The sequence below is a fragment of the Tursiops truncatus genome, chromosome 6, assembly GCF_011762595.2.
Source record: "Tursiops truncatus isolate mTurTru1 chromosome 6, mTurTru1.mat.Y, whole genome shotgun sequence".
Taxonomy (NCBI): domain Eukaryota; kingdom Metazoa; phylum Chordata; class Mammalia; order Artiodactyla; family Delphinidae; genus Tursiops; species Tursiops truncatus.
Window position 1 is genome coordinate 27,380,304 of NC_047039.1, and position 144,179 is coordinate 27,524,482.

At 39.5% G+C, this 144,179-nt stretch overlaps 1 protein-coding gene across 5 annotated transcripts; it reads left to right on the forward strand.

Moving 5' to 3' along the window:
- Positions 1-11,957: 11,957 nt before the first annotated feature.
- Positions 11,958-117,844, forward strand: PTPDC1 (protein tyrosine phosphatase domain containing 1). 5 transcript variants are annotated; one of them, XM_073805953.1, is made up of 10 exons: positions 11,958-12,293; positions 53,430-53,517; positions 85,699-85,870; positions 87,943-88,023; positions 88,259-88,377; positions 89,314-89,451; positions 91,366-92,624; positions 95,563-95,748; positions 98,426-98,536; positions 117,117-117,844. In XM_073805953.1, exons 2-10 carry the CDS (start codon positions 53,436-53,438, stop codon positions 117,288-117,290), a joined length of 2,322 nt encoding a protein of 773 aa, XP_073662054.1. In that variant the 5' UTR covers positions 11,958-12,293; positions 53,430-53,435; the 3' UTR covers positions 117,291-117,844. The 5 variants fall into 5 exon arrangements, with proteins under 5 accessions (XP_073662054.1, XP_033713717.1, XP_073662055.1 ...); XM_033857826.2 differs by lacking the exon at positions 117,117-117,844 and adding an exon at positions 105,089-105,776; XM_033857827.2 differs by lacking the exon at positions 117,117-117,844 and adding an exon at positions 101,104-103,027 and having other exon boundaries at positions 11,960-12,293.
- Positions 117,845-144,179: the final 26,335 nt, after the last annotated feature.

A 144,179-nucleotide genomic window follows, 5' to 3' on the forward strand; every position in this document is an offset into this window, starting at 1 on the left:
GAAACTTAAAAGGTCTTGCACGTCAAATGAAACCATAAACAAGACGGAAAGTCAACCATCAGAATGGGAGAAAATATTTGCAAACAACGCAACAGACAAAGGATTAATCTCCAAAATATACAAGCAGCTTATGCAGCTCAATATCAAAGAAAAGAATTACTGAATCCAAAAATGGGCAGAAGACCTAAATAGACATTTCTCCAAAGAAGATATACAGATTGCCAACAAACACGTGAAAAGATGCTTAACATCACTAATCATTAGAGAAATGCAAATCAAAACCACAATGAGGTATCACCCTCACACTGGTCAGAATGGCCATCATCAAAAAATCTACAAACAATGAAAGCTGGAAAGGGTGTGGAGAAACGGAAACACTCTTGCATTGTTGGTGGGAATGTAACTTGATACAGCCACTGTGGAGGACAGTATGGAGGTTCCTTTAAACACTAAAAGTAGAACTACCATATGAACCAGCATTCCCACTACTGGGCATATACCCTGAGAAAACCATAGTTCAAAAGGACACATGTACCCCAATATTCATTGCAGTACTATTTACAATAGCCAGGGCATGGAATCAACCTACTTGTCCATCAACAGATGAATGGATAAAGAAGATATGGCACATATATATAATGGAATATTACTCAGCCATAAAAATAAATGAAATTAAGGAGCTTCCCTGGTGGTGCAGTGGTTAAAGATACGCCTGCCAATGCAGGGGACATGGGTTCGAGCCCTGATCTGGGAAGATCCTCTGAACAACTAAGCCTGTGCACCGCAACTACTGAGCCTGCACTCTAGAGCCTGTGCTCCACAACAAGAGAAGCCATCATCGCAATGAGAGAAGCCTGCACACCACAACAAAGAGTAACCCCCACTAGCCGTAATTAAAGAAAGCCCACACGCAGCAATGAAGACCCAACACAGCCAAAAGTAAATGGAAAGATAGATAAGTAGATAGATAGATAAAATCTATTAAAAAATAGAAATGAAATTGAGTTATATGTAGTGAGGTGGATGGACCTAGAGTCTGTCCTACAGAATGAAGTAAGTCAGAAAGAGAAAAACAAATACCGTATGCTAACACATATATATGGAATCTAAAAAAAAAAAAAAAAAGGTTCTGATGAACCTAGGGGCAGGACAGGAATAAAAACAGAGATGTTGAGAATGGACTTGAGGACACGGGGAGGGGGAAGGGTAAGCTGGGACGAAGTGAGAGAGTAACACTGGTGTATATACGCTACCAAATGTAAAACAGATAGCTAGTGGAAAGCAGCTGCATAGCACAGGGAGATCAGCTCGGTGGTTTGCGACCACCTAGAGGGGTGAGATGAGGGTGGGAGGGAGACGCAAGAGGGAGAGGATATGGGGATATATGTGTGCATATAGCTGATTCACTTTGTTATAAAGCAGAAACTAACACAACATTGTAAAGCAATTATATTCCAATAAAGATGTTTTAAAAAATAAAGATAATGTAATACATTTTTGTTCATTAAGGTAATCTGTGTATATGACTAAACATGGATTCCCATCTTATACTAAGGGATAAAATGAAAAAACACAATCAGAGCTTTTGCATTGCTAAAAACAGCTAACATTAAATTGAGACAATTGCATTATGGCTTACTCCAAGCACAACTGCAAGTGATTATAAGGAAACAAAATCACAACTTGAATAACTGCTATGCCAGAACATTCATTCTACCCAATAATGGAATATTTGAGCTAAACTAACAGGGCAAGTTCTTCTGTAAGAGCAACAACTTACTGTTCAAGAATGATTGTCCATTTATCTCCCTTACAGTAGGTGGATTCAGAGATGGTCAAGGAGTGGCTAAGGTATATTATTGAGGAGAACATAATAGGAGATGGTGTCATGGAATAAACTGTTTTGATATTAACTAGAGAATGCATTTGGTGGAAGTTTGGAAATATGGCTTACAGATTTATGTTTATATCAGGATTTTCTTTTTAATGCTCTAATTCATAAAGCAATCTACTTAGTTAGGTCTAATCAATCATTAATTTTCAGAGATTCAAATCTGGGAAGCAAAAAAGAAAGAGTAAGGATTAAAATACACAGAAATGCTTTAAAAACTATCATTTTAATGTACTGTAACTTGTAACCTTTTTTTTTTTTTTTTTTTTTTTTTTTGTGGTACGTGGGCCTCTCACTGTTGTGGCGTCTCCCGTTGTGGAGCACAGGGTCCAGATGCGCAGGCTCAGCGGCCATGGCTCACGGGCCCAGCTGCTCCACGGCATGTAGCATCTTCCCGGACTGGGAAACGAACCCATATCCCCTGCATCAGCAGGCGGACTCTCAACTACTGCGCCACCAGGGAAGCCCATAACCTTTTTATTCCTTAAGAAAAAACATTATTTTGAAAGTGTCACCAGAAACTTCATCACTTATCAAAAATAAGTTAGAAAGAGTTTGCTTGCAAAGCTGAGAGAGTTCAGCACCTCCAAACCAGCTTTACAACAAATGCTAAAGGAACTTCTCTAGGCAAGAAACACAAGAGAAGGAAAAGACCTACAAATCCAAAACAATTAAGAAAATGGGAATAGGAACATATATATTGATAATTACCTTAAATGTAAATGGATTAAATGCTCCCACCAAAACACACAGACTGGTTGAATGGATACAAAAACAAGACCCATATATATGCTGTCTACAAGAGACCCACTTCAGACCTAGGGACACATCCAGACTGAAAGTGAGGGGAGGGAAAAAGACGTTCCATGCAAATGGAAACCAAAAGAAATCTGCAGTAGCAATTCTCATATCAGAAAAAATAGACTTTAAAATAAAGACTATTACAAGAGACAAAGAAGGACACTACATAATGATCAAGGGATCAATCCAAGAAGAAGATATAACAATTGTAAATATTTATGCACCCAACATAGGAGCACCTCAATATATAAGACAAATACTAACAGCCATAAAAGGGGAAATTGACAGTAACACAATCATAGTAGGGAAATTTAACATCCCACTTTCACCAATGGACAGATCATCCAAAATGAAAATAAATAAGGACACACAAGCTTTAAATGATACATTAAACAAGATGGACTTAATTGATATTTATAGGACATTCCATCCAAAGACAACAGAATACGCATTTTTCTCATGTGCTCATGGAACATTCTCCAGGATAGATCATATCTTGGGTCACAAATCAAGCCTTGGTAAATTTAAGAAAATTGAAATAGTATCAAGTATCCTTTCTGACCACAATGCTATGAGACTAGATATCAATTACAGGAAAAGATCTGTAAAAAATGCAAACACATGGAGGCTAAACAATATACTACTTAATAATGAAGTGATCATTGAAAAAATCAAAGAGGAAATCAAAATATACCTAGAAACAAATGACAATGGAGACACGATGACCCAAAACCTATGGGATGGAGAAAAAGCAGTTCTAAGAGGGAACTATACAGCAATACAATCCTACCTTAATAAACAGGAAACATCTCGAATAAACAACCTAACCTTGCACCTAAAGCAATTAGAAAAAGACCATAAAAAACCCCAAAGTTAGCAGAAGGAAACAAATCATAAAGATCAAATCAGAAATAAATGAAAAAGAAATGAAGGAAACGATAGCAAAGGTCAATGAAACTAAAAGCTGGTTCTTTGAGAAGATAAACAAAATTGATAAACCATTAGCCAGACTCACCAAGAAAGAAAAGGGAGAAGACTCAAATCATTAGAATTAGAAATGAAAAAGGAGAAGTAACAACTGACACTGCAGAAATACCAAACATCTTGAGAGATTACTACAAGCAACTCTATGCCAATAAAATGCACAATCTGGATGAAATGGACAAATTCTTAGAAATGCACAACCTGCCAAGACTGAAACAGGAAGAAATAGAAAATATGAACAGACCAATCACAAGCACTGAATTTGAAACTGTGACTAAAATCTTCCAACAAACAAAAGCCCAGGCCCAATGGCTTCACAGGCGAATTCTATTAAACATTTAGAGAAGAGCTAACACCTATCCTTCTCAAATGCTTCCAAAATATAGCAGAGGGAGGAACACTCCCAAACTCATTCTACAAGGCCAACATCACCCTGATACCAAAACCAAACAAGGATGTCACAAAGAAAGAAAACTACAGGCCAATATCACTGATGAACATAGATGCAAAAATCCTCAACAGAATACTAGCAAACAGAATCCAACAGCACATTAAAAGGATCATACACCATGATCAAGTGGGGCTTATTCCAGGAATGCAAGGATTCTTCAATATATGCAAATCAATCAATGTGATACACCATATTAAAAAATTGAAGGAGAATAACCATATGATCATCTCAATGCAGTGAAGCTTTCGACAAAATTCAACACCCATTTATGCTAAAAACTCCGCAGAAAGTAGGCATAGAGGGAACTTTCCTCAACATAATAAAGGCCATATATGACAAACTCACAGCCAACATCGTCCTCAATGGTGAAAAACTGAAAGCATTTCCACTAAGATCAGGAACAAGACAAGGTTGCCCACTCTCACCACTCTTAGTCAACATAGTTTTGGAAGTTTTAGTCACAGCAATCAGAGAAGAAAAGGAAATAAAAGGAATCCAAATCGGAAAAGAAGTAAAGCTGTCACTGTTTGCAGATGACATGATACTATACATAGAGAATCCTAAAGATGCTACCAGAAAACTATTAGAGCTAATCAATGAATTTGGTAAAGTAGCAGGATACAAAATTAGTGCACAGAAATCTCTGGCATTCCTATACACTAATGATGAAAAATGTGAAAGTGAAATCAAGAAAACACTCCCATTTACCACTGCCACAAAAAGAATAAAATATCTAGGAATAAACCTACCTAAGGAGACAAAAGACCTGTATGCAGAAAATTATAAGACACAGATGAAAGAAATTAAAGATGATACAAACAGATGGAGAGATGTATCATGTTCTTGGATTGGAAGAATCAACATTGTGAAAATGACTCTACTACCCAAAGCAATCTACAGATTCAATGCAATCCCTATCAAACTACCACTGGCATTTTTCACAGAACTAGAACAAAAAATTTCACAATTTGTATGGAAACACAAAAGACCTCGAATAGCCAAAGCAATCTTGAGAACAAAAAGTGGAGCTGGAGGAATCAGGCTCCCTGACTTCAAACTATACTACAAAGATACAGTAATCAAGACAGTATGGTACTGGCACAAAAACAGAAAGATAGATAAATGGAACAAGATAGAAAGCCCAGAGAAAACCCACGCACATATGGTCACCTTATCTTTGATAAAGGAGGCAGGAATGTACAGTGGAGAAAGGACAGCCTCTTCAATAAGTGGTGCTGGGAAAACTGGACAGGTACATTTAAAAATATGAGATTAGAACACTCCCTAATACCATACACAAAAATAAGCTCAAAATGGATTAAAGACCTAAATGTAAGGCCAGAAATTATGAAACTCTTAGAGGAAAACATAGGCAGAGCACTCTATGACATAAATCACAGCAGGATCCTTTTGACCCACCTCCTAGAGAAATGGAAATAAAAACAAAAATAAACAAAAGGGACCTAATGAAACTTCAAAGCTTTTGCACAGCAAAGGAAACCATAAACAAGACCGAAAGACAACCCTCAGAATGGGAGAAAGTATTTGCAAATGAAGCAACTGACAAAGGATTAATCTGAAAAATTTACAAGCAGCTCATGCAGCTCAATAACAAAAAAACAAACAACCCAATCCAAAACTGGGCAGAAGACCTAAACAGACATTTCTCCAAAGAAGATATACAGATTGCCAACAAACACATGAAAGAATGCTCAACATCATTAATCATTAGAGAAATGCAAATCAAAACTACAGTGAGATATCATCTCACACCAGTCAGAATGGCCATCATCAAAAAATGTAGAAACAATAAATGCTGGAGAGGGTGTGGAGAAAAGGGAACACTCTTGCACTGCTGGTGGGAATGTGAATTGGTAGAGCCACTATGGAGAACAGTATGGAGGTTCCTTATAAAACTACAAATAGAACTACCATATGACCCAGCAATCCCACTACTGGGCTTATACCCTGAGAAAACCATAATTCAAAAAGAGTCATGTACCAAAATGTTCATTGCAGCTCTATTTACAATAGCCAGGAGATGGAATCAAACTAATTGTCCATCATCGGATGAATGGATAAAGAAGATGTGGCACATATATACAATGGAATATTACTCAGCCATAAAAAGAAATGAAATTGAGTTATTTTTAGTGAGGTGGATGGACCTAGAGTCTGTCATACAGAGTGAAGTAAGTCAGAAGGAGAAAACCAAATACCATACGCTAACACATATATATGGAATCCAAGAAAAAAAATGTCATGAAGAACCTAGGGGTAAGACGGGAATAAAGACACAGACCTACTAGAGAATGGACTTGAGGATATGGGGAGTGGGAAGAGTAAGCTGTGACAAAGTGAGAGAGTGGCATGGACATATATACACTACCAAACGTAAAATAGATAGCTAGTGGGAAGCAGCCGCATAGCACAGGGAGATCAGCTCGGTGCTTTGTGATCGCCTGGAGGGGTGGGATAGGGAGAGTGGGAGGGAGAGAGACGCAAGAGGGAAGACATATGGGAACATATGTATATGTATGACTGATTCACTTTGTTATAAAGCAGAAACTAACACACCATTGTAAAGCAAATATACTCCAATAAAGATGTAAAAAAAAAAAAAAAGAAAATAAGAGTTTGCTTGCAAGTGGCTCTAACTAGTGGGCCTCCAGGAACTTAAGAACAAAACTCTGGTTTTATTCCACACCTCCCACAAAGTTGTCTTTTCTCAACACTATTGTTCTTTATCATGAGAACGATGAAACTTTTACTCTAGGGTGGCAGTGAAAGAGGAGAAATTATATATTAGCATATGAGTTCTATTTGACTTTCACCATCAGAAAACCTTCTGCTTTAAAATTCACAACTTTATTCACTAAGATAAAATGACTCAGACTCACAGGAATGAATTTAATTCTAATTCTCCAATCATTCTTTCTTCCTTCATCAGTATTTTGATGAAAGCCAGTTCTATTTGGTGAGAGATGTAAAACTGCTTAAAATTAGCGTTTATATGTAATTACATTCTTTCATTTTTTTTAAAATCATGCACCTTTGATTTCAAGAGATCAAAAATGAAGTGCACCACTCCAGTCTAGCTTCCTCATACACATCAGAGTATCCCTGGGGAGAATGGAGGACAAAAGTAAGATCTGATTATCCGTCCTTGAACAGGCAATTTAATGACATCTCTACATGGTGGATAATGTGAATTGGTATTCACTATTTCCATTCCATATGCCTTTGGCTGGAGATGTGATAACTATACTTCCCACATTCTCTTGAAGCTATGTTCTTGTATAAATTAGGATTTTGAGATTTGGAGGTGGAAGTGAGACATAGGTTCTCTGCCTCCGCCTTCAGCTCTTTCTACTAGGAAACAAAGTCTTGGATATGTTAAGGTTTTCCTGTCCAGTTCACCAGTATCCCTTCTCCATCCTAGGGGACTAGAGGTTATTACAGCAGCTGCAACAGCAGCACCTACTATTAATTCTGGCTTCCTATCTCTGGATCACAGCTACTGGCTGTGTCTTGAAATCATAATACTGGTAGAGGTCTTGAAAGTAGAAGTTTTCCTAGGCAGTCAGTTCTGTCTCGTTTCGGGCAAGAGGATGCAATGGTTTTAAGCTCTTAGAAATTTTGAAACCTAAAGAATTCATGTGTAATGCCAGAGTAATCATTTTTCCACTGGGGAACCTTGTTATTATTGAGTTGAAACTCCAGGAAGGTTGTTAGGTGAACATGGAATGAGAGTAAAATTGGGTAGGGTTTTTGCACACATTACTGAAAAAAATTTTGTGTGGAACACCCCACACAAGTTGCCATAGTGAAATGATTTCCACATAGTCCAGATTTTCCATAACAGTGCTGATTAAATATGAAGTATTTAACTTTTGGTTAGAAAGTATGATCACTATATATATATATATATATATATATATATATATAAGTATATCTTTTCAGTAACTAAAATACAGTATTTTTTTTATTGGAGTATAACTGCTTTACATTGTTGTGTTGGATTCTGCTGTACAATGAAGTGAATCAGCTATATGTATACTTATATTCCCCTCCCTCTTGGACCTCCCTCCCATCAGCCCCCCATCCCACACATCTAGGTTGTCCCAGGGCACCGAGCTGAGCTTCCTGCCCTTTATAGCATGTTCCCGCTAGTTATCTATTTTACACGTGGTAGTGTATATATGTCAATCCTAATCTCGCAATTCCTCCCACCCTCCCCTTCCCCCGTGTCCACATGTCCATTCTCTATGTCTATGTCTGTATTCCTGCCCCGCAAATAGGTTCATCTGTACCGTTTTTCTAGAGTCCACATATATGTGTTAATATATGATATTTGTTTTTCCCTTTCTGGCTTACTTCACTCTGTATGACAGACTCTAGGTCCATCCATATCTCTACAAATAACCCAATTTTGTCCCTTTTTATGGACGAGAAATATTCCATTGTATATATATGTACCTCAGCTTCTTTATCCATTCATCTGACGTTGGACGTTTAGGTTGTTTCCATGTCCTGGCTGTTGTAAATAGTGCTGCAATGAACATTGGGGTACATGTGTCCTTTTGAATTATGGTTTTCTCAGGGTATATGCCCAGTAGTGGGATTGCTGGGTCATATGGTAGTTCTATTTTTAGTTTTTTAAGGAACCTTCATACTGTTCTCCATAGTGGCTGTATCAATTTACATTCCCACCAACAATGCAAGGGGTTTCCTTTTTCTCCACACCCTCTCCAGCTTTTATTGTTAGTAGATTTTCTGATGATGGCCATTCCGACCGGTGTGTGGTTATACCTCATTGTAGCTTTGATTTGCATTTCTCTAATAATTAGTATGTTGAGCCTCTTTTCATACGCCTCTTGCCCATCTGTATGTCTTCTTTGGTGAAATGTCTATTTAGGTCTTCTGCCCATTTTTTTTTTTTAACATCTTTATTGGGGTATAATTGCTTTACAATGGTGTGTTAGTTTCTGCTTTATAACAAAGTGAATCAGTCATACATAAACATATGTTCCCATATGTCTTCCCTCTTGCGTCTCCCTCCCTCCCACCCTCCCTATCCCACCCCTCCAGGCTGTCACAAAGCACCGAGCCAATATCCCTGTGCCATGCGGCTGCTTCCCACTAGCTATCTACCTTACTACGTTTGTTAGTGTGTATATTCTGCCCATTTTTTAATTGCGTTATTTGTTTTTTTGATATTGAGCTCCATGAGCTGTTTGTATATTTTGGAGATTAATCTTCTGTCTGTTGATTCATTTGCAAATATAAAATACAGTATTTATATCCAGTTGTGAGATGTGAAAATGAAGTAATGGGACTCTAGGTTATTGGGTTTGCTAAAGAAAATATCATACATATAACCTCTATGATCAGTTGTGCTCTCCATCCAAACTTGGAATCTTTTCATGGATCCAAGAGCAACTCCCTCACCCTCTTTCTAGTGAGGATGTGTAAACACTCAACTCCCCATCCCACAACTTTCCCTCTCACTCTTGGTAGATGATCTGATTGGCTTTGCTTGAGTCAACTGCCCATCCATTGGCTGGGGAAGCAGAGGGTGTCTAAATTAAGAATGTAACTCCCCCCAAAGCAAGGAGGGAATGGATTCTAGTGGCCATAGTATACAAACTCCTTGGCATGCATACATGATCCATCATAATAAGGCACTGCCTAACTCTTCAGTATGCTCTCCTATCCCTCTCTCTTCATACCCAGTAGTCACATATAACTCACACTCTTTGCCATCTACATACTTTTGTACTACCATTCCCTACACTTAGCTGGTGGTCTCCTGTTCAATTTTCAAGACCCTGTTCAGTCATTAGCTCTTTATTTTGTATTTTTATTTTTTAAGTTATCAGCTCTTTAGAAATTCTTCTCTGACAACTCCCTTTTTCTCCCTCGCCTCCCCTCCAGGTTGGATGCCCTTCTCACGTGTTCCCATACCACCCACAGCATCATGATGTATTCAAACTGTCTGTTTTCTTGTCTTTTTTCCGTTTGCCTGATGCACAGTGAGGCCAAATAATACCAAAATGTCACAGTTTGGAACAGAGAAAGGTTTATTGGAAGGCCATGCAAGGAAATGGGTGGCTCACACCTTAAAAGCCCCAAACTCCCCGAAAGTTTTTAGCAAAGCCCTTTTACAGGAAAGGTGGGGGAGGGACATGATTAGTTGTTGCAAACTTCTTGGTGTCAGATCATTTGTTCTTGAGGTCAGGTCATGGTCAGGTAACTACATTTCTGTAAATCTCCACCAAACAAATGTTAGTCTCTGTTCTGACAAGAAAAGGGCAAGGTCCCTAAGCAAAACTTTCACCCTCCGAGGTCCAGGTCCTGGCTAAGAGGAGCGGGTGCCTGCAGGGGCCGGTTACCCTGCCCCAGAGCATTTGTCCAGCACCCAGTCTGGGTCCTCCCGCCAGCGCCCAGGTCTGGCTGAAGAGGCAGCTCCCTCAGGGCCAGGTCCCCAGACCCTACCCAGCTGTCATCACTGAGGGAGCCTGGCCCTTAGGCCGCTCAGATGGCGGGGGCCAGGTCCTGCAGACTGCGACCCAGACAGACTGAAGATGCAGAGGTTGCAGAAGGGGCCAAAGGGGCAGGGATGGGGGAGAGGTTCACCGCTGCCTTAAGGCCTGGGTGCAGCCAGTGGGCGGCCTTGGAGAGGGCTCTAGAGTCCTGCAGGACACAGCCCCCAGCCTGTTTCCTGGGCCCCCCAGCTCACCCGAGGCTGCGCAATAACGGTGCCCAGTAACTGGCCAAGTGCTAATGGCTGTACGTTGCCCCGCTCTATTACAAGCTCACAACTCAAATGGTATTTGATTAGAACAAACGGCAATGTCATATCATATCATTCAACCTAATAGACCAAATGCCTTTCCAGACAATCATCATAGAATGTTAAAGATATGTATATTTCAAGGGTCAAGTTTTAATATAGTTAATAATTGTTACTGTTTCATCTATGACTTTCTTAAATGAAACTGGCTTTTTATTTTCTTTTTCTGCAAAGAGTAGTGGTGAAGAATACAATGACTACAGTTTAATACAAAATAAAGTAAAATAAAATGAAAGACGTGATGTCTGGAGCTCCAACAAAAATTTTGGCCCAAATTTGGGGATAGAAGCCAAGCAGTAAGTATAGGGTAGAGTTTGGATCCCTGGGGTACCTACTTAACACTTTCTGAGAGAGAAGACAAAAGCCATATGTGTTTAAGATGTTGGAATTTGGGGATGCAGGCGAACCCATCAGTCCATCTGTTAACAGCTAGTGTGAGATTGACTGCTGGGCTTTGCTCTAATCCCAGTATTCCCATCCCTTGCGGTGTCCTTGGGAACATCCTGGGACTAGCTGGAGGCCAGGTGGCCAGTAAGAGTGGGGCTGGACCAGGATGACAATAGAGGGAGAAAAGACGGGTAACAGACTCCAGGTCCAGGGCGGAGAGGCTGGCCAAGCCCCATACTCTGTCAGCCCTCGTCCGTACTCCTTTCCCTTCCTTCTCCCACCGAACTCCGGTGTCCTCCGGGGAGAGCAGAGGGAGTCAGAGCCGGACTTCGGCTACCCGCAGCCGTGCAGAACCGAGCCCGAGACCACCCACGTTATCAGGACCCCTCTCGCGGCCCTGTTGCCAGCTAGTGCCACGCCGCCCCCTCAGCCCGCCGCTCGCTTTGAAAGCGCCCGGAGCTTCCAGCTGCGTCATGGGCTGTGTCGAGCTGCCATTCGCCAGCGCGCGTCACGTGCGGCAGCGCGCGGCGGCGATTGGTGCGGTACGAGGAGGCGGGGGCGGGCCGGGGACCGCAGAGGCAGAGTTGACTCAGCCCCGAGCGCCCAGCGGTGGTGAGCGGTATGCTAGGCGGGCGGCCTGGTAGAGTAAGGCCGTGAGGGGCGGTGGTGTTGCCTATCCTGCTGCGGGGGGCGGCGGGGCCTCTGGGACATCCCGGCGAAGCGCGGCCTGTGGGGTTCGGTTGAGGCTGCGGCCGGCGGGAGGGGAGCGAGTGGGGCGGGGCCGGCGGGGGAAGCTGCGAAGCTGACCCGCCAGCCGCTGCTAGGACTCTGGATGAGGAGTCGGGGAAGAGGTGCGCGACTTGCAGCTAACGTAGCTGCGCCTGCGACTCCAACACCGTCCTAAACGTCTGGATCAGCACGTGGTGAGTGCTGGAGGGCACCTCAGTGAGGGGGACTGGCCTGGGTCTCGGGGCTGCAGGGCCGGGGCGCGAGGGGCCGTCCTCAGCCCCCGCCCAGGACCCGACCTGGATCTCGAGAAGCTGAATGTCGCCATTCTCCTGTAGAAGCTCCTGATTTTTAAATGTTAGTAACTAATTAAAAGTAAATAAGTAAACACGGGGGGAACCAAACAAGTTGTTGACGGGCCGATTCCAGACCATCAGTTTGTGACCTATGTAGACCAGATTCTCTTCCTGATTTGTGGTGTGACCTTGACCAAGTCACGTCTCTCTGGGATGGGCATTCTCAACATGGGTAATAGTGCTCATATACCTGGGGGTCAGAAAGGTCTTAGAAAATACAATGGCTTGTGGCTTTGCAAAGGGCCACAGAATATAAGCAGATGTACATGTGGCGTTAAAATGTTAATAGGGGCTGAGAGAATTAGAAGAGAAAATGCCTAGAAAGGCTTCTGGGGGAGAGAGTGGGGAAATGAGAAAAAGGTGAGAAAAGGCTTCAACCTCACTGCTTTAAGGGAAGAGGTAAACAGACGTTCCTGTGATACTTGTATATATTAAAGGATTAAAACAAACTAGCATTTATAGACAGAGTTGGAAGAACCTGAGAGGTCATCTAACTATTAGAAAAGTTTTGTGACACCATACATGTACACACACATAATTTTACTTGGTCTCCAAAACAAACTCATTCCACTTTCTATAATGAGAAAATTGAGAGTCAAAGCGTTTGGGTGATGTGCTGCAGTCAGAGCTATTAAATGGAAGAACTGGAATTTAAACCCAAGTCTCTATGGCTCCAAACCCGCCTGCACAACATGTTGCCTCTCAGCCTGTGGTCCAATTATGTCACAACCAAGAATTCTACTCTGTGACTTTTTAAGAATGAAGATTCCCAGTACCCTCCACTCCAGAAATGTGAATTCAGTATCTGGGACCGGGACCGGGAATCTGCATTTTAATAACTTTACTAGGTGATTCCATTTTGGTGATCCAGGGACCATTTGGAGAACAACTACTCTAGTCTAATTTCCCACCCAGTCCCCATGTCCTCATGGGATTGTACCCTAGGGATTCAAAATTCCCCTTCCAGAGCAGAGATTCCATCTCCTCTTCCAGATAGGTGACCAACCAAGCTTTGGGAGGAAGTCCTTTGTTGGGAGAAGCCAAAGTTTATGAGACAGCACGTTGCACAGCTCTGTTTGAGAAAGTGCTGACAATTTTGCTTTTTTTTTCTTTCTCTCCCTTCCTCCCCCCTCGCTTCCTTCCTTCCTTCCTTCCTTCCTTCCCTCCCTTCCTTCCTTTCTTCCTTCTTTCTTTCCTCCTCCCTCCCTTCCTTCCTTACCTCCCTCCCTCCCTTCCTTCCTTCTTTCTTTCCCTTCCTTCCTTCCTCCCTCCCTTGCTTCCTTCCTTTTTTTGTAGAGCTTCCTTCACTGCTGTTCTGACCCTCCTGAAAAACCAGGCTCAAGGCATTTCTTTTAAAGTTAATATTAAACTTTAAAACACCATGAAAAAAAGTTTAAAAGCCACAATTCACTCATAATGCTACCAGTCTAACAATGTTCATGTTCCGTTGTATTGTTCTACTGTTAATTAATGATCTCCCTCTTGTTAATCATTGAACAATCATAGATTGTTCAAGTTCACAAAATTTAGAAAATTCTTCCAAGAGATAGGCTTGAACTTCACAATTCCTATTGGAAATCAGAAAATTATGCTGAAGATAAACTTTAAATCACAGTTTTCTTGAAAGCATATCTCATTCTTCTTCCAAATTCCTCAAAATCTGAAGGTTTTTCTTTAGTTCTAAAATAAATGGTATAGTGGGAATGAAAATGTATACACTGAAATATTTCTTCTCTAGTAACTTTATCTGTTCTTTCCCATATCACTTCAACCTCACCAAAATATATGTTTAATTACTTAGTTTGCTTATAGATTTCCTGTTCTAAAAAATATAAGTTGAATAATCAAAACATTTCTTTGCAGTTATTATCATTTAATGCACTTTGTTGCTGAAAAGGTTTTAGTTTTCTGGCTCTTGTGGAGGCAGTATGGGATAGAGAAAATAAAGTGGGTTTTGGTTTAAGGAAAACTTCATGTTCCAATCCCAATTCCAACACTTTAACCTTGGGCCATTGACTTCCTCTGTTTTTCTCACTTAGCTCATCTTTAAGATGGGGACAGTGCCACCAGGGTTTTATCTGAGACAGCATTTATAAAGCCACCAGAGTACTAAGCACAACTCTTTTTCTACTATTAGTTCTCTTTCTCCTTCACTCTTTTTAGAGCAAATTTGTGAGTTCCAATCCTGCTGTATAATATTTGAGGTTATTTTCATTTCCAAAAGAGATGCAGAGGGTTTTTTGGGGGATCTTCTATGTGTGGCATAAACAAAATCCATAAAAATAATAGTGAACCACCTTTTAAATTTTTCTTTGAGAAATCTAAGGGCATAGACTATCTAGCTCTTTATCACATTTTGCTATGACCAAAATCATCCATTTGTTAATTCGGTAAACATTTATGAACACTTATTAGTGCCAGGCATCTAAATGTAGGGGATATACCAGTGAAGAAGACAAACAACGTCCCTTATCTTACAAAAATTATATAAGAAAAGGACAATAAATGAATAAAACAAGGTAATTACAGATTGTGATAAATGCCAGGACAATAAGACTATAAAGTGTCTCAGTGTTAACATGATAAGGAACTGTGTTCCTCACTGAGTTTAATTTGTAACAAATATTGGTTAGAAAATTCTCTAAAAAGTCTCAGTTAAGATTGTGAACGTAGATTGTGTGTCAGAAAATGGAGAACTTAAGGAAAATAAATGATCACAGTTAAAGATTACCGAGATCTGAAATACTGTAATTTTTACAGTTGATGCAAGAGATGTGATTTACAGTGGTTCCATAGAACTGTCAATGTTGATAGTTCTTTACCTTGACTTTAAATAAGTTATAATATTTTTCTTGGAAATTATTCCCTTTAATAGAAATTAACATGGGTACCTAGCTTGGTAGAAAATTGTGTCCAAAAAACATCTTCCTCTATGATTTCTGTAAAATTTATTGATTCTTAAGCCCATGGGAATTTTAACACACAGTGAGTATGGACTGACCATTATAAAACAGGTGTCTAAGAAACTTTAGATATAAGTCCAGTAATTTTAGATATAATTTAGAAGTTACATATCTTTATTTTTCTAGTTTATCAGTGATCAATCTGATCACAGTAAATTGAGCAAATTGGATTTTTAAAAAAACTGAATTTTGCAAGTGGCTAGTTACAATGATGAAAATTTGAAACTCCCTATCTACATACACTTGCCTGAAAAAAATAACTTAAGAATATTAATAGGGATTCAGCTTTAGCATTTTCTCAGTTTGTTATTGATCATGTTTTCTGGGCTATGTAGTTAAGTATTTGGACATGCTTTTTTTGTCTTGGTTTAAAACCTAACATTCGTTCTCTTGGGTAATAAACCTTTATGATTTTAATCCATAACTTTTTGAGTAGTAGGTTCTACCTCAAGATCATCACCCAGCCTCATTCTAGCTGCTATGAAAGAATACTTCCTCTCTTTGCTCTTTCTCTTGGGTGTGAATAAGTATCAGTCTTTGGATCATACTTTCCTGTCTGGATGCTGCTGTGTTTATAACACAAGGAGTTGACCATTGCAGGTGGAGAATGGTTTGGAGAAAGCCCACAAATAGTACTTGAGGGAAACAAAGGCATGCCTTTTTGATCTCTGAGTCATTTCTATTCACTACAGTTCAAGCAGCACCATTTCTTCTGCACACTTGATCTAATAATTTGTGGCACTCTCCCCTTCAAAAGCAAGGTTGTCTGGCTGCATAAATGAACTCAGGACTTTATTTCATCAAAAAAATTTGAATACTTACTATGTGCTAGACATTATAGTAGTTTAAATGGATCTGTTATTATGGATTCAGTGACAGATTTCTGTAAGTTTAAGAAGGGCCAAGTGATCTTAGCTACTCATGGAAACATTTTCTCATTTAGAAACATGCCTTTGCAAAGTCAATCTTGATTATGTTACTTTTATAGCTTTATAAAGACTAATTCAGCTCTAGGTGGAAAATGTTCTAGAGAATTTATATTTTCTCCATTTTAAAATATCTTCTGTTCTAGGAATTAAATAGCCCAGTAGTTTAATTTAGTGTTGTGACTGTGGATTTTTTTTTACATCTTTATTGAGTATAATTGCTTTACAATGTTGTTTTAAGTTTCTGCTGTACAACAGAGTCAATCAGCTATATGTATACATATATCCCCATATCCCCTGCCTCTTGAGCCTCCCTCCCACCCTCCCTATCTCACCCCTCAGGTGGTCACAGAGCATCAAGCTGATCTCCCTGTGCTATGCAGCAGCTTCCCACTAGTTAATCTGTTTTACATTTGGTAGTGTATATATGTCAGTGCTACTCTCTGTGACTGTGTTTTTATTTTATTCTATTCACAATACTGTTTCCCAAGAAGTTTTCATATAATATATATTGACTTTTAAAAATAATGTTTTCTAGGAAGAAAATAAAGGTATAAAGGTAATATATATTTGGTATCAAACTTAGAAAATATTAATAATCAGAAAATAAAATAAAATACACCCTGTTAATATTTTGATATATATTCTTCTGGTCTTTCTCTGTGTACCTATTTTATTTATATATTTCTTTGATAAAAATGAGATCATACTCTGCATTCTATTTCACAGCTTGTATTTTTTAATCTAGTATTACATGGCAAATAAATATGCTTTTTTATTCACATGATTCCCGTTCTTTGTAAGCAGATGTTTTATTGCTAGAATAGGGACTACAAGAATCTATTTATTAAATTATTCTGCAGGATAAATTCAGAAACCCAATCTACCAACAAAATCCACTTCTCTGCTCCTTTCCATCCTTAATTCTGTCCCCGTTACTCCCCACTGCCCATTCTCCCACCCCCAGGAGGGTTCTGTTGGGGGAATCTCTGAAGGAAGGTTTATCTAGTCAGTTACATACTAACGCTTAAGATCTCATCTTTTCAAACCTTTTCAGCCAACCCTTTAGCATTTTTAGTTTTTACTTTATTTGCTAGAGAACCTGTTTTGTGAATGGATGGGCTTATTCCTATTCTAAGGTCGAAATCTTTTATCCACCCTTTTTATAAACCATAACAGATTTCAACTTCCCATCAAGAGTGGAGTTGGGAGGGTTTGGAGTAATGTGGGAAAATAAAAATCATATGCTGGAATTCTTGCTCAGAATTGTAGGGGAAGGGGAGATATCTGAATAAAAATATGTTTAGGGTTGAGTAATAGACATTCAAATTTAAGTTTTTTGTGTTCCAAAGAAAATGGCCCAGTTTTTAAATTCCATCTTGCCTTTTGTGTATTACTTCAAACTCTCTAGCAATTTTGTTTTATCTGTTGCTAATGTGCAAATATATTTGACTATTAAATATCCCTGTTTTGAAATATACAGTATTTTTGTTTTCATTCTCAATGTCTTTATACTCTATGAGAAATTATATATAAATGACTCAAGCCACAGATTAAGTTTATATTGGATATTAAAAACAACGGTAGGAATGGGTTTTAAATTGTAGTATGAAAGTAAATACCCAGAAGTGTACATAATTGTAACCAGTGCAACTATAGAATCTTTTGAAGACAAATTTATTTCTATAAAAGGAGAAAATTTTAAAAATTAAATGTTTAAAAATTTAGAAAATACCAATAGGCCAAACAGAAAAAAACACTTAGCATCCCACCACTGTTAATGTTCCATTAGTTTACTAATCTAATTTGCCTTTCTCTTTCCTAATCTATAGTGAATTCTATTCATAGTGGTCATATCAAATGATAGCTCTCCCGTGAGTGCTTTAACTCTATTTGAATTGAATATGTATACATTATCTTTTTTGAACCTGTTTTGTGAATGGATGGGCTTATTCCTATTCCAAGGTTGAAATCTTTTATCCACCCTTTTTATAAACCGTAACAGATTTCAACTTCCCTTGCGCATCTATAGATATCTGGCCCATCATGTGTCTTTAGGGAAAAGCGTGAGCATACTAACTTTTTAAGTTTGTTTTAATAATCTGAGTGATAACAAAATAAGAAATAATATAAGTAATAATGGAAAATATAGAAATGTGTAAAGGAAAAAAACAATCACACTCCCATTTTTGGTCAATTTCTTTCAAGTCCTTTTTCTCTGCCTATTTATTTTTACAAAGTATGTGTACAGTTTTTGTATTTGACTTCCTTAATAGAAGTGTTTTACCACTTTAAATCAATTTTTAATATTTTAATATGTGCCTGATATAATGTACTGCAGCTAATGCTAGCCCCTGTCTTTCCCAGCTCCTCCATCTGAATTCTCCTGCAGGCTAGGTTCTTCCCAGATGTTGATCATCCTGACATGGATGCTTTATAATATTCATTGTCATCATTGCTGTCATTTCTTGAACACTTCTTATGTTCCTGTACTTTATATTGGTGGCTTATCTGAACAAGCTTACTTTATCATGTCCTGGTGAATGCTATTATTGGACTGCTATGTCTTCCTTTCTTCCCCATAGCTGAGTTCATTTTCTCAGCCCCTGTAATCTCCACATTTCCTCCATTCTATAAGTCTGTTTTGCACAGGTCCTACCATGCATCTAATTTAGCCTGCCTAATTTTGTCAGTAAAAGGCTGTAAAGAATCAACTGACTCTAGTTCACTGTTTTCTTTCCTTTGAGCAAAAGCTCATTGAAAACAAAGATGATAAGCAGGACCACAGGGGAGGTTTTCTTCTCTCTGTGACTATTTCTGTGTGGTTCCTGGTGCACATGGGAAAAATATTCTCATTTAGATAATTTTCTTCTCTTCTGTCTTATGCAAATGATTAGATATTTCAAAACAGGGAAAACACAGTTCTGATTATTTGTGTATTTTTAAAGTGTGAATGCCATTAATGGTCTAAATTGCTATAAAAAGATTGTAGAATAATTATGCTTTTAGCTTGTACCTTTCAGAGTCTTGTTGTCTTATTGATTATTACTTGGATCAGTGGTAGACCTCCTAGATAGACAAATCAAACTTCAAAATTCCTCACATTGGTGAAGATGGAAATAAAATTGAACTATTTTTCTTTATATTAAATTTTGGACTTAAATTTTATACTTTTTTAAAACTAACTTTTCTAGGTGACTATAACAATATAGACTAGAAGTAATATCCTTTTGTCACATAAGCGGTGAAATTTATTGGTTTCAGCAGAGTGAATCTTGTCCTGTGGGCATTTGGGGAAGAGATTTTAACATATAGCAATCATTCACTTTGTGCTAGACATTGAGACCAAGGGAGCCTGGTACAATATCCACCCTTCTTTCCTAAGCCTATCCCTCAGGTCATAGTGAACAACTCTGACTCCTTTTCCACACTTCATTACTCCCTGAGTATATGTTTTCATATACTTTTCTACCAGAAAAGTAGAAAAAGTACATATACCTTTCTACCAGACAATTATATTTTTAAAGGTCAGGGCCTATTTATTTATCCTTATATTCCCCATTACTCTCATAGTTCTTGGCATCTAGTAGCAGCTCAAATATTTATTATATTGAATTGGACTGTTGTTCATGTGAGTCCCTAACTATCCTGGCCTCTTCCCCTCTAAACATATTCCAGTTTATCGGTCTTTTTTCAGTTATGTTCCTTGTATGTTCTGTCTTCTGACTTTGAAAAAAATATATTTGCACAAAGACACAATTTTACATGATTGAAAGTTGGAAAAATATCAAAGATGACCTAATTTTATTATTATTGAGGATGTCAAAGTTTTCTCTTACCAGACAGTTATAACTGAAAACTGTATTATTTATTTTGTTGCTCAAATTGTTCCAGCATTTGCCATTGGGAGTTCTTCCAGTTGGCTGAAAGAACGTTGGCATAGTCCCAGCAGTTTGTGTTTTGAGCACTTTCCTACTTTCTGGCACTGTAGGATGCTCCAGGATCATCTTGTATATTCCTTGCTCCACCCCTAAAATCAGCCATTTCTTTTTGTTTGTTTTTGTTTATTTTTTTCTTTTCCATTATGATTTATTACAAGATACTGAATATAGTTCCCTGTGCTATATAGTAGGACCTTGCTGTTTATCCATTCTATATATAATAGTTTGCATCTGCTAATCCCAAACTCCCAATCCATCCCTCCCGCACTCCCCTTCCCCTTGGCAACCACAAGTCTGTTCACTATGTCTGTGAGTCTGTTTCTGTTTTGTAAATAAGTTCATTTGTGTCATATTTTAGATTGCACATGTAAGTGATATCATGTGGTATTTGTCTTTCTCTTTCTGACTTAACTTCACTTAATATGATAATCTCTAGGTCCATCGATGTTGCTGCAAAGGGCATTATTTCATTCTTTTTTATATAAAATCAGCCATTTCAACAAGGATCCCCAGATCCTTTTATTGTAGAATGGTATTAGAAACCAGGCATTGATCTAATCTGCTCATCATTGAAACTGGGGTGTCACTGCCTTTAGGCCCTGTCAGTGTTAGAAAGTAAATGTATGTATATTAACCTGTGTATGTATACACATCTGTATTATTTCTACTATTACTCATCAGTTCCTAACTTAAGCTAAACAGGAGTTCCCACTGATGTCTCAGACTCTAGTTCAGAACTACATGGTTCATTTTAGCCTCTTCCCCTTACTTATCTGTAAACTCCCATTCCAACAGTGAGAAATCTAGCTTCTACCATTCCCCATCTTTTTACTTATTTTATCAGTCGCAGTGTACAAGTACAGCAGTATCAGAATTGTTAACCAGTACCTCGAGAAACAACATTACCAACTACAGTATAGTGTTTATATACAGTTCCTTTTGTTTTGTCCTGCAGTCTCCAGTCATTTCCAAAGATACTTAGAGCCGTTTCTCCCCATCCCCTCCAGTGGGGTTATGTCATACATTTGTAATACAATTAAGTTTTTTTGTCATAGTCTGCATTCCATGCTGGAATTCCCCCCCTCCACCCTCTTAGTTGAGTTTTGTTTTAATTTTCATTTTAAAATATTACATTGATTCCTTGTGCTATGAAGTTCCGTGGGTTTTGACAAGTGGATAACATCATGTATCCATCACTGTAGTGCAAGACAAACTAGTTTAATGGCTCTAAAAAATTGTGCTTTACCTAGCCACTCCTCTGCCCTTTCCAGACCACTTACAAAAACTGATCTGTTTTCTGTCTTTTCTAGAAAGTCATATAAATGAATCATACAGGATGTAGCCTTCTCAGACTGGATTCTTTCACTTGGCATAATGCATTTAGGATTTATCCATGATTTATCCATGTTGTTGCATAGATTAATGGCTTTTTCTGTTTGATCACAGAATGGTGTTTGTAGCATGATTGTAACATCTTGGTTGTTTCCAGGTATTGGCAGTTGGTAACTACGAATAGATCTTTTGCCCATTTTTTTTTTTATTTCATTAGGAACTAAAAAATAGAATATCAAGGTTTAATTTTTAATTTCAAAGCAAAGTTCAGACGATAGAATGCTCAACATCACTAATCATGAGAGAAATGCAAATCAAAACTACAATGAGATATCATCTCACACCAGTCAGAATGGCCATCATCAAAAAATCTAGAAACAATAAATGCTGGAGAGGGTGTGGAGAAAAGGGAACCCTCTTACACTGTTGGTGGGAATGTAAATTGATACAGCCACTGTGGAGAACAGTATGGAGGTTCCTTAAAAAGCTACAAATAGAACTACCATATGACCCAGCAATCCCACTACTGGGCATATACCCTGAGAAAACCATAATTCAAAAAGAGTCATGTACCAAAATGTTCATTGCAGCTCTATTTACAATAGCCCAGAGATGGAAACAACCTAAGTGTCCATCATCGGATGAATGGATAAAGAAGATGTGGCACATATATACAATGGAATATTACTCAGCCATAAAAAGAGACGAAATTGAGCTATTTGTAATGAGGTGGATAGACCTAGAGTCTGTCATACAGAGTGAAGTAAGTCAGAAAGAGAGAGACAAATACCGTATGCTAACACATATATATGGAATTTAAAAAAAAAAAAAAAATGTCATGAAAAACCTAGGGGTGAAACAGGAATAAAGACACAGACTTACTAGAGAATGGACTTGAGGCTATGGGGAGGGGGAAGTGTAAACGGTGACAAAGCGATAAAGAGGCATGGACATATATACACTACCAAACGTAAGGTAGATAGCTAGTGGGAAGCAGCCGCATAGCACAGGGAGATCAGCTCGGTGCTTTGTGACCGCCTGGAGGGGTGGGATAGGGAGGGTGGGAGGGAGGGAGACGCAAGCGGGAAGAGATATGGGAATATATGTATATATATAACTGATTCATTTTGTTGTGAAGCTGAAACTAACATACCATTGTAAAGCAATTATACTCCAATAAAGATGTTAAAAAAATAAAAAAAAAAAAAAAAAAAAAAAAAAAAAAAAAAAAAAAAAAGAAGTGTATAAAGGAAATAAAATAGGATAAATGCTCCCTTTTTGCTCCAAACCTAAATCTTTTAAAATAACTGGTGTTAACAAATTGACACATATGCTGCAGGTTTTTCCCCTATGCTTCTAGTAACAGAAATGCATTTTTTTCTATAATTTTGAAATGTTTTACATATAAACCTAACTAGACTAAAATTATTACTCTGCAACTTGCTTTTATTTTTTAACTTATCACTGTATTATAGTCAGTGTTCCAGGTCAGTACATTTAAATCTAACTTGTTCCAGCTGGTTTTCATTCCATAAGAAATATGTGCTATAATTTGCTCGACCATTTCTTACTCAAAAGTATTCAAATTAATACCAGTTTCTTGTCTACAAGAAAAATACTACAGTAACCACACTTTTATACACACTGATGGCCTTTTAGTTTTTTTCTTAAATAAAAATACACTATATGGATATCTATAATTTTATAATTTACCAATATATAAACAGAAAAAAAGCAGTAGGCTTTTTGGGAATGGTAATCATATTCTATCCTGAAACCTATCCTTCCTGTCAGTTTTGCTCTCACTCTCACTCCTGCCCTCTCTCCTCACCATTTCCCTCTCTCATTTTGCTCATTAAAAAAAAATTAGGTTTTCTTATTCAACCTTAAAAGTTTCTTTGTATATGCTGGAAACATGTCCTTTGTCAGTATGTGATTTGCAGATATTTTCTCCCAGTATGTCTTTTCTTTCTTTTTCTTTCTTTCTTTCTTTCTTTCTTTCTTTCTTTCTTTCTTTCTTTCTTTCTTTCTTTCTTTTTCTCTCTCTCTCTTTCATTCATTCTTTCTTTCTTTCTCTTCCTTCCTTCCTTCCTTCCCTTTCTTCCCTTTCTTCCCATCCTTCTTTTTTTCTCTTTCTCTCTCTGTCTTTCTCTCTCTCTCTTTCTTTTCTTTCTTTCTTTCCTTATTTATTTATTATTTTTGGCTATGTTGGGTCTTTGTTGCTGCGCGCAGGCTTTCTCTAGTTGTGGTGAGCAGAGGCTACTCTTTGTTGTGGTGCACAGGCTGCTTATTGTGGTGGCTTCTCTTGTTGCAGAGCACGGGCTCTAGGCATGTGGGCTTCAGTAGTTGTGGCTCATGGGCTCAGTAGTTGTGGCTCGCAGGCTCAGTAGTTGTGGCTTGTGGGCTCTAGAGCACAGGCTCAGTAGTTGTGGCACATGGGCTTAGTTGCTCCATGGCACGTGGGATCTTCCCGGACAAGGGCTTGAACCCGTGTCCCCTGCATTGGCAGGTGGATTCTTAACCACTGTGCCATCAGGGAAGCCCCCAGTATGTCTTTTCATTCTCCTAACAGTGTCTTTCACAGAGCAAGGGGTTTTGATTTTAATTAAGTCCAACTTAAATTTTTTTCTTTTATGAATTTTGCTTTTGGTATTGTACTTAAAAACTCATCGCCAAACCCAAAGTCATGCAGATGTTCCCCTACATTTTCTTCTAGAAATTTTATAGTTTCTGCATTTTACATTTAGGTCTGTGATCCGTTTCAAGTTAATTTTTGTGTAAGACGTGAGGTTCAATTTGTTGCATATGGACTTCCAATGTGTAGCATCATTTGTTGAAAAGACTGTTCTTTCTCCACTGAATTGCTTTTGTACCTTTGTCAAAAAATTGACAGTATTTTTGTAGGTCTGTTTCCATACTCTCTATTGTTTCCATACTCTCTATTCTATCCCATTGATTGATGTGTCTATTCTTACCCTGTGTTCATTATTGTAACAGTGAGTCTTGAAATTAGGTAATATAAATCCTTCAACTTTTGTTCTTCTTTCTCAGAATTGAATTAGTTATTCTAGTACCTTTACCTTTTCATAAAATTTTAGAATATGCTTATGTATGTCTATAAAAAACCTGGCTGGAATTTCAGTAGGGATTTCATTAGGCCACAGAGAATTGACATCTTTACTGTGTTGAGTCTTCCAGGGCAAGAACACAAAATATCTCCTCTATTTATTTAGATTTTCTTTCTTTCATCAGTGATTTCTAGTTTTCTATACTCAAATCCTGTACATATTTTGTTAGATTTACACCTAAGGACTTCATTTTGGGGGATGTTATTATAAATTTATTATTTTTAAAAATTCAAATTCTGAGTATTCGTTGCTGGTATATAGAAAAGCAGTTGACTTTTGTGTATTGACTATGTAACTTTTGACCTTGCTAAACTCATTTATTATGTACAGGAGTTATTTGGTAGATACTTTGGGGTTTTCTGCATAGCAGTTATGTTGTCTGTGATTAAAGCAGTTTTGCATATTTCTTCCTTTCTAGTCTGTATACCTTTCATTTCTTTATTTGAATACACTAGCTAGGACTTTTAGTATGAGGTTGAATTAGAAGTGGTGAGAAAGGACATCCTTGCCTTGTTCCTGATCTTAGGGGGAAACTTAACATCTTGCTATTGAGGATGATGTTAGCTGTGACTTTTAAAAAATAATCTTTATTAAGTTAGTGAAGTTCCCTTCTATTCTCAGTTTTTTGAGAGTTTTTATCATGAATGGATGTTGAACTGTTTCTGCTCATGTATTAATATGATTACATGATTTTTCTTGTTCAATGTATTAAAATGATGAATTACATTGATTAATTTACATATGTTAAACCAACCTTGCAATTTTGGTATGAACGCCCATGTGATCAAGATGTATTACCCTTTTTATATATTGCTGGATTCAGTTGACTAATATATTTACATCTAAATTCATGAAAGATACTCTTTTATAGTTTTCTTTTTTGTAATACCGTTGACCCTTGAACAACATGGGTTTGAACTGTGTGGATCCACTTATACACAGATTTTTTTCAATAAATACTTACTACAGTACTGAACGAACCCTGTTTGGCTGACTCTGCAGATGTGGAACTGTGGATACCAAGGGCTGATTGTAAAGTTATACAAGTGGATTTTCAACTGCATGGAGGGTCAACATCCCTAACCCCAACACTGTTCATGGGTCAACTGTATATTTTAGTTTTGGAATAGGTTAATGCTGGCCTAATGCAATGAGTAGGGAAGTGATCTCCCATGTTTTCTGGAAGAGACTGTAAATGTGGTATTATTTCTTCCTTAAATATGTAGTAAAATTCACCAGTGAAACCATCTAAGCCTTGTGTTCCTTTTGTGTGTGTGTGGGGGGGGGGGTGAAGGTTTTCTACTAATTTAATTTCTTTTTTAGATATAGGACTATTTATATTATCTATATTTCCTTAAGTAAGTTTCAGTAGTTTGTGCCCTTCAAGGACTGGTTCATTTTATCCAGATTATCAAATGTATGGGCACAGACTTGTTTGTAGTATTCCGTTATTATCTTTTCATGTCTTTGGTTTTAGTAGTGATGATACCTGTTTTATTCCTGATACTGTTAATTTGTAGTCTCCTCTTTTTTTTCTTGGTTACTTTGATGAGAGGTTTATCATCTCATTCCTTTAACTTTAGGTTTAATTCATTTTTCTTTATCTAGTTTCCTAAGTTGAAAGCTTAGGTTATTGATTTTAGAACTTTCTTCTTTTCTAAAATATATAATACTAAACATTTCTCTCTAAGCACTACATTAGCTGCATCCCATAAATTTTGATGTATTTTTAAAAGTTATTTTTAATTGTAGTAAAATATACATAACATAAAATTTACCATCTTAACCATTTTAAGTGGTTAAATGGTATTAAGTATATTCATGCTGTGCAAGTTAAATTGTATTTTCATTTTTATTTTGTTCAAAATATTTTCAAATTTATCTTGAGACTTCTTAACTCATATATAATTTAGAACTATGTTGTTTAATTTCCAAATATTTGAGGCTTCCTTGGTGGTGCAGTGGTTAAGAATCCGCCTGCCAATGCGGGGGACATGGGTTCGAGCCCTGGTCCAGGAAGATCCCACATGCTGTGGAACAGCTAAGCCCATGTGCCCAACTACTGAGCCTGCACTCTAGAGCCCAGTGCTCTGAGCCAGTGCTCTGCAACAAGAGAAACCACTGCAATGAGAAGCCCAGGCACCGCAATGAAGAGTAGCCCTTGCTCGCCTGTTACTAGAGAAAGCCCGTGTGCAGCAACGAAGACCCAACGCAGCCAAAAGTATATAAAAAATTGATTTCCAAATATTTTGAATTGTCTAGCTATCTTCTATTACTGATTTCTAGTTTTATTTTGGTATGCTTTGAGAATATACTTTGTAAGGTTTCTGTTCTATTTGTTAAATTGTGTTTTCTGTACCAGAATGTTGATGAATGTTCTGTGTGTGCTCCTGTTGTTAGATGGAATGTTCTATAAATATCAGTTGTATCAAGTTGATTGATAGTGCTGTTCAGGTCATCTATATTCTTACTGATTTTCTGCCTACCTGTTCTATCAATTACTTGGAAAAGGGTGTTGAAGCCTCCAATTGTAAATACAGTCATCCCACTTATCCACAGTGGATTGGTTCCAGTATCCGCCCCCAACCCCAGATTCCAAAATCCATCGATGCTCAAGTCCCTTATATAAAGTGGTGTTGTCTCTGTGTATAACCTATGCATATCCTCCCGTATACTTTAAAACATCTTTAGATTACTTATAATACCTAATACAGTGTAAATGCTATGTAAATGGTTGTAAATACAAGCTGAAATCTATGTAACTAGTTACAGGTATGTAGCAAATTCAAGTTTTGCTTTTTGGAGCTTTCTGGAATTTTTTTTCCAAATATTTTCCATCCATGGTTGGTTGAATCCATGAGTAGGGAACCTGTGGGTATAGAGGGCTAACTGTAGGCAATTTGTCTATTTCTCCTTTCAGTTTTATCAGTTTTTGCTTCATTTTTATAAAGTTTATGCTATCAATTCTCAAATTTGGGCATATTATCAATTTTGAGTCATTTTTTTTTTTTTTTTTTTTTTTTTTTTTTTTTGCGGTACACTGGCCTCTCACTGCAGTGGCCTCTCCCGTTTCGGAGCACAGGCTCCGGATGAGCAGGCTCCGCGGCATGTGGGATCTTCCCAGACCGGGGCACGAACCCGTGTCCCCTGCATCGGCAGGCGGACTCTCAACCACTGCGCCACCAGGGAAGCCCTTGAGTCAGTTTTTGTTTGTGGTATGAGAGGTCATTAGAGGTTCCTGCTTTTTGCATAGGGATATTCAGTTGTTTCAGAACACTTTGTTGAAAAGAGCATACTTTTTTCTACGTCACTGCCTTTATATCTTTGTCAAAAATTAGTTGTCCGGTAGGTGTGGGTATATTTCTGGACATTGTTTTTTCTTGTTTCATTGCTCCATTTATCTGGCTTTATGCTACTACCTCACTGTTTTTATTGCTGTTGGAAGTATTAGACTGAAAACTTTTCTTGTTCAAGTTGTTTTGGCTACTGTATTTCCATATAAGTTGTGTAATTGGCTTGTCAATTTCTGCAAAAAAACCTCATGAAATTTTGGTTGAGATTGTGATGGATCTATAGGTCATTATGGAGAGAATTGATATCTTAGTCTTCTGAACTACTAACACAGTAGATCTTGCCCCTTTTTAAGGTCCTCTTTATTTTTTCTCAGTAGTGTTTTACAGTTTTCAGTATACAACCTTTTCACATCTTTTGTTAGATGTAGCCCTAAATATTTCATTATTTTTGATGCTATTGTAAATGTGCTTTCTAATTTTAATTTTATTATTTATGATTTATATAAAAATATGATTAATTTTTGTATGTTGATCATGTAACCTTGTTAAGTTGGCTTATTTCTAGTAGGTTTTTTGTGGATTGCATCAGATTACATAGTTGATGTGTCATCTTTGAATAAACATAATTTTGCCTCCATACTGTATTGTGTAAAAGTGGTAAGAGTGGACATGCTTTTTTCAGTGGGGGGAAATATGTTAAACTGAATGAAATTTCGTCATATCAAAAACTTGTGAGCTGCCTAAAACACTGCTGAAAGAGGATGCAAGCCTGCTTCAGTATTTGAAAATCAGTGTAACTGACCATATTAACAGGTTAAAGAGACAAAAGTCACACACTTATATCACTCGACGCAGAAAAAGCATTTGACACAATTCAACACTGACTCATTAAAAACTCTCAGAAAGTTAGGAATAGAGGGGAACTGCCTCAGCTTGATAAAGAGCATCTTTTTCTTACAGACCTTATAGAAGTAGAATTTATATTTAGTTTAAACTTACAGAAATACAGTTGTTTTTGTATATCAATCTTGTATCCTGACAACCTGCTGAACTTGTTTATTCTAATAGTTTTTTTTTTTAGTGGATTCCTTAAACTCTTCTAATCATTACATCATCTGCAAATTGAAATTCTTTTATTTCTTCCTTTGCAATATGGAAGACTTTTATTTATTTTTCTTGCATTATTGCTCTGACTGGAACCCCCATTACAGTGTTGAACAGAAGTGATAAGAGTGTCTGTCTGTCTGGTTCTGGATCTTAGGGGAAAGCTGTTTGTATTCCACCATTACTTATGATGTTAGTTGTGGGTTTTTCATAGGTGCCCTTTGTCAGTATGAGGAAATTCCCTTGTAATGCTAGTTTATTGAGTGTTTTTATCTTGAGAGGATGTTGGTTTTTGTCAAATGCTTTTTTTTTTTTTACATCTTTATTGGAGTATAATTGCTTTACAATGGTGTGTTAGTTTCTGCTTTATAACAAAGTGAATCAGTTATACATATACATATGTTCCCATATCTCTTCCCTCTTGCATCTCCCTCCCTCCCACCCTCCCTATCCCACCCCTCTAGGTGGTCACAGAGCACCGAGCTGATGTCCCTGTGCTATGCGGCTGCTTCCCACTAGCTATCTGTTTTACGTTTGGTAGTGTATATATGTCCATGCCACTCTCTCACTTTGTCACAGCTTACCCTTCCCCGTCCGCATATCCTCAAGTCCATTCTCTAGTAGGTCTGTGTCTTTATTCCTGTCTTATCCCTAGGTTCTTCATGACATTTTTTTTTCTTAAATTCCATATATATGTGTGAGCATACGGTATTTGTCTTTCTCTTTCTGACTTACTTCACTCTGTATGACAGACTCTAGGTCCATCCACCTCATTACAAATAGCTCAATTTCGTTTCTTTTTATGGCTGAGTAATATTCCATTGTATATATGTGCCACATCTTCTTTATCCATTCATCCGATGATGGACATTTAGGTTGTTTCCATCTCCTGGCTATTGTAAATAGAGCTGCAATGAACATTTTGGTACATGACCCTTTTTGAATTATGGTTTTTTCAGGGTATATGCCCAGTAGTGGGATTGCTAGGTCATATGGTAGTTGTATTTGTAGTTTTATAAAGAACCTCCATACTGTTCTCCATAGTGGCTGTACCAATTCACATTCCCACCAGCAGTGCAACAGTGTTCCCTTTTCTCCATACCCTCTCCAGCATTTATTGTTTCTAGATTTTTTGATGATGGCCATTCTGACTGGTGTGAGATGATATCTCACTGTAGTTTTGATTTGCACTTCTCTAATGATTAATGATGTTGAGCATTCTTTCATGTGTTTGTTGGCAGTCTGTATATCTTCTTTGGAGAAATGTCTATTTAGGTCTTCTGCCCATTTTTGGATTCAGTAATTCTTTTCTTTGATATTGAGCTGCATGAGCTGCTTGTATATTTTGGAGATTAATCCTTTGTCTGTTGTGTTGTTTGCAAATATTTTCTCCCATTCTGAGGGTTGTCTTTTGGTCTTGTTTATGGTTTCCTTTGCTGTGCAAAAGCTTTGAAGTTTCATTAGGTCCCATTTGTTTATTTTTGTTTTTATTTCCATTTCTCTAGGAGGTGGGTCAAAAAGGATCTTGCTGTGATTTATGTCATAGAGTGTTCTGCCTATGTTGTCCTCTAAGAGTTTATTAGTTTCTGGCCTTACATTTAGGTCTTTAATCCATTTTGAGCTTATTTTTGTGTATGGTGTTAGGGAGGGATCTAATCTCATACTTTTACATGTACCTGTCCAGTTCTCCCAGCACCACTTATTGAAGAGGCTGTCCTTTTCCACTGTACATTCCTGCCTCCTTTATCAAAGATAAGGTGACCATATGTGTGTGGGTTTATCTCTGGGCTTTCTATCCTGTTCCATTGATCTATCTTTCTGTTTTTGTGCCAGTACCATACTGTCTTGATTACTGTAGCTTTGTAGTAAAGTCTGAAGTCAGGGAGCCTGATTCCTCCAGCTCCGTTTTTCGTTCTCAAGATTGCTTTGGCTATTCGGGGTCTTTTGTGTTTCCATACAAATGGTGAACTTTTTTGTTCTAGTTCTGTGAAAAATGCCAGTGGTAGTTTGATAGGGATTGCATTGAATCTGTAGATTGCTTTGGGTAGTAGAGTCATTTTCACAATGTTGTTTCTTCCAATCCAAGAACATGGTATATCTCTCCATCTATTTGTATCATCTTTAATTTCTTTCATGAGTGTCTTATAATTTTCTGCATACAGGTCTTTTGTCTCCTTAGGTAGGTTTATTCCTAGATATTTCATTCTTTTTGTGGCAGTGGTAAATGGGAGTGTTTTCTTGATTTCACTTTCAGATTTTTCATCATTAGTGTATAGGAATGCCAGAGATTTCTGTGCATTAATTTTGTATCCTGCTACTTTACCAAATTCATTGATTAGCTCTAGTAGTTTTCTGGTAGCATCTTTAGGATTCTCTATGTATAGTATCATGTCATCTGCAAACAGTGACAGCTTTACTTCTTTTCTGATTTGGATTCCTTTTATTTCCTTTTCTTCTCTGATTGCTGTGGCTAAAACTTCCAAAACTATGTTGACTAAGAGTGGTGAGAGTGGGCAACCTTGTCTTGTTCCTGATCTTAGTGGAAATGCTTTCAGTTTTTCACTATTGAGGACAATGTTGGCTGTGGGTTTCTCATATATGGCCTGTCAAATGCTTTTTGTGTCTGTTGAGATGATCATGTGGTTTTTGTCATTTATTCCACTGATATGAGGTATTTCATTGATTTTGAGTGTTACACCAACCTCATGTTCCCGAGATAAATTCCATTTTATCATGGTGTATATACTTTTCTGTATGTTGTTGCATTTGGTTTGTTGCTAATATATTTTGAGGATTTTTTCCCTCCATATTCATAAGAGATACTGGTCTATAATTTTCTTGTGTTGTTTTTCTCATTTTAGTATCAGTGTAATTCTGTACTTGTAGAATGAATTGTGACATGTTCCTCTTCTGTTTTTTGAGGAACTTGAAAAGGATTGGTGTTAATTCTTTAATGTTTGGTAGAACTCACCAGTAAAACCATCTAGGCTTGGTGCTTTTTTTGTGGCAAGTTTTTGGAATAATTAGTTTCTTTATTTGATATAGGTCTATTCAGATTTTCTATTTTTTCTTTGTTTTAATTATTTCTTTATTGAGGTAACATTGGTTTATAGCATTATATAAGCTTCATGTGTGCAATAATATACTTCTGCTTCTGTATACATTACAGCTCACCAAAAATTTAGTTTCTACCTGTCACCACATAGTTGACCCCCTTTACCCATTTCACCCCCCTGCCACAACACACCTTCCTCTCTGGTAACCACTACGCTCACTGTATCTATGTTTGGTTTAGTTTATTCAACTTTTTAAAATTTGTTTTTTATATTCCACATGAGTGAAATTATATGATATTTGTCTTTATTCATCTGACATATTTCACTTAGGATAATACTCTCAAGGTCCATCCATGTTGAAAGAAATGGCAAGATTTCTTTCTTTTTCTATGGCTGAGTAGTGCGTATTCTAGTATATACACATCTATCTATTTATCTATCTACACCTTCTTTCTCCACTCATCACAAGATGGGCAATTAGGTTATATTCATATCATGGCTATTGTACATAATGCCACAATTATCACAGGGGTCCGTGTATCTTTTGGAGTGAGTGTTTTTGTGTTCTTTGGATAAATAGCCAAAAGAGGGATAGCTGGACCTTATCGTAGTTCTATTAATTTTTTGAGGAATCTCCATACTGTTTTCCCTAGTGGCTACACCGATTTACATTCCCACCAATAGTGTATGAGCATTCCCTTTTCTTCACATACTTGCTAAAACTTGTTATTTCTTGCCTTTTTGTTAATAGCTTGTTAATTTTAACAAGCATGAGTTAGTATCTCATTGTGGTTTTGATTTGCATTTCTCTAATAAATAGTGTTGTTAACATCTTTTCATGTGCCTGTTGGCATTCTGTATGTCTTCTTTTGGAAGCTCCTTTGCCCACTTTTAAATAAGGTCATTTGGTTTTTCTGTTGTTAAGTTGTATGAATTCTTTATGTATTTTGGATATCAATCCCTTATTGGATATATGATTTACAGATATCTTCTCCCATTCAGTAGGTTGTCTTTTCGTTCTGTTGACATTTTCCTTTGCTGTGCAGAAGCTTTTTAGTTTGATGGAGTCCTGTTTATTTTTGCTTTAGTTTCTCTTGCCTGAGGAGACATTATCTAGAAAAATAATAAGATCAGTGTCAAAGAGCATACAGCCTATGTTTTCTTCCAGGAGTTTTATGGTTTTAAATCTTACATTCAAGTCTTTAATCTACTTTGAGTTGATTTTTGTGTATGATGTGAGATAGTGGTCTAGTTTCATTTTTCTTTTTTTGCATGTGATTGTCCAGTTTTCCCATCACCATTTATTGAAAAGACTAGGCTTTCTCCATTGTATTTTCTTTGCTCCTTTGTCATAAATTAGTTATCCATATATGTGTGGGTTTATTTCTTGCTGTCAGTTCTGTTGCATAGATCTGTGTAACTTTTTCTGCCAATACCATGCTGTTTTGTTACTATGGCTTTGTAATATTTGAAATCGGGGTGTGTGATACCTCCAGCTTTGTTTGTTTTTTTTTTCCATCAGGATTATTTTGGCTCTTCAGGGGTCTTTTGTGGTTCCATATAAGTCTTAGAAGTTTTTGTTCTGTTTCTGTGAAAAATGTCCTTGGAATTTTTGATAGGGATTACTTCAAACCTGAGATTGCTTTAGGACATTTGAGCAATGTTAATTCTTCCAGTCTGTGAGCACAGAGTATATTTCCATTTATTTATCTCTTCTTCAGTATTTTTCAACAGTGTGTTATAGTTTTCAATGTACAGATCTTTCACCTCCTTGGTTAACTTTATTCCTAGATATTTTATTCTTTTTGTTGTGATTGTAAGTGGGGTTACTTTCTTAATTTCTCTTTCTGTTAGCTCAATGTTAGTGTGTTAAAAACACCACAAATTTGTGTATGTTGATTTTGTATTCTGCAACTTTGCTGTGTTTGTTTATTACTTCTAATAATTTTGTGGTGGTGTCTTTAGGGTTTTTAACATATAATCATACCATCCACAAATAGTAACAGTGTTTTATTTCTTTTTCTTATCTAATTGCTCTACCTAGGATTTCCAATGCTATGTTGAACAGGAGTGGCAAGAGTGGGCATCTTTGTCTTATTCCTAATTTTATTTTAATTTTTAAAATTTTTTAAAGTTTTATTTGTTTTTTGGCTGCATTGGGTCTTCATTGCTGCACACGGGCTTTCTCTATTTGTGGCGAGCAGAGGCTACTCTTCGTTGCAAGTGTGTAGGCTTCTCATTGTGGTGGCTTCTCTTGTTGCAGAGCACAGGCTCTAGGCATGCGGGCTTCAGTAGTTGCAGCACACAGGCTCAGTAGTTGTGGTACACCGTCTCTAGAGTGTGTGGGCTTCAGTAGTTGGTGGCGTGCAGGCTCAGTAGTTGTGGCACGTGGGCTCAGTAGTTGCAGTGCGCGGGCTCTAGCGTGCGCAGTCTCAGTAGTTGTGGCACGTGGGCTCAGTAGTTGTGGCTCACAGGCTCTAGAGCGCTGGCTCAGTAGTTGTGGCGCACGGGTGTAGTTGCTCTGTGACATGTGGGATCTTCCCGGACCAGGGATCGAACCCATGTCCCCTGCATCGGCAGGCAGATTCTTAACCACTGCACCACTGGAGAAGTCCTTATTCCTAATTTTAATGGGATAGTTTTCTGTTTTTCACCAATGAGGGTGATGTTAGCTGTGCTTTTGTCATATATGGCCTTTATTATGTTGAGGTATGTTCTATACTCACTTTATTGAGTTTTTATCACAAATGGGTGTTAGAATCTTACCAAATGCTTTTTCTGCATGTATTCAGATGATCTTATGTTTTTATGCTTCATTTTATTAATGTGATGTATCATTGTGATTGGTTTCAGGATATTGAACCATCCTTGCCTCTCTGGAATAAATCCCACTTGATCATGGTGTGTGATCCTTTGAATATACTGTTGTATTTAGTTTGCCAATATTTTGTTGAGGATTTTTGCATGTGTGTTTATCAGAGATATTGGCTGTAATTTTCTCTTTTGTGTGTTGTCTTCATTTGGTTTTGGTATCAGAGTGACATTGGCTTCATGAAATGAGTTAGAAAGCATTCCTTCTTCTTTGTTTTTCTGAAGACTTTGATAGGATAGATATTAAATCTTCTTTGAATGCTTGATAGAATTCACCTGTGAAGCTCTCTGGTCCTGGTCTTTTGTTTTGGGGGAGGTTTTTATATTACTGTTTCAATCTCTGTCTTTATGATTCAGTTTTGGAAGGTTATATTATTCTAAGAATTTGTTTCTTCTAGGTTGTCCAGTTTGTTGCTACATAGCTGTTCATAAGATTCTCTTATAATTCTTTGTATTTTTGTGGTATCTGGTTTGCTCTATTTCCACTGCTTTCTAGTACATTCTTTATTTCATGTATTGAGTTCTTCAGCTCCAGAGTTTGTTGGGTTCTTTTTTAGAGTTTCAGTCTCTTTGGTAAAGTGTTCTTTCTGTTCATTAATTTTATTCCTGAGCTAATTGAACTTGAGCCTTTCTGAGTTTTCTTGTAACTTGTGGAATTTCTTCATGACAGCTATTTTGAATTCTCTATTAGATCATAATGCTCCACAATTTTCTGTTGGTTTTTGGGGAATTGTCATGTTCTTTTTGTGATACAGTGTTACTGTGGTTCTTTAGGATGCCTGATGAGTTGTTCCTCTGCTGGTGCATTTGAAGAAGCAAATACTTTCCGACTGGATTCTAATAACTCAACAAGTAAGAAATTAGAGGATTTTCTTTTGTTTTCCAGTATCAGAGGTATTGCCCCATACCCTCATTATCGCTTCTTGTGCCTTCAGGGTCAGTGGCATTGCCTCCTGGGGCACAGGGATGATGGACTCTTCTGCCGCGTCCAGAATTCCCTGAATCACAGGCTTCACAACCAAGGGTGGGGATGGGGAGTTGGGGTCCTGCAGGCACCTCTGCTTGTATCTGGTATTGTAAGGTTCACAGGCTCCACCACTGTGGGCACTGTAGCAGTTGGCCAGAGTTGTGGACACCTCAGTGACTTGGGGGATGGGATCCTGGGCCCTAGTACTGCTGCTGCCCAGTTACCAGTAGCCATGGGCGCCACTCCTGCTGGGAGGTCAGAGTCACGTATACCACCTCCTCTGTTGCTACCTGGTTTTCTAGGGCTGTGGGCTTAGCTGTTGTGGCTGGAGTGCTAGGATTGCAGGCACTGCCTCTATTGTTCCCTCAGTTCTGCCTCTATGTGTTACAGTCCACCCACCTTTTGGTGTACAGGTGTGTGGTATTCTTCAGCATACTATTGTGTTGAGTAGAGGGGCCCTAGTTGAGTTATGGATGTTTTACTGGTTGTAGATTGAAAGGGAGTGTCTCATTTCACTGTGCTGCTGACATCACTCTCCCAGATTTTGTTTCTTCTCAAAGGTATTCTTGGTAGTTTGTGTCTTTCTAGGAACTTTTTAAATCTTTCTTACCTATTTGTTGGCATACTTTTCTTCATAGTATTCTCTTATAATCCTTTTTATTTCTGGTTATAATATTCCCTCTTTATTATTATAATTTGAGTCTTCTCTTTTCTGCGGTGGGGGGGAAGTCTCGCTAAAAGTCTGTCTATTTTGTTGATTTTTTAAAGAACCAACTTTTGGGTTAGTTGATTTTTCTGCATGACTTTTCTCTATCTCTTTTTTTCCCACTCTAATCTTTTGCATTTCCTACTTTCTGCTTGCTCTTCTTTTTTCCAGTTACTTAAGGTGGAAGGTTATTGAGTTGAATTCTTTCTCTTTCTAATATAGCATTTGCAGCTATAAATTTCTCTTTAGCACTGCTATGTATCAGCATAGCTGTGTATCATAAGGTTTGATTTTTTTGTTTGTTTTTTTCATTCATCCCAAAGTACTTTATGTTTTCCATTGTGTTTTCCTCTTTGACCCATTGGTTATTTAAGCATATGTTGCTTGACTTTTATATATTTGTCATTTTTCCACATTTTCTTTTGTTATTGATTTCAAATTTAATTTCATTGTGGTCAAAGAACATACTTTGCATGATTTAATTCTTTTTTAGTTTATTGAGGTTTGTTTTGTCACCTAGCACATGGTCTGTCATGGAGAATGTTTCATGTGCATTTGAGAACGATGTGTATTCTGTTCTTTTTGGATCTAGAGTATTCTGTAGATATCTGCTATGACAAGGTAGTTTATGGTATTCTTCAATAAATTAGCTCTTTTTTGTTGATCTGCCTTGCTTTCAACCCATTCTTATAAGAGAGGTATTGAAGTCTCCAACTATTTTTGTTGAATTGTTTATTTCTCCCTTCAGGTTTTCAGTTTTACTTCATGTATTTTGGGGCTCTCTTTATAAGTGCAAGTATACTTATAGTCACTATATCTTCCTGATGAATCGATCCTCTTATCATTGTAAAATATCTTTCTTTTGTTTCTAGGAACAATTTTTGCCTTATAGAATTTTGTGTGATATTAGTATAGGCTTCTCAGTTCTATTTTGGTTATTGCTTGCATGGTCTATATTTTTCTATCTTTTATTTTTTAGCCTGTTTGTGTCATTGAATCTAACTTGTCTTTTGTAGATAGCATATAGTTGGATTTATTTTTTGAATGGAATCCAATTTATGCCTTTTTGTTTTATGTTTTTTGGGTCCATGTTTTTAAGACTAATTTTTTTAGATCAGTTTTAAGTTCATAACAAAATTGTGAAGGTACAGAGAGAGGAAGGTACAGAGATTTCCCATATATCCCTTGCCCCTCAGGGAGAGATGCATTTCTCATTATCAGCATCACTCACCAGAATGGTACATTTGTTATAATCAATGAACCTACATTGATACATCATAGTCAGCCATAGTTTCCCTTAGGGTTCATTCTTGATGTACATTTTATGGATTTGGACAAATGTATAATGACATAGTCATCATTAGAACATCATACAGAGTATTTTCACTGCCCTAAAAATCCTCTTGCTCTGCCTATTCATCCCGTCTTATCTCTTTGCCTCCCCCATCCGCAGCAACAACTGATCTTTTTGTCTTCATAGTTTCATTTTTTCCAGAATGTCATATAGTTGGAATCATATAGTATGTAGCATTTTCAGATTGACTTCTTTCACTTAGTGATAATACATTTAAGATTCCTTCATGTCTTTTCATAGTTTGACAGCTCATTTCTTTTTAGTGCTGAATAATATTCTATTACCTGGATATACTGCAACTTGTTTATTCATTCACTTATTGAAGGGCATCTTGATGCTTCCAGGTATTATAAATCTGTTATAAACATTTGTGTGCAGGTTTTTGTGTGGACATAGTTTTCAACTCCTTTGGGAAAATACCAAGGAGCGTAACTGCTGGATTATATACTAAGAGTATGTTTAGTTTTGTAAGAAACCACCAAACTCTTTCAAAGTGGCTGTACCATTTCACATTTCCACTAGTAATGTACAGAGTTGCTATTGCTCCACATTCTCACCAGCATTTGGTGTTATCAGTGTTCCAGGTTTTAGCCATTCTAATAGGTGTGTAATGGTATCTCATTGTATTAATTTGCATTTCTCTGATGACATATGATGTGGAGCTCCTTTTCGTATGATTATTTGCCATGTATTTTCTTTGGTGAGGTCTCTGTTAAGGTCTCTGGCTCAGTTTTTACTCAGGTGTTTGTTCTCTTATTGTTGAATTTTAAGAGTTGTTTGTATGTTTTGCATAACAGTCCATTACCAGATATCTCTTGTGCAAATGTTTTTTCCCAGTCCATGGTTTGTCTTCTCTTTTTTTTGACTTTGTCTTTCACAGAGCAGAAGTTTTTAATTTTAATTAAGTCCAGCTTATTAGTCATTTCTTTTATGGATTTTGTCTTTGGTGTTGTATCTCAAAAGGCATCACTGTTCCCAAGGTTTTCTCCTATATTATCTTATAGAAGTTTTATAGTTTTGTGTTTTACATTTTGGCCTATCATTGATTTTGAGTTAATTTTTGCGATGAGTCTAAGGTCTATGTCTAGATTAATGTTTTTTTCTTACGGACATCCTGTTGTTCCAGCACCATTTGTTGAAGAGACTGTACAGCTTTGCTCCTTTGTCAAAGATCAGTTGACTGTATTTATGTGGGTCTATTGCTGGGTTCTCTGTTTGGTCCATTGATCTGTTATTTTGGCCAGTACCACATTGTCTTGATTACTGTAGCTTTATAGTAAGTCTTGGAGTCAGATAGTGTAAGTACTCCAGCTTTGTTCTTCTCATTCAGTATTGTGTTGGCTATCCTACGTCTTTTGCCTTTCCATATAAACTTTAGAATCAGTTTGTTGATGTCCGTAAAATAACTTGCTGGGATTTTTCTGGCTGAGATTGCATTGAATCTATAGATCAAGTTGGGAAGAACTGACATCTTGACAATATTGAATCTTCCTGTCCATGAACATGGACTATTTTTCCATTCACTTAGTTCTTCTTTGATTTTGTTCATTAGTGTTTTGTAGTTTTCCTCATGTAGGTCTTATATATATATATTTTAGGTGGCTCATTTTCTAAATCCATTCTGCCAATCTCTGACTTTTGATTGGGGTATGTAATCCACTTGTGTAATTACTGATAAATTTACACCTGCCCTTTTCTTGTTTTTATATGTCTTGCAGCTTTTGCATTCCTTTATTCCTTGATTCTTGCCTTCTGTTGTGTTAGATATTTTTGATTATGCCTTTCCAATTTCCTTTTTCTTTCTTTTCTGTTTATTTTCAGTTATTTTCTTAGCACTCACCTTAGGATTACAATTAGCTCTTACTTGCCTCGTTCAGATTAATACTAGTTTAATTGAAGTATACAAAACCTTTCCTCCAGTATATCTTCATTGTCTTCTCCCTCTTTTGTACTATTACTGTCATCAAATTATACTTTTATATGCACTATATGCTTATCAGCCTATTTTTATAATTATTGCTTTATGCAGGTGTCTTAAAACTGGTCAAGAAAAGTGTTATATTTAAAGAGTTATATTTATTCTCATAATACCCATTTAGTTAACTTTTTCTGGTGCTTTTTATTTCTTTGTGTGGATTCAAGTTACCCTATAATGTCATTCATTTCGGCCTGAAGGATTTCCTTTAGTATTTCTCATAGGGCAGGTCTGCTAGCAACAAATTCTCTCATATCTGTTTTATGGTTTTGGATTGTTTGTTTTTAAATCTGGAGGTGTCTTAATTTCGCCTTCATTTTTCAAGGAGAATTTAGCTGGTTATAGAATTCTTGGTTGACCATGTATTTCTTTCAGCACTTCGAAGGTGGTAATCTCACTGTCTTCCATCTTTTCTGATGAGACATAACCATCTGTTGTTACCCTCTTCATGGTCGTACTTTAGGCTACAACTTCCTCCACTCAGTTTTAGTTGCCTCTTTACTTTCATCTGCTTTCTTTCTTCCAAAATCCATTGAAGACTCTTGCTACTTGCTCTGTGAGCGTACTCTTTTTTTTTTTCAGTATGCGGGCCTCTCACTGTTGTGGCCTCTCCCATTGTGGAGCACAGGCACCAGACGCGCAGGCTCAGCGGCCATGGCTCACGGGCCCAGCCGCTCCGCGGCATGTGGGATCCTCCCAGACCAGGGCACGAACCCGTGTCACCTGCATCGGCAGGCGGACTCTCAACCACTGCACCACCAGGGAAGCCCCGAGCTTATTCTTTTTAAAATTTTTTCTCACCAGGGTCTTAGGAGGAAGGGGAAGCTAGTGTATGAGTTCAATCTACTACTTAAACCAGATATTCTCTATCTTGCTATAGAAGGTCTAATCTAAGCCTGTGGTGTCCCAGGAGCTACACACCTGCATATGTTTTAAGTCATCCAAGCTTGTCACCCAAGTATTTGAAATATGTTTCACAGGATGGCTTTTTCTTTGAGAAGTAGCTCAGGAATTTAAGAGGTGTAAAATCTTGTTATCCTTCCCAGTCTGTAAATAAATGGGGATAGTAAAGTGAATAGTAAATTCTGCTTCATCTAGTAGTTTAAGCTTTTCATGTTGAACTAGCTGCAATTTATTTAAAACATTCTAAACAGTGTCACAATATGTGTATTTAAAGGTGAATGTAATTATATGTCCGTAATACTTATATACTTACTAAAAGGAATATTCAGATAAACATCTGTTGGTTAGGAATCCTAATTATGGTCTCCAAAATGATGCGGTGTGTGGTGCTTGACTAAAAAGTGGCTGATGTGGAGAGTCTTTCTTCTTGCTGATACCACTTGCATAGCAATGCCCTGATTCCAGGTGATGTGTTTGGTTTAAAATAGAATTTTGGTAGGAACATTAGTGCCCAGGTCTCACCCAGGAACATGAGGCTTTTTCTAGGTCTGGTTGATAATGTAGGACTCCTTAATGTATTTCAAGACATTGCGAAGATGGGCTCAGAAAAAAGCAAGTTTTGCTTGTGTGACAGGTTTTAACACAACCCAGGAGACACTCTGACAATAACCTATAGAATATGTGCTGTTAGGTAAATGCAGATTGCTTACCTAATGCAGTAGTTCTCAAAGCATCAGCATCACTGGAAACTAGTTAAAAATGCAGATTCTCAGCCCCACTCAGACCTACTGAGTGGAAATTCTGGGGGTGGGGCCTAGCAGTCTGGGTTTTTAAGAAAGCCCTCCAAGTGATTCTGATGAGTGTTGAATTAGGAATTGTTGACCTCCTTATGAGTTTAGAAGTATCTGTAGTGGTGATGTTCACGTGAGGTTGGTTCAACCCTGTAGGAATAACCAGCCAGATGTGGTTGTTTGTGGGAAAAGGCTAGGGAGTATGGAAACCTTGCTTGTGAAAACCAGCTTCACCTATTGTTAATATCTTACTTTTCTGCTTTATCATAATGTGTTTTCTGAAGAATCTGAAACAAACAGCATATTTCTTTAAATGATGAAATGGTGAGAATCCTACTGTAGTATTGTTTTTCCCTGATCTGTGATGAGTCTCCTGAGAGACAAGGACCCTGCCTAAGGTGTATTTAAGGTGTGAGATCACAGAAGCCAGTGAAGTTCATAGCAAACTGCTAGACATATCGTATATTCAAAGCAGTCCTTAGTTCTTTCCCTGAGGACTTACATAGTTAGAAAGGCTGGAAGGATTTAAAAAAGAAAAGGTGTTTTTTAAACGTTGCCTGCCTGCCCTCCAGGAAGTGATTTGAGGAGAAAGGGGATTTTATATAGTTCTGGGGGTTTGGGGTTTTTTTTGTTGTTTTTGGAGTTTTTGTTTTGGTTTTTTGAGGTTGCAGATTCAGAGGTGAGGACTTAACAGTTTAAAAGTAACCTGGTTTGGTTTTGTTTTACTACATAAAGAGTCATAAGGAGTGCTTTAATTCTTTTAAGAACAAAATACTACTGTGGTATCAGGAAGCTATGTTTTATAGCATCCGGGCCACTAGATAAATCTTCAGTCAGCCCTTCATGATAAGGGGATGTGAATAAACAGTGTAATTGGTATTACGAAGGCATCCTAAAGGAGAGAAAATTTGGGCTGAGGGTTGAATTTATTGTCATCATGTGTATTTGGCTGAAGAAAAACAGCTACACACCTCAGGGAATTAGAAGAAATACAAATTTGTCAGGTTGAAAATAGGTGAGCAGTTGGAAATATAACTGTGATCAGGAAAGCTAAGATAGTGAGAATGCCATTCCTTGCATTTGCGTAGTGGTACTGTCATGTAATTAATAGGCTTTTAGCGATAATCTTGAGATAAGTAAAGCACTATTACTATGCTTCCTTTACAGATTAAAAAGCTGAGGTTCAAAGAGATTAAATGATGGTGGTGTGGTGGCAGCTACTTTTTATTGAACATATATTCATGTATTTGTTCAACAAATCTTTGAGCACCTACTAGTGACAGGCCCTTTTCTGGGCTTTTGAGGCATAACAGTTGACAAAGCAGACAAAAATCTATGTCTTCATTGGGTAGAGAAAGGCAGATGATAAACAGGATAAATAAGTAAATTATGTAATGTGCTATTCATAAGTCCTGAAGAGAAAAGTGGAACAGGGAAGGGGAGCTGGTTTAAATTGTAAATAGGGTGACTAGAAGGGTTTTGAAGAGAAGGGTGACATGAAGTTAACAAGATCACTCTGGCTGCTGTCTTGAGAACAGACTGAATTATGGATCAGGCATGGAATTAGATCTGTGTACTGGCTCTCAGGTAATCTTTATAACTACTGCAGAGCAGATAGTGAGTCTCAGAGATGGTAGTAAGTGTGCTTAAGATCACAGAGCCAGTAAGTGCCAGCGACTCTATTGAAAATATGTTTAGATTTTATAACGTTATGTTCAGACCAGCTGCATTTCTTTTTCTGTTGGGAGGGAGGAACCTAAAATGTGTTAAACCTAAAAGGGGCTGTGTTCTTGATATTTGTCTTTGGTACAGCAGTGAATGAAGATTTGGAATGAAGAATCAGCAAATTACCTGCAAAGAGCAAAATAAATTTGAAAATTTTGCTGTGGAAAGGAGATCTGAAGAGTTTCTTGAAAGTGAAGAATTTATAAATGGTGCAGAATCCAGCGTAGCCAGGTTACAATGCATAGTGTAGCTGACTAACAGTGACGTTCCTTTTATTTAGTGTGAGGTCTTTATTAATTGTTGAGAAGCTGTATGTGTAGTGGTTAAGAGCACTAACTCTGGAGCTAAACTGTGTAAATTCAAATCCCAGCTCAAATCCCAATTCAAATAATAGATGTGACTTCAGGCAAATTATTTGGTTTCTCTTTGCCTTAGTTTCCTAATCTTTAAAATAGAAATAACGTACAAACTAAACATGTTCTTACCATATGATCCAGCAGTCATGCTCCATGGTGTTTACCCAAAGGAGCTGTAAAACCTATGCTCACACAAAAACCTGCGCACAGATGTTTATAGCCACTGTATTCATAATTACCAAAACTTGGAAGCAACAAAGTTCTTCAGTAGGTTAGTGAATAAACTGTGTTACATCTAGAGAATGGAATATTATTCAGCACTAAAAAGAAATTAGCTATCAAGCCATGAAAAGACATGGAGAACCTTACTTGCATATTACTAAGTGAAAGTACCCAATATGAAAAGGCTACATAATGTATGATTCCAACTGTATTATCAATACATTCTGGAAAAGCCAAAATACGGAGACAATAAAAAGATCAGTGGTTGCTGGGGTGGGGTAGGGAGCATAACTAAGTGGAGCATAGAGGATTTTTAGGGTAGTGAAAATATTCTGTATGATACTATAATGGTGGATACATGCCATGCATTTGTCCAGTTCCACAGTGTCTAATACCAAGAGTGCACCCTAAGGTAAACTATGGACTCTGGGTGATTATGATGTGTCAATGTAGGTTCATCTATTGCAACAGATGTACCACTTTGGTGGGGATTGTTGATAATGGGAAAAAGGCTGTGCATGTGCGAGGTAGGGTGGGGGTTTATGGGAAATCTCCATACCTTCTACTCAGTTTTGCTATGGACCTAAAACTGCTCTAAAAAATAAAGCTATTTTTTTGTTACAAAGCAGAAACTAACACACCATTGTAAAGCAATTACACTCCAATAAAGATGTTAAAAAAATAAATAAATAAAATTATTTTTTTTAAATGGGAATAATGGTAGTATTCACCTAATAGTGTTGTCATGGATATTGTATGAATTAGGATATATAAAGCATTTGGAACAGTGCCTGGCATCGAGTAAGCTTATGTGTTTTAGTTACTATTCATGAACATAAAAATATTTATATAGGTTTCATGGGTTCACTTATAGACTTCGGCTTCCATCTCTGTTTTTCCCGCTACAAACTTAAGTTTTTCAGCCTCAAATTCTTCTGTCATGGTTGCTGTGTAGAATCTAATCATATTGACTGTACTTCTTTAAGTGTGGGCAGAAGGCCTCTTACCAGAATGAGCTGGCGTGTAATAATAACAATAACAATAATAATAACAATTTGATAATACAAATTGTTACACCAAACTTACCAACTCAGACATTTTGAGGGTGGGCCAAGGAATTTGCATTTTCCACAAGCACCCAAGGTGATTCTGATGCAAGTTGGAGTGGTAGTGCTTTGAGAATCTAGGAAGGATTATACCACACTTCTAACTTCCCAGGCACTTCTTAATGTAATCCCCACAAATTTTCTCCCAAAAATACACATGTAGATTTTGGCAGATCACTGTGTATCTGGAAGATGGAAGGGAAAGTAGTGACCTAAGAACTCCTCAGTCCACCTCAGAACCCAGTCTCTGGTGTGAAATGACTTTTTTATGAAGTAGAACATACTTTGTATCGAACTCTTACTTTGTGATGATTCTTAACAGTATGAGTCATAGTCCATGCTGTTCTAACTTTTAAGTATTAGGTACTAAATAGCGTGTGATTAATCCTAACAATTGAGTCATTTTGAGGGACTTTTGGAATAAAAGCAAATTCTAGGATAGAGTGAGCAAAATATCTGTCATAAGGAGCAGAACATGAAGTTAAGTAATATATGATGGTGCAGTGAAATGATAGGATTACTATTCAAACCCTTTTTCTCCTGAATCTACAACCAGGCATATGAAATAAATTCAGTTGTGAATGGAGATAATGTTTTTATAAATCTTCTTGAAAAGCTCAACCATTACTAACTACTGGCAGGACTGTTTTACAGATAATGAAGGGAATCCTTTACAGATTCTTATAAAAAATCACAGGAAAATGAAGTGAGTATAGACAGAAGGGAGAGAAACAAAAAGATTACAGATATTGGCTTGCAAATGAAAATAAACAAGCATTTATTGAATACCTATATACCAGACATTGTGCTAGAAACACACACTCACACAACCTCTTATCTTCACAGCATCCTAAGAAAGTAGATATAATAATCCTCATTTTACAGAAGATAAAATTGAAGCTCAAAATGGTTCATACAGAAGGCAATGAACTGAGTCAAGATTTAAACAGAGAACTTTTGACTGTACCATATAGTTTAACTAACCTAGTTGAGCTGTATATAATTGGACAGTAAATTAATGTTTTTATGCAGAGTCAATGCACAATGAGCACTCTTGCAGAGTTCCCCTGAATTTGAGGTATTTGAAGAGGGCCAACGGAGATTTCTGCTTCCAACCAAGATGAAATAACAGAGACCAGAATCACCCTCCTGCCTGAAATAACTATAAAGCCAGGCAAAATATATAAAAAATGGGTTTTGGACATTGGAAAGCAGGCAGCTTGGAATTGTGATATCTGAGAGAAGAGAAATGTGATGAGCCTAAGGTTGCACCAGCTGCCTCTCTGGAAGCAATCTGTAGGCTGCAGTGCAGGGGTACCTAAACAGAGCCTTCTCAGAGATGTGTAGAGAGCCAGGGTGGCTAGAATTTGCAGCGTAGCGTACTGGAGAGAAGGGAGCAGTGTGAAGAGAGCCTTCAGAAACGTGCAGAGGGCCCTTAAGTCTTCGCTGGCCTAAAGTATTTGGCTGAGTACTGACCTGTGCAAATTACTCAAGACTAGGGAAAGATACAGGAAGGAGTAGACAGAACAGTTTTCAGGGCACTCAGGGGGCTGGAAATAGTTCGTGTTCCCACCAGCCAGAGAAGAAAGGCCTCATAATACCCAGAGAAGCAGGTGGAAGCCTTAGAAAGATATGGCCTTAAGCAATGGGCTAAATTAGCCTAAAATAAAGGCAGCTCTGGAGCTGCCATACTGATTTCAAATAACTAGTCTAATGAGAAAGGGAAAAAAAGTCAGCAGTTGAGACCTATTGAATAAGTAATGAGGATTTCCTTGAGGAGAAAGAAGGATTAAGTAAAACAGGATGAAAGTTTGACTGGATGTTCAGGAAAACAGGAAAGCTGTTTAATTTATAAAGCAGTGGAACTGAGGCTACTAGAGTTTAGATGAAGGCAAGTGATCAGCAACTGCGAGAAGAATGAAAAGGAATCTGCGCTGGATGCTTTTGATGGCCTTACAGATACAAATAGAGCTGATTTTCTGTTTTAACTCTTAGATTTTGAATGGTCTTGAAATATTCTGTTTCTCAAACTAATGTTTATTATATATTTCAGATCTTTGAAAATTGGTAATTTAACTGTACGCATGTATAGTAACTCTTGGGTTACTAACACCTTTAAAGAAAATTTTCCATTCTTCCACTGTTTTTCCTAGGTTAGAAGAATTACTTTTTCATATAAAGCATGTTGTGTTGTTTGGTAAAATGTAGTATTTAAGCTTTACAATTGTAGATAATTTACAAATAAGAATATTTTATTTTACTACTTTTAAAGATGGCTTTTATAAAGTCATATTAGGATACATATGATATTCTTTAAAGATGGACTATCTTTAATTTTGTAGATTAACTTATGTTTTAGCAATAGTACTGTTAACCTGCAAAAAAGGGACAGCATTTATCACCCCCAAATGGGAGACATTAAATTGGGATTTACAGCTTATATTGGAGAAAGCTTTTTGTATTGTGTCACTGCAGCCAGAAAAGTCAATAGAAAAATCTTACAGTCTGGACTACGGGACAGAGTAAGACTGCTAGGCAAAACACACAACATATTTAAGACATGGTAAGCTATTTTTAAAAAGATGTACAGGGACTTCCCTGGTGGTCCAGTGGTTAAGACTTGACCTTCCAATGCAGGGGTGCAGGTTCGTTCCCTGGTCAGGGAGCTAAGATACCATATGCCTTGAGGCCAAAAAACCAAAACATAAAGCAGAAGCTATATTGTAACAAATTCAATAAAGACTTTAAAAATGGTCCACATCAAACATAAATAAATAAAAAGATGTGCAGCATATATGATGAAGAGTTGATATTAATATAGAAAGACATCTTGCAAGTCTGTAAGAAAGGGGCAAATGTCCCAGTAGGAAAAGGGCTAAATTCTGAAGCAGGCAGTTTATTTACAAGAAATTCACGTTTTTAAAAAAGCTTCTGAAAAACTACTTTGCCTCACTTAAGAAATGCAAAGTAAAACAATAATGAGATGATTCTGTTAAAAAGGTTTAAAATGGCTGGCATTGATGAGGACGAGAGAAAAGACTTGTCTTTTATTTATTTTTATTTTTTATTTTTTTTCATTTTTTAGCGGTACGCAGACCTCTCACTGTTGTGGCCTCTCCCGCTGCAGAGCACAGGCTCTGGATGCGCAGGCTCAGAGGCCATGGCTCACGGGCCCAGCTGCTCCATGGCATGCGGGATCTTCCCGGACCGGGGCACGAACCCGTGTCCCCCGCATTGGCAGGCGGACTCTCAACCACTGCGCCACCAGGGAAGCCCCAAGACTTGTCTTTTAATAAATTGTGTAAATTGTTCAGGTCTTTCTGTAGGGCACAGTGGATTGGTATTAGAAGCGTGCAGGCTGTATTCATGTCCCAGCTCTACCAGTGAAAATGTGTAATCTCAAGCAAGGTTTCCCACCTGAGAAAATGGAGCTAATAATAGTATATACTGTATAGAGTGATTCTGTAAGAATGATGTGGATTTTGTAAAGTAAAGCACTTAAAATATAGATCATGGTACTTGGTACACAGACAATTTTAGCTTCTGAAGGAGACTCAATCTACATATTGGAAGGAACTAATAATCGAGGTTAATGAAAAGGGCCTGTTTCTAATACACTGATTGACATCCAGACTTCTCATCAGCAATGTTGTTTGTTAAAACACAGTAGACATGACATAATATGGCTTTCAACCTAGAATTCTGTAAGTAGCCAAATTATCAGCTAAGTATGAGGATAAAATAAATATTTTCAGAATGAGAGGACTTAGAAAGTTCGTCGTCCATTCACCTTTCATGAAAAAATTACTTGAGGATAGAGCAAAGCCAAAGCAGAATCTGAGGAACAATGGCCTCAACTCAGGGGTGCAATTAAAAGAAATCCTAGGTTGGTAACTGTTTAGTGGGCCTAGGAAGCTTTTCATCCACATTAGAATTAGAAACCCAAAGGGCTTGGAAAAAATATTTTTAAAAAGCAAGTAGATAGTATGATTAAGAATTTGAGGGCTTCCCTGGTGGCGCAGTGGTTGAGAGTCCGCCTGCCGATGCAGGGGACGCGGGTTCGTGCCCTGGTCCGGGAAGATCCCACATGCCGCGGAGCAGCTGGGCCCTTGAGCCATGGCCGCTGAGCCTGCTCATCCGGAGCCTGTGCTCCGCAACGGGAGAGGCGCGCGTACCGCAAAACAAACAAACAAATGGGGCAGTCTGTATAAGAAATACATTGTCTAAATTTACAGCAGAACAAAATCTGCCCTTGTTTTAAGCAGCTAATGAAATAAAAGATAATCCACTTGACACTGATGCTTGGAATGTTTTACTTTGAGCAGCACAGGTTTTGTGATACACGATTGCACTTCTTTTTATATGAGTCCAAGCGTAAGACTTGGTAAAAAATATTTTTAAGGTAAATATATATGGATTATACATATGTGTATACATATATATATATATAATATCTAATACACTCAATTATATTGTATTTCATCTTACATATTGGAATGAGCCTATAGACAAAGCATGGGAAACTTAATTACAGATATAGGTAAAGCTTAAAAATTAAAAAGCTTTAAAAAAAAGAAATGATATAGTTAGCAGTACTTGGAAGTGGAGGGGAAAGGTGAAATGGAATAATACAGGTAAACTACTTTTCTTATTTTACAAGGTAAGGAGTCAAGATACTGTTTAAAGTTGATAGAAGAAAAGATGGTTAAAGGATGTTATTTAAAATTACAAAGATAATCAGAAGAATTAAAAATATAATGATGTATTAAATGGGGAAAGGTTTGGCATGGTAGGAGGTTGGTAGAGTAAATGAGCCAATTTCCTCATCTTTTATACCAGGAATTCAATAGTCTGGTGAATCATTTTAAAGATGATAAAATAATAACCAGAGGTGTACATATAGTCACTACCCCCCAGAAGAACTAAAGCCTATGTTTACATTGTTTACCTCTGGGGAGTAAAACTTGGGCTGGGAGATAGGAATGGAGACTTTACTTCTTCTTCTGTACCATTTATTTCACTTTAAACTTTTATATATGTTTAATTATCTGTACCGAATGTCCATTTTTAAACCTCAAAATGTACTATAGGTCATTTTTTAGCCTTTTTTTTTTTAACCATTGTATCCTGATGTGTCTTGAGACTGCTGAAAACTGCTTGAGACTGCTGAAATATGATGGTAAGCCACATTCACTGCAGACAGAGGAGCTGATTGTTTTTGTTCTAATTTTTGATGATCACACCCCACCTGAGGGATACATCTCAGCTCTGAGTACTAGGATATGAATAACTATAGAGTGTAAATAGAAAACAGCATCCAGGTCTGTGAGGTCTAGAACGATTACATATGAAAAACGGTGAGGGGAGGAACTGCTGGTCCTTAGTCTGGGTCTGGGAAGATGTAATTTGGGATGATCGCCAGCCAGCTTTTGATATGAGGAAGAAAGGGTTTATTTATTGTTCTCTGTAGTCTCAAAGGGCAGAAATATTTCTCACCAATGGGCAGAAATTACAGAGTTGCCACATTATAAAGAGCTTTCTAACTACCAGAGCTGTGTGATAACGTCAGTGTTACTGTTCAAAGACATTGTGGAGAGAATGCTCTTGTGGGTTAGGATTCTAATAGAGGACTTCTGAGGTTACTTACAACTTTGAGTTTCTGAGGGGCTAGTTAAAAAGAAAGTTTTTAAAGACAGTCCACAATCATATTTGTACTTTTTGCTACCCAAAAGAGTAAAATTAATTCAACACTCTTTAAAGCCATGGAGTTTTTCTGTTTTTGTTTGTTATTTTGGCCGCACGGCACAGTATGTGGGGTCTTAATTCCCCGACCAGGGATCGAACCCGCGCCCCCTACATTGGAAGCGGGGAGTCTTAACCACAACATGAAAAGCCACGTTTTCAGTGAGCTCTAGGTCTTGGGGATACAGACATAAATAAGACATGAATAGATCCATGAAACTCAGTCTAGTATGCCCATTTCAGCTCAACAGATGTGCAGTGAATGTGTTCCTTACACCAGACTCTCCCCTTCTTTAGAGAGAGAGATGAGCAAATCATGGCTTCTCCTCTCGAGACCCCGTGGTGTGCAGGGGAGCCAGTCCAGTAGTCGCATTTCATTACATTACAGCTGAAGAGCTTAGGGTGGCATCAGGGAAGCCTTCACAGAAAAAGTGACAACTGGTTCTACCTTGTTACCACATGCTGGATCACCTGGGACATGCTTTATAACTCCTCATCTACAAAACAACCTGGGCTAGAACTCTGACTGCTCTAAAATTCCATGGTTCTAACATGGTGATAAATTGTTTTTTGGTCAAAACATGTTTTAAAAGTCCAAATTCTTGAAAAGTAATATGGTAAAAATGTTTACTGTAAATCTAATCATAATGTATATTCTTTCAAATTAAGTTTTTGCTAATGAGTTTCCTGGAACAACTTGTTCCATTAGTCCATTGACTTCTTGTCTTTATGTAACATTCATTTGAAATGTTATGCCCATTATAAAATTTTGTATTAATTAGTATGATACCAGATTTGTATATAAATATTGCAGGAATTTCTTTTTTCTTTCATGTTAGAGCACCTCTGTGATTTTAATTCTTGTACTTCTTTTGAAGGGAGACAGTTTCATTGAGTAGGACTTTAGATTAAAAATTTTATACCTATTGAGCATATAAAACTTGATTTTAGAAATAAAATTTTAGTGAATTTGAAATTCTCGGAGGACCCCTGAAATTTGTGAAGTGATTTTTCTCACAAAAATAAATGCTCTAGGGAAAAATATTAAGGCTGTATTAATTGCCACTGTTAATTTATTGGTGCAAAAAATTTCAACAGATTTTTAGAGCATTTAAAAAAAATACATAACCATATAAAAATTATAGTTTGACCCCCCCAGTCATTGATGCCCAAACAATAAATGTGCTTTTTCAAAGAAAAATATTAAAATCATTATTTAGAAAAAAACTTTAATATTGTGTGTGACTTTCTGTTGTGTCACAGTCAACTCTCCCCTTCTAGAACATTCCAAGCTTCTAATCATGGGTTGGTCTTTCTGGTGACCAGTGCAATCCAGGAGCCATCCAGTAGCCCACCTAGAGTTAAAGTTGCCTCATTAGAATTGGAACAAAAGAGGCTCCTTGGGCTCCTATCACTTAGGAATTTACGATGGTCTAGTTGCTCTGTGTCAGGAACCAGGGAACAAAGATCAATGTGTTTTCCTTATTTCACAATCCAACACATAATAGGGGCTTCAGAAAGGTGGCAGTTTTTGCTTTTTGACACATAAAAAGATTTACTTAACTTTCCTCAGTGGAGAAGCCATAGGAACACAGTGAACACTTAGCCATATAGCTTAGCATGAGCTAGATGAAGACTGTTAACTGTAAAGTCATAAACTCAGTAAACTCTTTTTTTTTTTAACATCTTTATTGGAGTATAATTGCTTTACAATGATGTGTTAGTTTCTGCTTTATAACAAAGTGAATCAGTTATACATATACATATGTTCCCATATCTCCCTCCCACCCTCCCTATCCCACCCCTCCAGGTGGTCACAAAACACCAAGCTGATCTCCCTGTGCTATGCGGCTGCTTCCCACTAGCTATCTACCTTACTTTTAGTAAAGAATGAGGGCTTCTGTTTAATTGCCTAGTGTACTGTCATGTCCACAATAAATGTTACTCCTTGAGCCCAGTTCAAGTACAAATTCCTTCTTCAAGCCTTGCACCTACCCTCAAATTGGACAGCCCTCTTGCTTGTCCAAGACTGCCTTGTGACACTTAGCACATATTAGCATTATTTGTGTCTACATCTTATCTTCCCAACAGACTAAAAATGTATAGGAAGAGTATGTCTTATTTTTCTCTGTAATGTCCTTACTGTCTAGCACAGCAGTGTCCAGTAGAATATCATGTGAGCCACATATTCAAATTTAGATTCACCAGTAACAATAAAAAGAATCAGAAAAATAATTTTAAAAATGTATTTAACCCAATATATCAAAAATATTTCAATGGCAAATAAATGTAAAAAATTAGATATTTTACATTCTTTTTTTGTACAAGTCTCTAAAATCTTGTATTCTTTATCTACAACATATCTCAAATCTGTACTAGCCACATTTCAAGTGCTCAATAACCCCTTAGCTAATGACTGCTGTATTAGACAGTAGAAGTCTAGCACATTATACGTGATTAGCATATGAATATTCTATAGGCAAACCTTCAAAAAGTAATCTTTTCTCCCCCAACAGACTACCATGGCTGCGGGAGTCTTGCCTCAAAATGAACAACCATATTCTACTTTGGTGAATAACAGTGGGTATGCTGCAAACATGAAAGGTAATAGTTCTTTAATATGCTTTTTGTCTTTGTGTAAACTAGAGTTTAATAAAGTTATATGAATACACATGAAAGAAAAGGCTGATTCTTCATATTGGAATCTCAAGTTGCAGGTACTACTTACAGCCTTTTGTTTATTTCTGCCTTACTATTTTCACCTGTTAAAATTCCTTTTCAAAATCCTGATTAATGACCTTAGCCTTTTTTATTCCTTAATTTTTTATACAATTTTTGAAGGTTACTTTGCATTTACAGTTCTTACAAAATGTTGACTATATTCCCTGTGTTGTACAATATATCCTTGAGCTTATCTTACACCCAGTAGTTTGTACCTCCCAGTCCCCTACTCCTGTATTGCTCCCCCCACCACTGGTAACCATTAGTTTGTTCTCAATATCTGTGAGTCTTTTATGTTATATTCACTAGTTTGTTGTATTTTTTATATTCCACATATAAGTGATATTTTACAGTACTTGTCTTTCTCTGACTTATTCACTTAGCATAGTGCCCTCCAAGTCCATCCATGTTACTGCAAATGGCAAGATTTTGTTCTTTTTTATGGCTGAATAAATTCCATTGTGTATATATACGCCACATCTTCTTTAAACGTTCATTTGTTGATGGACACTTAGGTTGCATCCATATCTTGGCAATTGTAAATAACGCTGCTGTGAACATTGGGGTGCATGTATCTTTTCGAGTTAATGCTTTTCTTTCTTTTGAATATATACCCAAGAGTGGAAGTTCTATATGGTAGTTCTATTTTTAGTTTTTTGAGAAAACTCTATACTATTTTCCACAGTGGCCACACCAATTTACATTCCCACGAACAGTGTACAAAGGTTCCCTTTTCTCCACATCCTCGCCAACATTTGTCATTTGTGTTCTTTTTAATGATAGCCATACTGACAGGTGTGAGGTGATATCTCATTGTGGTTCTAATTTGCAATTCCCTGTTGATTAGCTATGTTGAGCATCTTTTCATGTGCCTGTTGGCCATCTGTATTTCCTCTTTGGAAAAATGTCTGTTCAGTTCTGTCCATTTTTTAGTCAGGTGTATGACCTGTTTATATCAATATATGTTGGATATTAATCGCTTATTGGTCATATCATTTGCAACTATCTTCTCCCATTCAGTAGGTTGTCTTTTCATTTTGTCGATGGTTTCCTTTGCTGTGCAAAAGCTTTTAGATTTAATTAGGTCTCATTTATTTATTTTTGCTTTTATTTCCTTTGCTTTAGGAGACAAATGCAAAAAACTGTTGCTACAATTTATGTCAAAGAGTGTTCTGCCTGTGTTTTCCTCTAGGAGTTGTACAGTACCAGTCTTAAATTTAGGTCTTTAATTTATTTTGAGTTCATTTTTGTATATGATGTTACAGAATGTTCTAATTTCATTCTTTTACATGTAGCTGTCCAGTTTTCCCAGCACCACTTATTGAAGAGACTGTCTTTTCCCCATTGTATATTCTTGCCTCCTTTGTCATAGATTAAGTGACCATAAGTGCTTGAGTTTATACTAGACTCTCTATCCCTATTGATCTATGTGTGTTTTTGTGCCACTATCATACTGTTTTGATCACTGTAGCTTTGTAGTATAGTCTGAAGTCAGGGAGCATGATACCTCCAGCTCTGTTCTTCTTTCTCAAGATTGTTTTGGCTATTTGGGGTCTTTTGTGTTTCCATACAAATTTTTTAAATTATTTATTCTAGTTCTGTGAAAAATGGCATAGGTATTTTGATAGGGATTCCATTGAATCTGTAGATAGCCTTGGTCAGTGTGGTCATTTTAACAATATTGATTCTTCCAGTCCAAGAACATGGTATATCTTTCCATCTGTTTATGTCATCTTCAATTTCTTTCATCAGTGTCTTACAGTTTTCTAAGTACAGGTCTTTTGTTTCCTTAGGTAGGTTTATTCCTAGGTATGTTATTCTTTTTGATGCAATGGTAAATGGGCTTGTTTCCTTATTTATCCTTCTGATAGTTCATTGTTAGTGTATGGAAATGAACAGATTTCTGTGTATCAAGTTTGTGTCCTTCAACTTTACCAAATTCATTAATCAGCTCTAGTAGTTTTCTGGTGACATCCTTAGGATTTTCTATGTGTAGTATCATGTCATCTGCAAACATTAACAGTTTTACTTCTTCCTTTCTAATTTAGATTCTTTTTATTTCTTTTTCTTGTCTGATTGCTGTGGCTAGGAATTCCAAAACTATGTTGAATTAAAGTGGCGAGAGTGGATATCCTTGTCTTATTCCTAATCTTAGAGGAAATGCTTTCAGCTTTTCACCATTGAGTATGATGTTAGCTGTGGGTTTGTCATATATGGCCTTTATTAAGATGAGGTATGTTACATCTACTCCCACTTTCTGGAGAGTTTTTATCATAACTGGATGTTTGATTTTATCAAAAGCTTTTTCTGCATCTATTGAGATGATGACATGGTTTTTATTCTTCAGTTTGTTAAGTGGTGTATCATATTGATTGATTTGCAGATACTGCAAAATCCTTGCATTCCTGGAATAAATCCCATTTGATCATGGTATATGATCCTTTTAATATATTGTTGGATTTGGTTTGGATTTTGGTATTTTGTTGAGGATTTTTGCATCTATGTTCATCAGTGATATTGGCCTATAATTTTCTTTGATCTTGGTATCAGGGGATGCTGGCCTCATAGAATGAGTTGGAAGTATTCCTTCCTCTGCAAATTTTTGGAATAGTTTGAGGAGGATAGGTGTTAACTCTTCCCTAAATGTTTGATAGAATTCACCTGTGAAGCCATCTGGTCCTGGACTTTTACTCGTTGGGGAGTTTTTTTTTTTCATTACTGATTCAGTTTCATTACTGGTAATTGGGCTGTTCATAGTTTTTATTTCTTCCTGGTTCAGACTTGGGAGTTTGTACCTTTCTAAGAATTAGTCCATTTCTTCCAGGTTGTCCATTTTATTGGCATAGAGTTGCTTGTAGTAGTCTCTTATGATCCTTTATATTTCTGTGGTGTCAGTTATAACTTCTCCTTTTTCATTTCTACTTTTATTGGTTTTGAGTCCTGTCCCTCTTTTCCTTGATGATTCTGGCTAAAGGTTTATCAATTTTGTTTATCTTTTCAAAGAACCAGCTTTTAGTTTCACTGATCTTTGCTATTGTTTTTGTCATCCCTATTTTGTTTATTTCTGCTCTGATCTTTATGATTTCTTTCCTTCTACTAACGTCAGGTTTTGTTTGTTCTTCTTTCTCTAGTTCTTTGAGGTATAAGGTTAGGTTGTTTATTTGAGATTTTCTTGTTTCCGGAGATAAGCTTGTATTAGTGTAAACTTCCCTCTTAGAACTTTTTGCTGCATCCCATAGGTTTTGGATTGTCGTGTTTTGTTTTCATTTGTCTCTAGGTTTTCTTTTAATTTCCTCTTTGTTTTCTGTGATCCATTACTTGTTTAGTAGCATATTGTTTAACCTCCATGTGTTTGTGTTTTTTGCAGTTTTTTTCTGGTTGATTTCGAGTCTCATAGTATTGTGGTCAAAAAAGATTCTTGAGGGCTTCCCTGGTGGTACAGTGGTTGGGAGTTTGCCTGGCAGTGCACGGGATGCAGGTTCGAGCCCTGGTCTTGGAGGATCTCACGTGGCACGGAGCGGCTGGGCCCATGTGCTACAGCTGCTAAGCCTGTGCTCTGCAGCCCTTGAGCCACAGCTGCTGACCCCATGTGCTGCAACTGCTGAGGCCTGTGCGCCTGGAGCCTGTGCTCAATGGTGGGAGAGGCTACCACAGTGAGAAGCCCGTGCACCACAGCTAGGGGTGGCCTCCTCTCGCTGCAACTAGATGGAGCCCACGTGCAGCAATGAGGACCCAGTGCAACCAGGAATGAATGAATGAATAAATAAATAAATAAATAAATTTTTTAAAAAAAAGATGCTTGATATGATTTCAGTTTTCTTAAATTTACTGAGGCTTGTTTTGTGGCCTAGCATGTGATCTATCCTGGAGAAATATTCCATGTGCACTTAAAAAGAATGTGTATTCTGCTGCTTTCAGATGGAATGCTTTATATATATATATATATGTATCAATACAATCCATCTGGTCTAATGTGTCATTTAAGGGCAGTGTTTCCTTATTAATTTTCTGTATGCATAATCTCTCCATTGATGCAAGTGAGGTTTTAAAGTCCCATACTGCTACTGCGGTACTGTAAATTTCTTCCTTTATGTCTGTTCATATTTGCTTTATGTATTTAGGTGCCTCCTATATTGGGTGCATATATATTTACAATCTGTATATCTTCTTCTTGGATTGATCCCTTGAACATTGTGTAGTGTTCTTTGTTGTCTGTTGTAACAGTCTTTATCTTAAAGTCTATTTTGTCTGGACTTCCCTGGTAGTCCAGTGGTTAAGACTCCATTCTTCCAGTGCAGGGGGTGTGGGTTCGATCCCTGTTGGGGAACTAAGATCCCACATGCCACATGGCTTGGCCAAGAAATATAAATCAATCAATAAATAAGAATAATAAAACAATTTTTTAAAAATAAAATAAAGTCTATTTTGTCTGATATAAGTATTGCTACTCTGGCTTTCTTTTGATTTCAATTTTTCTGGAATACCTTTTTCTATCCCCTGACTTTCAGTCTGTATGTGTCTCTAGATCTGAAGCAAGGCTCTTGTAGGCACCGTATACACAGGTCTTGCTTTTGTATCCATTCAGCCACCCTGTGTCTTTTGGTTGGAGCATTTAGTCAGTTTACATTTAAGGTAATTGTCGATGTGTATGTTCTTATTGCCATTTTGTTGATTATTTTGGATTTGCTTTTATGGGTCTTTTATTCCCTTTCTTCCTTTGTTTTCTTCTCTTGTGATTTGATGAATGTCTTTAGTGTTATGTTGTATTCCTTTTTCTCTTTTGAGTGTATACTTATTATAGATTTTTGGTTTGTGGTTACCATGAGGTTTTCGTGTAGCAGTCTATATATATACATGATTGTTTTAAGTTTTTGATCTCTTAATTTCAAATGCATTTAAAAAAACCTGCATTTGTACTCTTCTCATGATTACTGGTTTTTCCTTTTTTATTGAAGTATGGTTGCTTTACAATATTGTACAATTACTGTTTTTGAGGTCATATTTTACATCTAATCGTTTAGTGTATCATTTAACTGCTTATTGTGGATATAGATGATTTTACTACTTTTGTCTTTTAACCCCTCTACTAGCTTTGTGTGTGGATTATTTCCTACCTTTACTGTATGGTTGCCTTTACCTATGAGCTTTTTCATTTTGTAATTTTCTTGTTTCTGGTTGTGGATTTTTCTTTTTTGCCTGGAGAAGTTCCTTTAACATTTGTTGTGAAGCTGGTTTGGTGGTGCTGAACTCCTTTTAGCTTTTGCTTGTCTGTAAAGCTTTTGATTTCTCCATCAAATCAGAACCAAGAGCTTTACTGGGTAGAGTATTCTTGGTTGTAGGTTATTGCCCTTCATCCCATTAAATATATCTTGCCACTCCCTTTTGTTTTTTGTCTTAGTTTTTTTAACTTTTTAATTTATATTGGAGTATAGTTGTTTAACAATGTTCTGTTAGTTTCAGGTGTACAGCAAAGTGATTCATTTATACATATACATGTATCTATTCTTTTTCAAATTCTTTTCCCACTTAGGTTATTACAGAATATTGAGCAGCATTCCCGTGCTACACAGTAGGTCCTTGTTGGTTATCCATTTTAAATACAGCAGTGTGTGTACATGTCAGTCACAAACTGCCTAACTATCTCTTCACCCCACCATTCCCCCGGTAACCATAAGTTTGTTCTTTAGGTCTGTGAGTCTCTTTCTGTTTTGAAAATAAGTTCATTTGTATCATTTTTTTTTAGATTCTGCATATAAGTGGTATCATACAATATTTCACTTTCTCTGGTTTACTTCACTCATTATCTCTAGGACCTAGATAATCTCCAGGTCCATCCTTATTGCTGCATATGGCATTATTTCATTATTTTTAATGGCTGAGTAATATTCCATTGTATATATGTACCACATCTTATTTATCCATTCCTCTGTCGATGGACATTTAGGTTGCTGCCATGTCTTGGCTATTGTAAACAGTGCTGCAATGAACATTGGGGTGCATGTATCCTTTTGGACCACGTTTTTCTCTGGATATATGCCCAGGAATGGGATTGCAGGATCATATGATAGCTCTATTTTTAGTTTTTAATGGAACTTTCATACTGTTATCCATAGTGACTGTACCAATTTACATTCCCACCAACAGTGTAGGAGGGTTCCCTTCTCTCCACACCCTCTCCAGCATTTATTGTTTGTGGAATTTTTGATAATAGCCATTCTGACTTGTGTGAGGTGATATCTCAGTGTAGTTTTGATTTGCATTTCTCTAATAATTAGCAGTGTTGAACATCTTTTCATGTGCCTCTTGGCCATCTGTATGTCTTCTTTGGAAAAATGTGTATTTAGGTCTTCTGGGTTGTTCATTTTGATGATATTAAGCCACAGGAGCTGTTTGTAAATTTTGGAGACTAATCCCTCATCAGTCACATAATTTGCAAATATTTTCTGCCATTCTGTGGGTTGTCTTTTTGTTTTGTTTATGGTTTCCTTTGCTGTGCAAAAGCTTTTGAGTTTCATTAGTTCTCCTTTGTTTATTTTTGTTTTTATTTTCGTTTTTATTTTCATTACTCTGGGAGACAGATCGAAAAAGATAATGCTGCAATTTATGTCCAAGAGTGTTCTGCCAATGTTTTCCACTAAGAGTTTTATAATGTCTGGTCTCACATTTAGGTCTTTAATCCATTTTGAGCCTATTTTTGTGTATGATATGAAAGAATGTTCTAATTGCATTTTTTTTTTCCATGTAGCTGTCTAGTTTTCCCAGCACCACTTATTGAAGAGACTGTCTTTCTGTCATTGTATAGTCTTGCCTCTTTTTCATAGGTAAATTGACCATAGGTGCGTGGGTGTACTTCTGGGCTTTCTATCCTATTCCATTGATCTATATTTCTATTTTTGTGCCAGTACCATACTGTTTTGATGACTATTGCTTTGTAGTAGTCTGAAGTCAGGAAGCCTGATCCCTCCAGCTCTGTTTTTCTTTTTCAAGATTGCTTTGGCTATTCATTGCCTTTTGTGTCTCCACACAAATTTTAAGATTTTTTTTGTTCTAGTTCAGTGGAAAATGCCATTGGTAATTTTATAGGGATTGCATTGAATCTGTAGATTTCCTTGGGTAATGTAGTCATTTTGACAATACTCATTCTTCCAATCCAAGAACATGGTATATCTTTCCATCTGTTTGTGTTACCTTTGATTTCTTTCATCAGCGTTTCATAGTTTTCGGAGTACAGGTTTTTTGTCTCCTTAGGTAAGTTTATTCCTAGGTATTTTGTTCTTTTTGATGAGATGGTAAATGGGATTGTTTCTTTTTTTGGGAGGGGATTGTTTCTTGAATTTCTCTTTCTGATTTTTCATTGCTAGTGTATAGAAATGCAACAGGTTTCTGTGTATTAATTTTGTATCCTGCAACTTTACCAAATTCATTAATCAGCTATAGTAGTTTTCTGGTAGCATCTTTAGGATTTTCTATGTACAGTAACATGTAATCTGCAAAAGTGACAGTGTAATGTCTTCTTTTCCAATTTAGATTCCTTTTATTTCTTTTTCTTCTCTGATTGCCACAGCTAGGACTTCCAAATCTATGTTGAATAAAAGTGGCGAGAGAGGACATCCTTGTCTTGTTCCTGATCTTAGATGAAATGCTTTCAGCTTTTCACCTTTGAGTAAGATGTTAACTGTAGGTTTGTCGTATATGGCCTTTATTATGTTGAGGTATGTTCCCTCTATGCCCACTTTCTAGGGAGTTTTTATCATAAATGGGTGTTGAATTTTGTCAAAAGCTTTTTCTGCATCTGTTGAGATGATCATATAGTTTTTATTCTTCAATTTGTAAGAAAAATGAAATCATATCAAACATATTTTCCATCTACAATGCTATAAGATTAGAAATAAGCTACATGAAAAAAATCCTGTAAAAAACACAAACATGTGGAAGCTAAACAACATGCTACTAAACAACCAATGGATCACTGAAGAAATCAAAGAGGAAATCAAAAAATACGTACCGACAAAAGAACACAAAAGTACAACAATCCAAAACCTATGGGATGCAGCAAAAGAAGTTTTAAGAGGGAAGTTTAAAGCAATAGAGTCTTACCTCAGGAAACAAGAAAAATCTCAAGTAAACAACCTAACCTTACACCTAAAGCAAGTAGGGAAAGAAGAACAAACAATTCCCAAAGTTAGTAGAAGGAAAGAAATCATAAAGATGAGAGCAGAAATAAATGAAATAGAGATGAAGAAAACAGTAACAAAGAACAGTGAAACTAAAAGCTTGTTCTTTGAAAAGATAAACAAAATTGATGAACCTTTAGTCAGAATCATCAAGAAATAAAGGGAGAGGACTCAAATCAATAAAAGTAGAAGTGAAAGTGGAGAAGTTACAACTGACACTGCAGAAATACAAAGGATCATAAGAGACTAGTATAAGCAACTATATGCCAATAAAATGGGCAATCTGGAAGAAATGGACAAATTCTTAGAAAGGTACAATCTCCCAAGACTGAACCAGGAAGAAATAGAAAATATGAGCAGACCAATCACAGCACTGAAATCAAAAAAACTCCCAACAAGTAAAAGTCTAGGACCGGATGGCTTCACAGGTGAATTCTATCAAACCTTTAGAGAAGAGCTAACACCTGTCCTTCTGAAACTGTTCCAAAAAATTGCAGAGGAAAGAAGACTCCCAAACTCTTTCTGTGAGGCCACCATCATCACCCTGATACCAAAACTAGGCAAAGATACCACAAAAAAAAGAAAATTACAGGCCAATATCACTAATCAACATAGACACAAAAGTCCTCAACAAAATACTAGCAATCCGAATCCAGCAGTACATTAAAAGGATAATACACCATGATCAAGTGGGATTTATTCCAGGGATGCAAGGATTTTTCAATATCCACAAATCAATCAGTGTGATACACCACATCAACAAGTTGTCACTCCCTTTTGGCCTGCAGAATTTCTGCTAAAAAAAACAGCTGATAGCCTTATGAGAGTTCTCTTGTATGTAATTTGTTGCTTTTTCCTTGCTTCTTTTAATATTCTCTTTAACTTTTGTCATTTTGATTACCATGTGTCTTGGTGTGTTTCTCTTCGGGTTAATCCTACATGGGACTCTATGCTTCCTGGACTTGGGTGACTGTTTCCTTTCCCAGGTTAGGGAAGTTTTCAGCTGTTGTGTCTACAGATATCTTCTCAGGCCTTTTTTCTCTCTCTTCTACTTCAGGGACCTCTATAATGCCAAAATGAGTGCACTTGATATTATCCCAGAGGTCTCTTAAACTGTCCTCATTTCTTTTCTTTTTTCTGTTCAGAATCAGTGATTTCCACCACTCTGTCTTCTAGCTCGCTGATCCATTTCTCTTTATCTTTTAGTCTGCTATTGAGTCCTTCTGGTGTACTTTTCATTTCAATTATTGTATTCTTCATCTCTGATTGGTCATTCTTTATATTTTTTAAGACTTTGTTTAAAAACTTCTAACTTCTTGCTGTGTGCATCCATTCTTCTCCCGAGTTCTTTCATCATCTTTAGGATTGTTACTCTGAACTCCTTCTCGGGTAGATTGCCTATCTCCACTTTACTTAGTTTTTTTCTGGGGTTTTATCTTATTCCTTCTTCTGGAATATGTTCCTTTGCCACTTCACTTTGTCTAAGTTGTTATTTATTTTTTTATGTATGTGGTAGGTTAGTTACGTTTCTTGACCTTGGAGAAGTGGCCTTCTGTAGGAGATGTCCTGTGTTACAGCAGTGCACTCCTCTCTCATCATCCAAGCTATATGCTCTAGAGCTTCCCCCTAAAGGGAATGTGTGGGTTCTTCTGTTATGGGGGCTATGTGGACGGTCATTTAAGCTTGGTTGACCCCTAGCCCATTTGGTTGCCAGGCCCTGCATTGTGCAGGTGCTGTTGGCTGCTGTTTAGCGGGGCCTGGTCACAAGGCGGCTGGCTACAGAATCCTAGGGAACCCCAGGGCTAGTGCTGGCTCACTGGTGGGCAGGGTCAGGGTCCTGAAGACTCCAGGGCTGTTGCCCGCCCACTGGTTGGTGAAGCCAGGTCCTGGGGTTAGTGCTGGCCTACTGGTAGGCAGAGCCAGTTGTTGGAGTCTCTCTGGGATCCCAGAGCTCGTTTCGGATAGTTGGTGGCAGGGGTGGGGAGTGGTTCCTGTCACAGTTGAGTATGGGGTCTGGGGTGTCCCGAAGGTTGCGTTGGCCTGCTAGTGGACAGGGCCAGGAACCAGCTGGTCCCAGGGTAGGGTTTGGCCTGCTGTGAGTGGCCTGGATCCGCAGGCTGCAGGATTGTCATTTTCTTCCGTATGGTGTCTGCCCCCTCTGGTGGGTGAGACTGTTCTAGAGGCTAGTGCAGGCTTCCTGGGGAGAAGGCCTGGTGCCTGCCCACTGGTGGGTGGAGCTGGGTCCTGGCCCTCTGGTGGGTAGGGCCATGTCTAGGGGCGTGTTTTAGAGGTGGCTGTGGTCTCAGGAAGTCTTTGGGCAGCCTGTGTACTGATGGGTGGGGCTGTGTCCCTGCCTAGTTAGTTGTTTGGCTGGAGGCTGCCCAGCTCTAGTGCATATAGGCTGTTGGATGAGGCCAGGTCTTAGCGCTAGTCAGCCAAGATGGCAGCTGCCAGAAGCAGTATTCATCCAGCAGAATGTTCCCAAATGTGGCTGCCACCAGTGTTTTTGTCCCCAGCTGCCCCCACCTCTCTGGGAGACTTGCCATGATAAGCAGGTAGGTCTGGCCCAGACTCCTGTCAAATTACTGCTTTTGCCCTGGGTCCTGGTGTGTGTGATTTTGTGTGTGTCCTTTAGGAGTAAAGTCTCTGTTTCCCCAGTTCTGTGGGGCTCCTGAAATTAAGCCCCACTAGAGTTCAAAACCAAATGCTCTGGAGGCTTGTCTTCCAGGGCTAGGGAGCCCGATGTGGGACTCAGAATTCTCACTCACTCTGCAATATAATTATTCTCCAGTTTGTGGAGAGTACGGGATTTGATTATATCGTTGAGTCCACCTGTTCTACCCATCTGTTGTTTCCTTCTTGGTCCTTAGTTGTAGGAGATCTTTTCTGGTAGGTTCCAGTCTTTTTCATCCATGGTTTTTCTGCATATAGTTGTGATTTTGGTGTGTTCATGAGAGGAGGTGGCCTCAGAGTCTTTCTACTCCACCATCTTGGCCACTCTCTCCTTAGCCTTTTAAGAAGGAATATTGAAAACAATGTTTGTCTCCATTATCCTCTTAGACTTAAATTATCTGGTTGTTCCTCTCATCAAATGCCTACTTGCAATTCGACCTTTCAGTTTTTTCTTCTTTTGTTATTCGCAAGTGTCACTTATAAAGCACATTCAGAAGCACGCTAGCCCTCCTCCTCTTTTTTTTTCTCTCCTCTCTCATGGTCCTACAGTTCTGATTTTTACAAGGTGTCCCAGGAAAGGAAGGGTGCTGTGACTTGGACTCTTACTACCACACTCACCCTCACTGTTTCTTTCTGTTGAAAGTTCTAAGCTGGAAGTACACCCTGATTTCCTGCCACATTGGCACCACTAGTCTTGCTGCTACCACCAGCAGTTAGCCAATAGACATGTTGAATAATTTTTCTTGGCAGTACCCTTTGCATGATTTTCTTATTGCCTACTCTGGATTTTGCCCAAGTTCACTTCAGTGCTCCTCTATAGGGTTTTTTCCCCTCTAAGTATGGATTAGATAATATAAGGAAAAGTAAAGGAGTAAAGGTCTAAAGGTATTGGAGTTAAATGCTTGCTGGGAATAATTGGTTCACAAAGTTGTTTATGCTTCTTATTGGAAACTAACCACTCCACCAGGGGGTGCTCTCTTTCATCAGGAAAACCAGTGTATTATACTTGTGACCTTGTCTAAATTCCAGATCCTTGTGGATTCTCCTTCATCTGTCTGTGCTGTGTCTGACTCTAGAGGGACTAATACTTCTGATAATTACCATCTGTGGACAACTTCTATGTGCCAGATTTACAATACATTTTCATTTACCTGGTTTTAGAAAGCAGTGCTGTCTAAAACAAATGCAATAATGGTGTCTATTTGCTGCTTCTCTTGTAGAATAATGGGGGTTTTTTCCCCCTGAGTACTTTCCAGCCTGACGAATGTAAGAATCAGATGAGCTTTTTTCTCTATCCTTTCTTCTGTTGGAATGTTACCTCTTAGTTGGTGTTTCTCACCTGGGATTCTGTTGGCTTTTGAGGCGGAGCAACTGTTCACTGTACAGGAGAGCCCTGAGCATTGAAGACATTTAGTATCCCTGCCCCGCTCATCTAGTAATGTCCCTAGATTACAATGACAACCAAAAAAACCATATACATTTACAAGTGCCCCCAGGAAGGTTGTAACCCCTATTGTAATCCACTAGGTAAGCTGATTTTCACCTTTCCAAAAACATTTTTTTAAATAAAATTTTCCTCGTTTTATAAGTGTAGCTAATTTTTAATTAGGAAAAAAAATCTGGAAAAATAAAAAAACTTACTTTATATTTAACTTTCTTAAAGTGCATCTTCATTTAGTCAGTTATACTTTATTAGGTTAACATTGGGATGGGGTTAGTATATTTTTTAAACGTTGACTAATGGGTCATGGGAAATTTTAATTAGGGGATATATAAATAAAATACTAAGGAAAATAGAAAACTCAGGAAGAATTAGCTTTGGAATTAGACCCCAATTTAAATCTTGGTTCTACTACTTTTGAGGGAAAAAAACTTATTTTGGGAAATTTCAAACATTCACAGAAGTATACAAAATACAGTAAAGATTCCCATGTGGGTACCACCCCCCTGCCATGGAAGTACCATCCCCTATATAGGTACCATCACCCAACTTTAACAATTTCAGCTCACTCACTTCCTCCACTCATTTTCTCTACTTCCATATTACTTCATTTCATTCGTTAATCATATATCATCATTGCAATAACTTAAAAAAATTAACAATAATTGCTTAGGTATCTAAACATTGCTCAGATTTCTAATTGTCTCATAGATGGATGTATCTTTGTTTGAATTGAGATCCGACAATATATATGGTTTCATATATCATACATGGTTGATATGTATCTTACATCTCTTTTAAATTTGGGTTTCCCCCTGTCTCTTTTTCTTTACACTTTATTTGTTGAAGAAACCAGAAATTTTACTTTGTAGATTTTGTCACAATCCGTATTTGCTGATTATACCCTCATAGTGTTCCTATAAATTGGATTCATAGACTGTTGTAGAGTCTAGTCAGATTTTTTTTATTGGCACAGTATTTCATTGACTGTGCTATATTCTTCCATCAGGATTCCCATATTGTCTGACTGTCCCTTTTTTTGTAATATTCTTTTATTTTTGAAATAATTTCCTAACTTACAGAAAAGCACACAAAAAATTTCTATGTATTTTCAACCGGAGACCCCCATTCAAGTTTTATCAACTGTGTCAATAATATCTTTTAATAACAAAAGGAAACTTGTCATGTTTATTCAGTTTCTTTCAATGATCACAGTTAGTCCTTTCTTGACCTTTGTGAACATTACAGCCCAGTTACTTTGCAGTATGTTTCTCAATATGGGTTTATCTACTGTTTCATCATAAGACTGAGGTTACGCATTTTTGGCAGAAACATCACAGAAGTGACTCTACACTTCTTATACATCCTGTCAAGTGACGCAAGATATCATTTTGCCATAAAACTGGAAATGTTAAGTTTGATCATGTTAGTAAAGTGGTATCTGCCAAGATTTACCTATTATACATTATTCTTTCTCCCTTCATAATTAATATTTTATGGAGAGATGCTTTGAGACCTTATATATATATATCCTGGTCCTCGTCCAGCTTTTACCCAGTAGTTTCAGCTTTTAATTATTACTATGATAGATAACTAAATGGAGGTTTTCTAATTCCATCATTCCGTAGGCATTTCTTAGTTGGCATTCTTCTGTGAGGAAGAACTTTCCCTTTCCATTTATTTGCTCAGTTATTTATTTCGGTGTAGATTCCTCTTTTGTTCAGTGGAATATCATCTTTTACCATCATTTGTTTGATGCTCAAGTATGATACTTTAATCTTTGGCCCTCAGCTGTATCATTTTGACAAGTCCCCACCACTCCAGCAGTCCTTGCTTTCTAGCACAGCAAGATCTTCCAGTCTCATGTTGCACTTTCCCTATCCTAGCCCTGAAATCAATCTTTTCTCCAAGGACCCCTTTTAGTGGGGAATGGTATTTAGAAACCAAGATGTACTCACTACTGGATGTGCTAACTACCACTGAAATGTCACAGTTCCCAAGCTCCCTAGGGGACAAAGCTAGAAAATATATGTTTTTATATATATATATATATATATATATATATATATATATATATATATATATATATATATGTCTACTTTTACATATATATTTATTTTTGTTTCTGTCTATACATATTGAAAACCATGACTTCATATTGGTACTTTCTATTCTAATCCAACACTTTACCATCATTCTAGCTTTTCCCATTTTTTGTTTATAATTCTCTTCTCTAAGAATGAGAAACCTGGCTCTTATTATCCCCAATATGTTTCCTTATTTATTCAGCCCTCCTTTTCAGCCCTGCCCTCCCAGCCCTGCCCAGCCATCATCCATCTTAGCTCTTTTTTCCACACGGAGCCCACGCCCTGCCAGGTCACATACCATACACTGTTAGTTGTCTTCCCTGTGTTGGCCCTGACCTCTGCTAAATGACCCTCACTTAGGCCTGCCTTGTGACTGTTTTTTCTTTGATTATATATACATTTTTAATTAAAATATTGAAATAATTGTATACTAGTGTGCAATTGTAAGAAATAGTACAAAAAGATCTCATTTACCTTTTACTCAGTTTCCACCAATAGTTACATATTTGAAAACTAAAAAACATTGCTGAAAGAAATTAAAGATCTAAATAAATGGAAAGACATCTTGTGTTCATGGATTGGAAGAATTGTTAAGATGTCAGTACAACCCAACAGGATCTACAGATTCAATGAGATCCCTGTCAAAATCCCAATGATGTTTTTTGCAGAAATAGAAAAACTCACCCTAAAATTCACATGGAATCTCAAAGGACCCCCAAATAGCCAAAATAATCTTGAAAAAGAAGAACAAAGTTTGAGGACTTGCTTCCTGATTTCAAAACTTACTACAAAGATACAGTAATCAAAACAGTGTGGTACTGGCATAAACAAAGACATATAAATGAATGGAACAGAAAAGAGATCCCAGGAGGAAAAAACCTTGCAAATGTGGTCAATGATTTTTGACAAGGGTGCCAAGACTATTCAGTGGGGAAAAGATAATCTTTTCATCAGTTGTTGTTGGGAAAACTGTATGCACATGGAAAAGAATGGTGTTGAACCTTTACCTTATGCCATATACCAAAATTAACTCAAAATCAAGAATCTGAGCGAGATCAAGATGGCAGAGTAGAAGGACGTGGAGCTTACCTCTTCCCACAAATATATCAAAAATACATCCATATTTGGAATAATTCTCACTGAATACCTACTGAGTGCTGGCAGAAGATCTCATACAACCAAAACTGCAGGAAAGGTCACCATGTAACCTAGGAATAAACCTGACTAAGGAGGTGAAAGACTTATATGCTGAGAACTATAAAACATTGATAAAGGAGATTGAAGATGATTCAACAAAATGGAAAGATATCCTATGCTCTTGGATTGGAAGAATTAATATTGTTAAAATGTCCATACTACCCAAAGCATCTACTGATTTACTGCAATCCCTATCAGATTACCCATGACATTTTTTCAGAACTAAAACAAATAAACCTAAAATTTATATGGAATCATAAAAGGCTTAGAGTTGCCAAAGCAATCCTGAGGAAAAGGAACAAAGCTGGAGGCATAACCCTCCCAGACTTCAGACAATATTACAAAGCTACAGTAATCAAAACAGCAGAGTATTGGCACAAAATCAGACATATGAATCAATGGAACAGAAGAGACAGCCCAGAAATAAACCCACACACCTACAGTCAATTAATCTTTGACAAAGGAGGCAAAAATATACAACAGAGAAAAGATAGTCTGTTCAGCAAGTGGTGTTGGGACAGCTGGGCAGCCATGTGTAAATCAATGAAATGAGAACACTCCTTCACACCATGCACAAAAATAAATTCGAATGGTTTAAGGACTTAAATACAGCTCAATATGAAATAAACAACCCAATCAAAAAAAAAAATGAGCAGAAGACCTAAATAGACATTTCTGCAAAGAAGATATACAGATGGCCAACAGGCACATGAAAAGATGCTCAACATCGCTAATTATTAGAGAGATGCAAATCAAAACTACAATGAGGTGCCACCTCATAAGTCCACAAAAAGTCCACAAATAATAAATTGCTGGAGAGGGTGTGGAGAAAAGGGAACCCTCCTGCACTGTTGGTGGGATTGTAAATTGGTGCAGTCACTGTGGAAAACAGTATGGAGATTCCTTAAAAAACTAAAAATAGAGTTCCCACATGATCCAGCAATCCCACTCCTGGGCATATATCAGGAAAAGATGAAACTCTAATTCAAAAAGATACATGCACCCCAATGTTCATTACAGCACTCTTTACAATAGCCAAAACATGGAAGCAACCTAAGTATCCATTCACAGATGAACAGGTAAAGAAGATGCTATATGTATATATATACACACACACACACACACACACACACACACACATATAGTGGACTATTACTCAACCATACAAACGAATGAAATATTGCCATTTGCAGCAATGAATGGACCTAGAGATTATCATGCTAAGTGAAGTCAGACAATGAAAGACAAATATCACATGATACCACTTATATGTGGAATCTAAAGAAATGATACAAATAAACAGTTACAATTTACAAAACATAAACAGACTCACAGAAACAGACTCACATAGAAAATTAACTTGTTTGTGTACTGAAGGGGAAAGTGGGAAGTTATAAGTTAGGAGTTTGGGCTTAACAAATACATACTACTATATATAAAATAGATAAACAACAAGGACCTGCTGTATAGCACAGGGAACTGTAATATCTTGTAATAACCTATTACAAATATCTTGTAATAACCTAATCTGAAAAAGAAAAAAATATATATATGTTAACATACAAATTTGAATAGTTATATATTAACATATATAAGTATATATAAAATTGAGTCAATTTGCTGTACATCTGAAATTAACACAAAATTGTAAATCAACTGTACTTCAATTTTTAAAAAAGACCTAAACATAAGAGCTCAAGGTATAAACTCTTAGAATAAAATAAGGGGAAAATCTTCATAACATTGGATTTCGTAATGATTTCTTGATTATGACACCAAAGCACAGGTGACAGAAGAAAAACATAGATAAATTGGACTTCATCAAAACTTAAAACTTTTGTTCATCAAAAGACACTATCAACAGAATGAAGAGTCATCCTATAGAATGGGTGAAACTATTTGCAAATCATGTATCTAACAAGGGACTAATATCCAAAATTATACAGAACTCCTAAAACTCAACCACAAACAAACAACCCTATTCAGAAACAGACAAAGGACTTGAATAGACTGTTCTCATGAAAAGATACACAGATGTCCAATAACCATGAAAAGATGCTCAACATTATTAACTATTAGAAAATGCAAATCAAAACCACAGTGCGATACAACTACATATCCATTAGGATGGTTATTATCAAAAGCACAGAAATGATTGTTGTCAAGGATGTTGAGAAATTGGAACTCTAGTATATTACTGTATTACTGGTAGTGTAAGTGGTACAGCCACTATTGAAAACAGTATGGTAGTTCCTCAAAAAATTAGAAATAGAATTACCATATGATCCAGCAATTTCACTTCTGGGTATATACCAAAAGAATTGAAATCAGGGACTTGAGCAGATATTCGTACACTCGTATTTATAGCAGCATTCACACTAACCAAAAGTTGGAAACAACCTGAACGTCCATGAATAGATTAATGGATAAAATATGGCATGTACATACAAAGGGATATTATTCAGCCTTAGAAAGGAAGGAAATTCTGCACATGCTACAATATGGATGAACTTTGAAGACATTAAGCTGTGTGAAATAAGCCAGTCACAAAAAGACAAAAATAATTATTTGGTTCCACTTACATGAGGTACCTAGAATGTCAAGTTCTTAGAGACAGAAAGCGCAATGGTGGTTGCGAGGAACTAGGGCAAGAGAGAAATGGGGACTTAGTGTTTAGGGGGTATACAGTTTCAGTTTGGGAAAATGAAAAAATTCTGGAGGTGGTTGGTGGTGATGGTTGCACAACAATCTGAATGTATGTAATGCTACTGCACTGTACACTTAAAAATGGTTAAAATAGTAAATTTTATGTTATGTGTATTTTGCCACCATTAACAAGGGAAAAAAGGAAGGAACTTTCTCTTCCTCATCTTTTTCCTTCCCTTCCTGAATTGAACAGTCCAAAAGCCACTGGGCGGGACCATAAAAAGTAGGCATCCACACCAGAGGGTGAGTAAGGCTGCAGCACTGGAAGCCAAACAGGGTGAGGCGGATCCATATAGGGGGGCAGCCTGGCAGTCATGATTCCTGAGCAGGATGATGTCATGTGGGAGGCTGACCTGATTCCTGGGTGTTAGAATAGGCGTCAGAGCTCAAATGAGGTTAGGAGAGCTCCTCATGGCAGAGTGACCCCTCATAGTGTATCAGAACACAAGCAGAGTGAGGAGACATCCACACATGTGGGTGGCAACAGCAGCCTAGCTCAGGGTCTTAGAGTTCAGTTGGAGGAAGGGAGGCATCCACTTAGGTAAGGGGGGCCATCAGCAGTGAGGGGAGATTGGTCACATAGAGGGGGACTAGTCAGAGAAGTAAAGGATAATAGCAGGGTTCTCACCATCAGAGACGGGAGTTATAATTATGGAAAGGGGGATATTAGGAGGAAACCTGTGCTCTTGGATTGGAACTGGTAATGTCAGGGTGAACTCGAATAAGTTTTCAACATATATGCATGCATATGTAAATATTAATTTAAATGTGTGATGTGTGTGTGTATGCATGTATATAGTGCACATATTCTTTAGTTGTGTCCACTGAGAGGGCCTGCTAGCAACAACACTGTTAACAGTAATGAGCACACCTAGCATCTGGACTTGGTTTCTAAATATTATTCTTTACCAATAAACACCAGGACTTATTGGATCTAATTATGAGGAAGCGGACACACCCAAATTGAGAGATGTTGTACAAAATAACTGGCCTATACTCTTCAAAAGTCAAAGGCATCAATATCAAGGAAAGACTGAGGAACTTGTTCTAAAGTGAAATAAATGAGGGGACAACTAAAATTCAGTGTGTGATTCTGAACATTGTGTAGTATGATTTTACCATAAGGAACATTGAGATAATCAGTGAAGCTTGAGTGAGGTCTGAGGAATAGTGGGCAACTAATAATGTATCAATCAATTTTCTGATTTCGGGGAATTTTAGAGAATGTCTTTGTTTATGGGAAATATATACTAAGTTATTTAGAGTTATGGGGCAGTATGTCTGCAGGTTATTCTCAAATGGTTCAAGAAACAATAGTCTTGGTCTTATAACTTTTCTGTAAGTTTGATATTGCTCCAAAAAAAATAAAATCCTCTCCAAAATGTTTTAAAAATTAAATAAAACTAAATCGTTGGCAGAGGGAGCTTCAAGATGGCAGAAGAGTAAGACATGGAGATCACCTTCCCTCCCACAAATACATCAGAAATACATCTACACGTGGAACAACCCCTACAGAACACCTACTGAATGCTGGCAAAAGACCTCAGACCTCCCAAAAGGCAAGAAACTCCCCACGTACCTGGGTAGGGCAAAAGAAAAAACAGACAAAAGAATAGGGACGGGACCTACACCAGTGGGAGGGAGCAGTGAAGGAGGAAAGATTTCCACATACTAGAAAGCCCCTCCATGGGCGGAGACTGCGGGTGGCGGAGGAGGGAAGCATCGGAGCCACGGAGGACAGCGCAGCAACAGGGATGCGGAGGGCAAAGCGGAGAGATTCCCACACACAGGATCTGTGCCAGCCAGTACTCACCAGCCCGAGAGGCTTCTCTGCTCACCCGCCAAGACAGTTGGGAGCTGGGAGCTGAGGCTTGTTCTTCGGAGGTCAGATCCCAGAGAGAGGACTGGGGTTGGCTGCATGAACACCGCCTGAAGGGGGTAGTGCACCACAGCTAGCTGGGAGGGAGTCCGGGAAAAGGTCTGGAGCTGCCGAAGAGGCAAGAAACTTTTTCTTCCCTCTTTGTTTCCTGGTGTGTGAGGAGAGGGGATTAAGAGCACCACTTCAAGGAGCTCCAGAGGCGGGTGACTATCAGCACAGACCCCAGAGATGGGCATGAGACGCTAAGGCTGCTGCTGCAGCCACCAAGAAGCCTGTGTGCAAGCACAGGTCACTGTCCACACCTGCCCTCCTGGGAGCCTGTGCAGCCCACCACTGCCAGGGTCCCGTGATCCAGGGACAACTTCCCCGGGAGAACACACGGCGCGCCTCATGCTGTTGCAACGTCACATTGACCTCTGCTGCTGCAGACTCGCCCCGAACTCCGTACACCTCCCTCCCACCAGCCTGAGTGAGCCAAAGCCCCTGAATCAGCTGCTCCTTTAACCCTGTCCTGTCTGAGTGAAGAACAGATGCACTCAGGCAACCTACACGCAGAGGCGGGGCCTAGTCCAAAGCTGAACCCCAGGAGCTGTGCGAACAAAGAAGAGAAAGGGAAATCTCTCCCAGCAGCCTCAGGAGCAGCGGATTAAATCTCCGTGATCAACTTGATGCACCCTGCATCTGTGGAATACCTGAATAGGCAACGAATCATCCCAAATTGAGGAGGTGGACTTTGGGAGCAACGATATATATATATATATATATTTTTTTTTTTTTTTCCCCTTTTCCTCTTTTTGTGAATGTGTATGTGTATGCTTCTGTGTGTGATTTTGTCTGTATAGCTTTGCTTTTACCATTTGTTGTAGGGTTCTGTCTGTCCTTTTTTTTGTTTTGTATAGTTTTTAGGGCTTGTTATCATTGGTGGATTTGTTTTTTGGTTTCGTTGCTCTCTTCTTTGTTTTTTATTTATTACTTTAAAAAATTTTTTAAATATTTTTTTATTTTAATAACTATTTTATTTTATTTTATTTTATTTTCTTCTTTCTTTCTCTTGTTTTTATCCCTCTTATTCTGAGCCATGTAGATGACAGGCTCTTGGTGCTCCAGACAGGTGTCAGGGCTGTGCCTCAGAGGTGGGAGAGCCACATTCAGAACATTGCTCCACAGGAGACCTCCCAGCTCCACGTAATTTCAAACGGTGAAAATCTCCCAGAGATCTCCATCTTAACACCAAGACCCAGCTCCACTCAATGACCAGGAAGCTCCAGTGCTGGACACCCTATGCCAAACAACTAGCAAGACAGGAACACAACCACACCCATTAGCAGAGAGGCTGCCTAAAATCATAAGGCCACAGACACCCCAAAACACACCACCAGGCGTGAACCTGCCCACCAGAAAGAAAATATCCAGCCTCATCCAACAGAACATAGGCACTAGTCCCCTCCACCAGGAAGCCTACACAACCCACTGAACCAACCTTAGCCAATGGAGACAGACACCAAAAACAACGGGAACTACAGACTTGCAGCCTGCGAAAAGAAAACCCCAAACACAGTAAGTTAAGCAAAATGAGAACACAGAGAAACACACAACAGATGAATGAGCAAGGTAAAAACCCACCAGACCGAACAAATGAAGAGGAAATAGGCATTCTACCTGAAAAAGAATTCAGAATAATGATAGTAAAGATATCCAAAATCTTGGAAATAGAATGGAGAAAATACAAGAAACGTTTAACAAGGACCTAGAAGAACTAAAGAGCAAACAAACAATGATGAACAACACAATAAATGAAATTAATAATTCTCTAGAAGGAATCAATAGCAGAATAACTGAGACAGAAGAACGGACAACTGACCTGGAATATAAAACAGTGGAAATAACTACTGCAGAGCAGAATAAAGAAAGAAAGTGAAAAGAATTGAGGACAGTCTCAGAGGCCTCTGGGACAACATTAAATGCAACAACATGCGAATTATAGGGGTCCCAGAAGAAGAAGAGAAAAAGAAAGGGACTGAGAAAATATTGGAGGAGCTTATAGTTGGAAACTTCCCTAATATGGGAAGGGAAATAGTTAAACAAGTCCAGGCAGCACAGAGAGTCCCATACAGGATAAATCCAAAGACAAACACTCCAAGACACATATTAATCAAACTATTCAAAATTAAATACAGAGAAAAAATATTAAAAGTAGCAAGGAAAAAACAACAAATAACATACAAGGGCATCCCCATGAGGTTAACAGCTGATCTTTCAGCAGAAACTCTGCAAGCCATAAGGGAATGGCAGGACATATTTAAAGAGATGAAGGGGAAGAGCCTACAACCAAGATTCCTCTACCCAGTAAGGATCTCATTCAGATTTGATGGAGAAATTAAAACCTTTACAGACAAGCAAAAGCTAAGAGAATTCAGCACCACAAACCAGCTTTATAACAAATACTAAAGGAATTTCTCTAGGCAGGAAACACAAGAGAAGGAAAAGACCTACAATAACAAACCCAAAACAATTAAGAAAATGGTAATAGAAACATACATATTGATAATTACCTTAAATGTAAATGGATTACATGCTCTAACTAAAAGACATAGACTGGCTGAATGGACACGACAACAAAACCCGTATATATGCTGTCTACAAGAGACCCACTTCAGACCTAGGGACACATACAGACTGAAAGTGAGGGGATGGAAAAAGATATTCCATGCAAATGGAAATCAAACGAGAGCTGGAGTAGCAATTCTCATATCAGTCAAAATACACTTTAGAACAAAGACTATTACAAGGCATAATGATCAAGGGATCAATTTAACAAGGAAGATATAGCAATTGTAAATATTTTTGCACCCAACATAGGAGCACCTCAATACATAAGGCAAATACTAACAGCCATAAAAGGGGTAATCGACAGAAACATCATAGTAGGGGACTTTAGCATCCCACTTTCACCAATGGACAGATCATCCAAAATGAAAATATAAATAAGGAAACACAAGCTTCAAATGATACATTAAACAAGATGGACTTAATTGATATTTATAGGACATAATAAAAGACAACAGAATACACTTTCTTCTCAAGTGCTCATGGAACATTCTCCAGGATAGACCATATCTTGGGTCACAAATCAAGCCTTGGTAAATTTTAGAAAATTGAAATCATATCAAGTATGTTTTCTGACCACAACGCTATGAGACTAGATATCAATTACAGGAAAAGATCTGTAAAAAATACAAACACATGGAGGCTAAACAATACACTACCTAATAACCAAGAGATCACTGAAGAAATCAAAGAGGAAATCAAAAAATACCCAGAAACAAATCACAATGAAAACATGATGACCCAAAACCTATGGGATGCAGCAAAAGCAGTTCTAAGAGGGAAGTTTATAGCAATACAAGCCTACCTTAAGAAACAAGAAACATCTCAAATAAACAACCTAACCTTACACCTAAAGCAATTAGAGAAAGAACAAAAATCCACAAAGTTAGCAGAAGGAAAGAAATCATAAAGATCAGATCAGAAATAAATGAAAAGGAAATGAAGGAAACAATAGCAAAGATCAATAAAACTAAAAGCTGGTTCTTTGAGAAGATAAACAAAATTGATAAACCATTAGCCAGACTCATCAGGAAAACAAAGGAGAAGACCCAAGTCAATAGAATTAGAAATGAAAAAGGAGAAGTAACAACTGACACTGCAGAAATACAAAGGATCATGAGAGATTACTACAAGCAACCCTATGCCAATAAAATGGACAACCTGGAAGAAATGGACAAATTCTTAGAATTGCACAACCTTCCAATACTGAACCAGGAAGAAATAGAAAATATGAACAGACCAGTCACAAGCAGTGAAATTGAAACTGTGATTAAAAATCTTCCAACAAGCAAAAGCCCAGGACCAGATGGCTCACAGGCAAATTCTGTCAAACATTTAGAGAAGAGCTAACACCTATCCTTCTCAAACGCTTCCAAAATATAGCAGAGGGAGGAACACTGCCAAACTCATTCTATGAGGCCACCATCACCTTGATACCAAAACCAGACAAAGATGTCACAAGGAATGAAAACTACAGGCCAATATCACTGGTGAGCATAGATGCAAAAATCCTCAGCAACATACTAGCAAACAGAATCCAACAGCACATTAAAAGGATCATCCACCATGATCAAGTGGGGTTTAATCCCAGGAATGCAAGGATTCTTCAATATACGCAAATCAATCAATGTGATACACCATATTAACAAATTGAAGGAGAAAAACCATATGATCATCTCAATAGATGCAGAGAAAGTTTTCGACAAAATTCAACACCCATTTATGATAAAAACCCTGCAGAAAGTAGGCATAGAGGGAACTTTCCTCAACATAATAAAGGCCATATATGACAAACCCACAGCCAACATCATCCTCAATGGTGAAAAACTGAAACCATTTCCACTAAGATCAAGAACAAGACAAGGTTGCCCACTCTCACCACTCTTATTCAACATAGTTTTGGAAGTTTTAGCCACAGCAATCAGAGAAGAAAAAGAAATAAAAGGAATCCAAATTGGAAAAGAAGAAGTAAAGCTATCACTGTTTACAGATGACATGATACTATACAAAATGAATCCTAAAGATGCTACCAGAAAGCTACTAGAGCTAATCAATGAATTTGGTAAAGTAGCAGGATACAAAATTAATGCACAGAAATCTCTGACATTCCTATACACTAAGGATGAAAAATCTGAAAGTGAAATCAAGAAAACACTCCCATTTACCATTGCAACAAAAAGAAAAAAATATCTAGTAATAAACCTACCTAAGGAGACAAAAGACCTGTATGCAGAAAATTATAAAACACTGATGAAAGAAATTAAAGATGATACAAATAGATGGAGAGATATACCATGTTCTTGGATTGAAAGAATCAACATTGTGAAAATGACTCTACTACTCAAAGCAATCTACAGATTCAGTGCAATCCCTATCAAACTACCACTGGCATTTTTCAGGGAACTAGAACAAAAAATTTCACAATGTGTATGGAAACACAAAAGACCCTGAATAGCCAAAACCATCTTAAGAAAGAAAAACGGAGCTGGAGGAATCAGGCTCCCTGACTTCAGACTTTACTACAAAGCTACAGTAATCAAGACAGTATGGTACTGGCACAAAAACAGAAATATAGATGAATGGAGCAGGATAGAAAGCCCAGAGATAAGCCCATGCACATATGGTCACCTTTTCTTTGATAAAGGAGGCAAGACTATACAGTGGAGAAAAGACAGCCTCTTCAGTAAGTGGTGCTGGGAAAACTGGACAGCTACATGTAAAAGAATGAAATTAGAACACTCCCTAGTACCATACACAAAAATAAACTCAAAGACCTAAATGTAAGGCCGGACACTATTAAACTCTTAGAGGAAAACATAGGCACACTCCATGTTGTAAATCACAGCAAGATCCCTTTTGATCCACCTCCTAGAGAAATGGAAATAAAAACAAAAATAAACAAATGGGACCTAATGAAACTTAAAAGCTTTGCACAGCAAAGGAAACCATAAAGAAGACAAAAAGACAACCCTTAGAATGGGAGAAAATATTTGCAAGCGAAGCAACTGACAAAGGATTAATCTCCAAAATTTACAAGGAGCTCATGCAGCTCAATATCAAAAAAACAAACAACCCAATCCCAAAATGGGCAGAAGACCTAAATAGACATTTCTCCAAAGAAGATATACAGATTGCCAACAAACACATGAAAGAATGCTCAACATCATTAATTAGAGAAATGCAAATCAAAACTACAATGAGATATCATCTCACACCAGTCAGAATGGCCATCATCAAAAAGTGTACAATAAATGCTGAAGAGGCTGTGGAGAAAACAATAAATGCTGAAGAGGCTGTGGAGAAAAGGGCACCCTCTTGCACTGTTGGTGGGAGTGTAAATTGATACAGTCACTATGGAGAACAGTATGGAGGTTCCTTTAAGAACTATAAATAGAACTACCATACAACCCAGCAATCCCACTACAGGGCATATACCCTGAGAAAACCATAATTCAAAAAATACATACCACAATGTTCATTGCAGCTCTATTTACAATAGCCAGGACATGGAAGCAATCTAAGTGTCCATCAACAGATGAATGGATAAAGAAGATGTGGCACATATATACAGTGGAATTTTACTCAGCCATAAAAAGAAACAAAATTGAGGTATTTACAGTGAGGTGGATAGACCTAGAGTGTGTCATACAGAGTGAAGTAAGTCAGTAAGAGAAAAACAAATACCTTATGCTAACACATATATATGGTATCTAAAAAAAAAGAAATTGTCATGAAGAACCTAGGGGCAAGAGTGGAATATGGACACAGACGTACTAGAGAATGGACCTGGGGATGTGGGGAGGGGGAAGGGTAAGCTGTGACAAAGTGAGAGAGTGGCATGGACATATATACACTACCAAACGTAAAATAGATAGGTAGTGGAAAGCAGCCACATAGCACAGGGAGATCAGCTCAGTGCTTTGTGACCACCTAGAGAAGTGGGATAGGCAGGGTTTGAGGGAGGGAGACGCAAGAGGGAAGAGACATGGGGATATATGTATATGTATAACTGATTCACTTTGTTATAAAGCAGGAGGTAACACACCATCCTAAAGCAATTGTACTCCAATAAAGTTGTTAATAAAAAAAAACTAAATTGTTGAACTGTGTTAAATGTGCTAAGCAGTCAAAATAAGACAGAAACTATAAAAAGGCATCAGAGACCTTATCAAGATCAATTTTCAGTGGATGCTGAAGACAGAGACCAGAGTTGAATAGATTGAGGACGAGAAGGTGACAAATGGAAATGGCAAATGAAGTCAACTTTTTTAGAAGTTTAGCTGTAAAGGGGAGAGGGAGGGCTCTCTGAAGAAGGGAAATTATAGTGAAGGATCTGGAAACAATGACGTATACTAGGAATGTTTGAAAAATTAAGAAGATTTGACCTGAATAGGGGAAGACTTAGAGAAGTTCTGTCTTCAGATATTTGAAAACCTTGCAAGTCAAGGAGATGCTTTATTTTTAATTTTTAGAGGGAAGAACCAGGACCAGTGTTTACAGAGAAATGGATTTTGACTCAACGTTAGAAAACATCTTGAGCTGTCAAACAGTTGAATAGTTAGTTGCCTTGTGAGAAGTGAGCCTCCTGTCACAAAAAGTGGAAAACAAGAAGCTGTAAAGTCAGCATTCTAGTCCATTTCCAGTTCCTGGAAATGACTCCTGTATTGACTTAGGACTGAGCCCAGATGGACCTCCATCTCCCACTGCATTCTTGGGCCTATTGTTGCATGAGTTTGTTTAAATAGGAAGTTATTAGTCCTTTCTTGAGTAAAAAAGGGAATTACCAGTTCTCGAGGCTCCACATCTCTTTAGACTCTTTAGTGCTCTAACCACCCACATGTAGAAATTAAAGAGGAAAGACCAAGGGCTCATCAGTAACTTTAGGTAGGTTTCTTTGTTGTTTACTGTGCTTAATTTCACATTTGCAATGACCAGTATCTCATTTGGTTCCTTAAATATTATTCTGAATTTGGGAAGGTCTGATTGCCTACCTACAAACAGGCCATTGGCCACAAAGGTATTGTTGTGTTTAGAGTGCAGCACCCATATTCTTTATGCTTTGAGAGGGGTCTTTTATGCATTGATGATGACAGCATCTTAGGGGGGAGTATAGGATTGGTCATGGGGATTATCTTTTGTTTTCCTACTTTTTCTTGGAGCCTGATTTTTTTTTAGAGATAGCATATTTGGAAGAAAAAGGGTAAAAATAGTAATGAGGCAGGGTCCCCTATGATTTTATATTCATGGAATATAGAAAACTGATATTTTTTTTCTTATGTATTTAGAAAAACACTTTGTCGGAGAAGGAAAATATAGATCCTATTAGCAGGTAAGTGGAGAAACAACAGTAGTGTTGTTTCTTGTGGCCTCAAGTTATAACTATGGAGGAAGGAGGGAAGGAGAGCAGAGAGGTGAATGTAGCTTATAATAACGAGGTTCTATAGACTTTCTCTGTGGTTGCCAGAAAAAAAGTTTCTTTACCTTTTTTTTTTGTAACATCTTTATTGGAGTATAATTGCTTTACAATGTTGTGTTAGTTTCTGCTAGTTTCTGCTTTATAACAAAGTGAATCAGCTATACGTATCATATATCCCCATATCTCCTCCCTCTTGCGTCTCCCTCCCACTCTCCCTATCCCACACCCCCTAGGTGGTCACAAAGCACCGAGCTGTCCCCATGCTATGTGGCTGCTTCCCACTAGCTATCTATTTTACATTTGGTAGTATTTATAAGTCCATGCACTCTTTCACTTTGTTCTAGCTTACCCTTCCCCCTCCCCGTGTCCTCAAGTCCATTCTCTATGTCTGTGTCTTTACTCATGTCCTGGCCCTAGGTTCATCTAACTTTTTTTTTTTTTTTAGATTCCATATATATGTGTTAGCATTCGGTACTTGTTTTTCTCATTCTGACTTACTTCACTCTGTATGACAGACTCTAGGTCCATCCACCTCACTACAAATAACTCAGTTCTTTACCTTTTAGTTTCTGTTGAAAGTATGGCCCTTCATAGAATTACTCTTACTCTAAAATACTTCCATCTTATATAATACATGAAATAGAAAATAAAATAGTCTTGTTCCTCCTTCTATCTAAAGATAAGGCTTCTCTTTTTTCCCTATTGGTAATTTAAATAAATATTAAAACATTATTTCTAAAAGTCTGAACAATTCATCATTAGAAATCTATAATGCACCCCAATTTAAATTTTTAAATTGATTTTTAGGCTATTGTGCCAAACTCCTTGACCTCAGAAATCCACATCTCCACATAACCACATTTTTGTTCACAGAATGTTGCCGAAAAACAATCATGCCGTGACTTTATAGGGATTATCTTCTAATTCATGGAATAAAAGATATTAGAACTTGTACCAAATTGGTCTCTTTTTGTATTCTTTTTGAAAATAGTTATTTTATTCATTTTTTGGGTCAGTTTAGTTACATATACTCACACTTCTTGTTTCACACATCTGTAAGACATTGTATTTTAATACATAAACCTTTCGTTCCTTAGCCTGGTCCAGACAAGTCCTATCCTCATCAAATTCATTCTCATTTTCAGAACTGTTGAGAACAGAGTCACTTGGACTCTCCTCTGTGGATGTCCTTAGAGCTGCACAGATCACGCATTTCCTACTCACTGGTTGAGACCTCCTAGTTGCTGCCTCACATGCCTTTCATCTCAGATGGAACTTGCCTGCCGGATTTTCTCTCGCACCTTCTTCTCATGGACTTCCATATTTACCTGCTTCAGTATCTTGCTGCTGCTCACTTAGGCTTGAAGTCTCAGCACCCAGTGCAGTGTCTGCCCCTGTACTGTCTTGTTTCCATGCTTAGCTCCGTTCACACAGTCACAGTCCCAGCAGGCCCCTAGTCCTTGGCTCCCGGCCCTATCTTTGCAGGGAATGTTAACACTAAGAAACTTGAGTCAGACTCCCTGTTCCCCAGATAGCAGACTCAGACCCCTTAGTTTGAGCATTTAGGGTCTCTTGCCATCAGGTTCCAACTTGCCTTCCACACCGCATCCTCTACTCTTTCCTTTCCTGTAAAACTGTGTGGAAGCTGTGCCTTCTGGGTTAGGTATGTTAAAAGGAATTCTTTTCCATTGCTGTATGCAAAATAACAGGGGCAGGATGCTATACTCGTAGGAATTTGGGCACCAAATTGAGCTACTCTGTCTTATTTGACAAAGCACATCCATTTGGGGAGATGGGGGCTGTGTTTTAAAAGGAGCACGCTTTAAAGCATTATTAATTGTTAAAATAAAACAGAACAAAACAAAGAAGAACCCTATCTATGACAGTAGACTGTTTCCACCTGCACATGGCTGAAATACCATTTGGAGAGACAGAGGGAGAGAGACACGGGGGTGGGGTTAGGGTGTGCAGCTTGACATTAACAAGAGAGGAGGCAGACAGTTGGTGGTTGTTATAGTTTCTGTGTTCTTTATATCCTTGATCATCAAGTTGCAACCTCCCCCTCATCCAGTTCCTTTAAAAAATGTGATACTTAGTGAATTTTCTTCCTATGCCTCTGCCAAGACATTACTGAAGCTTTTCTTTTCCCCATAGTCAGCAACAAAAGGCACAGAATCGTGTCTTTGAGTTTTTGAGGGCTATAGTTATGACTACTATTACTATCCAATAACCAAGAATTGGGTTTTCACATTCTGAAAATAAGAATATGAATATAAATGTCTTTTGATTAATATATCAGCCCTACAGATGTCTTTATTTGTTCTATCCAAGCATTTCTTTAATAGTTCTATTAAAAAAACAGGTTTTTCTTTTTTTATAATGGTGTTTTAATAGTGTTAGAGGTATCTAGTATATCCCACTTTATTACAATTAACTTTTTTTTTAACATCTTTATTGGAGTATAATTGCTTTACAACGTTGTGTTAGTTTCTGCTGTTTAACAAAGTGAATCAGCTATACATATACATATACCCCATATCCCCTCCCTCTTGCGTCTCCCTCCCACCCTCCTTATCCCACCCCTCTAGGTGGTCACAAAGCACCGAGCTGATCTCCCTGTGCTGCGTCCCACTAGCTATCTGTTTTACATTTGGTAGTGTCTATATGTCCATGCCACTCTCTCACTTTGTTACAATTAACTTTTTATCAGCCCTGTTCCAGAGAGCAGTAGAAAGAGAATATTTTTCAAACTGTTCAAAGAATAGATATGAAAGGAATAACAAAATTTAAATATTTTAATATGTGTGTGTTTACATCAGAAAGACATTTTTCTAAATTCATTACAGTATTTTAGATGTAATTCTTTGAGCAGTCAGATCTTTTAAAATGTGTTTGAGAAACAATAGAAAAGTCACATTTTAAGTATAATCTATTTAAAATACATGTTATTCTTCCTTATATTTGAACAGTCTGTTCAAAACAATCCATTCATATGGGATTTTGCTTGTACAGATCTGAGTGGGAATCAGTAGTTTCTTTGTTTGTCACTATGGAAACAAGTCAGCCTATCCTGAATGGCAGTTAGATCACGCAGAGTGATGCTCATGTTTCAGTGTAACTTCATCATGGAGCAGGCTGGCGCTGACATCTTGCCTCCAGCTCTTCCCTCCTGGAAGCCCAGCGCCATGCAGGATCCACCCCGGAGGCTTTCTGCTGTGCCATTCCTCAGCTCCTTTTTCCAGGGCCGACGACACTCTGCCTCCGACCCCATCGTGCGACTGCAGCAGGGGCGGCGCAGCTCCACTGCCAAGATGCTCTCGTCATCCTCTCTCCAGGTGATGGTGGCCATGTCCTCCATCAGCTGTGCTGAGAGAAACCCAACTTGCCCCGAGAGAAAAAGTAAAGCTCCTTTTCTTCTTAAAGATTGCCACAGCTTTGAGTTTAAATATAAGAACTGTGAAGAGGTTATACTGTGTTGATACTTTTTAAATTTTTGACAATTAATCCTGCATTATACTTTTTATTGTCTGTTATGCTAAGAGATTCAGTAGACATGTAATAGGAGATAAAAATGATTGAATGTTTTGTGTTTTTTCATTAAAAATGTAGTTTTTGCACAAAACTCATTCCCTTGTAGATCTGCTTTTACAGTTTCTTCCTTTTCATTACCAATGTGACATGTGGAGATTATTGTGTGCAAAAGCCTTTTCTGTAGTAAAGGATAGTGTACTTACACGAAAGGGAAACGGTTTTATTCCTGACAGAGTGAAGGGGACTTAGCACCAGCTTGTCATCTACAATCCTGAGAGAAAATGGAAGCTGTTTCCCATGTTACTATTCTGTTCGGAGAGTAGGATTTTGAATCGTCCCTTTGAATGTTCTAGGAAATTCAGGACGTCCAACACCAAAGTATACAAAAGTTGGAGAGCGTTTACGGCATGTCATTCCTGGACATATGGCCTGTTCCATGGCATGTGGTGGCAAAGCTTGCAAGTATGAAAATGCAGCTCGCTGGAGTGAACAGGAGCAAGCTATTAAGGGGGTCTACTCATCCTGGTAAGTGATTCTGTCTGTCTTTGGTAGCTCCCACCTACTGCTAAGTGGGAAAACAGAATGGACAGGAGGCAGTGGGCTGTAGAAGAATGTGGGGTTCTGAAATCGGAGGACCTCACCTCCATCCCTGGCTTTGCCACTTGACAAGCTGTGTGATCTTGGTCTACTCACACAGGCAGTCGGAGCCACAGTTTCCTGATCTGTAAAATGGAAATAATGAAACCAACCCTATAGGGTTTTTTTTTAATTGAATGGTATACTGTATGTAAAGTATCTTAAAGAAATGGTAACTAGATAGCTCTTAAATTTCAGAAATTGCTAAAAATAATTTAAATGTTCAACTATAAATTTGAGAAATTATGAGGTACATAGGTAGTTTTTCAGTTTCATACAGGTAAGCTTTAGCCTCGTTTTTATTTTGTTCCTGTATTCTGTATAAAAGGATACATTTTCATACAAATACATACACTTCCAGTCGCCTCAGTAGAAGGTGGTACGAGTTGTCAGTTCAGTAGACGATATAAGATGCTTACTTTGTTTATGGTATGTAAGTGTAATTCATTCATTATTGAATCATACTGCTTTTATTATTAATAGTAAACTGTCGAGTAAACCTTTTTTGATGTAGTGATATCTCTAAAAAATTCTGATATTCAAAACCAAATCACATTTGGAATGCACTAAGAGGAATTCACTATTCAAAGAACTCTGCTTGTGAATCATTTTATAGAGCAAGAATTCATTTACAAATTAGATATTTGTCAACCAGCTTACTAACTTGCAACCCTGTACCTTGTCATATTGGATTTTCTGGATACATGTGTAGTACTATAGTCTGGGGTCCACTGTCACTGTTGTTCTCCACAGATCATGTTCTAGTTTATCACTATCTTTCTTGAAGAATGTTGTGAAAAAGCAAACACTATTCCTGAGGTGTGGTCAGACAAGTAAATTTCTAATAATGAAGCTTAAGGTCACATTCATATTTTTGGTTTATTGTTGACTAAACTATCTGAACTTTTTTCGCCTCTACTGCTTTCATGTTACATCTCTCTCAATCCTACACTAAGTGCTATTAAATTTGGGGGGTCCCAAACCTTTGGGGGTCCCTGTTAAACAGTTTTAGACATTGCCCCAGGCATGAGGGATAGTATCTTTCTGAATCCTGACCTGTTCATCTAATGTCTCTGTTACTCCTCTCAGGTTCTTGTGACCCACAGCTTGCAATAGTCTACCTTGTGTATCTTTCACTAGGCCACTGGTGAGAAATGTAATCAGAACAGAGTGAAGCCAGAGCCCCAGTGAGAGTGATAGCCATTTACTGGGTTTCTATCCATTTGTACACTCAGTAAACATCCATTTGGTTAAAAGCCAGGCACGGTGCTGAACACTCTCAAATTATTATCTTCATAAAACTCTTTAAGTGGGCATCATTAATGTCATTTTATTGGTGAAGGAATTGAAGTCCAGAGGGACTAAGTAATTTGCTACACAGCTAGAAAGTAGAAAAGCCAGCGTTTGAAACCAGGTCCGGCTGACTCCAAAGCCATATTTTTTGCAAAATTACAATAACTCAGCATTTATTCATAACCACATGCTAGGATTTGTGCTAAAGTCTTTACATTCACATCATATTGAATTCTCACACCAACCTTGTGAGGCAGGCATTATCCCTACTCAATACATTAGGTAACTGAGGTACAGGTAGCTATGTAACTAAAAATGCCTCCCAGCTGGCCCTCCTCATTTAGTCAGTAACCTTTGGATAACTAATCCAGGATGTCCTTTGCTGCCAGCTGAGGTTTCTCCATCATTCCATCATGTCCACTATAATCTCATGAAAGTCCTTGAAAGTACTTTGCTGGAGTCCATAAATACTTAATGTCCTGGAATTTTTTCCAGGGATTTAAGAAGCTAGGGTTTCTTAGAGCCCTAATCATAATACAGAATTGAAGTCGGATTTGTATAAGGAGATTCTTACCTTATAGCATTGTTGAAATCATAGAAAAAGTAAGGGCTTGAAATCTTGCTTTCTCAGTTTTGTGCATATCACCAGTCCCTCCTCCCATCTGTAGGGTCACTGATAATATCCTGGCCATGGCACGCCCATCCACTGAGCTCCTCGAGAAGTACTGCATCATCGAGCAGTTCCGAAGGTAAACGTTGCGTGTTTACACACTTTAACAAGCCAGCTTGTGTTTTCTCTTCTATTGCTTTTGACTTCAAATGGAAAGGTGCTTTCATTTTACCAACAGGAGTGTGAAGAACTTATTTCAAATAAGACAATTAAGGTTTTGAAAGTAGTTAATAATGTTTATTAATGCCAAAAATGGTTAATTTTTTTAACACTACCTCCCAATATGACTAATTTTTTTTTCTTTTTCCTTTAAGCCATGGCATAAAAAGTATCATCAACCTGCAGCGTCCTGGTGAGCATGCCAGCTGTGGGAACCCTCTGGAACAAGAAAGTGGCTTCACATACCTTCCTGAAGCCTTCATGGAGGCTGGCAGTAAGTCCTTCCATCCTCTTCTCCATGAGTTACCAAGGACAGAACTCAGAGACTTTCTGTCTATTCAGCTCTTAGGTTAAAAAGGTGATGGAAATAAACAGTTACTGCATAGTAGTGTAGTAGGGCTTCTAAAAAGTGAAGATGAGCTAACTTTGACTTTAAATAATGCTATCATTCTTCTGTGGTATTGGTGTTGAAAGTATAAGATTTCTTTTTCCCTGTGAGAGGGGACTTGAGAGGAGACCTTGTAGAAATAATGCCTGTATAATTAATATAAACAGTATCCAGACCTGTCATCTCATTTAATCCTTAAAGCAGTCACATAATATAGTTGTTCTGCTTCACACATGAGGTCACACAGGCTGAGGAAGTTCTGACTTGCCCAAGATCACACAGCTTAAACATGGCAGCAGGATTGGAACCCAGGACTCATTCATGCTTTTACCTACTGCATAGCTCTGCCCCTGGGTAGGATGCAGGGATTCTGTATGTGACAATCTACAACTTGTTTTTAAGAAGTGTATGTTAGCTTTTTTATCCCACTAGTTAGAAAATCTGTATGTACTACCTTATGCCATTTATCAGTCAGTTAGACATGTTTCCATGCTAAAGAAGGTTGCATGCTTTCCCTCCATGGTTGAGTAATTTTGGCATAGATCATTGACTTTAATTTGCAATCCTGCTTTTCCTTAATTCTTTCTGACTGAGTTTCAGCAGGAAATGTGTTAAGTAATATAGAATGTTCTTTTTAAGAAATGTTAACAGTAAATTTACTGGAAATGTAAAAAGCCTATTATTTTAGGTCTACTCATCCAGTGAGAGCTGCATGCCTTACAGCTTTATACTTTTCATGAATTCACTCACTTTTTTCAAATGTCTTTACAAGTATTTTTCCTGTATGTTGATTTTCTTCTTGTTCTCTTTCTCATTGTCCAGTTTACTTCTACAATTTTGGATGGAAGGATTATGGTGTAGCATCCCTTACCACCATCTTAGATATGGTGAAGGTGATGACATTTGCCTTACAAGAAGGAAAAGTAGCTATCCATTGTCATGCAGGGCTTGGTCGAACAGGTAAATTCTAGGAGGTGGTTTTATTGTCCTTCTACATGTTTAAACATATAAGGAATATTTCCTAATTCTAGAGGATAGTTTTCAGATTCCTATCAAAGTTTTAAGTCAAATGGAACAAGTCAGTAAAAGATACTTGAAATATCTTAGATAGCTTCAGTGACCATATATTCATAAGAGTATTTTTGAATGATTTAGTGCTAAAACCTCATCATATTGAGTAATAAATAGGTGGATTTCCAAAGCTATCTAAATGATCTTTCTGATTTTCTTTTTTAAAGGAAAAAATCAACATTTTATTTTTAATATGCAGTGTCTTTTTAAAATGTAATTTTCCTTAACCAAAATAATAATGAAAATAGCAAGCATTGTTTCACCTATCTTTTTAAGTCTTTAGCAAAAATGTAAGTTTTGAAGGAGGTTAATTTGCTACATCAAGTAAGTGGCAGGGCCATGATTTAAAACCCATGGCTGTAAGGATTTTGTTTATAAAGGAGAGTGTTACCTGTACCTAGAATTCTATATAAAAATCAATGATTTTACTTAAAAATGCTGCAGAATATCAGTGCAATACTGATATTGAGGCACAAAAAGAGTTGGAATTGGGCTTCCGTGGTGGCGCAGTGGTTGAGAGTCCGCCTGCCGATGCAGGGGACACGGGTTCGTGCCCCGGTCCGGGAAGATCCCACATGCCGAGGAGCGGCTGGGCCCACGAGCCATGGCTGCTGAGCCTGCGCGTCCGGAGCCTGTGCTCCGCAACGGGAGAGGCCACAGCAGTGAGAGGCCTGCGTACCACAAAAAAAAAAAAAAAAGAGTTGGAATCTTCATTGTCATGTAATCTAGCCAGACACCTGAGCTCGACTCTGTCCACAGTGTACCCATATACCTACCACTGGGTCTTCCACCTTCTGGGGAGCATCTTTAGGGTAGAGACTCAGTTCTGTCCCAGACTGTCAGCTCTCATGGTTGAGCCAAAATCTCACTGTTCTAGGGATTCCACATGATAGCTCTGCAGATATTTCATACTTACCCTAAAGAACTGCCATATCCTAGTGAGAAAGATAGGTTGGACCTTGCCGTGTACTAGGAAAACATGCATTTTTCAGAGGCTCTGATTTTCATGTGTAACGAGATTCACAAACTTGGTGATTTACACAGATGTCTTTTGAATTGCCTTTTACTTGATGTTAATTAACTTTTATATTTGACTATTATTCATTTTAATTTAGTATTAATTAACAAGAATACATAATGTTTATACTGTTAAGGCTATTTTCCTTAATATTAAGTGCTTATAGAAAAATAGTTGTGGTCTAAAGGAAAATACATATTAGTTTAGGCATTAGTTTAGTCTTAAATAAGAATCATCAGGGGAAAAAAATAGATTGTGAATGTGAATAATTGCCAAAGATAAAAATACCCAAGTAGGAAAAATGCCAATCTGGAATGTGCCACCAGTTGATGTCAAAGATGGCAGGGGTGGGAAGTTCCAAGTAGAGTGTACAGACTGATTGGATAGAAATTTTTAAAAGCTGTTCAGCGTGGAAAGCAGGATTGGCTTTCTTCCATGTTGGAGCTGGGCATTAATGACGGTCAATGGGCCAGGTCATCAGTTTATTCAGTCATCACCCTCCACACTCAGTCATCCCCCCTCACTCCACACCTACTCAGCTTCACTGTGACAGTTCTTGGTGCTTGCCCTGGAGTGCAGAGGTGACCAAGTGTTCTCAGTCAAGGTGAGGGTTGCCACATAGACTTAGTAAATTGATGAACACCTGTACAAAAAGTTATCATTGTCCTTAAAATGTTTCTGTATTTATATGGTTTCCTAACAGATATTCAAATTTTAAATCACCAAAGAGTATAAATAAAAATATAAGCTTTTCTCATATCAATATTCTCTTCTTCACTGTTCAGGTGTTTTAATAGCATGTTACTTAGTTTTTGCAACAAGAATGACTGCTGACCAAGCAATTATATTTGTTCGGGCAAAGCGACCTAATTCCATACAAACCCGAGGACAGCTACTATGTGTAAGGGAATTTACTCAGTTTCTGATTCCTCTTCGCAATATATTCTCTTGCTGTGACCCCAAGGCACATGCTGTCACCTTAGCACAGTATCTCATTCGTCAGCGGCATCTGCTTCATGGCTATGAGGCACGACTTCTGAAACATGTACCCAAAATTATCCATCTCGTGTGCAAATTGTTGCTGGACTTAGCTGAGAACAGGCCAGTAGTGACGGAAGAAGTGGCAGAAGTACCTGGCCTCTCTGCTGAAATTGAAAAGACTGTTTCTGAGATGGTCACAATGCAGCTGGATAAAGAGTTACTGAGACATGACAGTGATGCATCGGACTCTTTCACCCCCAGTGCAGTGGTGGCAGATTTTGAGAATCAGGATGTGATTCTTTCCAGTGAGCAAGAGTTTGACCCTCTTTGGAAGAGGCGGAATGTTGAGTGCCTTCAGCCCCTGACTCGTCTGAAAAGGCAGCTCAGCTACAGTGACTCGGACTTAAAGAGAGCCGAGTCATTTCTGGAGCAAGGGAGGACTCCGTGGACAGTGCCTGCCCAGGCCTTGCTTTGCCATAACCCCAGGCAGCAGAAGCACATAAGCCATTGTTACTCCCCACAGTCTCCACAGCTAGATTTAAATAAGGAAACGCTGGTCCGCAGTACATTTTCTTTCTGGAATCACGCTAAATTGGGAGGCCTGGAAGGACTCAAAGATGACAGGTCATCAATTTTCCATAGGACGAACATTCCAAAGGAAGTACAGCGAAGTAGAACCTTCTCTTCCGGTATTTCAGGTTCATACAACCCTGGGGAACAAGTTACACCAAATTTTGCAAATATCCCTAAGGAACTAAACTGTTCTCACCAGCAAATGTCCCACTGTGAGTGTGAAACTCGTGGTGGTTGTAGCCCAAGCTCCGTTACGGAGGACAGTGAGACTTGCCACCACCCCGTGGACTGTGCGTCCAGTCCCAAAGCACAGTTCTTGGTTGGACCTGAAACCCAGGATAGCAAATACCTGTCTGAAGTTGCTCCATACACGGCTTTACATTCTGACTTGAGTGTTGAAGCAAGGAGAATACTGGCAGCCAAAGCCCTGGCAAATTTAAATGAGATTGCAGAAAAGGAGGAAGTGAAAAAGAAGGTAGAAATGTGGCAGGTACTTGTATTTCATTTAATTATATATGAGTGGGAAATATTTGTGTAAGAGCAAAAACAATATATTTTCCCAAATTCATTTGTTACAGGAATTTGAAGACATGTTTGTATAATACGTAACTTTTGAACTTCAAGTTACTTAGCTATGATACCAGCTTGCTGTCATAGAAACAGCAGACACGGGGCTGTTTTGTAGGTTCATTTCAGTCTCTGTGAAGGAAAGCCCTTAGTGCTTAGCACTCAGCAGTGTGCTTGACTGAGCAAGGCAATGATATTGATTGATGTCGATAGTTTCCTTCTTTCTCACTGGGCTTGCAGGACTGATGGACAGATGAACAGACCACAGCAGACAGCTGTAGGAACTGACCCGAAGTATCTCTAACCTGAGACCTAGCAGGGAACCACTCTCTGAGAACCAGTGACAGAGATATAAATGAAATAGAGACAATTCTTTTCCAAAGCTCATTAACCCAACTATCAAGTAAAGCCAGAAGGATGAGTGATGGATGCTGTCTGCTCAGCATTCCCTCCTGCAGACTTCCCAGTCCACCCCAATAAGTCAGGTGTTGGATTCCGGAAGGCAAATGGGAATGGCCACAGCGTACCTTTGTGCCACTGGTTTTATCTGAGATTGGGTTCTTGGGGTCTATTTCTTAGCCTTTACTTAAATTAGAATGTGAAATTTTAATGCCTTCTTGTGTTGTACTTTCACTAGGAAGACAGTCTTAAATTAGCCTTGCTCTCTGCCCAAAATAAGCAGCTGGTCTAGAGAAAAGGCAGGCCTTATAAACCTAGTTATCAGAAACAAGTAAACTGCCCAAATGTGGGGCTGACCTGGGGAGGCCTGGCTCAGTGAAATTTTGGCTTGTTAGCCCATAACCTACCATGAATTATTTGTGTAGCTACTTTTCCATATCCTACCATTAATCAAACAAGGTGTGTACACTTTTCAGGAGGCCAGACCTTCCAGATGCAGAGGCGGGAAGGGTAGGCGTGGAGCCTCACCCTCACTTGCAACTGTGTGACAGGAGGAGAGCGCTTCCACACACGATTTCTCCATCAGAATTGTAGTGTTTTGTTTAATGAACAGTTAAATGTATTGCTTTCTTCCAACATGAAGTATTTTATTTCCTACTCCAAACTGAACAAGCCTTCCACTCAGTGGGCAGGTCTCCTCTGTGTCTCTGTGAGCCACAGTAGCTAGTGGCAGGACCTCTGGGTTCAGGCTTGAGAGCTCACCACCCGCTCGTGGGTCAGCCCCACATGGGCCAGACTGTTTGAACACATAATATAAACAAAAGCATTTCCTAGAGGTAGATACTACCCTATCATTTGGATAGGTTTGCCTTTTTTTTCCTTTCTAGATTTTATTGTGGGTCTTTCAGTAATAAAACAAATCAGTTGAATTCTGGAAAAAGTAAAATGAACATGATTTGAATAGCATAATGCTGCCTGTGCCCTTATTAGGCCCTTTCACATCTATTATTTCATGTGATTTTCACAGAAATCCTGTGAGACAGATGATGTTTTTTACAGATTCTTTGTTAATCTTTCAGTCCTTATGAATTAAGTATCACAGGTCAGGAAACTAAGGGTCACAGAGGTCAAGTGATGTGCTTGAGGCGATGTGGTCCAAAGGCAGCAGGGCCAGGATACATCTCATGTGTTTAATACTTTCCATCATCCCTGATGTTTTTCCTAACCCAGTGGGAAGATTTCAGAAAACAACAATGATGTGATGGTTCTACTAAGAGGGTCTTTGAGTCATGTTGTTTCTGCCCAACATAAAAATTGAGTAAAAGCTACTCTGCTATGTACATGATCTATGGGATATGAAGGACTATCCACAACTAAAAGTTTTGGCTTATTTATGACATAATAAAGAGAAACCCAGTTGCTGGAGGACCCTGGTAGCATGAGAAAAACATCACAGACTGGGATAGAGCAGATCTGGGTTGGGAATGCACTCTCACACTTTGGGCTCCTGGGCAAGTTACTTCATCTTTCCTGAGCCCCCCAGTACATTTATCTGTAAAGGAGACCTCCTTGCTGGGTTGCTGTAAGAATCAGAGATAAGTCTTGTATCATCGTTCTTGTCATACTATAAGTATTCTATGAATATTGGATGGGTGAATGAATGGATGGCGGCAGTTATTCTGCTTATTACTATTGCAAACACATATTTTATTTATTAAAAACAAATCTGAACCCTGTCAGAAATTAAAATTCTTATCTCACTTTTCCCCTGATCTCTGTGAGGTAAAGTTTTAAAATCTTAAATTATCTCCAGACATTTGGAGTATTGGCAAGACTTCCTAGTTATTTTACCCTATCAAATTTCAGAATACAGGGCTTGTTTGTTAAATTCTACATAGGATTCTAAAAAGGAATTTGAAAGAAATACATATACCACATTTACTGACTTTCTGGCACTTTTACACTTTTTCATTTACACTTTTTCATCTACCATTCTACTTCCTTGCAGTAAATATTTGTTTTGTTCCAAGGAGCCTGAAAAGGAAGGTTCCCTTTTCTTGAACTGTTTCTGTGGTCTCTAAACAAAGTGGAGAACTCAGGTTAGCTAAGCCTTTCTTTGTACCAAGAGCTTTAACAGCCCTCTCAGTTAGTCAGTCTACCTGTGGGGTGGAGATGAACTTTACAAAGGGAAACTGAGGCTTAGAGAAATTGCATGTCTTAGCCCAAGGTACTGGCTGGAAGTGGGGTCACTGGGAGGGGTCCCATTCCACACCCCAGAGCCTAAGAGTGTACTCTCCTGGACAGCCTAAGTAAGGATCATCAGATGTCAAACCGTGCCTGCCTCCCTCTCCTCTTCTCTCCCTCACTTTGTGTCTCTCTTTCTCTTCCTCTCCCTCCTTTCCTGTCTGTCTCTCCTCTCCTCTCTCCTTTCTTTTTCTCTTTCTTTCTTCCTTCCTTTTTAGAAAGAACTAAATTCCCGAGATGGAGCTTGGGAAAGAATATGTGGCGAAAGGGATCCTTTCATCCTGTGCAGTTTGATGTGGTCTTGGGTGGAGCAGCTGAAGGAGCCTGTGATAACCAAAGAGGACGTGGACATGTTGGTTGACAGATCTGCGGATGCCGCAGAAGCACTGTTTTTATTAGAGAAGGTAAAGTAGCTGTTGAACAGTTGATGAAGTTAACTAAGGCCCTCAATACAAGTTTTACAGACTGAAAAAAAAACATTATAAAAAAGAGAAGGGCTTCCCTGGTGGCGCAGTGGTTGAGAGTCCGCCTGCCGATGCAGGGGACACGGGTTCGTGCCCCGGTCCGGGAAGATCCCACATGCCGCGGAGCGGCTGGGCCCGTGAGCCATGGCCGCTGAGCCTGCGCGTCCGGAGCCTGTGCTCCGCAATGGGAGAGGTCACAACAGTGAGGGGCCCGCGTACCACAAAAAAAAAAAAAAAAAAGAGAATTCACACAGAATCCCTTATCGGGGTCTAATTTAAATTTTTCCAAGGTAAGAGAAGAAATGCATTCCCAGTATAAACATTTAGAAGATACAAAAAATAAAAAGGGAAAATACCCATAACCCCAGGAGAACTACTTTAAACATTTTCAAGTCTTTTCTTTCAATCTTACTGATGCATATGTTAACTTGGTAAAAATTATTTCACATACAACTTTATACTTCATTTTTGCTCAAAATTGTAACATAGGTATTTTTCCATGTTTAAGTTTTTCATTAATGTTAACTTTAATGGGTAGGTAATGCTCTAACATGGGGGTATGTTATAACTAACCACTTTTTCATTTTCAAGTATTTGTTTCTACTTATTTACTGTGAACATATAATGTGAATAACTGAGGTAGGTTGGAATATGCATTCATTTGTATTTCTTTAAAAAGGGTGTGTGTCACATATATACATTTATGTATATAATTTGTGTATGTATAAAATATAGAGGGAAAAATAAGAAACTGATAATGGTGGTTGCCTTTAAAACAGCAGTCCCCAACCTTATTGGCAGTAGGGAGAGGTTTCATGGACGACAGTTTTTCCATGGAGTGGGTTGGGGGGAGGATGGTTTCAGGATAATTCAAGCACGTTACATTTATTGTGCACTTTATTTCTATTATTTTTATATTGTAATATATAATGAAATAATTACACAACTCACCATAATGCTGACAGGAGGCAGAGCTCAGGCAGTAATGCGAGTGATGGTGAGCAGCTGGAAATACAGATGAAGCTTTGCTCACTCGTCCGCTGCTCACCTCCTGCCGTACGGCCTGGTTCCTAACAGGCCATGGACTGTTACCAGTCCGTGGCCCGGGGGTTGGGGACCCCTGCTTTAGAGAATAGTAGTAGGAGACAGTGGATCTAGGAAGCAAGAGAGACTTTTCATTGTAGATTCTTTTATACAATTTAATATTTTTAACCCTGAAGAGATATTAAATTTTCATTTATAAATAGGCTTTGTTTTGTTTTAGGAAACAATGTTATAATCAGCCTTGAGTAACCTACTACGCTGTGGTGTAAACACCTCATTGCTTCCAAGTCTTCTACTACTACTATTACTACTTCATATAGACACACAGAGATACAGACAGGCACTTGCTCACAGTTGTGTGATGCATGTCTTTAAAGATAAGGTTATTCCTGTATCTGCAGTCCCTTTCTTAGGCTATTTTCTGAGCATTTAAATTTTAGAGATGAAACAGGAGGGTGGATAAGGAAGGCAGTTAACTTTCATTGGGTGGCAATGGGCCAGGCCCTCGCTAGGTCATAATTTATATATATTTGTTCGTCTCCATAACTCAGAGAGGTAGAGGCCCCACTTTTCATAAAAGGGAATGTGAAGCAGTCTGCCCACAGTGTGCAGCATGTGTCAGAGCAGGATACAAACTCCGGCACAAAGGTCATGTACTTTCTGTCACATTGTGCTGTTTCCTCATCATTCACTCCAACCCTCACATGCAGGGCATTTACCTTATTTAGAGTTTTTTACTTTTATAGGCATCACTGTAATGATAATTTGTGCTTGCAGGTTTTTCTGCATTTCAGATCATGTCCTTAGAGTAGATTTCCAGAAGTGAAATTAGTGGCTCTCAGGGGGCAACGTGTATTGAATGCGAATTGCTCCAGTGATGGAGTTTCTCCTTTGTTTCTCCAAAGAAAGCAACCCACAGGAGTCAAGTTGGGGACACATTCTTCAGGGACCTTCCCCCTTATGTTATGGCATGCTCCTGGAGGGCTGTGGCTGTCTTTCTTCTTCTGCCCCTCCCCACTCAGTATTGTCTGCCACTGGCAAGACATGATGAAGGTACTGAGCACTGAGTACCCAGCCATCTAGTCCACGTATTGCTGTGACGTGTCAGCATCTACTGGCCATACTGAAAGGATTATGTCTAGAAACAACAAGAATGGATCGTCCTCAGTTCACTGCATGGAAGGCATTTGATTTTAAATTGCACTTATCTTCAGATTCAACTCTACTTTGTGTAATAACTAACCAGCTTTGATATTATCTACTGAAAGCTTTTCAAGTTAACACATAACCCTAAACACTGGTAGAGCCCTTGGTAGATAGTTTAGTATTTGAGGTAATGATTACTTGGTCACAAACCAGTTCTTGGCTTAGCAGTTGTTTTAAGTTTATTTCTTGAGGCATTTTTTTCCTAACATCTTTATTGGAGTATAATTGCTTTACAATGTTGTGTTAGTTTCTGCTATGTAACAAAGTGAATCAGCTATATGTATACATATATCCCCTCCCTTGCGTCTCCCTCCCACCCTCCCCATCCCACCCCTAACTTGTTTGATTTTGATTTCTGCAAAAACAGGGGCAGCAACAGACTATTCTTTGCGTGTTGCATTGCATAGTGAGCCTACAGATGATTCCTGCCCACGTGGAGGAAGCCGTTCTTGCACGTGCCATTAAAGCCTTCACTAAGGTGGGTGGCACTTCTCTTTCCCCCTACAGACCACACTCAGTATCATCTTTGTAAATCAGAATCCGAGGGTCACCAGGCTTCTCTAAAATAAACCTTTTGGCCATGTTTCCCTTTAATGGAAATGTGTTTGACATTTCTCGAAAATAGTTGCAAACTTTTGGCTACAAAATATCAGTTTCCTAACAATGATATAAAAGGCTGAACTGTGGGCTTTTTGAAGGAAAACTTTGGAACAAAGAAGTTTTGTGTAGAGAGAAACAATTGAGTGTTGAGAAAATATTTTTAAATCATGTTCCTAGTAGAACTCAGAGAATCTTTTCTTGTTGAGCCAGTTCTACCTTGGGTCTGAACAAGAAACTGTCTACTGAGAATTTAACATCCAACGTTAGCAGTTCGGTACCGTGTCTGGTTGGCAAATCCTAAGCAAAAAGTAAAATAATGTTTCCTTTCCATGCACATCCTTTTGGCCTGCAGCAGTCTTTCCTGGCTGAAAAAACACGCCAGATTTCATACCAAGAGAAAAGGTTCCCTTGGGACTTCCCTGGTGGTCCAGTGGTTAAGAATCTACCTTCCAATGCAGGGGACGCAGGTTCGATCCCTGGTCAGGGAACTAAGATCCCACATGCCATGGGGCAACTAAGCCCACGCACCACAACTACTGACCCCTCACACTCTGGGGCCCGTGCACCACAACTAGAGAGAAGCCCGCTTGCCACAACAAAAGACCCCGCATGCCACAACTAAGACCTGGTGCAGCCAAATGAATATTGAAAGAAAGAAAATGTTCCCCTTACCTCTTAAACCAATTTGTTTGGTATCTCTCGTATGTGATACAAAAATGTCATTAAACAAAGAACCCAGTTTTTCGATGACAGCATCTGTGGCAAACATTAATGATAATAGCACTTATTATTTGTACTCATTCACCAATCTCTTTCCCCATCCACTCTTTCCAAAGTGATGTCCTTCTGGCAGGTTTCTTTGTTCCTCATCTGATGCTTTACAGCAGTAACCACTTTGCATCCTCTCAGTCTCTTCATGACTGTTTCCAGAGTCAGTGCCTCAAAACCAAAGTCATGTGATCCTTTACGTCTCTGTTTATGTTTTCATAGACCCAGAGGCCACTGCTGTGTGGGGATGGTTGTGATTTGGTGTTTAACAAAGTATACAGTTCAAACTGTTGTTAATAAGTTTTTGCAGATAGGACAGACAAAATAATGATTAAGATAAAGTTAAATTTCTGAATTTAACTGGAAGAAAATCCTGAATACTGGTCTCTCTGAAAGTGGTAGGAATTCTTTACAACTTCTATTGACCTTTTGGGGGATACTAATGAAAAGTTAAATATACCAGTTGTTCCAAATCTGTCTGTAAAAATATTAGAATACTGTTCTTGGGTCTCTCCCCTTGTGCACAATCTTAGGAGCAAAGGCCCTGATAGCTTCTATTCCAGGCTAGCTCTTCAAGGAAATCTGTGTAGCATCTGCTTCCTATGTAACAAAGATCATGTTTCCTTCAGGCCAAAGCTTAGCAGTCTTGCCACAGCTCCCTCATCAAACATGGGGGATTGCCTAAGCATGGAGTTCCTCAGCTGTGATGCAGACTCCACCTGTGTCCCTCTGCATCATCCCCAGGGGGGTTGGAGGGCAAGGGAACCCATGTGATTATGGAGCGTGTGCTGCCTTCAGTCATAAAGTTGTTTGTCTCCGACCCAGCAATCTCATGTCTTCTGCTAGCATCTATAAGGTGTGTTATCAGGGTGAAATCTCAGACTCTTCCCAGCCCTTCATAAGGGAACAGCCTTCACTCTCTCTCTCCAGGAGGGAAGGGATCACTGGCCAAGTGATCCTGATCCTTTCCTAAGGAGTCACACATTGCTTTGGCGATGGGAGTGGGGTGGAGGTGTGGTGATTGCTCTGGTTCTCTGTCCTAACATCACTCCTAACCCTGCAATACGGTGAACTTGGGTAAACAATCCAAATATGTATATGTGGTGCCTTCCCCCCAGTGGGAAAGGAAATTAACTTTATGGAGGTATTTACATGTGCCAAGCTTGTGTTAGAGCCTCATATTTAGTACTCAGAGAAATCCTAAGGAGATGGATCTTGTGGTCTTCATTTTACAGAAAGATTAGGTATGACCTGAGGCTATAATTGCTGACAGGTAGAAAGCTAGGCTTCCCCCTCAGGTCACCTCAGTCCAACAGTTAAGCTGGTGTGCATTGTTTTAATAAGGAGACCTTTCCCTTATACCATCCATGATTAGTCTCTGCATTCAAAACCCCCATCACACTCACTGTTGACTTGCTTCATGAGTACTGTACATATCCAGGCACTAGATTTAATTTTTTTAGTTTTCATTCATAAATTTGGTATTGACATGATTGGCAGTTCTAATATAGTATTTTAATTAAAACTAGTGTGTGAAATGCATTGTGTGTGCATTTTAATTGTATATAATTTGGTTTATAAGTCTTTGTTTTTTTCTCCACCCCCTTTTCTCCCAAAATAAAGACTGGTTAAAATCCTTGTTATAGTATCCTGAATATGAATTTTCTTTGTTACCAGGTTAATTTTGATTCTGAAAATGGACCAATAGTTTACAACACCCTGAAGAAAATATTTAAGCACACACTGGAAGAAAAAAGAAAAATGGCAAAAGACGGCCCTAAGCCTGCTATTTAGTGAAGCTGACTTTCCCCTCGTGAATATTTCAGACCTGAAGCTCTAGATGGCATTTCTGCTCATAGATGAACAAGCTGAAATGTGGAACTGCTTCGTCTCATAGCACTTTATTTCAGATGCTCTTGGTTTGTGCTAAGAATGCTTGTTCCTGTTTGGAGCAATTATTTATTTTAAAATATCCTTGAGTTACATTTTTGTGTTGAAAAATTGCCATAAAGTTGGTGCCACTTCTTTTATTTATTTAACTGGATTAATATTTTAAGAATGTGGTGTTTACATCCTTATTCTTTTTGACATTTTGGAAAAAGTTTTAACTCTTCTTTCCAAAACAATTATCTTATTGATGGAACTCTTCCTAGAGTTTTTACCAAATAGATAATTTTAGTAGTAAAACTTCACTGTGTGTCTATTCCCCAATACACGACCTAAGGAAGTCACCAAGTGTCTTAAACGGTTTTATATTTGTTAATAAGAAGGCAATTGACTCAACATTTTTAAAGGATTTTTTAATATTTGTTTGAATCTGTTTTTTCTTTTTATAAGTGTGGCAAAGGATCTCAAATGTATTATTTTTCAGAGTGATTTAGTTTTACGTTAAAGGATTGACAGTGCAGTGTTTGGGACTTATTACTGTAGGAAATAGACTTGCTCTTTGTCAGGCTTCCAGACAACCTCACTGACCTCTGCTGTCACAGGCGGAAGGAGCAGTTCTCAACACATCAAACCTTATTCCCACTCCCCTGGGCTGTTGCTAAGCTGAGCAGCATCTTTACAGAGAAAGTGAGATCAGTGACAGGCAGTATGGGAAGCTGCAGGACTCCAGCCAGCAGAAAGAACTGTCTTACAGGGGCGGGCACCCCAGCCATAGCCTCTCCCCAGAGGCAGTTCTGTTCTTGCCGATGTTGTGATAGCTCGAGCACCAGCCCACACCTCCTGAGTCTATCGTTCCATAAACCCAGATGCCTCAGGGCCCTATCTTTGGCTGCTTTACTTCTATGAGAATTAAGACTTTTAAACTGAATTTGACTCAACGTAGGTTGCATTCGTTTGGATAAGAGGAAGTAATTGCTCAAAATATTTTAGTTCCTTATAAACAAAACTATCAGCAATTGAAGCCATTAAATATTATTTAAATGAATATGTGGGGCACGAGAGGCCAAGCCACAGAACAGATAGTAGTTCTTCCCAATAAAAGTGATATTAAACCAGTTTCTAACTAAAGCTACTACTTAATCTTAAAGACAGAATTTCAGGGGAAATAAGGCTAATTTACAACAAGTGAAATTTCTCTAACTTGTGCATTTCTGAATCAAGCTCTAGCACATCAAAAATATTTTAGTCATTATCGGTCTTACTAACTCTAGTGGCAAATGCCAAATGCCACGCTGTTTGAATTTTTTAGGAAATCAAATCCAGTGAATTTTAATGAACTGGATTGCCCATTCCTGAAATTTCTTATTTTCAAGTGCCTGATCTGGGAAAGAAGGGGAGAAAACAGTTGCGTTTATCCAAAGGTACATTATAAAAATATGTTTTTTACCTAAAAAGGTGTTTATCCTCATCTCAGTCAGTCTCACGTGGGCAGGCACCACCCATGGCTTATTTGACAAGTGGCTTTTGGCTTGTGTGTCTGAAATGGTCGTTTCAAATTAGAGGATAGGTCCTGCACAGCCATGATGTGACTGCAGCAGTGCATGTCTAAAATCTAAGTGCACCAGCCTGAAAAAGAGAGATGGTGGGAGAAATTAATTAGACTGTATACAGTTTTTGTATTAATTTGAATAAAAGTGGGAAAAAAAAAAAACCCATAACCTTCGTCTTGTAGTTCTTTAGCTTGGTGCTTCTGAGGTCCTGATGATAAAGATGTGGCTTTGTGATTAGAGTATCCTGATGGGCAGCCTGAGTTGCAGGCTGAATAGTCAGCTAGCCAGGCTCTAGTCAGTCCCCACCCTGTCGGTTCAGAATGACAAAGGGATGGAGGCCGGCAGATACGAGGGTTCTAAGAGGAATGTGTGAGGAAAATCTCAAGGTCAGCAAGATTCCTGCCTTCCTGTCTTTGAAATGGTGGGGAGTTCTTTGTAGCCCGGAGGATAGAAATCTACCTACTGGAAGAAGTTACAGGGCTGCAAAATTTAGGTCAGCAGAGTGGAAAGGGCCAAAAGCGCACACATTCAGAACTTAACTACCATGGCTGAGCACATGCTTGTCTTGCTTACTTCTCTTACAAGACCAAGAGAGAAGTATTTTTCACACTTGGCTGATGAAAGAATTCCCCTCTGACTGACTTTGAACCATGCTCACCTCCCTCTTGAGGCCCTTTCAGCACTTGACTCCACGATGGCATTATAGAACACATTATCCATAACTGCAGCAAAAATATCCCACATTTTTTGTCCTCTGAAAAAGAGTGAGCTCACTCTGTTACTGTTTTATATATATATATATATATATATATATATATATATATATATATATATAAAATCTCTAGCATATCACACTTTTTAGTTTTTTCCTATTTCAGAGAATTTGCTGATGCTCTTTGAGATGAAGTGCTGCTGTTTTAGAGATTGCTTCATCTATTTGCATAACTCAGAAATGCTATGCTGATCTACTTTCTCCTAGCTTCAGCCAGCTTCCCATTTCCAACTGAGAAAGAGTATGTGCTTTCATCACTCTGGATTCCATGAAAATAGCCATATATTATACTTCAATAGAGAGAAAGTATCTCTATTTTCTCTAAAGTGGAGGACACTTACTCATATGCTTGAGTGCTATTTCTGGCTGTTCTCCAGAAGTCTAAAAAAATTTTCAGAGATGCTATGTTGTAAACAGTGCATGCCCCAAGTTCTTGATATCTGAAGGCCCCCAAATAATTTGGGTGATTGTTTAAAAGTGATAGCTTACTCATAGGATCTTTGTTGTTCAAAATTAATAAGCATTGATATATTTTCAGTGCAAGTGAACCAAGAACCACATTCCCTTTGGTGCTTTTTATTTTTATGAATGTGGCCCAAGATTAGCACCTTACCAAAGGAGCCCTTTTCATTGTTAGGTGTTGAAAATTATTTACAGATAAAATGGCAGGAGAAAAATTCAACAAATCCTGTTACACAGTGGTGCATTATTTTTTAGTTATGCTTTTAAGCATGAGCTGATCTCTGATTAGCCCAACGCTGACAATAAAACTGATTTATAAGTAATCACAATGGAGCCATTCAATAGTGGAGCTGTGGCAAACCTTCGTTCTAAGCCATCAATTAAAATATCCAGTCACTAAAAATAATGTCCCAATAAGACTTTAATATCATAAAACCTTTTGCACTCAAAATAAGTTTCATACATCCACTGCAATTTATATCACAATAGAAGGCTGTTACGCTCTTGCCTCCTGGCTTTTTTGATGAAAAGATGTTTTAAGAATGAAAAGTTTTAAGATTGCCTCTGGGAGGCAAATGAAAACATGTTTTAAAATTGCCTCTTTGGGAGAGAAGTTATGTTTTTAGAATACGTTCCTACTTACATGACCATTTGATTACAGTCTTCAAATATTCCTTGGTTTTGATTTAGCGAATTGCTTTATCATTTTCTTTCTCCTCTTAAAAATAAAACAAGACTACTCAGACGTTGAATCAGGTTGAACCATATTGAATGGCCATTTCTGCAAGTCAAGAATTATCAAATATGGGCCATTTCATATGGTTCAACCAAATACTAAATTTAGTGTACCTGGGACTGGTAGGTGACATTTTCTGAATTATTTTAGCAAAGTTTAGATGATCAATTATTTTCTAAGAATATCTTGTATGCTCACATTAGAGTTCCAATACAATTGGAAGAGACTAATACGAAACTCCTATTCTTTCAGCAGTTGATTTGTGCTACTCTGTGCTTGCACTCTGCTGATGCTGGGGACACCCAGGAATCATTCCATCATTCATCCCGCCATCAGGAGCCAAGTCTATATCTGCCACGTCACTTGTCCATGCTATCTTCTCCTTCCATCAGCACCCTGAGTTCTGCATTGTATGCCACCTCGCTACCCCCTTCAGTCCACACTTGCACTCTTTCTATACAATGCTGGAAGACTAATTCTAAACACTTGTTATTCAGTTAATTCTCTATGTCCTTCAAAACTCAGCTCTGATCCCTTCAAACAGAATATGTTCTAATTAACTCTTTGTTAAGTGTAAAATTCAACTACCTGACGACCAAGGAGGTGGGGAGGTGTTATAGGCTGAATTATGTCCTAAAATTCATATGTTGAAGTCCTAATCCCCAGTACCTCAAAATGTGACTCTGTTTGGAGATAGGGCCTTTTAAGGGGTGATTAAGTTAAAAGGACGCCCATATGTGTGGGCCCTAATCCAATCTGACTGCTGTCCTTAGAAGAAAAGATCAGGACACAGACATGCACAAAGGGAAGATATGAGGACACAGAGTATATGGCCATCTTCAAGCCAAGGAGAGGTCACTGGGGAACCCACGCTGCTGATACTTTCATCTTGGACTCCCAGCCTCCAGAATTGTGGGAAAATAAATGTCTGTTGTTTAATCCACCCATCTGTAGTATTTTGTTACAGCAGCCTGAGCTGACTGACACAGGAGAAAGCAAAATCTCTGCTCCTCCTCAGTGCTTACAGTGTACCTTGTGTGTGTTTATAGTTTTACTTCAAATAACACATTGCTTGGTTAAAAACTTCATGTAAACTGAAGAATGCAGTATGCATTTTCCTGTGACTTGCTTTTTTTTGCTCAACATGCTCATATTTCTGCGTGTTGATGTGTGATCTGTGTGTTATCTGCTGAGTGGTATTTCATTGTGTGGATATACCACCATTTATCCCTTTGACTTGTGATAGACACTTGGTGGTTTATATTTGTACATTAATATAAACACATGAGTGCACACACTCAAGTTTCTCTAGCCTGTGTAGCTCAGAGTGGAATTTGTGGGCTTTAAGGTATGCACATGTCCAGTTTCCTATGCAATAACAAAGCATTTCTAAAAATGTTTGTACCTGTTTACACTCCCAGCAGCCATGAATGAGAGCTCCCATTGCTCTGCATCCTTGTCAACACTTAGTACTGTCTGATGAATGCTTGATTTTTGCCAGATCTAGTTGATGGAGATAGTGTTCCAATGTTTGGGGACATTTGTGTTTCCTCTTCTCTCACGTGTGTGTTCACATGCATCTCTGTCTCTCACAGGACTTAAACATAGGATGCTGGATTTGTTGATATTCTTTTCATCCATAGAACTACTCCTAGTGTAACACTGGGCACATAAAAGGGATTCAATAAATGAGGGTAAAAGAAAGGGAAGGGGGTAGAGGAAAGGAGGGGAGAGCCCTGATGTCTGTGTATATAGAAAAAATAGCTAGGGCAATTATATTTAAAAACAAGAGAGTGGAGTGTATAGGGGCATAATGGAAGTAATACTTCTCCACTTCATTCAAAGTAGTAAAATACCCGTGCCAGTAGACTGTGCCAAGTTACATATGTCATACCTACAGTAAGCACTAGGAAAACTATGCAAAGTGATACTCTCACAAACTATAACCAGGATGGACTTTTTTTTAATGTTCAAATAACTACAACAGGAAAGAAAAGAAACGAGTGAGGAATGCAAAGCAAGCAAACAAATAATAAAATGACTGACTTAAGTTCTAACAATTACCTAAATTCAGATAGTCTAAATGCACCAATTAAAAGACAGATTGGCCAAGTGGATAAAAAATGATTAATAAATCCTGTCTGCCAGAAACATTAAAATACAATGTTGTAGATAGGTTATAGCATACACTATTTTTTAAAAACAGAATTGTTATATTAGTATCTGATAAAGTAGAATTTGGAGCAAAGAAAATTACAGAAACATTACACAGTGATAAAAGGATCAACCCACCAGGGACACACAATCCTGAATACGTACACACCAACCATCAGAGCATCCAGTTACATGAAGCAAAACCTGATAGAGCTGAAAGGAGAAATAGACAAAGCCACAATTAGGGTTGGGACTTCAGCATTCCATTCTCAGCAACTGAGACACTATGTGACAAAGCAAAGCTGTAGAGTCACTGATACACACATACATGCATGTGACAGTGGATTCTGCATACACAAATGCACACAACAAACACTGGCTCCTCTGCAGCAATTCTGACTGGTTTATCTCAGGACCCCTTTGCTCTCCTAAGAATCGTTAAGTTCCTCAAAGAGGTTTTGCTTAGTTATATTGTATTTATTGATATTTATATATATCAGTAATTGAAAAATTTCTAAAATAGTTCATTTAGAAGAACAAAAACCTGTTCTGTACTTCTTAACATAAATATCTTTGTGACTCCTACTAAGGAGATGCTGCTGGAAGTAGAATTCAATTTGACAAGGAGGGAGAAATTGAGGACAAAGGAAAGAGAAGATCTTTTTAAAAGTTGGGAGAGGAACAGAAAGTATGAGTTGTTGTTTTGTTTTGTTTTTTTCATCACTTTTCAAAAACCACAGAGAAAGAAGCCCTGAAACCATGAAGGTAGGGAAGCAGTTCTGCCCCATCTCACATAGAATGAGCAACAATCCCATATAAAATTATTAAAAGAATAAAAAAGATTAATGGATTAGGTTCAGAATAACATCTCTATGAATAAAGAAAGGATGCCAGAAAAATACACTTGCAAATACTTAATATTTAAATGAGCTTTAAAAATTAGGATTATAGAAGCTATGATAGAATAACAAAAAATTAGAATATGAAAAACTCAGAAATGACATGATTGGATAAAAAGAAGTTCTGAAAGGAAAGCAGATGAACTCAAGAAAATTAGAAATAAGAAAAGCTTTGAGAAACTGAAAATTAAACTAGATGGAGCACAAGAGCAAATAAATCCAAGAGAGACAAAGGTGGGAAGGAGGAAAACAAATTTACAAAGATTAAAAAGATTTGAGAAAAGTGATAGATACAGAAGATAGTCAAAGAAGATTCAACATAAGTATAATAGGAATATCCAAAAAAGAAAGCCAAAATAATGGAAAAAACAAATTATAAACTGTAATACCAAAAAAATGGTTCAGTAAAAGAAGACTTAAAAGTATGTACTGGGCTTCCCTGGTGGCGCAGTGGTTGAGAGTCCGCCTGCCAATGCAGGGGACACGGGTTCGTGCCCCGGTCCAGGAAGATCCCACGTGCCGTGGAGCGGCTGGACCCGTGAGCCATGGCCGCTGAGCCTGCGCGTCCGGAGCCTGTGCTCCACAGCAGGAGAGGCCACAGCAGTGAGAGGCCCACGTACCAAAAAAAAAAAAAAAAAAAACTATATACTAAAAGTTCACTCCATTTATCAATACATGGGAAAATCGACCCAGACTGGCCAACAATGACACATATTCTAGTAAAATGATTGGACTTTAAAGGAAAAAGAAAAACCTCTTTGGAGAATCAGACAAAGAGACCAAGTCATTTAAAAGGGAAGTAAAATCAGACTGACATCAGACTTTTCAAAAGCAACACCATGCCAGAAAATAAATGATACATGAGTAGCTTGTTAAAATGTCAAGCTATTTTCTAAGCTATTTAAAGATTCAATGCAATTCCAACAGCCCCACCTTTGTGTTTTTGAAGAAATGGAAAAAAGGATTTTGTTTCCAAGCAATGCAACCGTTATATATAAAGGCCACACATTTGTATGAACATAAAATAACTCAGAGAATATTATTCACATGAGTCCTTCCTGAGGAGTCTCCTAGACTTGGGGTCAGGCCAAATCCAGCCCACCATTTGTTTTTCTACAATGCATGAGCCATACAAAAAGTATAAAATATCTGTGAGGCCATAATTATATAAATAAGTGAGCAATAGATAAGTGGAGGAGATGAGACAAATCTCCTATGAAGAATTCCAGATTAATTTAGGTAGCTTCTCTTCCCCACTAAAATGTGAGATGCACTTAGTAAGTTGCTTACAGAAAGTATAATATGGAAGGGGGCAGGAAGGTGTATCAGGTTACAGTGGAGAAAACTGGCAAACAGGTCCAGGCCAGGGAATCAAGGTCAATATCATCACTGGTAAGTCAAGTTTTTTCTGTTTTTTTGGTTTTCTTTTTTACAACTTTATTGGAGTATAATTGCTTTACAATGGTGTGTTACTTTCTGCTTTATAACAAAGTGAATCAGTTATACATATACATATGTTCCCATATCTCTTCCCTCTTGCATCTCCCTCCCTCCCACCCTCCCTATCCCACCCCTCTAGGTGGTCACAAAGCACTGAGCTGATCTCCCTCTGCTATGCTGCTGCTTCCCACTAGCTATCTATTTTACATTTGGAAGTGTATATGTGTCCACGCCACTCTCTCACTTTGTCACAGCTTACCCTTCCCCCTCCCCATATCCTCAAGTCCATTCTCTAGTAGGTCTGTGTCTTTATTCCTGTCTTACCCCTAGGTTCTTCATGACATTTTTTTCCCTTAAATTCCATATATATGTGTTAGCATATGGTATTTGTCTTTCTCTTTCTGACTTACTTCACTCTGTATGACAGACTCTAGGTCCATCCACCTCATTACAAATAGCTCAATTTCGTTTCTTTTTATGGCTGAGTAATATTCCATTGTATATATGTGCCACATCTTCTTTATCCATTCATCCGATGATGGACACTTAGGTTGATTCCATCTCCTGGCTATTGTAAATAGAGCTGCCATGAACATTATGGTACATGACTCTTTTTGAATTATGGTTTTCTCAGGGTATATACCCAGTAGTGGGATTGCTGGGTCATATGGTAGTTCTATTTGTAGTTTTTTTGTTGTTGTTGTTTTTGTTTTTGCGGTACACAGGCCTCTCAATATTGTGGCCTCTCCCATCGCAGAGCACAGGCTCCAGACATGCAGGCTCAGCAGCCATAACTCACGGGCACAGCAGCTCCGCATCATGTTGGATCTTCCTAAACCGGGGCACGAACCCGTGTCCCCTGCATCAGCAGGCAGACTCTCAACCACTGTGCCACCAGGGAAGGCCCTATTTGTAGTTTTCTAAGGAACCTCCATACTGTTCTCCATAGTGGCTGTACCAATTCACATTCCCACCAGCAGTGCAACAGTGTTCCTTTTGCTTCACACCCTCTCCAGCATTTATTGTTTCTAGATTTTTTGATGATGGCCATTCTGATTGGTGTGAGATGAAATCTCATTGTAGTTTTGATTTGCATTTCTCTAATGATTAATGATGTTGAGCATTCTTTCATGTGTTTGTTGGCAGTCTGTATATCTACTTTGGAGAAATGTCTATTTAGGTCATCTGCCCATTTTTGGATTGGGTTGTTTGTTTTTTTGTTATTGAGCTGCATAAGCTGCTTGTAAATTTTGGAGATAAATCCTTTGTCAGTTGCTTCATTTGCAAATATTTTCTCCCATTCTGAGGGTTGTCCTTTGCTCTTGTTTATGATTTCCTTTGCTGTGCAAAAGCTTTGAAGTTTCATTAGGTCCCATTTGTTTATTTTTGTCTTTATTTCCATTTCTCTAGGAGGTGGGTCAAAAAGGATCTTGCTGTGATTTATGTCATAGAGTGTTCTGCCTATGTTTTCCTCTAAGAGTTTTATAGATTCTGGCCTTACATTTAGGTCTTTAATCCATTTTGAGCTTATTTTTGTGAATAGTGTTAGGGAGTGATCTACTCTCATACTGTTACATTTACCTGTCCAGTTTTCCAGCACCACTTATTGAAGAGGCTGTCCTTTCTACACTGTACATTCCTGCCTCCTTTATCAAAGATAAGGTGACCATATGTGCATGGGTTTATCTCTGGGCTTTCTATCCTGTTCCATTGATCTATCTTTCTGTTTTTGTGCCAGTACCATACTGTCTTGTTTACTGTAGCTTTGTAGTATAGCCTGAAGTCAGGGAGCCTGATTCCGCCATCTCCGTTTTTTGTTCTCAAGATTGCTTTGGCTCTTCGGGGTCTTTTGTGTTTCCATGCAAATTGTGAAATTTTTTGTTCTAGTTCTGTGAAAAATGCCATTGGTAGTTTGATAGGGATTGCATTGAATCTATAGATTGCTGTGGGTAGTACAGTCATTTTCACAATGTTTATTCTTCCAATCCAACATGGTATATCTCTCCATGTATTTGTATCATCGTTAATTTCTTTCATCAGTGTCTTATAATTTTCTGCATACAGTTCTTTTGTCTTCTTCAGAAGGTTTATTCCTAGATATTTTATTCTTTTTGTTGCAATGGTAAATGGGAGTCTTTTCTTGATTTCACTTTCAGATTTTTCATCCTTATGTATAGGAATGCGAGAGATTTCTGTGCATTAATTTTGTATCCTGCAGCTTTACCAAATTCATTGATTAGCTCTAGTAGTTTTCTGGTAGCATCTTTAGGATTCTCTATGTATAGTATCATGTCATCTGCAAACAGTGAGAGCTTTACTTCTTCTTTTCTGATTTGTATTCCTTTTATTTCCTTTTCTTCTCTGATTGCTGTGGCTAAAACTTCCAAAACTATGTTGAATAAGAGTGGTGAGAGTGGGCAACCTTGTCTTTTTCCTGATCTTAGTGGAAATGGTTTCAGTTTTTCACCATTGAGGATGATGTTGGCTGTGGGTTTGACATATATGGCCTTTATTATGTTGAGGAAAGTTCCCTCTATACCTACTTTCTGCCGAGTTTTTCACATAAATGGGTGTTGAATTTTGTCAAAAGCTTTCTCTGCAACTATTGACATGATCATATGGTTTTTCTCCTTCAATTTGTTAATATTGTGTATCACATTGATTGATATGAGCATATTGAAGAATCCTTGCATTCCTGGAATAAACCCCACTTGATCATGGTGTATGATCCTTTTAATGTGCTGTTGGATTCTGTTTGCTGGTATTTTGTTGAGGATTTTTGCATCTATGTTCATCAGTGATATTGGCCTGTAGTTTTCTTTCTTTGTGACATCCTTGTCTGGTTTTTGGTATCAGAGTGATGGTGGCCTCATAGAATGAGTTTGGGAGTTTTCCTCCCTCTGCTATAATTTGGAAGACTTTGAGAAGGATAGGTGTTAGCTCTTCTCTAAATGTTTGATAGAATTTGCTTGCGGAGCCATCTGGACTTTTGTTTGTTGGAAGATTTTAATCACAGTTTCAATTTCAGTGCCTGTGATTGGTCTGTTCACATTTTCTATTTCTTCCTGATTCAGTCTTGGGAGGTTGTGCATTTCTAAGAATTTGTCCATTTCTTCCAGGCAGTCCACTTTATTGGCATAGAGTTGCTTGTAGTAATCTCTCATGATCTTTTGTATTTCTGCAGTGTCAGTTGTTACTTCTTCTTTTTCATTTCTAATTCTATTGATTTGAGTCTTCTCCCTTTGTTTCTTGATGAGTCTGGCTAATGGTTTATCAATTTTGTTTATCTTCTCAAAGAACCAGCTTTTAGTTTTATTGATCTTTGTCATCGTTTCCTTCATTTCTTTTTCATTTATTTATGATCTGATCTTTATGATTTCTTTCCTTCTGCTAACTTTGGGTTTTTTTGTTCTTCTTTCTGTAATTGCTTTAGGTGCAAGGTTACGTTATTTGAGATGTTTCCTGTTTCTTAAGGTAGGCTTGTATTGCTATAAACTTCCCTCTTAGTACTGCTTTTGCTGCATCCCATAGGTTTTGGGTCATCGTGTCTCCATTGTCATTTGTTTCTAGGTAGTTTTTGATTTCCTCTTTGATTTTTTCAGTGATCACTTCGCTATGAAGTAGTGTATTGTTTAGCCTTCATGTGTTTTTATTTTTTACCGATCTTTTCCTGTAATTGATATCAAGTCTAATAGCATTGTGGTCGGAAAAGATACTTGATACAATTTCAATTTTCTTAAATTTACCAAGGCTTGATTTGTGACCCAAGATATGATCTATCCTGGAGAATGTTCCATGAGCACTTGAGAAAAATGTGTATTCTGTTGTTTGGGGATGGAATGTCCTATAATATCAATTAACTCCGTCTTGTTTATGTATCATTTAAAGCTTGTGTTTCCTTATTTATTTTCATTTTTCATGATCTGTCTATTGGTGAAAGTGGGGTGTTAAAGTCCTCTACTATGAATGTGTTACTGTCGATTTCCCCTTTTATGGCTGTTAGTATTTGCCTTATGTATTCAGTGCTCCTATGTTGGGTGCATAAATATTTATAATTGTTATATCTTCTTGGATTGATCCCTTGATCATTATGTAGTGTCCTTCTTTGTCTCTTCTAATAGTCTGTATTTTAAAGTCTATTTTGACTGATATGAGAATTGCTACTCCAGCTTTCTTTGGTGTCTATTTGCATGGAATATCTTTTTCCATCCCCTCACTTTCAGTCTGTATGTGTCTCTACGTCTGAGATGCGTCTCTCGTAGACAGCATATATATGGGTCTTGTTTTTGTATCCATTCAGCCAATCTGTGTCTTTTGGTGGGAGCATTTATTCCATTTACAATTAAGGTTATTATCTATATGTATGTTCCTATTCCCATTTGCTTAATTGTTTTGGTTTCGTTATTATAGTTCTTTTCCTTCTCTTGTGTTTCTTGCCTATAGTAGATCCTTTAGCATTTGTTGTAAAGCTGGTTTGGTGGTGCTGAAGTCTCTCAGCTTTTGCTTGTCTGTTAAGGTTTTAATTTCTCCATCAAATCTGAATGATATCCTTGCTGGATAGAGGAATCTTGATGTAGGTTTTTCTCCTTCATCACTTTAAATATGTCCTGCCATTCCCTTTTGGCTTGAAGACTTTCTGCTGAAATATCAGCTGTTAACCTTATGGGGATTCCCTTGTGTGTTATTTGTTGTTTTTCCCTTGCTGCTTTTAATATGTTTTCTTTGTATTTAATTTTTGACAGTTTGATTAATATGTATCTTGGCGTGTCTCTCCTTGTATTTATCCTGTATGGGACTCTCTGTGCTTCCTGGACTTGATTAACTATTTCCTTTCCCATATTAGGGAAGTTTCAAGCATAATCTCTTCAAATATTTTCTTAGTCTCTTTCTTTTTCTCTTCTTCTTCTGGAACCCCTATAATTCGAGTGTTAGTGCATTTAATGTTGTCCCAGAGGCCTCTGAGACTGTCCTCAGGTCTTTTCATTCTTTTTTCTTTATTATGCTCTGCAGTAGTTATTTCCACTATTTTATCTTCCAGGTCACTTATCCGTTCAAATGCCTCAGTGATTCTGCTATTGACCCCTTCTAGATTATTGTTAATTGCATTAATTGTGTTGTTCATCGTTGCTTGTTTCATCTTTAGTTCTTCTAGGTCCTTGTTAAATGTTTCTTGCATTTTGTCTATTCTATTTCCAAGATTTTGGATCATCTTTACTATCATTATTCTGAATTCTTTTTCAGGTAGACTGCCTATTTCCTCTTCATTTGTTAGGTCTGGTGGGGTTTTATCTTGCTCCTTCACCTTTTGTGTGTTTTTCTGTCTTCTCATTTTGCTTATCTTACTGTGTTTGGGGTCTCCTTATTGCAGGCTGCAGGTTCGTAGTTCCCATTGTTTTTGGTGTCTGTCCCCAGTGGCTAAGGTTGGTTCAGTGGGTTTTGCAGGCTTCCTGGTGGAGGGGACTAGTGCCTGTGTTCTTGTGGATGAGGCTGGATCTTATCTTTCTGGTGGGCAGGTCCATGTCTGGTGGTGTGTTTTGGGGTGTCTGTGGACTTTTTATGATTTTAGGCAGCCTCTCTGCTAATGGGTGTGGTTGTGTTCCTGTCTTGATAGTTGTTTGGCATAGAGTGTCCAGCACTGTAGCTTGCTGGTCGGTGAGTGAAGCTGGGTGTTGGTGTTGAGTTGGAGATCTCTGGGAGATTTTCTCCATTCGATATTACATGGAGCTGGGATGTCTCTTGTGGACCAGTGTCCTGAAGTTGGCTCTCCCACCTCAGAGGCACAGCAATGACTCCTGGCTGCAGCACCAAAAGCCTTTCATCCACATGGCTCAGAATCAAAGGGAGAAAAAGTAGAAAGAAAGAGGTTAAAGGAAAATAAAATAAGGTAAGGTAAAATAAAATAAAGTTATTAAAATAAAAAAATTATTAAGAAAAAACAATTTTTTTTTAAGTAAAAACAACAACAACAGCAAAAATCGGATGGGTAGAACCCTAGGACAAATGGTGAAAGCAAAGCTATGCAGACAAAATCTCACACAAAAGCATACACATACATACTCACAAAAAGAGGAAAAGGGAAAAAATAATAAATCTTGCGCTCAAAGTCCCCCTCTCAATTTGGGATGATTCGTTGTCTTTTCAGGTATTCCACAGATGCAGGGTACATCAAGTTGAATGTGGAGATTTAATCCGCTGCTCCTGAGGCTGCTGGGAGAGATTTCCCTTTCTCTTCTTTGTTGGCACAGCTCCTGGGGTTCAGCTTTGGATTTGGCCCTGCCTCTGAGTGTAGGTCGCCGGAGCGCGTTTGTTCTTCGCTCAGACAGGACGGGGTTAAAGGAGCCACTGATTCGGGGGCTCTGGATCACTCAGGCCAGGGAGAGGGAGGGTCATGGAGTGCGGGGCGAGCCTGCAGCAGCAGAGGCCAGCGTGAAGTTGCACCAGCCTGAGGCGTGCCGTGCGTTCTCCTGGGGAAGTTGTCCCTGGATCCCGGGACCCTGGCAGTGGCGGGCTGCACAGACTCCCCAGAAGGGGGGTGTGAATAGTGACCTGTGCTCTCACACAGGGTTCTTGGTGGCTGCAGCAGCAGCCTTAGCATCTCATGCCCGTCTCTGGGGTCCGCGCTTATAGCCGCAGCTCGCGCCCATCTCTGGAGCTCTTTAAGCAGCGCTCTTAATCCCCTCTCCTTGCACACCAGGAAACAAAGAGGGAAGAAAAAGTCTCTTGCCTCTTCGGCAGGTCCAGACTTTTTCCCGGACTCCCTCCGGGCTAGCCGTGGTGCACTAACCCCTTCAGGCTGTGTTCACACCTCCAGTCCTCTCCCTGTGCTCCAACCTGAAGCCGGAGCCTCAGCTCCCAGCCCCGCCCACCTCCGCGGGTGAGCAGATAAGCCTCTCGGCTGGTGAGGTGAGTGCTGGTCGGCACCACCAATCCTCTGTGCGGAAATCTCTCCGCTTTGCCCTCTGCACCCCTGTAGCTGCGGTCTCCTCCACGGCTCTGAGTCTCCCCCCCTCCGTCACCCGCAGTTTCTGCCTGCGAAGGGGCTTCTAGTGTGTGGAAACCTTTCCTCCTTCACGGCTCCCTCCCACTGGTGCAGGCCCCATCCGTATTCTTTTGTCTGTGTTTATTCTTTTTTCTTTGGCCCTACCCAGGTACATGGGGAGTTTCTTGCCTTTTGGGAGGTCTGAGGTCTTCTGCCAGCGTTCAGTAGGTGTTCTGTAGGATTGTTCCACGTGTAGATGTATTTCTGATGTATCTGTGGGGAGGAAGGTGATCTCCACGTCTTACTCTTCCGCCATCTTCCCCCTCTCCTCCGTAAGTCATGTTGATAGCATTTTTCCATGGCATGACATGGGGAGAAAGGCACTTTACCTCTGTGGTCATCCTCCCCAAAACCCATAAGTCCAGTCTAACCACGAGGAAAACATCAGGCAAACCCAAACTGTGGGACATTCATCAAAAAACCTGGGAAGTCCTCCTCAAAACTATCAAGTTAATCAAGGACCAGGAAAATCTGAGAAACTCTCACAGCCCAGGGGAGGCTAAGGAGACATGATGACTGTGATATCCAAGATTGAATTCTGGAACAGAAAAAGGACACGGAGAAAATTGGTGAAATCCAAGTAAAGTGTCAAGTTTAGTTAAGAGCAATGTACCAATGTTGGTTTCTTACTTGTGACAAACATACCATGGTGATATAGAATGTTAACAGTAGGGAAATTGAGTCAGGAATATACAAGAATTCTACTCTTTCTTTGAAATTTTTGTGTTAAACTAAAACTATTCTTTAAAAGTTTATTGTTTTAGGGGCTTCCCTGGTGGCGCAGTGGTTAAGAATCCACCTGCCAATGCAAGAGACACGGGTTCGAGCCCTGGTCTGGGGAGATCCCACATGCCGTGGAGCAACTAAGCCCGTGCGTCACAACTACTTAGCCTGCACTCTAGAGCCCGTGAGCCACAACTGCTGAGGCCGGGTGCCACAACTACTGAAGCCTGTGCGCCTAGAGCCCATGCTCCGCAACAAGAGAAGCCACCGCAATGAGAAGCCCATGCACCACAATGAAGAGTAGCCCCTGCTCGCTGCAACTAGAGAAAGCCTGCGTGCAGCAACAAAGACCCAATGCAGCCAAAAATAAATAAATTTATGGGAAAAAAAATTTATTGTTTTAAAAAGACAATCTTAAAGTGTATTATGGACTAAATATTTGTGTCTCCCCAAAACTCATATATTGAAACCCTAATTCCCAATGTGTCTATTTGGACATAGGGCCTGTGAGGAGATGATAAAGGTTAAATGAGGCCATAAAGGTGGGGCCCTAATATGACATGGCTGGTGCCCTTATAAGAAAAGGAAGAGATACCAGAGTTTTCTCTCTGCTATGTGGGGACACAGGGAGAAGTTGGCTGTCTACAAACCAGGAAGTGAGTCCTCACCAGGAATCAACCTGCCAGAACTTAACCTCAGATTTACAGCCTCTACAACTGTGAGAAAATAAATTTCTGTTGTTTAACTCACCCAGTCTATGGAATTTTGTTGTGGCAGCCTCAGCAGACTAATATGAGGTGTATGATTATACTATGGTAGGGGTATGCACAGGAGGCTGGTAGAACACTACAAAGAGGGACAATCAGATTATGAATTCATGATGCTACTATACACAACAACCTGTTAAATATTTGCCAAAATCTAGAAATGGAATCACATCTAAGCTCATCAGTTGTTAAAGACAACTTGGGGATGCAACCAGAATCTCCATTCTCTGGGAAACTATATAGGACAAATGACCAGATTTCTTCAGTAAATAAATCACAAGGGAGGGAATCTATAGATTTAAAAAGACCTATCTGCCAAATGCACCGTATAGACCTGGGCAGGATCCTGATATGAACAAACTATTATAAAACAGCAATGACAACAACATCTATATAGTTGATGATATAATGGAATTGTCATTTACTTTTTTAACAAGTCATATTTTAAAGATATAAGCTGGGAGCTTCCCTGGTGGCACAGTGGTTGAGAGTCCGCCTGCCGATGCAGGGGACACGGGTTCGTTTCCAGGTCCGGGAAGATCCCACGTGCCACGGAGCGGCTGAGCCCGTGAGCCATGGCCGCTGAGCCTGCGCGTCCGGAGCCTGTGCTCTGCAACAGAAGAGGCCACAACAGTGAGAGGCCTGAGTACCGCAAAAAAAAAAAAAAAAAAAAAAGATATAAGCTGAAGTACTTACAAATAAAATGATGCAATGTCTGTAATTTGTTTCAAAATTACCTAATGGGAGAAAGGGTCTCCTAAGATGAGGGCAGAGTTATAGATGAAACAAGATTGGTCATAAATTAATCATTGTTAAAGCTGGTTGTTGGGTATATAGGGATTCATTTTCTCTGTTTTTGTATATCTTTGAAATTTTCCATGATGCAAAGTTTAAAAAAGAAAAGCAATATGTACAATGTATTATTTTTCAACTTACATAACTTTCTGTATATGGCCTCCCCTGCTAGCCAAGACAGAAAAGAGACCATATTTACCTCACCCGTGAAACAAGAAAACACACACACACCCCAGCACCACCACCAACAACAACAATGACAATATTTAAGAAACTGGACCTCAGACAACAAAATACAGTGACCTTTGGGAGATGGGAAACAGATGTTGTGAGCCGCAATATTGCCACAACTTACTGCCCTGAGAAAGTTTCCAGACTGTGGCAAAGAAAAGGAGACTGAGAACAGCCTGGCACTTTCCCACTGGAGGAAATGGAGCTGAGAGTCAGGAGAGACCAGGTGGCTAGAGCTGCTGGACAGAGTGCCACCCAGGAGAGAGCTGCACAGGCAGGAGCCCAGAGATCTGCAGAGGGCCCCCTTGGGTGCTCAGCTGAGTACTGATCATTTCATGCATGAGGGAATTACCATATAAACAAACAGAAAAGAAAAAAAAACAGATCATCATCTTCAAGAGACACAGAAAAAGCATTTGACAAAATCCAACATCCATTTCCAATAAAAATTCTCATCAAATAATAGAAAGGAACTTCCTCAACCTGCTGAAGGACACCTACAAAAAGCCTACAGCAGATGTCATGTATAAGGATGAAAGTCTCAGTGCTGTCCCCATAAGATTAGGAACAAATCAGGGAGGGCTGCTCCTACGAGTCCTTTTCAACATTGTACTGGAGGTTCTAGTTAGTACAGTCAGACAACAAAAAGAAATAAAAGGCTTCGAGAGTAAAAAGTAAAAAATATTTTTTAATTAATTTTTATTGGAGCATAGTTGCTTTACAATGTTGTGTTAGTTTCTGCTGTACAGCAAAGTGAGTCATCTATACATATACATATATCCCCTCTTTTTTGGATTTCCTTCCCATTTAGTTCACCACAGAGCACTGAGTAGAGCTCCCTGTGCTATACAGTAGGTTCCCCTTAGTTATCTATTTTATACATAGTAGTGTATATATGTCAATCCCAATCTCCCAATTCATCCCACTCTCCCTTCCTTCCCTGGTATCCATATGTCAGTTCTCTACGTCTGTGTCTCTATTTCTGCTTTGCAGATAAGTTCATCTGTATCATTTTTCTACATTCCACATGTAAGTGATATTATACAATATTTGTTTTTCTCTTTCTGACTTACTTCACTCTGTATGACAGTCTCTAGGTCCATCCAAATCTCTGCAAATTGCACAATTTTGTCCCTTTTTATGGCTGGGTAATATTCCATCGTATATATGTACCATATCCTCTGGGTTTTTCTTGAATTTTATTTTATTTTTTTATACAGAAGTTTCTTATTAGTTATCCATTTTATACATATTAGCGTACATATGGCAATCCCAATCTCCCAATTCATCACAACACCACCACCACCCCCGGCCACTTTCCCCCCTTGGTGTCCATACATTTGTTCTCTACATCTGTGTCTCTCTTTCTGCCTTGCAAACCAGTTCATCTGTACCATTTTTCTAGGTCCCACATATATGCATTAATATACAATATTTGTTTTTCTCTTTCTGGCTTACTTCACTCTGTATGACAGTCTCTAGATCCATCCACGTCTCTACAAATGATCCAATTTCGTTCCTTTTTATGGCTGAGTAATACTTCACTGTATATATGTACCATATCTTCTTTATCCATTCGTCTGTCGATGGACATTTAGATTGCTTCCATGACCTGGTTATTGTAAATACTGCTTCAATGAACATTGGGGTGCATGTGTCTTTTTGAATTATGGTTTTCTCTGGGTATATGCCCAGTAGTGGGATTGCTGGGTCATATGGTAATTCTATTTTTAGTTTTTTAAGGAACCTCCATACTGTTCTCCATAGTGGTTGTATCGATTTACAATCCCACCAACACTGAAAGAAGGTTCCCTTTTCTCCACACCCTCTCCAGAATTTGTTGTTTGTAGGTTTTCTGATGATGCCCATTCTAACTGGTGTGAGGTGATATCTCATTGTAGTTTTCATTTGCATTTCTCTAATAATTAGTGATGTTGAGCAGCTTTTCATGTGCCTCTTGGCCATTTGTATGTCTTCTTTGGAGAAATGTCTATTTAGGTTTTCTGCCCATTTTTGGATTGGGTTTTTTGTTTCTTTAAAATTGAGCTGCAGGGGGCTTCCCTGGTGGCGCAGTGGTTGAGAGTCTGCCTGCCGATGCAGGGGACACGGGTTCATGCCCCGGTCCAGGAAGATCCCACATGCCGTGGAGCGGCTGCGCCCGTGAGCCATGGCCGCTGAGCCTGCACGTCCGGAGCCTGTGCTCCGCGACGGGAGGGGCCACAGCAGTGAGAGACCCACGTACCGCAAAAAAAAAAAAAAAAAAAAAAATTGAGCTGCATGAGCTGTTTATATATTTTGGAGATTAATGCTTTATCCATTGATTCGTTTGCAAATATGTTCTCCCATTCTGAGGGTTGTCTTTTCGTCTTGTGTGTAGTTTCCTTTGCTTGGCAAAAGCTTTTAAGTTTCATTAGGTCCCATTTGTTTATTTTTGTTTTTATTTCCATTACTCTAGGAGGTGGATCAAAAAAGATCTTTCTGTGACTTATGTCAGTGTTCTTCCTATGTTTTCCTCTAAGAGTTTTATAGTGTCTGGTCTGAGGTTTAGGTCTCTGATCCATTTTGAGTTTATTTTTGTGTATGGTGTTAGGGAGTGTTCTCATTTCATTCTTTTACATGTGGCTGTCCAGTTTTCCCAGCACCACTTATTGAAAAGACTGTCTTTTCTCCATTGTATATCCTTGCCTCCTTTGTCATAGATTAGTTGACCATAGGTGTGTGGGTTTATCTCTGGGCCTTCTATCCTGTTCCATTGATCTATATTTCTGTTTTTGTGCCAGTAAGATATTGTCTTGATTACTGTAGATTTGTAGTAAAGTCTGAAGTCAGGGAGTCTGATTCCTCCTGCTCTGTTTTTTTCCCTCAAAACTGCTTTGGCTATTCAGGGTCTTTTGTGTTGCCATAAAATTGTGCAATTTTTTGTTCTAGTTCTGTAAAAAATACCACTGGTAATTTGATAGGGATTGCATTGAATCTGTAGATTGCTTTGGGTAGTATAGTCATTTTCATAATATTGATTCTTCAAATGCAAGAACATGATATATTTCTCCATCTTTTTGTATCATCTTTAACTTATTTCATCAGCGACTTATAGTTTTCGGCATACAGGTCTTTTGTCTCCCTAGTACTTTTATTCCTAGGTATTTTATTCTTTTTGCTGCAGTGGTAAATGGGAGCAATTCCTTAATTTCCCTTTCAGATTTTTCATCATTAGTGTATAGGAATGCAAGAGATTTCCGTACATTTATTTTGTATCCTGAAACTTCACCCAATTCATTGATCAGCTCTAGTAGTTTTCTGGTAGCATCTTTAGGATTCTCTATGTATAGTATCATGTCATCTGCAAACAGTGATAGTTTTACTTCTTCTTTTCCAATTTGTATTCCTTTTATTTCTTTTTCTTCTCTGATTGCTGTGGCTAGGACTTCCAAACCTATGTTGAATAATAGTGGTGAGAGTGGACATTCTTGTCTTGTTCCTGATCTTAGAGGAAATGCTTTCAATTTTTCACCATTGAGAATGATGTTTGCTGTGAGTTTGTTGTATTTGGCCTTTATTATGTTGAGGTAGGTTCCCTCCCTGCCCACTTTCTGGAGACTTTTTATCACAAATGGGTGTTGAATTTTGTCAAAAGGTTTCTCTGCATCTATTGAGATGATCACATGGTTTTTATTCTTCAATTTATTAATATGGTGTATCACATTGATGGATTTATGTATATTGAAGAATCCTTGCATTCCTGGGATAAACCCCACTTGATCATGGTGTATGATCCTTTTAATATGCTGTTGGATTCTGTTTGCTAGTATTTTGCTGGGGACTTTTGCATCGATATTCATCAGTGATATTGGTCTGTAATTTTCTTTTTTTGTAGTACCTTTGTCTGGTTTTGGTATCAGGGTGATGGTGGCCTCATAGAATGAATTTGGGAGTGTTCTTTCCTCAGCAAATTTTTGGAAGAGTTTGAGAAGGATGGGTGTTAGCTATTCTCTAATTGTTTGATAGAATTCACCTGTGAAGCCATCTGTTCCTGGGCTTTTGTTTGTTGGAAGATTTTTAATCACAGTTTCAATTTCATTACTTGTGATTGGTCTGTTTATATTTTGTATTTCTTCCTGGTTCAGTCTTGGAAGGTTATACCTTTCTAAGAATTTGTCCATTTTTCCAGTTTGTCCATTTTATTGGCATAGAGTTGCTTGTAGTAGTCTCTTAGGATGCTTTGTATTTCTGCCGAGTCTGTTGTAACTTCTCCTTTTTCATTTCTAATTTTATTGATTTGAGTCCTCTCCCTCTTTTTCTTGATGAGTCTGGCTAATGCTTTATCAATTTTGTTTATCTTCTCAAAGAACCAGCTTTTAGTTTTATTGATCTTTGCTATTGTTTCCTTTGTTTCTTTTTCATTTATTTCTGCTCTGATCTTTATGATTTCTTTCCTTCTACTAACTTTGGGTTTTGTCTGTTCTTCTTTCTCTAGTTCCTTTAGGTGTAAGGTTAGGTTGTTTATTTAAGATTTTTCTTGTTTCTTGAGGTAGGCTTGTATAGCTATAAACTTCCCTCTTAGAACTGCTTTTGCTGCATCCCATAGGTTTTGTATCATCGTGGTTTCGTTGTCATTTGTCTCTAGGTATTTTTTGATTTCCTCTTTGATTTCTTCAGTGATCTCTTGGTTATTTAGTGACGTATTGTTTAGCCTCCATGTGTTTGTGTTTTTTACATTTTTTCCCTGTAATTCATTTCTAATTTCATAGTGTTGTGGTCAGAAAGGATGCTTGATATGATTTAAATTTTCTTAAATTTACTGAGGCTTGATTTGTGACCCAAGATGTGATCTATCCTGGAGAATGTTCTGTAAGCATTTGAGAAGAATGTGTATTCTGCTTTTTTTGGATGGAATGTCTGATAAATATCAGTTAAATCTATCTGGTCTATTGTGTCATTTAAAGTTTGTGTTGCCTTATTAATTTTCTTTTTGGATGATCTGTCCATTGGTGTAAGTGAGGTGTTAAAGTCCCCCACAATTATTGTGTTACTGCCAATTTCCCCTTTTATAGCTGTTAGTAGTTGCCTTATGTGTCGAAGTGCTCCTATGTTGAGTGCATATATCTTTATAATTGTTATATCTTCTCTTGGATTGACCCCTTGATCATTATGTAGAGTCTTTCCTTGTCTCTTGTAACATGCTTTATTTTAAAGTCTATTTTATCTGATATGAGTATTGCTACTCCAGCTTTCTTTTGATTTCCATTTGCATGAAATATCTTTTTCCATCCCCTTACTTTTAGTCTGTATGTGTCCCTAGGTCTGTAGTGGGTGTCTTGCAGACAGCATATATATGGGTCTTGTTTTTGTATCTATTCAGCGAGCCTGTGTCTTTTGGTTGGAGCATTTAATCCATTCATGTTTAAGGTAATTATTGATATGTATGTTCCTATTACCATTTTCTTAATTGTTTTTGTTTGTTTCTGTAGGTCTTTTTCTTCTCCTGTGTTTCCCACTTAGAGAAGGTCCTTTAGCATTTGTTGTAGAGCTGGTTTGGTGGTGCTGTATTCTCTTAGCTTTTGGTTGTCTGTAAAGCTTTTGCTATCTCCATCAAATCCGAATGAGATCCTTGACTGCTAGAGTAATCTTGGTTGTAGGTCCTTCCCTTTCATCCCTTTAAATATGTCATGCCAGTCCCTTCTGGCTTGTAGAGTTTCTGCTGAGAAATCAGCTGTTAACCTTATGGGAGTTCCCTTGTATATTACTTGTCATTTTTCCCTTGCTGCTTTCAGTAGTTTTTCTTTGACTTTAATTTTTGCCAATTTGATTACTATGTGTCTCGACATGTTTTTCCTTGTGTTTATCCTGTATGGGACTCTCTGCACTTCCTGGACTTGGGTGGCTATTTCCTTTCCCATGTTAGGGAAGTTTTCGACTATAATCTCTTCAAATATTTTCTCAGGCCCTTTCTCTTTTTCTTCTCCTTCTGGGACCCCTATAATGTGAATTTTATTGCATTTAATGTTGTCCCAGAGGTCTCCTAGGCTGTCCTCATTTCTTTTCATTCTTTATTCTTTAGTCTTTTCCGCAGCAGTGTATTCCACCATTCTGTCTTCCAGGTCACTTATTCGTTCTTCTGCCTCAGTTATTCTGCTATTGATTCCTTCTAGTGTATTTTTCATTTCAGTTATTGTGCTGTTCATCTCTGTTTGTTTGTTCTTCAATTCTTCTATGTCTTTGTTAAACATTTCTTGCATCTTCTCGATCTTTGCCTGCATTCTTTATCCGAGGTCCTGGATCATCTTCACTATCGTTATTCTGAATTCTTTTTCTGGAAGGTTGCCTATCTCCACTTCATTTAGTTGTTTTTCTGGGGTTTTATCTTGTTCCTTCATCTGGTACATAGCCCTCTGTCTTTTCATCTTGCCTGTCTTTCTGTGAATGTGGTTTTTGTTCCACAGGCTGCAGGATTGTAGTTCTTGCTTCTGCTGTCTGCCCTCTGGTGGATGAAGCTATCTAAGAGGCTTGTGCACATTTCCTGATGGGAGGGACTGGTGGTGGGTAGAGCTGACTCTTGTTCTGGTGGGCAGAGCTCAGTAAAACTTTAATCTCCTTGTCTGCTGAGGTGTGGGGCTTGGTTCCCTCCCTGTTGGTTGTTTGGCCTGAGGTGATCCAATACTGGAGCCTACCTGGACTCTTTGGTGGGGCCAATGGCAGACTCTGGGAGGGTTCTTGCCAAGGAGTAATTCCCAAAACTTCTGCTGCCAGTGTCCTTGTCCTCATGGTGAGACACAGCCACCCCCTGCCTCTGCAGGAGACCCTCCACCACCAGCAAGTAGGTCTGGTTCAGTCTCCTATGGGGTCACTGCTCCTTCCCCTGGGTCCTGATGCTCACACTATTTTGTGTGTGCCCTCCAGGAGTGGAGTCTCTGTTTCCCCCAGTCCTGTCGAAGTCCTGCAATCAAATCCCACTAGCCTTCAAAGTCTGATTCTCTAGGAATTCCTCCTCCCATTGCCAGGCCCCAGGCTGGGAAGTCTGACGTGGGGCTCAGAACCTTCACTTCAGTGGGTGGACTTCTGTGGTATAAGTGTTCTCCAGTTTGTGAGTCACCCACTCAGCAGTTATGGGATTTGATATTATTGTGATTGCGCCCCTCCTACCATTTCACTGTGGCTTCTCCTTTGTCTTGGATTTGGGGTATCTTTTTGGTGAGTTCCAGTGTTTTCCTGTCGATGATTGTTTAGCAGTTAGTTGTGATTTGGTGCTCTCGCAAGAGGGAGTGAGAGCACGTCCTTCTATTCCACCATGTTGAACCAATGTGTAACACATCTTCTTTATCCATTCTTCTGTTGATGGATATTTAGGTTGCTTCCATGTCCTGGCTATTGTAAATAGTGCTACAATGAACATTGTGGTGCATGAATAAACGTAAAATGGTTTTTATCCTCAGACATGATCATCTATATAGAAAATCTGATGGAATCTGCAGAAAAAAGTTGTGAGAACTAATAAGTGAGAGGATATAATATCAATATATAAAAATCAATTCCATTTCTATGTATTAGCAATGAACAACCTGCAACTGAAATTGGAAAACAATGCCATAACAGCAAAAAAGAAGAAACACTAAGGTATAAATCTGACAGAAGATGTGAACAACCTGCTGTATTAGTTTCTTAAGGCTGCCAAAACAAATTATCACAAATTTGGTGGCTTACAACAACAGAAATTTGTTCTCTCCCACTTCTGGAGGCCAGGAGTCTGAAATCAAGGTGTCAGCAGGGCTATGCTCCTTCCAAAAGCACTAGGGGAGAATCCTTCCTGCCTCTTTCAGCTTCTGCTGGCTTCAGGCATCCCTTGGTGTGTCTTGGCTTGTAGCCGTATCACTCCATCTTCACGTTGCCCTCTCCTCCTCTCTCTCTCTCTTCTACATGTCTCTTACAAGGACACTTGTCATTAAACTTAGGGCCCATCTAGATAATCCAGGATGACCTCCTCATCTCAAGACCCTTAACTACATCTACAAAGAAGATTTTTCTAAATAAAGTCACACTCTCAGGTTCTGGAGATTAGGATGTGGACATATCTTGGGGAATGGGATGGAAGGGCAATGATTCAGCTCACTACACCTATACACTGAAAGCTACAAAATATTGCCAAGAGAAACTTACACCCAATTAAGACAAGTTATACCTGTCCATGAGTCAAAGGACTCAATATTGTTAAAATGTCATTTCCCTCCAGATTCTACACAATCCTACCCAAAATCCAAGTAGGCTTTTCTTGTAGAAATTGACAAATGATTCTAAAATTTAGGGGAACTCCCTGGCACTCCAGTGGTTAGGACTAGGTGCTTCTGCGGCAGGGGGCATGGGTTCAACGCCTGGTCAGGGAATTAAGATCCCGCATGCCAGGACTGCCAAAACCAAAATTTATATGGAAAGGCAAAGGACCTCAAACAGCCAAAACAACTTTGAAAAAGAACTAAATTGACAGGCTAATGCTATCTGATTTCAAGATTGTTATAAAGCTACACTAATCAAAACAGTGGTATTTTGTACAAATAGATCAATGGAGGAGAAAAAGTGTACAGAAATAGACCCACCCATACATGAACACCTGCTTTTTTACAAAGGTGGAAAGGCAATGCAATTGAGAAAGGATAGTCTGCCCACAAATTGTGCTGGGACAATTTGGATATTTGTATGAAAAAAAAAGTACTTGGATCCATACCTTGCATCGTCTACAAAAATCAACTTTTAAATGTAAACTCTAAAACTATAAAATTTCTAGGAGAAAGTACATGTGACTTTAGGTTAGCCAGAGATTTGTTAGATATGACACAAAAAGTGTTACCGAGCAAGGGCTGGCTGCCCGACCTGCATAAAAACCAGTACAATGGTACAGGGTTTTGAGAAAAGAAAGAGCTTTATTGCAAAGTCAGCAGGTAAGGAGACAGGAGGCAGGGCTCAAATCTGTCTCCCCCTCCAGAGTTCCAGGTGAAATTTAAGGGGTGAGGGGAATAAGCAAATTGGCGAGTCTTAGATCAGTCCACACATGGTAATCAGCTGCTGGAAGCTGGATTTTCCTTACTGAAGGACTTCTCACTTCATAAAGGGCTTCAGTGGCAACATTTCTATTATTTGAGTTTCGTAGACTGGAGATTCTTGGTCCTGGGGTCATTCAGGAGACGTGGGTTCCCGTCTTGCATATGTGCAGTGCTGTCTCTGTAAAATAGCTCCAGGTTTTATTAGTCAACTTGTTTTAAGGAAACAAAACCAGTTTAAACTGGCCGGTGTTTCACATGCTGTTTCCAAAGTACAATCCATAAAAGAACATGTTGATAAAAAAAAAAGGATTACATCAAAATTTAAAACTTCTGCTCTTGGACTTCCCTGGTGGCGCAGTGGTTGAGAGTCCACCTACCAGTGCAGGGGACACGGGTTCGTACCCCGGTCTGGGAGGATCCCACATGCGGCGGAGCGGCTGGGCCCGTGAGCCATGGCCGCTGAGCCTGCGCATCTGGAGCCTGTGCTCCACAACGGGAGAGGCCACTGCAGTGAGAGGCCCGTGTACCGCAAAAAAAAAAAAGAATCCACCTGCCAATGCAGGGGACATGGGTTCGAGCCTTGGTCGGGGAAGATCCCACACGCTGCGGAAGCAACTAAGCCCGTGTGCCACAACTACTGAACCTGCACTCTAGAGCCTGCATGGCACAACTACTGAGCCTGCATCCTGCAACTACTGAAGCCCGCATGCCTAGAGCCCGTGCTCCGCAACAACAGAAGCCACCACAATGAGAAGCCCACGCACCGCAACAAAGAGTAGCCCCCGCTCACTGCAACTAGAGAACGCCCGCACAGCAACGAAGGCCCAATGCAGCCAAAAATAAATAAAATAAATATTTTAAAAAACCGAAAAACTTCTGCTCTTCAAAAGACACTGTTAAGAAAATGAGAAGACAAGCCATAGACTAGGAGGGAGTTTTGCAAAGCATATAACTGATAAAGGGCTTGAATCCAGACTATACAAAACCTCTCAAAACTCAACAATATGACAAAAGAAAAATCAGCTCAAACTTTTAAAAGTGCAAAAGATTTGAATACACCACCAAAGATAAAGAGTTGGCAAATAAGCACAGGAAAAGATGCTAAGCATTATTAGTCAGAGAAATGCAAATGAAAACCACAATGAGATATCACTTCACACCTTTCAGAATGGTTAAAATGAAAAAGACCCACCATACCAAGTGTTGGTGAGGATGCAAAGTACGGGAACTCTCGTGCACTGCTGGTGGGGATATAAAATGGTACACACTTTCAAAAACACAGGTAGGGCTTCCCTGGTGGCGCAGTGGTTGAGAGTCCGCCTGCTGATGAAGGGGACACGGGTTCGCGCCCCAGTCCGGGAAGATCCCACGTGCCGCGGAGCGGCTGGTCCCGTGAGCCATGGCCACTGAGCCTGCGCGTCTGGAGCCTATACTCCGCAACGGGAGAAGCCACAACAGTGAGAGGCCCGTGTACCACAAAAAAATAAAAAATAAATAAAAATAAATAAAAACACAGGTAAACATGCACCTAGTATGTGATCCACCCATTCCACTTCCAGGCATTTACCCAAGAGTAAATCCCCGTACATGTGCATGTCCCTACAAAAACTTGTACACAAGTACTCATATCAGCTGTGTTTGGAATAGCCCAAAACTGAAAAACTGGAAAGAGCACAAATGTCCATGAGTGGGTAAATGGATAACTACATTGTGGTATATCCATACATGGAATGCCATTCAGCAATAAAAAGGAATGAACTATTGATACATACAGCAACAGGAATGACTCTCAGCCTAATTGTGCTGAGTGGAAGAAGTCAGCCCCCCACCCCACCAAAGTACACACTGTACGATTCCCTTTGTATAAAACTGCAAAAATGCAAAATAATCTGTAGTGACAGGAAGCAAATCTGTGGTTGCCTTGCGGTGGGGGATGGAGAGAAGGGAGGAATCACAAAGGAGCACAAGGCGACTTTGGGGGAGATGGTTACGGTCACTGTATTGATTGTGGTATTGGTTTCATGTCAAAACATATCAAATTGTACACTTTAAATATTGTATGTCAATTGTACCTCGATAAACTTGTTAAAATAAAATAAAAAATAGGGCTTCCCTGGTGGCACAGTGGTTGGGAGTCCGCCTGCCGATGCAGGGGGCACGGGTTTGTGCCCCGGTCTGGGAAGATCCCACGTGCCGCGGAGCGGCTGGGCCCGTGAGCCGTGGCCGCTGAGCCTGCGCGTCCGGAGCCTGTGCTCCGCGGCGGGAGAGGCCACAGCAGTGAGAGGCCCACGTACCGCAAAAATAAATAAATAAAATAAATAAAAATTTGTAAATGAGGAAAGAAAACATTTTGGAAGGAGGAATGTTAAATGGTCACAGTGGTTTTCTCAGGGAGGGGATTGAAATGGGTGGTTACTTTCAAGGGGGACTGGAGCTTTAACTGCATTATTTGAATTTTTATAACACAAACAGACCCACATATTAACTGTGTTATTTTTTAAAGTTAAAAAGAAATGGCAGGCACCAAGTGGGCTCTGATGTTTGTTGACTCTGAATCTTCAGAGAACCTCTATGGGTTGTAATATTTTTACAGTGGGAACTTTGTTTTTACAATGTAAAATATCTTTAAATGAATTGAAATGTATTTCTTATTTTAAATGTTTTTTCCTGAGAATTTCTGAAGAACTGAGTTTGGAAAAATCTGCTTTTTAACAGATGTCTTACGTTCCTTCCTCAATATTTTTCTAGACTCTGACTAATGCATGAATTTTTTTGGCCACCACCCTCGGAACACAACCTCTGTTACCAGATGTTTGTCTTCCTGCTTTTTGTATTTAAAGGATTCGGAGGAGATTTCGCCGTTACAGCCACATAATTATTTTTTTCAACAATTAAAAATTTTGACCACCACAGTGTCCACAGACTAATTAAATTGAGGCATAGAAAGCTCAATTTAATTAAAGAGCTTCAGAAAAGGTTCAGCCTGTTGCCTCCCATGATGGTGCTGATGGTGTGCCCAGAAATCATTACCCCAGGAATTCTGATAGACACAGCCGCCTGGCTGCAGCCCAGGGACTGTGAGCCATGAAGAAACCCCATGTGTAAAATAAACCTTCAGGCAAATGAGAAATGGTCCTTCAGAAAGTACTGTAACTGAGCCATGGAGTAGAAAGTTGAATTAAATATGGGACCAGCTAAGTTCTTTCTCTCTGGCGTCATTCATTCAGTCCTCACTCAAGCACCTTCAGGTCCCCCATCCCCCCTTAGGAACACGGGATGCACAGCTGGCTCCCCTCTAAGGAGGCAGGTGGCCCTGGGAGCACAGGGAGCCCAGGCAGGACAGGCCCTGGAGCCCAGTTCCTTTGGGAAGAGGGAGAGGCTCCCAGGCCCGGGAGACACTTGGACGTGGCCTACGGAAAATAGGGGGATGAGAATTCTGGACAAAGACACAGTACATGGAAGTGCTTCTTGTCTTTTGTTCTGAGACCAAATCATTCTGTCCCGGGACTGTAGGAGAGGGTTGGGGGAGAAATAAAGCTGGGGATTGTTTTGGTGATAAATTTCAAAGAGCTCCCTCCTCTTCCAGTCTTTTAAATCCACATTTCTTTACTTTCTTTAGATGAACTCAATGTTGACTACAAACCCCCATTTCCCCCCAGGGCTGGTGAGATATCTGACCTAGGTCTTTCTGGTCCCCAAGATTGTGCCGAGGTTCAGGGGTCATTTGGAGCTGAGATGTTGAATATTGCCCTCAGGCCTGGGTCCTCTACTCCCCTTCCCAGCTGCTGCACTGGGCTTGCAGCCTAGGTGCCTTCAGCAAGGCTGGAACACATACATATCTTGTCCTTAAAATATAGAACTGTGTCCGGGAGGCTGGTCCCTCTCAAGGAGCCAGAGGGTGAGCACCCACTCTGAGGTGAGTGGGTAGAGGGCTGTGTATGCTGTCTGCTCCCATAGACATCCTGAGAAACAGGGCTCCAGGAGCTCAGAGACCTGTCTTCTAATTTGGGATCCACTCTCCACCCAAGGAAATCACTTTTCTCTGTCCCTTTGTCTGAGTCTGGCTGAGGAGATGGCTTGTGTAGGAGCTCTCGTAACTCTTAGGAGAAAGTGAAAACAGAACTATGATCCTCTCCAGTGCACCCATGGGGGGCTGTCTGATAGGGGGAGTTATTCATCTTTGCTGAGGCTGTCTCTGGCACAGAACACTGATGGGATGACCGGGAAGAAACAGGGACCTCCAGGATCTGTCCTTGCCCCAACTCCAAGGACCAGGCTTGTCTGGAGAAGCCCCTTCCCAAATCCTCCCCCAGTGACTGACCCCACGTTCCAGCCCCTCCTCAGCCCTTCACAGCAGCGTCAGTCACCCCGTCTCAGCCACCTCCCTCAAGAGGGCTGTCACCCCAGTGGCTGCTTATTTTAAATTCAGGTACATTAGATATAATTAATATACAGTCAAATCCTCTGTTTTTCATGTTGTAAGTTTTGACAAACACACAGTTACCTAATCACCACTGCAGTCAAGATATAGGACTGCTCCATCCACGCAGACAGCCCCCTGGTATCCCTTGGCAGCCCTCATCCCGAGCCCCGCACCCACTCATCTGCTTTCTGTCCCTCTGGTTTTACATTTCCAGAATGTCATACAATATGCAGCCTTTGGGGTCTGGCTTTTCTCACTTCACAAAATGCATTTGCCATTTGCCAGTGCTGGCTCTATCTGTCGTTTGCTCATTTCTGAGCTGAGGAAGTTTCCATTGTATGGATGGACCATGGCACGTTTAGCCGTTCACCCAAGGACGCTTGGGCTGGTTCTAGCTTTTGCCAACTGTGAGTAAAGGATGGGACGATACATATGTGTGGGTGAGTTCTCCCCCCAAAACTCGGTTTTGATTTCTCTTGGTGAAAAGCCTAGGAGAGGGATGGCTGGGCCAGGTGGTGAACAACTTTATAAGAAGCAGCTCTTTTTTATTGTTTCCTCCAGAGAACCCGGCTCCCCTCTCTCCTCGACTCTGCCTCTGCCTCTGCCTGGTCCGTCCTACATGCCCGAGCTTTCACTTTGTCCACAGATTCATGGGTAATTGTCTTTCAGCTCCATTCCCTGGTTTCCATCCCCCCTCCAGTCTCTGGGTCTCCCTCCACACTTCCCATGCCTTTCTAAAGACGCATCTCATCACGTCTGTCCCCCTCAGTCCTCTCTGGGTCTGCCTGATGGGCTCAGGACTCTCACGTCCCTGAGCCCTCCTGCTCTGTTTTTACCCCTTCCCCAATGACATCCGTCCTCCTGGGCCCACTGGAGGAGACCCTTTCTCTGCGCAGTTTCCCAGGGCCCAGGCCAGGTGAGAGTGCTCTCTTCTGCCCGACTGCTGGGTCCTGGAAGGTAGGGGTGGCTTCTCATTAAAGTATGGCCCCCCCCAACCCAGCAGACACATGGCACAGAGTTGGTGTCCGAGGGGGACACAGGCAGGGAAGACTCTGCCCCAGAAAGGGGGCAAGTAGAAAAAACAAAAAAGCGGGAAAACCCCACTCCCAGCAGGAACATGGTGGGGACAGGGAGGGAAGACAAAGAGGCAGAAAGGTGTCCACCCTCATTCAGTCTGGTGTTCGCGGGGAGGAGCTCAGGGTGCCCGGCAGACGCGCAGAGTGTGCGTGGGCTTGATGCTCCCACTCCTCTCTCCCGGGTTCCCAGTTCCTGAATCCAACCATCTGGCCTCCACGCTGGTTCCACTCCCTGCTCTCCTGAAGCCACAGGTGATGACTGAGGCTCCGGGTCCTCCTCCACCCGCTCAGAGGCAGCATGGACTCACCCTCTCTCCTTGGTGCTCTGTCTCCCCTGGCCCCTCTGGCCGCTCCAAACCCTTTCTGGGTTCTTCCCACCCCAGTCCTGCCTGGGTGGGAGGAGGGTTTACTCCGCTATGCCCACCCCCTCCAGATCCTTTGGCACTACCGGAGAGAACTTGACCCTGGAGGCTGTCCTGCCTGGGTCCGGCCACCCTCCTGTGACCTCCACACCTCCTATGTGTCAGTTTGAGTGGCGAAGGAGGGTGCCAAGGGCTTGGGGCAGAGAGAAGGGGGTAGTCATTGAACAGGGACAGTTTTCATTTTGCAAGATGAAGAAGTTCTGGAGATGGAGGGTAGTGATGGTCGCTCAACAATTTTTTTTGTTTTTTTTTTTTAATGGTGGCTCAATGATTTGAATGTACTTAATGCCACTGAATTGTGCACTTAAAAATGGTTTAAAAAGTAAATTTTATGTTACGTATATTTTAACACAATAAAAAAAAAAAAAAGCAACGGCTTAATGAACAAAAGCCTGCCTGGTGTTGGAAGTCCCCAAAACAGGGAGGGGCTGGGGGAGTGGACAGAGGCCAGTGCTTACCTGCCCAGCCTGCAGCTCGCAGTCTTGACTGACCGTGCGCCCTTAGGGAGGCTTGGACATGCAGAACCAAATGCCCAGTCCTCCGGAAAGCCTGTACACAAGCCAAGAAATATCTATAGCATGCTCAGCTGATAGGGCTTAAGCAACAAGGATGTCTACTCTTTACTTACAAGAAGTCTGGAGCCAGGTGGTCCCAGGGTTCTTTCAGCAGCTCACTGATGTCGGTATCAATAGTCTGGGTCAGTGTCTCTGCTGATCTTCAGGGATTTACCTCTTGATCATAGATGGCTGCTGTAGCCATCATGTCTTCACACAACTGTACTCAAGACCAGAAAAAAAGGAGTGGGAGATTTCCCCTTTTAATATGGTAGAAAAATTTCCCAGTAACCTTCTAGCAAAATCCCCCTAATTTCTCATTGGAGAGAAGTGGGCCACGTAGCCAAGCTAGGTCGAAATGTCTGGGTGACTGGCCAGGGGGGATGACATTGCTGTTAGGGTCTCGTTTCAGTCAGGGCACATCTCAGGATGAAGCACTTTGGAGTCTTGAGTGTAGCTGGGAGCTGTTAGGAAGACAGAAGGCAATGGCTCTACAGAGTAAACAACAGCACTGCTCCATTGTCTCCAATCCTTTCTGCTGCGAATAATTCTCAAAATGCTTCCAGCTTCTTATCTCCATGTCTCGTAACACTTCCTGCCTTGTTTTATCAGTTAGGATTGCAAACCCAGTTCATGGTGGCTTTGTTTACTCACATACAGTGAACCGGAGGAAGGTGAGTACTGGCGTCATTGCAGCTGTTCACTGACGTTGGGCTCCATATCTGTGATCCTCATGGTTGCAAAGTAGCTGCTGCAACTCCCAGTTTTACATCTTCATACAAGGCAGGAAGATGAAGGGAAGTGTGCTGAAATCCGCATCAATCTCTTTCATCAGGGAAGCAAGAAATTTTCCCCCAAATCCTCTCGGCAGACTTCAATACAAGTCTCATTGGCCAAGAGCCTCTGACATGACCACCGCCCAAGGTCAGACCTTTTGATGAGACAGAGTTGGTATTTCTGGCCACTGTCCTGAAGACAGCCAGAGAAGGAATGGCTGGTGGGCCAGCCAGGGCATCCACACCTCTCCTTCTGTACCTTCCATCTCCTTTGGACTGACGGCTCTTTGAGAGCAAGGATTTGCCTTGTCTGTGCTCATGAATTAGAGTCAATTACACAGGAGTGATGTGGTAAGTAAACAGGGTGGTATGTGCTGAGCACCAGTCCTAATGAGCCTGCAGAGTGGCTGTCACTGTCATGAATAATGAGCATCTTAAGCCCCCACATGACCCATCACATGTCTCAAACATGTTCAATGCTCAATCTGTGTTTGTCTAATGGAGGCTGAGAGCACATGAGGTGGGTTTTCACTCCTTTCTCCCTGCTCTCCAAGGTCTCGTAAGCACATCTAGGAGTGTAAGGAAACTGTACATTTCACCGGGAACCTTCACATCTGCAGGAGGACCTCATTTGTGAGGCAACAGCCCATCAGAAGCAAAGGAAGAGTACGGGTGCATTACCAGCTCTGCCACCCTCATGAACTGAAGGCTTGGGCAGGTTATTCTACTTCTCCGGGCTTCAGTTTCCCTGATGCAGGTGAGAGCTAATGACTTGAGCCTCTTCCAGTTGTGGAGATTAAATGACAGATAATGTGACAACTGTCCAGCCCAGCCTGGTGCCCAATCAATGCTTCTTTTTAAGACTAGTTCATCTTCTGAAGAACCCATGGGCCAGGTAAGACCTGTACAATTGTCCCCTTTGTGAGAGGGGGTGGAGGTTAGGAAAGCCAGAGACTACATGCGTAGAGTTACAGAGCTGGTAAGGATTAGAGATGACCCAGTTCAACATGTTGTAGAAGAAGAAATAGGAGAGTGGATAGCAGTCACTGGCCTATGATCACCCAGCTTGTAGACTGTGGGCTGGAGGCAGGCCTCCCACTCCTCACTCAGTCCCACTGACTCCTGAGGTTGAGTGTGCATTTGAGCTGGACTGGACTCCAGTTATATTTATCCTCTAAATTAGGCAGGGTCAGCCAACCCTTTCAGTAAGGAAAGAAAGTAAATGTTTTAGACGTTGTAGGCCTAATGTGGCCCCTATTATATATTCTTGCTTTTTTTGATTTGTTTGTTCTTTGTTTTTTACAACGCCTTAAAATGTGTAAAAACATTTGTGGCTTGTAAGTTGTACAAAAAAAAAGCTGAGGGCTGGATTTGGCTGGCAGGCATGGTTTGCCGCCTCCACACAAACACGTCCTGGTGCCCCAGGTGTCTGTGGAGCTTCCCTTGCTTCTTCCATCCTCTGAGGAAAGCCTGACAGTGTCTATTGTGATTTGTCTCACATGACTGTATTCCGCACCTGTTCTAGAAGCCTGGTGGGGGCGGGCGGCCTGGGAGAGGCAGGCGGCTGCAGACACCATGGAGGCGCTGGGCGCAGTGCTGTCCTGTCCCGTGTGCATGGAGCTGTTTACACCCGCGGTGCTGCTCCTCTCCTGCTCCCACAACTTCTGCAAACAGTGCCTGGAGCTGATCTTGATGTGCCAGAACTGCACCCACGGCAACGGACAGTTCTGCTGCCCAGTGTGTAGGAAAGTAAGAGAGGTTTGGGGCCCTTCTGTGACTGAGATAGCAGATTTCTTTCTGGTCATCACTTCTTGGATCTATTCCATAACAGAACTAGGGATATTTGGCCTGCAAAGTGAAGACTGGCTGGCCAGAACTCACATCTCTGGTGGGTTATCAGGGAGTGGGTGGGGAGCAGGCTTAGAAGACATGGTGGGACCCAGGGCAGGAGCTACAGGAAGACATGCCTTGTGGTTTAATGTTAGAGAGAAGGTTCTAACAGAACCACCAAGAGATAAAATATGCCAGTTTTCACTTATTCAGTATGTGCTGGGGTAGGGGGACATTTATCAGCACCTGCCAGGGGCCTTGTCACTGTGCCAGGACCCCAGGGATGCACAGATGAGTGAGGAGCATCCTTGCAGGAGCCAGTGGCCCTGTGTACGGTGAGAGGTCCCACAGTGGAGACACAAAAGGCTGCAGAGGAGGTGACAGCTGGGGAGAGTCTACAGAGCAGGGCAGACAAAGAGAGGATAGCAGATGCCAAGGGCCAAGAAAGGGGCCTGCAGCCGAGATGCTTAGAGCTGCTTAGTAGATAAGAAGGCTTCAGTGTGAGATTGTGGGAGATATCAGGGCATTTAGGGCATCCACCAGGAGGGCAGGTTAGGACATATTGAAGTAGGTCTTACAAGTCATGCAAAAGGCTTGGCATTCTGTCCTGTAAGCAATGGGGGCCAGGAGAAATGTCTAACCTGGAAAGGGTCATATAGCATTGGCGTTGAAAGTGCACCATTGTCTACATTACGTACTCTCATGGAAACTTTTTGTACAATGACTTGTGTAGAGTCTCTCTCCCCACCTGGGACATAAGAACTGTGACTGGTGTTTCTCCAGGTCCTTTGGGTATTTGTGGAAGGAAGGAAGGAAGAAAGGAAGAAAGGAAGGAAGGAAGGAAGGAAGAGAGGAAAGAGGGAAGAAGGGAGGGAGAGAGGAAGGGAGGAAGAAAATATAAAACAAATAGATTTCAGAAAGAGGGAACTTATGTAGGAATCTCTGTCAGTAGGAACAGAGGGTGGGCCGATTGGAGAGACAGGTGCTGGCTCTCCAATGGTAACCAACTGAATATGGAGGCGGGGGTGCCAATGAGGAGGCTGTGTGTGTGTGTGTGTGTGTGTGTGTGTGTGTGTGTGTGTGTAGGGTTGGGGGACAGCAGTTCAAAAGCAGCAGATGCTTAGATTTATTTATGCTTTTCATTTTGCAACCTGGAATTTTCAGTTATTTGTGCATTTATTTTAAAATCATATCAAAATAACACACAGACAAGGTTAAGAGGGCAAACCCTGGAAAAGAGTTTATAATGAAAAGCCACACTCTCTGCCCACCCCAGTCCCACTCCCCAGAAGCAGCCTCTCTTAACTTTTTCTAGATAGTTCTTCCCATGGTTACCTTCATACCTGAAAATACTGTGCTAATTCAGCTTGTTTCTTTACCATGAGTTGTGGCCACTACTGGCGTTCATTTCCTCTGATGGCTGAGTATTTAGACCACAGCTCCTCCCCCACCCCCAGGGGGCTTCATCATTACCTTTAGTGTCTAGAGTGTGATTTTTAAGTAACACACTTAAACCTCTGCTTCTTGTCCCAACGACTAGAGACAGCAGGACCGTCTGACCACCCACTCTGTGGGTGAGGCTGCTCTCCAGCTTCCCCCCTTCCAGGTGCAGACACGAGACCCTCACACTCTGAGAGAATTGCAAAGAGCACAGGAAGTGTGCTGGCGGCTTTTGTTGAGCTTCGATTTTGCAGAAAAGACAACTGGGTCCAAGAAGGATTTAAGTTGCCTGGCTGGGAATCAGCGGACGGAGCTAGCATATTGGTTGTTTGGCATTTATTCCCCTCTCTAGCAAATCAGCCCCTGAGGGCAGGGCCAGGTGTGTCTGTCCTGTTCACTATCACATTCCCAGCATGGTAGGTGCTTAATAAAAGTTTATTAAACAAATGGAATTTAAGGTTGTTGCCAGATGGGTGGACTGCTATGTTTACTCAGGGTGGCATATGGCCTTGTCTTTTTTCCTTGTGTTTTTAAATGTAGGTTTTATAATTATTCAGGTATGATGAGACCAAGAGATCAGGGGACGACTGCCATTGAAAAATAGTTTGTAGCTCATAGATCCCAAGAGGGGCCATGCCACATCACAGGTGGCCACATGTGGAAATCAGGGTGGGTCAGGAAACAGGGAGATGGGGGAAATGTGGACAAGAAAGACCTTTGTTGTGGTTTCTGCAGGAAGGAACGGGTGAAGTAGGGTGAGAAGACTTAGGATTGGCCAGTTTGAATAATTTCAGTGGCCTCTGGGACAGGTAGGGCTGCCCCTAGATGTCTAGTACCCAGCCCTGGATGATTAGGGCAGGGGGGTAGGGGAATAGCAAATATAAAGGAGGTGGTTGGGTGTGGACCCCAGATGTATTGGTTTGCATGTGAAAGGCATGACCCCAGGTGAATCCTTTACTGTCTCTAAGAATTGGCTAGCCAATGGGAGGGGCCATCCCAGGCCCCAGGTGCCTGGATGTAAATAAAATACATTAAATAAAAAATAAACAGTAAATAAAATACATGTTTAATACACTTCGGTCTTCAATGCCTAATTTAGGCATCTTCTTGAGACCCCAGTCCTACTCTCCTCCATCACCCCAGGGAGACTTAGTCCTTCCTTCTTTGTGCTCCCCTGCACATCCAACAACACAGTCCTCTGTGAGGGTCTGTCTTCTCACCGGGCTGGGCTTCTCCAGGAGACAGAGCAGGTACTAACCAAGACTCACAGGGTGAAAGAAGGCAGGTTCCTGTTTCATCTGATGGAGTTTGTGGCGACTGTCTCTGCAGAGGGTGCACATACTAGCCCAGGTGAGAGGGCTTTGGAGCGGGAAGAGTTATTCTGCAGGGGCGAGGAGTCTTCACAGTCATTTCCTTCTGAAAGACCAGTCAGCGCTCACTCAGGCCAGTGGCCTGTTCTCTCTTGCCGCTCGCTGCTGTTTATGTGCAGGAAGGGAGGTGTCTCATCCTTCCCCATGATGATGTCACAGTTGATGATGGGAATTTGCCACAAGCTCATGCCAGCTGTGCGTTTTAGGTCATTTATCTGAGGGGAAGGGGAACAAATGGATTGCAGAGGAACATCCTGGCTGAAAACATACTGGAGAAGTTTAAGAAAGAACTTGAGATGCTTCACACCAAGGAACACAATCAGCTTGCTCAGACATGTGAAAAGCATGGAGAAAGCGTGAATCTGGTATTCAGTTACACTTTTAGTTTTATTTTATTCTTGCTTAGCTACCCAATCTGCCAGATTACTCGGCAACGTTATGGTTGAAATTGGATATTTGCTCAAGAGTATAGTAGAGGATTACTTTCCAAATAAATGCACATACCAACGCTGACTTCATTCTTAGTGCTGGAGTCCAGGTTTGGGAGTGTGTGTGGTGTTCAGCCATGCAGCCCATGGCAAGATGTAAGGGACCACAGATGGGCTCAAATAGTTACAACGAAGTTGCATTATCTTCAGATTTATGAGAATTTAGCTACCTTTGATTACCCCAGAGAGAGAGGGTGGGGTAAGATGGGACCAATGATTCTGCCATTCCTCCCGTTGGTTACACATGCCTATTTGGAGAGCTGAGTATGATTCCGATGTTTAATCTTCAGCATGAGTTTCTCACACAATACGTCATATGAACTCTTTATTGTACTCTGTATTATGCTGTACAACATTGTACATTTTTACACACGTCTACAGTGTGATTTATACAAAACTATGTGGACTGTACTCTAATTCCATATTCCCTAGCTAAGGGATTTTCACGGGTAATTTGACACATGTAATCTTCCCCTTTGGTACTGACTTTAGGATGATCCCCATGTCAGATATAACTCAGATATGAATCAGATATAACACCACTTCAGCTTTCATGCTTCACTGTCGACAAAGCCCTTTCACAACCTTGAGCCCATTTGATTCTCCCAACAAACCTGGAGGGGCAGGATGAGGCAGAGCTTCCATGTTTCACAGACTGTGTAGCACCAACCACCAGGTTTAGGTTGCTTTGGTAATGGTCAGGGATGAACTAAATCGGTGATATCCTTGGAGAAGGTCAAAAGTATCGCCGAGTCTTCATAAACTGGCTCTAGCTTGAAGCTCTACAGCCAAATCCTAAAGCATAGATGTGGCTCCAAAAGAGGGCTTCGTAGCTCCGGGGGCCCCCAGCACTTCAGTGCAACATATCAAGCGTCTGTCCTCACAGGGTCGGGTTTCTCTGCAAGTCTTCACCCTCAGCCAATCTACTGGGCTGCTCCGAGCTCCAGCAGACTCTGCTCTGTTCCTTCTAGCCGCCCCTCCTCCTACAAGGACGTAAGTGGCATGCTTGGGGCAGGCTAGCTCAAGCCACTAAGAGGACTCGAGAGAATAGGATGTGATTTGGTATTCCTGTTGGACTCTGGCTTTAAAAATCTGTTCCACTTATCACAGATTCTCAATGGTTCTGTCTCATCCTCAGCAGTTACCTCCCCTTCCAAAATTCCAAGACAGAGTTTTCATTCCAAGGCGTCCTTTAGCCGAGTGAAGAGGCAGAGGGGCCAGCAGGGCAGTGAGGGTCCTCCTCAATTCCTTTCATCTAAAATAGGCCCAGTTTGGGGAATTCAGTGGTGGTCCAGTGGTTAGGACTCCACGCTTCGACTGCAGGGGGCACTGGTTCTATCCCTGGTCATGGAACTAAGATCTCGCAGGCTGGGCAGCACGTTACATGCATCCTGGTATTTAATCCTCACAAGGCAGTGGCTTGGCCAGGTGGAAAAGGCTTTGCTCCTGGAGTCAGAGAGCCCTCATCCTTTTTGGGGGGTGTGCCACGCCGCTTGCAGGATCTTAGTTCCCTGACCAGGGATCAAGTCCGGGCTCCAGCAGTGAAAGTGCTGAGTCCTAACCACTAGACTGCCAGGGAATTCCCAGAAAGCCCTCGTCTTCTAATCCCAGTGCTCTCCCTTCCTAGTAGTGTGTCCTTGGGCAAGTCACCTAACAACTTTGAGCCTTCTCAGCTTTCTCGGGTATAAAATGTACACAATACTATCCAAGTCAAAAGATCATTGTGAGGAGTCTGTGTGGTACCAGATGCAGTATGTGCTTACTAAATTACAATTCAGGCATCCTAGTACTACCCTCATCTCTTTCCTCCAGGTGCCAGGGCCTCCTGTGTAACTGACTCTTGATACCTGCTTAAGAATAGATTCAGAATGTCACCAGCCTGAGGTATGGCAGGTCCTGAGTGTGTAGGGCTGGAACAAGAAGGGAAATAAGTATCATCGACTTTTCTTTTGTCAATCAGATGTGCCTAAGGGATGAAGAACCAATATGTGGAATATGCAAGCTCTTTGGGGACCACGAGTCTCACCCAGTAGCCAAGATTTCTGATGCCTATGCAGAGAGGAAAGTGAGCTTTGCTAAGGATATTCAGCTGGTACTGCAGAAATCTGAGAGCGCAGCACAGGCAGTGCAGGTATCGCTCATATGTCTCGTGTCCTTTCTCCAAGTAAACAGCAGGGCAATGTTTGGTTTCAGTTCAAATAGTTGCTGTTCTCTTGAGGGCACTAGACGGACAAAGAGGGTGTTTAAATATGAAGGGGAAATTCTCTAGAGACTGACTCTCCTTAAGTGTGTCCTGAAACGTGTGTCAAGTTTTGAAATGTGCACCTTGAGAAACGGTTGAATTCTGATTGCTTTAAGGGCCTCCAAGACGATAATTTAATGGCTATTTCACCCTCTTTTAAGATGACTAAGTAAGATGTATCCTAGCTTCAATGGCGTATTTTCCTTATTTCATGACTTTTCCCCCACAAAATATAGGTTTTAGGAATTAATCTCTGGATACATTTTTCAAGAGAACAAAATTTTAAGTCACAAACACACACACACACACACACACTCACACACACACACCCAAGACTAGATAGTCTTTCAGAAACAAATTCTAGTTCTAGTGGTAAGATTCCAGCTCTTGTAGAGAAGGAACATCTGCAGAATGGCGAGGGCAGAGGCCCTTAGGGACTGACCTCTGGGCCACACTAGCCACCTAACAGTTGGTATCACAGGTTGTGTTCTCTGGAAGCAGAAGCTGAGACACAGTTTGGGGTAAAAGATATCCAAGATTGACATCTGTAAGAGGAAGGAGGAAAGAATAGATGAAACAGAAGGGAAGGCAAACTATACCACAGGCCTGACAAGCAGCTCCTGATCCAGTGAGGAATCTGGAGCCAGATTTCCCCATCAGTGTACCCCACGTTGGGCTGAAATGGCCAGGCTATTATAGGTCCTCTTGCTCAGCCACCAAATGTGGGCTGCTGTGGGAAGGGCACAGCAACCCCGAAGGATCTGACAGCTGGTGGCTGGTCATACCTTGGCAAGCAGCAAGTCCTCTCTGGAAAGGGGGATCTGGGCAGAATATCTGTGTCTACCACAACTGACTTTTGTAGATCTTCTTCTAAATACCAAATATTTGCTAAAATTTCATTTATTATTTCCTTATTTGTCCAAGGCAGAGTAACAAAGTCTGAATTTACCCTCCCTTCTGGAAAAATGAGACAAAAATATATGAAACAACAGTTTTCAAGACACTGGACCTCAGGCAATAAAAGATACTAATCTCTGAGAGACAAGATATAAACAAGGTTAGCTCTACAATTGCCCCAGCTTATTGCCTTGAGAGAGTTTCAAGTCTGAGGGGCAGAAAGAGGGAACCCAAGCAAAGCCTGGCAGATTTCTTGAGTTCGGGAGATGGAGCTGAGACTCTGGGGAGGTCAAGGCATTTCAAGTGCACATGACAGAGTCTACAGAAGACAGGACTGCACAGAGAGAGAATCCAGAGATCTGGGTTAAGAGTCTCCTGTGAGTATTCAACAGACTTGAATAGATCAGCACTTGTCTGTGAGGACATTACCTCAGGCCAGGGAAGGAGCCATAGGAAAGGACTGAGGGAACAGTGCCTGGAGCTCAACCAGGATCAGAACAATGCCTGTTCCCAGGAATGAGACTGGAAAATCTCATAAATCATGAGACACTGGGATGAGAACTCAAGAAGTCTTAGTCCCAGACTGGGCACTGCTCCAGACTCACCAAACAAATAATGAAAGCAAGCACTAAAAGATCATTCTTTCCAAGTAACTTAACAGTACTTTGAAACAAATATTAAGATTCATAGGAATAAAAAAAAATCCAACATCAAGCAAGGTAAAATTCACAATGTCCGGCATCCAAAGATT

Bases quoted from the DNA above. Each gene is read 5' to 3' on its own strand.
- PTPDC1 (XM_004331518.4), top strand. From the start codon at position 84,889: ATGGCAGTTAGATCACGCAGAGTGATGCTCATGTTTCAGTGTAACTTC. The intron at 88,378-89,313 runs GTAAGTCCTTCC...CTCATTGTCCAG, and splicing joins AGCCTTCATGGAGGCTGGCA to TTTACTTCTACAATTTTGGA. The intron at 89,452-91,365 runs GTAAATTCTAGG...TTCACTGTTCAG, and splicing joins TGCAGGGCTTGGTCGAACAG to GTGTTTTAATAGCATGTTAC.